This window comes from Somniosus microcephalus, chromosome 11 (assembly GCF_052327205.1).
Source record: "Somniosus microcephalus isolate GS21.2 chromosome 11, FLI_Smic_1.0, whole genome shotgun sequence".
Taxonomy (NCBI): Eukaryota; Metazoa; Chordata; class Chondrichthyes; order Squaliformes; family Somniosidae; genus Somniosus; species Somniosus microcephalus.
This window is the reverse complement of record NC_140997.1, coordinates 171676763-171820941: the sequence shown is the minus strand read 5'-3', so window position 1 is coordinate 171820941 and position 144179 is coordinate 171676763. Positions and strand designations below refer to the sequence as shown.

Here is a 144179-nt window from a genome sequence, read left to right as displayed (position 1 = left end):
TCGTCCAGTACTTCCCCGGAGCGGAGAAACTACGCCATGTTCTTCGCAGCCTTCAACATGTCATCAATGACGACGAACACCTCGCTAAGGCCATCCCCACGCCTCCACTACTCGCTTTCAAACAGCCGCCTAACCTCAAACAGACCATCGTTCGCAGCAAATTACCCAGCTTTCAGGAGAACAGCGACCACGACACCACACAACCCTGCCACAGCAACCTCTGCAAGACATGCCAGATCATCAACACAGATACCATCATCACACGTGAGGACACCACCCACCAGGTACATGGTACATACTCATGTGACTCGGCCAACGTTGTCTACCTCATACGTTGCAGGAAAGGATGCCCCGGAGCATGGTACATCGGCGAGACCATGCAGACACTGCGACAACGGATGAACGGACACCGCGCAACAATCACCAGGCAGGAGTGTTCCCTCCCAGTCGGGGAACACTTCAGCAGTCAAGGACATTCAGCCTCCGATCTTCGGGTAAGCATTCTCCAAGGCGGCCTTCGAGACACACGACAACGCAAAATCGTCGAGCAGAAACTGATAGCCAAGTTCCGCACCCATGAGGACGGCCTCAACAGAGATCTTGGGTTCATGTCACGCTACATGTAACCCCACCTGACGCAGGGTCATCCAGACTCGAGTCGACATTGGCTTGTTCTCTCTACACAGATGCGGCCGGACCTGCTGTGATTTCCAGCCAAAAAAAATGTTTTTTGTCTGTTTTTTTGTTTTTCATACAGACCCCAGCATCTGCAATATTTGACCCCTTGTGACCCCACCTCATTGTTCTTTGATGTAATGTTTCCCTGACTGACCTGTTTGGACACCATTCACACCTTTGACTGCTGTGATTATCTCTCTGCCGAGGTGTGATAAATGGCAGTTGGAAAGGTTACCTGTAAACATCTGACATGATTCTCTGACTATATAAGCTGTGTCTTTATGCATTTCTCCACTTCACCTGAAGAAGGAGCAGCGCTCCGAAAGCTTGTGATTTCAAATAAAGCTGTTGGACTATAACCTGGTGTTGTGTGACTTCTTACATTTGTCCACCCCAGTCCAACTCCGGCATCTCCACACCATGACAACTGTACAGGGCATTGGCGAGACCACACCTAGAGTACTGCATACAGTTTTGGTCTCCTTATTTAGGGAGCGATATACTTGCATTGGAGGCAGTTCAGAGAAAGTATACTGTATTCACTGCTCACGATGTGGTCTCCTCTACATTGGGGAGACCAAACACAGATTGGGCGACCGCTTTGCGGAACGCCTCCGTTCAGTCCGTAAGGGTGACCCTGAGCTTCCGGTCGCCTGTCACTTTAATTCACCACTTCACTCCCACTCTGATCTCTCTGTCCTCGGCCTATTACATTGTTCCAATGTAGCTCAACGTAAGAAACATAGAAACATAGAAGATAGGAGCAGGAGTAGGCCATTCGGCCCTTCGAGCCTGCTCCGCCATTCAATGAGATCATGGCTGATCATTCAAATTCAGTACCCTGTCCCTGCCTTCTCCCCATATCCCTTGATCGCTTTAGCCTTAAGAAATATATCCAACTCTTTCTTGAATATATTTAATGAACTGGCCTCCACCGCCCTTTGTGGCAGAGAATTCCACAGGTTCACCACTCTCTAGGTGAAGAAATTCCTCCTCCTTTCAGTCCTAAATGTCCTACCCCTTATCCTTAGACTATGACCCCTGGTTCTGGACTCCCCGGCCATCATAAACATCCTTCCTGCATCTAGTCTGTCCAGGCCTGACAGAATTTTATAGGTTTCGATGAGATCCCCTCTCAATCTTCTAAACTCCAGTGAGTATAAGCCCAATCGACACAATCTCTCCTCATACGTCATTCCTGCCATCCCAGGTATCAGCCTGGTGAATCTTCGCTCGAGGAACAGCACCTCATCTTTCGATTAGGCACTTTAAAGACTTCTGACCTCAACATTGAGTTCAACAATTTCAAACTATAACCCCTACCCCCATTTTTCATGCTGTATGATTTTGCCATTCCCATTTGCAACATTTTATCTTTCCTGCCTCTTACAAAAGCACAGTATATTCCTTCATCCCCTCCTGTCTCTGCACCTGCTTAATATCTGTTACATCTCCAGCTTTTTCCAGTTCTGATGAAGGGTCCCAGACCTGAAACGTTAACTCTGTTTCTCTCTCCACAAATGCTGCTTGGCCTGCTCAGTTTTTCCAGCATTTTCTGTTGTTATTTCAGAGAAAGTTCACTAGGTTGATTCCTAAGATGAAGGGTTGAGCCTATACCCATTGGAGTTTAGAAGAATGAGAGGTGATCTTATTGAAACATGTAAGATTCTGAGGGGGCTTGACGGAGTAGATGCTGAGAGGCTGTTTCCCCTTGTGGGGGAATCTAGAACTAGGGGGGCATAGTTTCAGAATAAGGGGTCACCCATTTAAGACGGAGAGGAGGAGGAATTTCTTCTGTCAGAGGGTTGTGAATCTTTTCAATTCTCTACCCCAGAGAGCTGTGGAGGCTGAATCAATTAATATATTCAAGGCTGAGATAAACAGATTTATGAACTACAGGGGAGTCAAGGTTTATGGGGAACAGGCAGAAAAGTGGAGTTGAGGCCAAGATCAGATCAGCCATGATCTTATTGAATGGCGGAGTGGGCTCGAGGGGCCGAATGGCCTACTTCTGCTCCGAATTCTTATGTTCTTAATAAGAACTGGGATCATGGGTGAGCAGGATTTGATGTAGGATATGATAGGGCAGCAAAGTTTCGGATGCGCTAAAGTTTATGGAGGGTGGAGGAGAGTGTAGAATTGTCAAATTTGGAAGTGACAAAGGCTTGGATGAGGGTTTCAGTGATAGATGGGCTGAAGTAGGGGTGAAAGCGGGTGATGTTACAAATGTGGAAGCAGGTGGCCTTTCTGGTGGAGAGGATATGGTGTCAGAATCTCAGCTCAAGGGAAACAGCACACCAAGGTTGTTGTCTGATTCATCCCAAGACAGTTGCAGGGGAGGATTTGGAGTTGGTGGCAAGGTTATGGAGTTTGTTTCAGGGGCTGAAGACAATGGCTTAGGTCTTCTCAATGTTTAGCTGGAGGAAATTGTGACTCATCCAAGAATGCATGGACCTCCTACAAGTCTGAAATGTATACCATCCAGGCCTGTTACAACTTTAAGTCCCCGTTCTGACCTAGTTTCCTTTTTAATAGTTATATTCATTAATGGTTGTTATCCAGCCCATCTTCCTCGTCCTCTGGTACTCCTGCAGTCCTTCCTTCACCCTTTTCTATAAGTAGCAGTAATAAGTTTCTCTGCTATTCCTTTATCCTCTATTATAAAACTGCCTTCATCATCCTTTAGTGGCCCCGTCCCTTCTTTAACTACCATGCTCGAGCAAAAACAGACACTAATTTCTTCCCGGGTTCTCCCGATCGACCGCCATAATTTCGCTGGAAACCCCAGACAGATACTGCTGTTTCTGCGAACCTTCTGCCAAGGGAAGAAATATACCATTTTTGTCTCAGCCACAGACATACTTGTCTAACCTCCTGATCAACGAGTCTCCCATTACTCACATCAGAATCTTCTTATGCTCATTGGCTCCCCAAGCAGTACAATATTCAGCAGAACTATGGTTCACATAGCCTCTATGCAGTCTCTACTAACTTGTTCCTTTCCTTCAAAAAAGGCCTTTTTGACTGATCCTCAATCAATTCCAGCCATTCCAGACTGGGGAAAGAGTAGTCTCCACCCCACGTGGCTCCCACTTTGATCACCTGCCTTCTGGCTACACCGACTGGCATTCCGTCTTCTACCCATCACCTTTTCCCGCCTCTTCCCTTTCTCACTTTCCTGTCTAGGAACAGCTATGCCTCATAAGTACAGGAGCAAGGATGTCTTGCTGCAGTTGTACAGGGCCTTGGTGAGACCACACCTTGAGTATTATGTGCAGTTTTGGTCGCCTTATCTGAGGAAGGATATTCTTGCCATGGAGAGTGTGCAGCGAAGATTCACCAGACTGATACCTGGGATGGCAGGAATGACATATGAAGAGAGATTGGGTCGATTAGGCTTATATTCGCTAGAGTTTAGAAGAATGAGGGGGGAATCTCATTGAAACTTATAAAATTCTAACAGGACTAGACAGACTAGATGCAGGAAGGATGTTCCCGATGGCGGGGGAGTCCAGCACCAGGGGTCACAGTCTAAGGATAAGGGGTAAGCCATTTAGGACAGAGATGAGGAGGAATTTCTCCACCCAGAGAGTGGTGAACCTGTGGAATTCTCTACCACAGAAGGCAGTTGAGGCCAATTCATTAAATATATTCAAGAAGGAGTTAGATATATTTCTTGAGGCTAAAGGGATCAAGGGATATGGGGAGAAAGCAAGGACAGGGTACTGAATTTGGATGATCAGCCATGATCTCATTAAAAGGCGGAACAGGCTCGAGGGGCCGAATGGCCTACTCCTGCTCCTATCTTCTATGTTTCTATAATGTCTGGTCTAGATATTTTCCCCTGGAACTGTGCATTCCAAAATGTACCTGGGTATTTTTCAAATTCAGTAATCTGATGCCTATGTAGCAACTCAATGACAATTAGCTATGTACATTCATCCTACACCCTGCTCAGGTATGGATGCATATTGCACTTCACAGTTTTTCAAATATCCATCAGTTTTACCTTGAAAAATGTTTCCTGCTATCTCGTATACCTGTCTTTTTACAGGAGCAGAAGGAGGAATCCTTTTTGGATAGTAGTGAAACAAGTAGGACTTTATGCATAAAATTGTAAATATTTTCCCCATTGCAATTTTTTTGGTGACTATTTAAAAAAAATTTTAACTATGCTAACAGATAATATTACCAACTTAGCAGTGGGAACTAGTAGCTATCCTTCACTATACAGAATGTTATAAGTATAATGGCCCAGAAATTCGGGTCTCCACGGGTGAGTACGCATGGGGTACTCACCCCTGGGCCCGATGGAAGTGCCGGTTTCCTGCATGCACTGCGCATGCGCGGGAAACCGGCACTTCCATTCCTCTGAACGAAGAGGTTCAGAGGTCGAACGCGTGCGCGGGGGAGGCTGCGCGTGCGCATCAAACTTAGGGTTTTTTTATTTTTTTTATTACAGGTTTTCACACGAGGGTAAGCCTGCAGGATTTAGAAATATAAAAAGCAGGCGTAAGGCCTGCTTTTTACAAGGTAAGTGGTGAATTAATTAAAATTAAAATATTTTTCCACAGGTTTATTATTTTTAAATACTTTAAAGCAAGGTAAGTTTATTTTTAGCCCTGTTAGAATATAAAATTACTTTTTTCAAAAATTTAAATTGTTTAAAATAGTTATTTAATGTAATTTATAGTTTATTTTAAAAATGTGATGTTTTTTAAAATTTATTTGAAGGTTTAGTGCTATTTTGGGGCCGTAGTATTTATAAGTCTTGACAGCACTTCCTGTCAGATTTATGAATGGGCATTTCCCTGCTCCGATTGGCTGCCCATGGCCCACGTGATCCCAGGGGACGCAACGAACTAACTGCGCCCCGGGATATGCAAGCACTGCGCGCCGGCAGCTGGACCAGGCCCCGGATCAGAATTCCACAGGGCCCTACAGCTCAACGGCCGGCGCGCAAGCTAAGTGCAGGTCGGAGGCTTGCACCTGCGGGAAGCCCCAGACCCGAATTTCTGGGCCAATATCTCACATTCTAAACCAAGTCATTCCTCAAAGACAAAAGAAAAAGGCAGCCGTGGAATCACCAAGTGCTCAACTGAGTAGCAAACAACATGAGAAGTTAAACCAAGGCCCCGTCTGCCCTCTCGGGTAGACATAAAAGATTCCATCGTACTAATCGAAGAGCAGCGAAGCTCTCCCCAGTGTTCTGGCCAATATTTATCCCTCAAACAACATCTCTAGAGCAGATTATCTGGTAATTTAGCTCATTGCTGTTTGTGGGACCTTGCTCTGTGCAAATTATCTGCCACGTTTCCCTACTTTAGAGTGACTCTACTTCAAAAGTACTTAATTAGCTTATATTGGCGAAAGACGCCATATAAATGCAAGTCTTTTCCTTTTATTTGTGCATTTAGATAACTCCTTTGAAGTGCACCTTTTAGGGGTTTTTTCAATCTGGCTGACATCAGATTCATTTGGGTCTTTCCTTCCTATTTGCAGTGCTGTTCAAAACTACTACTAAACCCAGTGAAATGTTTCTTCTTCCCATGCATCTGTAAAGAAGCCAGGTTTATTCTAACAATGTTTTCTAAACTTGCTCATTAGCCATGGAGGAGTGAAGGGGTGGATCATCTACATCTTTCCATGCTAGGACCATAAAAAGTTAACAGCATTGTTTTCGGACTCATTTTATGCAATCTATGCGGATGTAGAAAAGCTTTGTAAAATGTTTTAAGTTTCTTACAACTCTTGTACATACACTGAACAAATATCTGCCTTCTGTTTATTGATGCTCCAAGCAAAATATCTCTTAAATGTTGTTCGCTACTCAGTTGAGCTTTGGCTGCAAAACTGTTCCATCCAATGAAGTAATTTGTAAGTTTTTGAGACAAAGTTCAGCTGAACAATTTTTCAATGTACAAATATTTCTGGTTCTGATACTTCGCCAAGATCAGACTGTTCTTAGAATAATTTAAGCATCCTGATATCATTACCAAACTAAAAAAAACACTATTTTCTTTTTCTCTTTCCAAATTTTTACCTTTCAAAAATCAATGACACATGTATTGGCTCAGTGTGCCAACAGGCCTCCAGTGGAGACCTCACCCAAGTGAGAGCCGAAACAGTAAATGTTGGCAGGCTAATTTTGAGTGTAGGGTGTTGCCACGACTGACCCCAATCTTCTCAACTAATGTTGCGGAACAGGCTCGAAGGGCTAAATGGTCTACTCCTGTTCCTATGTTCAACACGTGCACTTTCCAAAACTGATCTAGGGCAATTGATTTTTCTTCTTCTCCCCAACCTGGAGACATGGAGGCGATATACACTGCTCCAACTGGCACTGCTCCAGCTATGATTAGGGAAATCAGCATAGGCCAGGAATACAACTTGCTTCATCAGGTTTAGTAGCACGCTGTACAGTGCATTCATCCACTGAACATTCGGCAGAGCTGTGTGAATTAAAATGAGAGAGAAACAATACTGCTAACATGAAATTACAAAGTCTAAATATACTGAACTGTGGAGATTGGCATTTTCTTCATCATTTTAAAATTTCCCATCCTTTTCTCTTCCCATCAATCACTCTTCTGTCGCCATACTACGGATCAGCTGACACCGAGTCCGACAGAATGATCAGGGTCATTGCAATGGAACATTCAACCATCATGAAGTAATCCAGCTCGTATTTGGGCGAGACTTGACAAAACTCAGCTATTGAGAAGGGTTGATATCAACAAGTCAGTCAAAACTGAGATTTAACCCCATGTCCCTTGGATAAGTGTTCAACATTCTACCATAAGAGCTAGTAGGCCTTAAACAAAGTAATCTCGGATGTAGAATGCGTTTAATGATGGACAGGAGGCTCGGACAATTAAGTGAACTCATTACAATGAACCCAATTTTCATTTTAGCCTGTCCATTTGACAAATCATATTTCACTGTACTCAAGCGGTCAGTTTTATAACTTTCTAGGAGAGTAGTTAAACATTCCTGTAATTATAGAAAACATATGAAAATCATTTCCAAGTCAATTAACTGCAGATCACCAAATACAACCTGCTTGAAAGCTGCAGAAAATAGATCTGACTTTAGATAGTTGAGGGTTCATTATAATAGAGAGGACTGTAATAAAATCTCCACTCTGGCATCTGTCAGCATTTATTGAGAATCACAACAGACAAAAGGCAGGAACTGGAAAGAAAACCGTGAACCTTTCAGCACCAGCCGTTCAAACAGTTGGCATGCTACTCAATGGTTACCAGAAAAGAAAGTTTGAAGAAAAGGAGAAATTATGAATAAAATAAAGCTTTGTGCTTCACCAAAGTTTGTGCTATGACTAAAAGCAGTTGTTTTTTTCCCCTTTCCTGTAAAGTATCGAGTCCAATGTGGTTTCAAATACATTGTATTTAATGGCACTTTGGAATATGTAGGCACTATGTTTTTCTTATTCCCAGAGTATAACAACCATTAAATATAATGCTCAATTATAACTCACATATTGAATATAAATAATTGTACATTTTTTCCACGTGCAGGGAATAAAGATGGTGCTAACTGCATATTGCTATGGCATGCAAAAGAAAACTTGCAAATGTATGCTCAAATATTAAAAAGGAATGCAATGGTCTATGCGTTGTTAGAGGGATACGAAATGTCAACTGTGTTGGCCAAAATTGAAAAGTATGAAATGTAAAGTTAGATCAATATCCTGCAGTTTTATTGAATTGCCTTTGGAGTTCAGGAGACATTTCGGAGAGTTTACCTTGTAAGTTTTGCCTACCATTATTTACTTTGCTCATGAGATTAATGTTGGGTAGCATCCATATTCCAAATTATACATGGGCTGAACTAAAAAACAGAAAATGGTGGAAATGCACAGGTCATCAGTATTGAGAGAAGGCAGGCTAACATTACTGGATCATTCATTTTTTTGCACCTTTTTAATGTTGACATTTTAATAATGTTGGTTAATTCAAAATGCTGATAAAACACAGCGAGTCTGCCAATCCCAAAATCTGCACCCCCCGCCACCTCCATGCTAGCAGTGTGTTCTTAGAGGGTCTATAACTGAAACATCAGCCCACCACCCATCCCATGTAACCAACTTTCCCAGCAATAAGGAGAATGGAGAAGTTACTAAAGTCAATGCAAACTTCAGGAATTGTATTTCATTTTTTCTACTGGGCACTCTGCAGCCCTCTGATCTGAGCTTTTACTAATATAGAAATGTCTCATCAGAAAATCCTGTTGGATTAGTAATTATACATTGAAAGAAAATATTAAGGAATTAAGAGTACTGAAGGTAAAATGCCGCCCAGAAGTATCTTGTGTGGAATTGAAAGAATAAAGGGAACTTTGTGCCTTATCTGCATGGACTTTTCACCTACTGACAACACTGATAAACCATTGACAGTGAACAATAGGACAGTCTACCAAAGTTGGACTAAATGCCCTGCTTGGCCTCTGGGGGCTATTCATGAGTTGACAGTTCTGTATAATTTAAAAATGCATCATCATGGGAGAGCTCCACTCCCCAGAACCCGCCAAAACCGAAAAAAGTAAAAGGGGAGCACTGGGTTACTGAAGGGGGCAGGAAGAGAAACAACGGTAGCAGTAAAAAGGAAAAAAAAGATTTGCCTTTATATAGCATCTTTCACGACCTTAGGACGTCCCAAAGTGCCTTACAGCCAACAGTTTTTTTGCATTGTAGTCACTCTTGTAATGTAGGAAATTACAATTTCTCCATGTAGTCCATGTAAGCAATACAGGAAGACATAATACAGGGGTCTTAAAAGTTACATTTGCAAGGATTACTTCAAAACTCAAAGATAAGGGATGCAAAGTAACTAAGCAGCTGGCTCTTGGTGTGAAAATATTTATGCTACTTTCATAAGTAAATGGCAATATTTTCAGGACAGAAATGGCTGGTATAGGAGAGACAAGCTACACCTAAACAAAGCAGGAACAATAAGACAGCTGTCAAGAATAATATAAACAAGATAGGTGGAAAGGGGGACAGAATGTGGGGAGGAAAATGATCCTGGAAGAGAGGGATCACAGAGTGGAATGAAATTAACCATTATTTATGGAGACTCAAATGTACAAGAACCAGATAGCCAAAGAAATAGACAATAAAATGTACACACATTAACACTAAAAGAATTATGAATAACATGCCAGAACTGAAGGCAAAGGTCAGTGATAAGAGGAATGAGAGGTTATAGTTATGAAGAAAAGCTTGAAACACTGGGTCTTTTTACACTGTAAGGTTTTGAAAGGTCTAATAGTGAAAGTAGGCAAATCAGTAACAAGGGGGGCACAATGATCGGATTATCTCCAGATGAACGAAGGCAGAGTTTAGAAGATTTCGTTTTCACATTAGAGTTTGGAATGTTTTTCCATAAGGTAGCTATTGAGGCACAGAATGGATCATCACTTAAAAGAAAATTGGATATGGATTTATAAACAAATATAAAATACAGGAAAAGGGCAGTGAAATTAAATTAGTAATAGATAGCTCCAATTGAAGAGCTAGTATTGGCACAGGCCTGATGGACTAATTGGCCTCTTTCTGTGTTATAATTTCTGTCATTACTTCCCTTTTTTCTTTGATGATGGTACTTTATCAAACTTCTTTGAAAGTCCATATACACAACATCAACCACTCCACCCTCATCAATCCTCCCCGTTACTTCATTAAAGACCTCAATCAGATTAGTCAAACACAATTTGCCTTTAACAAATCTGTGCTGGCGTTCATTTATAAACCCATATTTTTTTTAAAGTGCCAATTAATTTTGTCTCGGATAATTGTCTCTAAAAGTTTCCCACTTTCATTTTATTGTCTCAAAAAATTCTGCCACCATCATTTTATTTTCTTTATTTTAGTTTAAAAAATACCTATTACTTTATTAGATTCTTTTCAGGCAGGTGGCAAGGCAGATCCAAGGCCCTTTGCCACAATGCACTTGCGTCAACCTCCATGAGATGGAAGTGTGGCTTGGTAACATGCTCACTCTGACTTTCTCTCCCTTCTGTAGAACAGCACCTGGCCTTGACCTTGGCACTACCTCACAGTGACAAGACAGAGACTGGGAACTTGGCAGGGTCAAAACTCTCACTAGCTGTGGTACCACGTGCTGCACTCAATGTAAATATTTATTTCTTTGTGTTCTACATCTGCTATTTTTTTTAAACCAGGCTATTTTGTCAGAAGCATATCAGGCTAACTGGGTCTGATAATAGAACTCCATTGTGGCATGAAAATTGCAGGGCTTTCTGCTGTTTTTCAGTGTACCATGCTTCTACAGCCACACTGTTAAAATGAGATTTTCTTTTTTTTTTTAAATCAGTCCACTGTTAAATTGAGCAGAACATAGCCTGCTCAAGTTGCTCTTTCATGCTATTTCAATTGATGTTTGATTACTTCCACTTCAGGTGAACTACAACTGCATATGTGGTCATATTGGCATTATGAGCCAAACATTGAACATGCATTAACCACCAGAAAAACAATACTCTTCAATACAAGCGCGGATCTGTCAGTTGAATAGCTGGCAATGCCATGGGTCAATACGTTAAAGTTGTTTAATTTTTAAAACATCAAAACATCAATGAAATCTATTGAATGTTAGGCAACAATTGCACTCTTGTAAAACATACAAACAAATTTGGTTATCATCAGGATCATAGACAGGATAGCATTTTTAATGAACTCCGAGGGTATTTCACATTATTCAACTAAATCCTTTGGTTTCTTTACAGCTGTAAAACTGAAGTAAATTTGGGATTATAAGATGGAGATATTTTGTTGTGATCATATTTACAATTGTGCAAAGAGAATCTCAACAGATATATAACTCATCTAGCATAATCTCTCAAAGTATAATATAAATAGACACATTTATTGTATAATTTTCTGACAGAACATTTCTTTTGTACATCTCGAATATAAAATCATATTTTAAGCAAATATTAAGCTCTGAAATATATTAGAGGGTGTACTGTCTGTGTCTATTTGCAACAATACCATTTGACCAAAGGCGCTTAAGTACCTCAAAGAACCTACGTTTCAGAACAAAAACAATCTTTGTTTTTACCCCGCCCAGAAACATCGCAGAGCTGCTTACTACAAATCAAAATGGTAAATTGAGTCATTTAAAAAATCTAAATTAACTCATTATTGTAGTGTTAATATATTACATTTTGCCAATGCACACTACTGTCAAATAACTGACCATTCAGACTAATTAAAAGAAATGATTTGATTGATCTTAATACAGAATTATGAATAATGAATTATAATTAGGGACCCAGCAGAATTTTAAAATGTTATTTGGTGGAAACCAGTTTAAATATGGCACTTTTTCCTTATAAATAGAATTCATAACTTAATACTGTTTAAAGGACTGCATGAATTCCAAAAGAAAAGACACACACCTGCAAGAAGCATCTGAAAGATTTAATCATATGCATCAAGCAGCAATAATTTATATCACAAAACTCAGACCAAGGGCACATCATCAAACCGGAATCGAAAGCAGAATTATTTTTTTTTTTTTTTTTTTAAGAATTCCCAGTCTGGATCCAATTTTTTTTAATGCTGCAAATTTTATAGACAGCTGCATAAACATCATATTATCCATTAACTGCACTCATGGATATTCTAACTGAAATGTATGAAATGGAGAGGGGTTAAAAAAAGTGAGCTGAAATAACTAGGGAACAAGTCCCAATTTAGTATACATCATATGGCTTTTTGAGGTATATTTGAGTAAAATATGTAATCTTATGAAAGAAATAAGTTACACAAATTAACAGATAATACATAATATGAACACAACTTGAAGTCTAAACTCACAATTGGACACCTACTTTTCAAAGCATACAAAAATGTGGATAGATTCATTAACAAGAATCTTTTACTGTCACATAGGTATAGTTTGCTAAATAAACTTTGCCCAAGGCCCATTTGTGTACGTGCTACACTAAACGATTTGCACCTGAATTCTTCATTTGCGAAATGTTCGGTAGGCTTTTTCATGGCGTGCATCACAGTTGTTTAGTGCAGTGTAAAGACTGATATTTCTTCACAACCAAGTCCTCAATCACTCTCATTGATGCATTTCTATTAATCCCAACGACTGTTCAGAAATTAACCTAATTTTTCTGTACAAATGCTTTTGCCATGCTTTCTTATACCAAAATACTATCATCGCAAAATATCAGATCTCCAAAAAATTCCTTTCCGTAAAATCATAAAATATCAATTACACTGTACTTTCACCATGTAATGGGTCTATGGATGCGGCCCCCTAATTTCAGTTTATACCAAATAGGGAATGCAATGGGTTTTAGGCATAGGGTTGCCAACTCTGTTTGGAGACATTCCTGGAAGGTTGATCATGTGACATTCTGACCACGTGATGGCAGGGGGATGGAGAAACCGAGGGCGGGGGGGGGGGGAACCGAGGGCTGGCGGGGGGGGGGGGGAGGAGGGGAGAAAAACCGAGGGCGGGGGGGGGGGGGAGAAACCGAGGGCGGGGGGGGAGAAACCGAGGGCGGGGGGGAGAGGACGGAGAACGGAGGGCGGGGGGGGGAAAAGGAGAAACAGAAGACGGGGGAGGGGGGGGAAGGAGAGACCGAGGGCTGTTGGGGGGGGGGGGGGTGGAAGGAACTTTGATTCCACCAGTAACTAATAGTAATTCACTGAAATTGTGAAGAGATCTCTTGGTTTGGTTCAGGTCAGTCTGTGCCGCCTTGTTTCGACGTGCAAAGTCCAAGTACAGATCAGCTCTGACAGGTTCCCAGTTCAGAACTGTCACCTTCACACGGAACTCCAACCAAAGTCCAATGAGATAAGGAGAGATCTCAAGCCTGTTAAAAATGGCATCAACTGGGGAACCTGACCGGACCGGACCTTTCTGAACCATTCCCTGAACTCAGACTCAATAAAATTTTCATAGCATTCTCGCAGAGGAGGAGGCCATTCAGCCTCTGGTGCTGGTGCTCTCTCTGTAACCCATCACCCCCGCGCCTCCCCCCCCCCCCCGCCAACCAAAAGATCTTTTTATATTTTTCCTTTTGAAATGTATATCCCATTCCCTTTTAATGAAGTTTTTTAGTTTGTATCTCAATCGCCATGTGGTGAAGTATCCCATGGTCTAATAGCCCTCAGTTCAAGAACTTTCTGCCTCCCTTCCCCCTTGTTGCTTCCAGTGAGAATCCTCGTTTTCCATTCCCTAGTCCTCCATTTACACACCAATGGAAGTAGAGCATAAGAACATAAGAAATAGGAGCTGGAGTAGGCCATTTGGCCATTCGAGCCTGCTCTGCCATTCAACAAGATCATGGCTGATCTTCTATCTCAACTGAAACTTCCCGCACTATACCCATATTACTTAATTCCCTTCGTTCCCAAAAATGTATCAACCTCTGTCTTGAATATACTCGAGGACTAAGCAGCCACAGCTCTCAGGTAGAAAATTCCTGTAGTGTATGTACCTTTAAGAGAGAACTACTTTTACAGCTCCTGTATACTGTAGTACCAGCAGTGACCACACCTGTATATAAGCCTTGAGCATGCCTCTGTACTGTCAGTCTTTAGACTACCCTCCTCCAGTAAACACCTGTTGATTGTTAAGTTACAGCCTCCGTGTAGTTATTGCAAAACATCATACTTTAAGAATCACGGATTCAACAGTGGTGACGAGGTCGATTCGAATCTACCTGCAACTCTGCATTTCCCTTCAAGGATTCGCTCCGGGAGGGCGGTGGAAGAAAGTCGAGGCCAGAAGCACGGGCGTCGACCACGAGCAACTGCCCAGTCATCCGGCAGAGAGTGAACATCGCAGGGGAGGCTGTTGAGAGCCGGGCTTGGTTCCCCAGCCACGACGATCCAGCAACAGACTGGCAACAGGTACAGCGCAGACCCTTCCCGGACAGCGGCGGCTGGAGCCGACCGACGGCAGAGAAAAAGCTGAGCAGCGTTGACGGGGTAAGAGAGAGGGTGAAGCGCACAGGGCGCAGCCGGGGGTTGAAAACCGAGCGGCGTCGAGGAAAAACAAAAGAGAGAGGGTAAAGCAGCAGCCGGGTTCAGGACCGAGCAGCGGCAACGGGAAAGGCGCACAGGAGAACGCGTAGAGCACAGCCAGGGCTCAAGGGCTGAACAGCGTCCGTGGGAAGAAGAAGGGAGAGCGCGCGAGACGGCATTGAGCCGCGAAGAAGGGAGAGCGCGGGAGACGCCATTTTTAGAAGCCGCAGCGGAGAAGGGGGGCGAGCGCGGGAAGAAAGGAAAGCGCAGGAGATGCCATTTTGTGCCAGCGGAGAAGAAGGGAGAGCGTGGGAGACGCCATTTTAGACAGTTAAATCACACCCAGGGATGCCAAAGAGTGGCAGTATCACTGCGTTCGACAATGAAGTCGAAGATTGGGCGACATATGTGGAACGCATTGAGGTGTACTGCAGGGCGAATGAAGTGCCAGATGCTAGGAAAGCACTGGTTTTGTTAAATTCCATGGGTGCAAAAACTTATGGCTTACTGCGAAACCTAATAACCCCAGAGAAGCCCGTGGATAAGAATTTCGAAAGCATAGTCGAAATCCTACAGGACCACTTAAACCCCATACCACTGCTGATAGCAGAAAGATTTAAGTTCCACAAAAGGAACCAGCATAAAGACGAAAGTAATGCTGAGTACTTAACGGAACTGCGCAAGCTATCGAAACACTGCCAGTTTGGAGTGGGACTAGCAGATACGTTAAGGGACAAGTTTGTGTGTGGGCTTCAAAGTGAAGGAACCCAGAAACGGCTTCTATCAGAAAAGGATCTTACGCTGGACAAGGCTTTCAGCATGGCAGTATCACACGAAGCAGCCGCACGGGGCGCTGCAGAGATACAACGGAGACCGCAAGAATATGGCACCAATGAAATGTCATATGGAGCAGGGAAGTGTTATCGCTGCAGCAGAACAACACACGACCAGAAGGATTGTTGGTTCAAGGACCAAGTGTGCAGAGAGTGTGGAAAAGCAGGACACATAGCAAGAGTCTGCAGGTCAGGGAAGAAAACCAACAGCAAGAAATCTCCACAGGAGAAGTACAAAAAGGTACATAAGGTGATGGACAGTAGTTCAGACGAACAGAAAAATGATACAGACTCCGGAAGCAAGGAGCTAGGTTGTCTGAAACTACATAAGGTAACCAAAATGGAGGATCACCAGACTATCTGGGTCACACTCAAGATAGACGGAGTCCAAGTGAAAATGGAATTGGACACAGGATCAGCCCTAACAGTCATTAACCAAAGGGACTACAAGCGGCTATTTTCACATATACCCTTGAAAGCTACAGAGATTGTCTTGAAGACGTACACGGGGCAAAAAGTCTACCCCAAAGGAAAAATAAGGGTGAAAGTGATATACAAAGGCCAGGAAATACCTAAAATGGACCTATATGTATTGCCAGATGGAGGACCACCACTACTCGGACGTGAATGGATCTGGAAGATACAATTAGATTGGCATTCCATACAGGCACTGAAGGTTGAAGCCAAAAAGGATGACGACGTCACACCTGGACGACTGTCAAAAATGCTAACTGACGCAAAAGAAGTGTTCCAGGAGGGACTCGGAACACTAAAAGGCATAACAGCAATGATTAAAATAGAGGAAAATGCAAGCCCAAAGTTTTGTAAGGCCAGACCGGTGCCTTATGCGATCCAACCAGCCGTCGAAGCAGAGCTGTAAGGGTTGGAACGTTCAGGAGTACTGTCCAAAGTAGACTGGAGTGGGTGGGCTACACCCATCGTTCCTGTAATGAAGAGGTCGTTGAGTAATACGCCTGGGGAACCAAAGAAGGTCCGCATCTGTGGGGATTTTAAGGTGACAGTGAACCCAGTCCTTCACACGGTACAATATCCGCTTCCACGGATTGAGGATATTTTCGCCTCGCTATCTGGAGGGAAACGCTTCACCAAAATTGATCTGGCCCAGGCGTACTTGCAAATGGAGGTAGAAGAAGCCTCGAAACAATACCTCACGATCAACACTCATAAAAGGTCTCTACCAGTACAACCGGCTGGTGTTCGGGGTAGCATCGGCTCCGGCTATTTGGCAAAGAGCAATGGATCAAGTCCTGCAAGGGATTCCAGGGACCCAGTGTTATTTGGACGACAACCTGGTCACGGGCGAAAATGACAGTGATCACCTCGCCAACCTGGAGAAGGTGCTCACTAGATTAAAGGAATATGGGCTACGAGCTAATCGCCACAAGTGCGAGTTTTTCCAGAAGCAGATCTCGTATTGTGGCCATGTTATCGATGAAGAGGGGTTACATAAGTCCCCTGAAAAGATTGAGGCAGTAGTCAAGGCTCCAGCACCGGAAAATGTGTCACAACTGAGGTCGTTCCTCGGGCTGGTGAACTACTACCATAAGTTCTTACCAAATTTGTCTACAGTATTACACCCACTGAACACCCTACTGCAAACAGGGGTACCATGGAAGTGGAATGACGAATGTAAACGAGCTTTCCAGAAGTGCAAAGAATTGATCACATCAAAAGAGGTGTTGGCCCATTTCAACCCAGCACTACCAATTCGGTTGGCATGTGATGCATCACCCTATGGTATTGGAGCGGTGCTGTCGCACAAATTCCCAGGCGGGTTGGAGAGGCCAGTAGCCTTTGCGTCTCGGTCACTAACCTCAGCCGAGCGCAACTACGCCCAGATTGAGAGGGAGGCCCTCAGCCTAGTATGGGGAGTAAAAAAAATTCAACCACTATCTGCATGGGCAGAAGTTCACCTTGCTGACTGACCACCAACCACTTGTCTCCATCTTCAATCCAAAGAAGGGCGTTCCGGTGATGACTGAACAACGGTTACAAAGATGGTCCCTTTTTCTAGGGGCGAACCAATATGAAATAGAGTATAAGGACACGACCCAGCATGGAAACGCTGATGGGCTATCACGCCTGCCACTGCCTACTGTGGAGGAAGCACCAGCAGTGGACCCTATCGAGATATTTTATTCGTCAATAATTTAACGATTGCCAGTAACCAACGCGGATATAGAGAAGGAGACCCGCAATGATCCGACACTATCTCGAGTATATGATTTGACGGTGAGGGGATGGCCAACACATGGCGACTCACTGTTGCCAGCATTCTCATCCAGAAGAGAACAGCTGTCAGTATGCCAGGGGACAGTGATGTGTGGATCCCGAGTGGTAATTCCACCCAAGTTAAGGGAGAGAGTGCTCAATGAGCTTCACGAAGGTCATCTGGGAGGGGTGAAAATGAAAAGCCTTGCTGGGGCTTGTGTGTGGTGGCCGGGGATCGATCAACAAATTGAGGACCTAACCAAGAGCTGCTCAGGATGCCAGAAGGTCCAAAATACATCACATGCCCCTCTACACCCATGGGAGTGGCCCTCCTCTCCATGGCAACGGGTGCATATTGATTTTGCTGGTCCATTCATGGACTCAATGTTCTTAATAGCAGTGGATGCTCACTCGAAATGGCCTGAGGTGATAAAAATATCCTCAACCACTACAGAGAAAACGATTGCAGTCCTACGGACCATATTTACCAGGAACGGCTTGCCAGAGCAGATTTGCTCTGATAATGGACCACAGTTTGTGTCCGAAGAGTTTCGGAAATTTATGAGAAGGAATGGGGTAAGGCATTACACATCCGCCCCGTATCATCCAGCCACAAATGGATTGGCTGAGAGGTTCGTACAAACCTTTAAAAAGGCGATAAAGGCCATGTGCGATGATGAAATTCCACTACAGCATAAGATGGACAATTTCCTGTTAGCCTACAGAAATGCGACACATGCAGTTACCAACCAGACCCCGGCCATGATGTTCTTTAACCGAAGGTTGAGATCTCGTCTGGATTTGCTCAGACCAAATGTGCGAAGAAATGTTGAGGATAAACAATTCCAGCACATCAATGAGAAGCCGACAAGGAGCTTCAATGTAGGAGAACCAGTCTTGGCCCGTGACTACCGAACAGAAAAATGGCAACCCGGAACGATATGCACACGGCAGGGGCCATTAATGTACACAGTGGATGTTGGGGAGAACATTGTGAGATGCCACGTCGACCAGATCTTAGCGTCACAGGAACGAGTCAACCCCATGTCTCGCGTCCCTGGGGATGAACCCGACATACTGGTAGCATCTACCTCAGAAACAGTAGCAGTGGAAACTGATGAAATAACCGACGAAAAGGGGCCAGAATCGCCTCTGCACCAAGAACAAGAACCTCAGGAAAGGCGCTATCCAGAAAGGATCAGGAAGCCACCCCAAAGACTGAATCTATCAATGGACTATTTCAGTTTAATTGTTATTTGAACATTATGGGTACTGCTAATCTAAAAGGGGAGGAATTGTAGTGTATGTACCTTTAAGAGAGAACTACTTTTACAGCTCCTGTATACTGTAGTACCGGCAGTGACCACACCTGTATATAAGCCTTGAGCATGCCTCTGTACTGTCAGTCTTTAGACTACCCTCCTCCAGTAAACACCTGTTGATTGTTAAGTTACAGCCTCCGTGTAGTTATTGGAAAACATCATACTTTAAGAATCACGGATTCAACAATTCCAAAGATTTACAACCCATTGAGTAAAGAACTTTATCTGAGTCCTAAATGGCCTACCCCTTATTCTGTGACTGTGACCCAGTGTTCTAGATTCCCCAGGCAGGGAAAACATTTTCTCAGCATTAACCCCATCAAGCCCTTTAAGAATTTATTGGGCCGGATATTCCAGTCCCTACGGGTGAGTACTGTGTACTCACCCGTAGGGACATCGGAAATGCTGGTTTCAGGCATGCACTGCGCATGCGCTGGATACCGGCATTTCCGATCTGTCAAGAAAGCTCTGGACAGATTCTCTGGCTACGTTGGAGCAGGGCCTCTGCGGGTGGAGAGTTCTGTTTTTTGGAGACCCTCCTCCCGCAGAAAACATTTACAATTCTTGCGTCTGGTAAAAGCAGGCGCAAGGCCTGCTTTTACCAGGATAAGCGTTTTTAAAACAAATTTCCACTGACTTATCATTTTTAAATACTTTAAAGAAAGGTAAGTTTATTTTTAACCCCATTAAAAACTTTATTTTTTTCAAAAATTTTAATTTTTGTTTAAAATAGTTAATTTATGTAATTTATAGTCATTTTAAAAATGCGATTTAAAAAAAATTTATTTGAAGTTTTACTATGTTTTGGGGGTGATCTCCATTCATATATTTGACAGGTCTTCCTGTCAAATCTATGAATGGTGATTCCCTTCTCGGATTGGCTCCCCATGGTCCACGTGATCCCAGGGACGCTGCAAACCACCTGCGCCTCTGGGATACATGGGTCCTGCACACCGGCAGTTTGGAGAGGCCTAGCAGTGGAACTCTGTGCCTCCCGGGAGCCCTCTGGTCCAAGCGCAGATTTTTCCAAATCACAGCCCTCCGCCCGCGGGAGGCCTGCAAACGGAATTTCTGGGCCTATATGTTTCAATTAGATCACCTTTCATTCTTCTAAACTCTAAGGAATATAGGCCTAGTTTACTCATTCTCTCCTCATAGGGCAATCGCCTCATCCCAGGAACCAGTCAAGTGGACCTTCGCTACACTCCAAGGCAAGTATGTCTTTCCTTAGGTACGGAGACCAGAACTGTACACAGTACTCCAGGTGTGGCCTCACTAATGCCCTGTATAATTATAGTAAGACTTCTTTACTTTTATACTCTAATCCCTTTGTAACAATAATCTTTCACTATTTACCCACAGTATGGTCTCTGGGTTTCACTTACCCCTTTACTGGCTGCTCCTCTCTGTGCCGCACCCAGTCACCACCTTGCTGCAACGAGTTCAGTGAATCCCTGGACGAACATCCACGATTTCCAAGTCTCCTGATTGCAGACTCTCCAGCCCACTGCCTATATGTGGTCGGGGCTCCCTGCGACGGTGGTCAGGTGACATCACTGAGCCTGGGGCTTTAACAGCAACCGGTGACCTCAGAGCAGAAGGTGGGGGTGGACTGTTGCGGAAAATTTAAACAGCTGATCTCCCAGGCTCTTTGGAGCCACAGCTTGGGAGAGGCGCCCTCGATTCCGGAAAACTCCCCGTCATACCAGGAGGGTTGGGAGCCCTACTTAGGCAGTAGCACAAAAAGTTCTTAAGGAAAAGAAAGATTGAGCGGGGTGTAAAACAGGTTGCCAATTCACTACCGCCCATTTAGCACTACCGTCAAGACCAATTTCAACCCAAACTCGCATTATGACAAACGTAAAAAAATAAAATGCAGGAAGCATTGCCCACATCCACATTACCTCATCCCCAAATCTGCTGAAAACTTTCTCTACATTTTCATTACCTGCAGACTCAATGGCCTCCATGGTATAGGAGGCACATCTTCAGTAGGGTGGGACTTCGATCTGCTCTCCATATACCTTGTCCCCAACCTCGCCCACACTTCTTTCCCTGATATCATTTACATATGGAAGGCGGGGAGTCGCTCTGGTCTGGGGGCAGAGACTTGGCGCAGTAGGCCTCAGGGGGCCTGCCCCAGCAGGGGAAAGGGGTGGCCAGCAAGCTGCCTGTTGAGAAATGTTTCTTCTTTTGAGAAAATATTTTATTTCACCCATGGGGTCAATGCACAAGCTGTACGCAGAGTGCTTGTATTGGTCCCACTGCAAGCTTGGTCCCAAAGATCCCTCTATCAACCGCTGAATGCCAGGGCCCAACAGGCAGGCCCAGCATCCAACATTCAAAAGATTACAAATATTAGAAGCATGGCAAAGGCTGCACTTTTCTCATTTGCATGTCTTTATCAACAGGGCACTTTCACTTGCTGGGGCCAGACACTAGAAAGCAGCAGTGAAGTGGGGACACAATGAGCATGACACAAGTTGCTTTCTCTTTCCACCCATGCCAGATCTACTGAAAAATCAGGAGGAGGGAGCATGGTGGAAAGTCTAAGCCAACCTTTCCAAACTCATACACATCCAAAACCCCACTGTACATATACTCAGTCACCCTTATCTTGGCCCACACAAAATCCTGCCAAACTATCACCCTTGTCCTTGTTAAGCTCCATTGGCTGTCTGTCCCTCAATACATTGAATTAAAAATTCTCATCTACAAATCCTTCCATGACCTTGCCCCATCCACCAACAATTTCAGTCCTTCCTGGCCCCTTTTCTCCATCACTACCCGACTGTCTCAAAATCACTCTTTTCGATCATACTTTCAGTTATGTCTATTAACTTTTCTGTTCCGTAAAGCACTTTGGGACATTTACAATGCTAAAGACCCTGGCCCGAAATTTGCGGTAGTATTAACGGCGAAGCTGTCTGCGCTCACCATCATTAGTGTAAAACTGACAGCAACTTCTGGCGTCCGCTTCTGCGGTTAAACGTGGAAATCTGGAAGTTGCTGTCAGTTGCTCCTCCACAGGGTGCTGTTACAATCTTTGCTGATGGATTAAATTAGAAATCAGATTTGTCATGAACTTCAACTATTTACACACTATTCTCGCTGTAAAAAAAATTAAATCGTAAGCCTTCTTCAGTCAGGAGTAACTGAGTTTTTAATGGTGTACGAAGTCATAATTACTGCTGAACAACCTCTCTGGCCCTGAAAAACTAATTTTACAAGTCTGGAGTTTTATTCCCTCAGAACATTTAAAAATTGCAAATTTTTAGAAAAACTTTAAAAATGTGTGTTCTGATATTTACGTTCCTCCCTTAACCCCATGTGTATATCCCAATCCTTATTTCGCTTTCTATACAATGATTTAAATGTGATTTATATTCCCTGCATGTTACTTCCTACTTTGCAGCCTGAGAATTCTTCAATCTGATTGGTTGATCTGCCTGCGTGCCTGCGGCTGGGCGTGACCGGTTCCCTGCAGAAGGCACCAAATTCAAAGTGACATTGGAAAAGAAGTCGTCTGTGCTCTGGAGCCTGCTAAAACTTTGTGGGCAGCTTTTTTTCAGGTCAGCGGCGACTGCAATTATTTTGCTGCTGACCGCAAATTCCGGGCCACAATATAAAGGCAAGCTATTGTTGGAAATGCAGTTCAACATGTATAGGTTTTCATTAATTGTAAGGATGAATAGAATTCCAGCTTATACACAAAATATAAAACCAAAGCATTGGCTTAGTGCTTCTAATTATAAAGGGAATTGTTTCAGTTCAAAGTACAAAATGCAGAGTTTCATATAGTTCTTAGATCACTTTTAAAAATGGGAAACATTCTATATTTTAAAATTGGAGACCATTAAACGTTCAAAGCATTTATTTTGAAGGCGCAAATATCTGCAGCTTCTAGGTTTTCCTCCCATGTATCATATTCCATTTTTACAATCAGTTGATTTCAGTCATCAGCAAATTGATGGGAAGTTGACAGTGCTATTAAGCGGCACTTACTCACCATTAACCTACTCGCCAATGCTCAGTTTGGATTCCACCAAAATCACTTGGCTCCAAGCCTTGGTCCAAACATGGACGAAAGAGCTGAATTCCAGAGGTGAGGCGAGAGTGACTGTCCTGGACATCAAGGCAGCATTTGACCGAATGTGACATCAAGGAGTCCCAGTAAAATTGAAGTCAATGGGAATCAGGGGGAAAACTCTCCACTGGCTGGAGTCATACCTAGCACAAAGATGGTTGTGGTTGTTTGAGGCCAACCATCTCAGCCCCAGGACATTGCTGCAGGAGTTCCTCAGAGCAGTGTCCTAGGCCCAACCATCTTCAGCTGCTTCATCAATGATCTTCCCTCCATCATAAGGTCAACAGTGGTTTCACTGATGATTGCAGTGTTTAGTTCCATTTGCAACTCCTCAGATAATGAAGCAGTTCGTGCCTGCATGCAGCAAGACCTGGACAACATTCAGGCTTGGGTTGATAAGTGGCATTCATGCCACACAAGTGCCAGGCAATGACCATCTCCAACCACCTCCCCTTGTCATTCAATGGGATTACCATCGCCGAATCCCCGATCATCCTGGGAGTCACCATTGACCAGAAACTTAACTGGACCAGCCACATAAATACCGTGGCTACAAGAGTAGGTCAGAGGCTGGGTATTCTACGGTAAGTGACTCACCTCCTGACTCCCCAAAGTCTTTCCACCATTTACAAGGCACAAGTCAGGAGTGTAATGGAATACTCTCCACTTGCCTGGATGAGTGTGTGGTAAACCACTTTTACCGTTTACTATCGTTACACTATAGTTATCACTGTTAGATCGTTTCCCTATAGTTAGCACTGTTCACATTGTTGTATCACTGTACGAGGTCGCCTCTTGTCACGCTGCTATACCTGGGCTGACCACTGCTGACTCCGCCCATGGCTCCACCTACCTGCCCGGGTATAAAGGTGGTCGACTGGCTGGTATTCCTCCTTCTTGGATCCGATCACCCACGAGGGTGGGCTCTGTTATTTAGTAAATAAAAACCTATAGTTACTTTCTTAACTCGTCGCTTTTCATTGGACGAATTGATAGGTATATCAATGTGCAGCTCCAACACTCTAGAAGCTCAACACCATCCAGGATAAAGCAGCCCGCTTGATTGGCACCCCATCCACCACCTTAAACATTCACTCCCTCCACCACCGGCGTACCGTGGCTGCAGTGTTCATCATCTACAGGATGCACTGCAGCAACTCGCCAAGACTTCTTCGACCGCATCTCCCAAACCCGTAACCTCTACCACCTAGAAGGACAAGGACAGCAGGCGCATAGGAACACCACCTGCAAGTTTCCCTCCAAGTCACACACCATCCTAACTTAGAAATATAGCGGCGATCCTTCACTGTCGCTGGGCCAAAATCCTGGAACTCCTTCCCTAACAGCACCGAGAGTACCTTCACCACACGGACTGCAGCGATTCAAGGCGACAGCTCACCACCACCTTAAAGGGCAATTAGGGATGGGCAATAAATGCTGGCCTTGCTAGCAGCACTCTCATCCCATGAATGAATGAAAAAAATCTCATCTTGCCGTAGCTTTCATAATTTAAGTAATTTCTGAATGGTCAAATGCTTTCAACATCAAAGTGTTCTTCAGAGGCTGTAGTACAATTAAAAGGTCATTTGTTTCCATAATCACTTGAAATGAGAGAATGTTATAACCATGTGATAGATTACCAGTCATCTATTATATATATTGCATTCTATATCTTCTAGGACCATTGCGCAATTTTGGATTTCAATTATTGGTTTACTTATATCTTCAAACGCTATCAGGCTTCACAACTCAGATTCAAATAATACAACCTGATGCCCAAGTTCAAGTGCCATTATTGTCAATTATGCAACAGGGAGTTTCCCTGTTGCCTCTGTCCTTGCCAACCTCTATTGACACTTGCTCAACACATGAAATTCAAAATAAGAAGCATCATGACAAAAGTACTCCTCATACATTCATGCAACAGGTAGGGTCAGTGTCTAATAAAAATATAGAAGATGCAAATGCATAAAAGATGCAGTATTTATGAATATAATAATTTGTAAAGTGGAGACGCTCTCGTTACGTAGTTATGATTATCTTTAGTGTGTGGAATAAATTTCATGTTCTACACATCAATTCTCATTATAATGCACACTGCTTTAGGACATATTCAAACAAAAGGTTCAATTAATTTCTAAAACAAAAGCAAAATACTGCGGATGCTGGAAATCTGAAATACAAACAGAAAAGGCTGGAAATACTCAGGTCAGGCAGCATCTGTTGAGAGAGTGTTAATGTTTCAGGTCGATGACCTTTCATCAGAACTGGAAGTGGAAAGGCTTGGGGGCTGGGAAAAATCAAAGTGGAAGGCCGGTGATAGAGTGGGGTGCTGGAGCGATTAAATGATAAAAGCCATGATTTTGCAAGGCAAAATGGGATAGTGATGGTACAATAAACATAAGATGGGTCCAGAAGAGGTGTAAATGGTTGCAGCAGACTAATTACCAGCACCTGTCAGAGAAAGTTGTTGAACTCAATGTTGAGGCTGGAAGGCTGTAAAGTGCCTAATCAAATGCTGAGGTACTATTTCTCGAGCTTGCGTTGAACTTCAACTGAACACCAAGAGGCCAAGTAAAGAAAGGGAGTAGGATGGGAAAATAAAGTGGCAAGCGACCGGTAGGTCAGGGCCACGTTTGCAGACTGAATGTAGATGTTGAGCAAACCATGACCCAATCTGCGTTCGGTCTCCCAATGTAGGAGACCACATCGTGAGCAGCGAATACAGTACAATGGCCCAGAAATTCGGGTCTCCACAGGTGAGTACGCGCTGGGTACTCACCCGTAGGCCCAACGAAAGTGCCGGTTTCATGCATGCACTGCACATGTGCGGGAAACCAGAACTTCCATTCCCTTAAAGGAAGGGGTTCAAAGGTCAAACGCATACGCCAGAGGGGCAGCGCGTGCGCCTGGAACTTACGTTTTTTTTCCAGGTTTCTCCAGGAAAGTAAGTCTCCAGCAGTTACACTTTAAAAAAAGCAGGCGCAAGGCCTGCTCTTAACAAGGTAAGTGGTGAATTAATTAAAATTAAAACATTTTTTCCACAGGTTTATTATTTTTTAGCCCCATTAGAAAATGTAATTAATTTTTTCAAAAATTTAAATTAGTTTAATTGTTTTTATGTAATTTAGTTATTTTAAAAATGTGATTTAAAAAAAAAAATTGAAGTTTTAGTTATGTTTTGGGGCTTATAGTATTTAGTTTTGACAGCTCTTCCTGTCAATTTTATGAATGGACATTTCCCTGCTACCATTGGCTCTCCATGGCCCACGTGATCGCAGGTTACGCTTCGAACTAACTGTGCCGCTGCGATACGCAAGCACTGCGTGCCAGCAGTTGGGAGGCGGCCCAGGATCGGAATCCCACGTGGGCCCACAGCACAACGGCCGGCGCGCTAGGTAAGTGCAGGTCAGAGGCTTGCACCCGCGGGAAGCCTCCGACCCGAATTTCTGGGCCATTAAGTTGGAAGAAATGCAAGTAAATCACTTTCACCTGGAAGGACTGCTTGGGGCTCTGAACAGTGGGAAGGGGGCAGGGGTAGCAGTTTCCATCTGTTGTGCTTGCACGGGAAGGTGCTGTGGTAAGGGGAGCAGGTGATGGAAGAGTGTAATTTAATTAACATACAAAAGGCAGTTGAGTCCAATTCATTAAATATATTCAAGAAGGAGTTAGATATATTTCTTAAGGCTAAAGGGATCAAGGGATATGGGGAGAAAGCAGGGACAGGGTACTGAATTTGGATGATCAGCCATGATCTCATTAAATGGCGGAACAGGCTCGAGGGGCCGAATGGCCTACTCCTGCTCCTATCTTCTATGTTTCTATGTATAAATTTAAGACACTGAAATAGAACCAGTTTTACTGTCAGGAAAGGTTACAGTAGTGCATTAAATGCAAATCGTTCATGAAATCTTTCAGCCCAGCTTTCAGGAATAATATTGTGCACCATCTTGGTGACAATTTCCACCAGCTCGCAACTTCTCAAATTGCCTACTTTATACATTCATAGTAGATTGCATATCCTGCCAAAATCTGGGTTGCAGCTCATGAAACAACATAATTGTGCGGCTTCACAAGATCCAGCTGCCCATGTTGCTTGCACAAGCAGAAAGTCTATCGACCTAATACAGTTTATTAATCTTTGTAGAACACGATTATAAAGTCAACTATTTCAGTGGGACGGAGATGGGAGGGAGGGTTGCAAAACTATGTGCAGTGTGATCTTTGCCAACCTGCATTTTATGCCTAAAGTACAAAAAAGTCTCTCTAGCACTTGACAGGCTAAATGATCAGTGCCCAGTTTATTCCCAAATGTGCATGCTGGCAGGCACAGCAACACTTCTTTAAAAGTGACACAAGTAAAGCATATGCCTCTGTGCTACAAGCCAAGCATACTTAGCAATAAAAATCTACGTTTAAACACATCATCTGGCAGGCTATGTACTGAGCAGCTGGGTTTTGACAAGCTTCAATACCCTGCAGCGTAATCTGTTCACTGAACACAAAAGTCGAGCCACAAGGAAAAATCTGTCTTTTCTGTTCAAATATATCAATTTCAGACGCTGAATATGGGTCTGTTTATCCTTCTCTCAGACTTAAATTGTCCAATTTTTTACTCTTTTAGAAAGGTAAAGAACTTCTACTTTCTATGTTTGGTTTCTGGAGTTCTATAAAGTCAATGCAAAAATCTGAAACTTATGGAGTGAATACAATTTCAGCTTTCTAACAATGGGTTTCCTCCTTACTTTTGAATTAACTGTTAAACAAAATGTATTAACATGTAGCCTATCGGTGCTCATAGTCACAGTTTCTTAGGTTTAGCACATACGACAAACCACAGTAATCTGGAAAACATCCACATAAACACTTCAAGCTTAATCCAACTCACATTTTACTGATACTGTGTTACATGAAAGACTATATTTAATCCTCTACGAAATCCCTACAAGCTTTAAAAGGGATATGCGACATTCTTTGAGTGTTCTTAAGTTAATCGAACTGTGAAAGCCATAAACCTTTTCACTAGTTTGTTTTAGTTTATATGAACTGGGCAAACTTACCCTCATGTATATGTAAAGAGCAATAAAAATCCAGCATGCTTCAGATTTAAAACTTACACATGAATTCAAAATGCTTACTAGATACTGGAAAACTGAATAAAGTTACGGGTGCATTTTTTTTCCAGTAAAATACTAAATGGGAATTCTTAAGCGACGAACGGCAATAAAATGTGGACTGATGCCTAGATCGATTGACTATGCAACAGTCACTGCACTTGAAAAAAATAATTCACAGTTCGATTATCTTAAGAACGCACAAAGAATGTCATATCCCTTTATGCTTTTAGTCACTGACGTGAAAGGTGTAATATAAATGCAACTATTAGAACACCATTATAAGGACCATTGATCTTGGGTACTCACACTTGGAAGTAAATGACTGAATTCCCAAGTATGTAACTAATAGTAAAAAATATTAGGTGCTTAAATATGCCACTGCAGGTTACAGAAAAAACTTGATAATTTCATCGCTGGAACATGAGTTCTAATTTTCCTCTCAGAAGTTATGTCCAAAAGAGTTTTATTTTCTATAAAATTCTGATCATCAATGGAAATATGATAGTCTTTCTTTAGGATGTGCAAAATTAATAGCTTAGCCAATTGAGAACAGCATTGGATTAGGAACAGAACAGGAGTCGGCCATTTAGCCCCTCGAGCCTGTTCCACCATTCAATGAGATCATGGCTGATCTGTGACCTAACTCCATATACCCGCCTTTGCCCCATAGCCCTTAATACCTTTGGTTAACAAAAGTCTATCAATCTCAGATTTAAAATTAACAATTGACCTAGCATCAATTGCCATCTGCGGAAGAGTGTTCCAAACTTCTACCACCTTTTGCGTGGAGAAGAGTTTCCTAACTTCATTTTTGAAAGGTCTGGCTCTAATTGTTAGACTATGCCCCCTAGTCCTAAACTCCCCAACAAGCGGAAATAGTTTCTCTCTACCCTAATCCGTTCCCCTGAATATCTTGAAAACTTACATCAAATTACCCCTTAACCTTCTAAATTCCAGGGAATACAACCCGAGTTTATGTTATCTCTTCTTGAAATGTCCCACAAAGTTTAAGACTCATCACGGAGCTATTTTACAGAATACTAGAGAAGCAACAGTGCAGAAACATATTTGTAACTCGTTAGTTTGTCCTGTAAGATGATGTGCAATACCATAAACACAAATAGATTTAGAACATGTAATGTGATGCCTCGAGAAACATTATATTAACCACAAGAACTGTCAATTTATCACACCTCTTAGACAAAACGAGAGTAATTTTCCTTGTGTGGTGGTGATCACAACGCTTCACTCAATTTCTTCAGATGTGGCATTCTTGTTTGACAGAGGGTCAGGTATGCAAGAAACTTTCCAGTTACAGCAAGTTCAACTTACGTTGCATTTCCAAAAGAATATAGCAAGCAGTTAAATAAATTGTCTTAAGTAGACACAGAAGATGATTGGATTTTAATTATAATCTGGAGCAAGTGGTAAGAAAATGGGCAACTGCGCTGATGTGTATGTGAAATGGTACTGCGGCCACTCTATAGACATTTTGGTGCCACCATACTACAATGGATTTTCTGACAGCCTACACAATTGGAAATCAGCATACCCGATACAATGGTTCACAAGAAATGAAAGAGCACCAACAACTAAGGTGACTATTTCAGTGCTACTGGTTGGGTTTAATTATATTGCAATGTCTTATCTTAATATAGATTGGGCTGTTTAAAAAAAGAAACTACGATTAAATAAGTTTTAACTATTTTATTTGTGAAAAACTACAAGCAGAATTCATAAATAGACATTTCTATTTGAAGCAGTTAAGAAGTAAATAATAAAGTGGCTTCTAATAACATATTCGTGCACATGCCAGTAACAGGAATATATTAACATCTTTTATTTGCTAGACAAAAAGCAGTGTAGATTATAAAGTCCCCAAAACATTTAAGACCTGGAAATAATTATACCAGTTCACAAAACCACCATGAACACACCAGCATGAAGATTAAAGAAAACAAATCTAGCATGCGGTCAGCCCTATTGAATTTACAGAGCAAAAAACTTCCAAAGCATTATACAGGACATCTTTCTGGGCAAATGAAAATATACCTTGTATAATACAATAAACAAAATTCACAAGATTATGTTATGCCACTTTAAACAAGCATTCTATATGGGTCTCCAATGAACAAAGCTAAAGAAATAACAATGTAACCATCTTTACACAGTAAATAAAGGTTACAAGTCATACACAAGAACAGAACTGCTTGCGCATTAAAAAACTGTTCAGCTCGTTGTCATTCTCTAAATGTTGGCTCTTGAATCATTTCAAGTTACTAACAAGCATTTTTAATAATTCCAGCAAACATTACATTTTTTCAATAATTTAAGTTACAATAGTTTATAAAAGTAGACTGAAATATTTTTGGTAAGGCAGATGAAGTGCCACTCTTTCCAATACGAGTTTCCAGAAATAGTTAGAAATGTTTTATACAAGTTGCATTAACTTTGAAAGTGGTTCATTATGTTTAAATACTTTACCAATTTCAACTTGCAGAATTACTGTTGCTTTAAAGACTGTTAAAAAAGTCTGTGCACCAATTCAGTCTACAGAATATAACATTAAAATAGTGACTTGTTTCCAAGTCATCAACATGCCTATTTGGCTGTGTAGTTTCAGTTAAGGAGGCACTGCAGAAAAGCTGTCAGGTCCTAAGTAAAAAAAAAACTAGGCTAAGCAGCACATAGGAAGCTGGCTATTACCCTAAAGAACAGCACCTAATCAAATGAAAACAGTTCTCAATAGACTACGGGTCCATTACATTACGTGAAAATTGCATTCAGTTTATGCCAATCCCAGCATCAGTGTGGTATTTATTAATCTTTATGTTCCACTCTGATCTGTCAAATTATCTGTACAGCTAGTGTTCATATGCCTATGTGAAGGCCATCACATTTTAAATAAAATTCATCCTTACTTAAGTACAAGTTTACCACCTTCTTCGATCAAAATATTAAGTGAAGCATGTTAAGCATTCTAAACTGAGTTCGAATAAACTTTATTTCAAGCAATTTAACACTGCACAGAGACGTATTAAATTCCAGAGATACAATTTACAAGAAAGAAAAATATCAGAAGTTTGCAAAATCTAAGTGCATCATTCTATACAAAGATAAATTACAGTATGGACTTATACAAGTTTTAATACAAGGGAATAATTGACTCATTATTACATGGGGCTTGCATTTTGTAATACACATACTCCTTCCGCCCGCCCCCCCCCCCCCCCCACACTTAGGAGTTAATATATTAAAATATACAATGGGAACCTCTTCCGGTTAGTGACAAAGTCAGACCAAAATTTAAGAATATTTGATGATTAAATTTAATTTTAACATCAACACAGAAATTTAAAATTCAATACATTTAATGTACTTTGTATCATTTACTGAAGTTATTCCAAGTTCAAAAAGCAAATGCCACCATAGTATTAAAGTGGTTTATATTTGTTAATTGAAATTTAGAATAATTACCTTTCATGAAACTCAATTGGTAGTGCCAACTTATTTGCCCCATGGACTTTAATATTGATGTGGAAGCAATATTCCATAATACTTAGTAGGTAACCTCTTCGATTTTATGTATTGATGACAAGTGATTGCCAGGTATAAGGCCTCTGCAGAAGCATTCTCAACTTATTTCTCAACTAACCCGGTCACACACCTTGTGCTATCATACAAGACAAATAGTTTATTTTATAACCAGGTGGTGTTGTTTGTCCTCAGCGAGCGTCACAGAATAGCATATCTCCAAGAAGGGAACACTACTTCCATTACTAAAGCTGGCAGCTTGATAACAGAGAAGCATGTGCCTTTTACAGCTGGGGCAGGGAAGAGAGCAGAGAAGAAAAAAGGTTTTTCAAACACAAATATGGTAAAAGATTTTTTTTAAACTGACTTGAAAAGTGAAGCACCGTCAAAGACAGGTATAAAAAGTGACAAAGGGGGAGTATACAAAAAAGAACCAACATGAAGACTGTAAATAGCAGTCTGCCGAGTTATTTTCCATCTAAACTTTCCACTATTTAGTGACCATCTATACCCAACATGGCCATGAACCGTCTAGATTCAAGAGGAATACTAAGCTACAATTTTGCTTACGTACATGGTTAGAGATTTCCTGTTATTTACATCTGTAACAAAAGCACATTATTTCTATTTATGGACTGGTAAGAGATTCAGCATAACTTTCTGAATAATTAAAGTTCCTGAATCAAGCTCCTACTTTTTCTCCCACTACTGTTTCAGATTTAGTACGGATTTGGCTTTAACTGTACAGATGTAGGAAGAGCAGTTAGGTAAAATACAAACATTGCTGGCAAGTGCAAATCTGAAGGTGGATACTAAACGTGCCAAATTTTAAAGTTGCAATGACCAATCACATGTTTTTCTTGTAGAGGTATTAACTAAAGCAGTTTATTTGAAGGTGAAAATACAATTTTCAAAATGATCCCTTCTCTAGAAACTAAATGCATTTTTCAGCAATAATCATTGCTGCTTCTACACATATATGCACTGGTGATACCTACTTCCTTGGCAAAAATCAACCACCAATAACAAAAAGCAGCATGTACATGAGCGGAGGTGTTCATTTGATTGCCACTGAGTCTGGACTGTTAAATATTTTTCTTTCCCACAGGTAAGCTGCTTTAGTTTGTACGTCAATATGAAACAAGTTAAATCATGCTGCCAGTTATGAGGCACTGCTTCTTTAGATTAGCTGGGCGGCTGGGAACTACAGTATTAAGAGTAATTACATTTACAGCACACAATGACGCAGCTTTCAGGTAAGTGTAAGAAGGAACCCACATCTATTGCTTAATAGACACTGAACTAATCCAGCTATTGTTCAGTTGCCTCAAGTGTATGTCTCCTCAGCCTTTTCTGCTTCTGAAGAGTTAACGGTCCTGAGGACAAGACAGCTTTCATCGCAATAGTTTGCAGAACTTGATCATCTCTGCTGGAATGCACTGTCCTAATCTTATCTGTTGAATGCTGCATTTACTTCACAGTGTATTAAGCACCAGTGTTTCTAGGTGTTGGTTTTGAACAACCTTTTATTCTGTTTAAACCAGTTAAAGACATTTAACATCTCTAAAAATCGCTAATAATCAGCATAGTTGCTGGCAACAAAACGTACAAAAAAGATATGTTGAAAAGGGTGGAATTTGCAAATGTAATAAATAAAAGTCAAATGTAACAAAATACATAATGTACATGGAAATTGTGCACAGCAGATTTATAAAAAAGTAGATTCAGGAGCACATCCATTATAAATGATTGTTAGGAAAATATAAAACCAAGGGAATACATAAAAAATGTCAAAAGTATTCATTCATACTTTTCACATTGCATGTGCAGGTCTGAAGCCTGGCAAAGCTCAGAATGATTCATCATGTACTGCTGACATTTCACCTTTTGGCGTAGAGGAACGCGATGAACCCTTGTCTGTGCTCTCTGATCCAGAGCTACTTTGGTTCTGTTGCTCAGAGCCAGCGCTGGATGTGACCGTTGATGATGATGTGGAAGAGGATCGTATTTTTTCTTTAAAGTCTGTTATGATTACTGTGACATTACCCACCGTCACTGCAAGCTGCTGTGCAGTACTTCGGTCTACATTTTTCAGCTTGGGCCTACAACAAAAACAAGTAAATATAACACAAGGATCATTTCAAAATCAATTTAGTTGCATCAATAATCTGACAAAAAGCAATTTCTTACATAGTAACATTAAACATTGTGAAACCTATGACTCGAGATGCTGACAATTCCATCTCAAAGGTTGTAAAAGGCATTTAACATACTACACATGAAATGTTACAATTCCATTCAATGTCAGCCTATTTTCACTAAATCACTATTTTTGTGCAAAATCTGCAAGAAATTAACACTAAGCATTTCAGAATAGACTGCAATGAAACCCCATTGCAGTAAACTCCCCATTACACAACCCTCAAGTTGCAAAACACTGTTCTTGGATGAAACTTCATGATGAAAATTCACAACAGGGTGAATTCCTCATAAAATCCCGAGAAACTGATTAAGTAGTGCAGCTTTGATACTAAAGTTTTAATTTTATTTGTATGAATGCACAAAAGTTAACATTCCAGCTAGAATGAAGATATTGATAGTATCTGAAAGGTACAGATAAGAATGAACTTGATTTATATAGTGCCTTTCATGTCCCAAAGTGCTCCAAAGAATTACTTTTAAGTGTAATTACTCTGTGTATGCAAATGTGAAAATCAACTTATGCACAGCTTGGTCCCACAAACAGCACTGAGATAATGACCAGTTAATCTATTTTTGGCGATGTTGCTTGAGGTATGAATGTTGGGCACAAAACTGGGAAACTTTTCTTCAAAAAGAAGTGCCATGCGATATTTTACTTTCACCTGAAAAGGCAGAAAGAACAAAAGCAAAATACAGCAGATGCTTAAAATCTGAAATAAAAGCAAAAAATGCTGGAAACACAGGTCAGGCAGCATCTGTGGAGAAAGTGTTAAGTTCTAATGAATGGTCTGGTGAAAAGTTATAACTAACAGTTTTTAATCAAGTGCAGAGCCAGGGAAAAAGGGAAAGGTCTGTGATGGGGTGGAGGGCAGAGGGGATTAAATGACAAAAGTGATTATGGTGCAAGGCAAAAGGGAGTGAAGAAGCAAAAGCTGGGTCCAGAGAAGGTGTAAATGGTTACAGCAGAACCATTACTAACAACTTTCATTTATATAGTGTCTTTAATGTAGTAAAACGTCCCACAGGAGTTATCAAACAAAATTTGACACCAAGCCACATTAGGACATATTAAGACAGATGAGGTCAAATGTTATAATGAGCATCTTCAAGAGAGAGGAAGGGGTAAAGAGGTTTACGGAGGGAATTCCAGATCTTAGGGCCTAGGCAGCTAATGGTGGAGCAATTAAAATAGGGGATGCGCAAGAGACCAGAATTGGAGGAGCGCAGAGATCTTGGAGGGTTGTAGGGCTGGATGAGGTTACAGAAATAGGGAGGGGCAAGGCCATGGAGGGATTTGAAAACAAGGATAAGAATTTTAAAATTGAGGCATTGCCAATGTAGGCCAGGAGAGCGTTGGATAGTTAAGTCAAGAGGTAACAAAGGCATGGATGAGGGTTTCAGTAGCAGTTGAGCTGAGGTAGTGGTGGAATGCTAGAGGTGGAAGTAGGCGGTCTTGGTGATGGAGCGGATGTATAGTCGGAAGCTCACTCGGGGTCAAATACAACACCAAGGTTGCGAACGGTCTGGTTCAGCCTCAGACAGTTGCCAGGGAGAAGGATGGAGTAAGTGGCTATGGAATGCAGTCTGTGACAGGGACTGAAAACAATGGCTTCGGTCTTCCCAATATTCAGTTGGAGGAACTATCTGCGCATCTAGTACTGGATGTCAGACAAGCAGTGTGACAAATTAGAGACAGTGGAGGGGTCGAGAGAGGTGGTGGTGAGGTAGAGCTGGGTGTTGTCAGCGTACATGTGGTACTTGATGTTTTGTTTTCGGATGATGTTGCCGAGGGGCAGTATGTAGATGAGAAATGGGGGGGGGGGGGGGGGGGGAGGAGAAAAAAGAGAGACAAGAATAGATCCTTGGGGGACTTCACAGATAACGATGCAGGAGCTAGAAGTGAGGCCATTGCAGATGATTCTCTGGCTATGACTGGATAGGTAAGAATGGAACCAGGCGAGTGCAGTCCCACTCAGCTGGATGACATTGGAGTGGGGTTGGAGAGGATGGCGAGGTCAGCCATGTCAAAGGTTGTAGGCAAGTCAAGAAGGACGAGGAGGGATAGGTTACCTTTGTCAGTCACATAGGATGTCATTTGAGACTTTGATAAGGGCCATTTCAGTACTGTGGCAGGGGCAGAAACCTGATTGGAAGGATCGAACATGGAAAGATGGACATGGATTTGGGAGGTGACAGCACATTGAGAGATTGTGGAGAGGAAAGGGAGGATGAAGATGGGGCAGTAGCTTGCAAGGACAGAGGGGTCAAGGGTGTGTTTTTTTGAGGGGTGATTAGCAGATTTGATGGAGGGGGGGGACAGTATCCAAGGAGTAGGCGGACAGACCAGGGTCTGATTTGGTGATAAGAGCCACACCGCAACCGCAGCAATTTGGGCGAGGCAAGTGGTGGAAGGTATAGCCAGGCAGGGAGGCTTCATTTTGGGGGGGGGGGGGGGGGAAGGTGTCATCCCCCTCAGTCAGGTTTCCATCAAGGCCATGATGTCAATGCAATCATCCACAATAAGCTCATAGATGGCAAGGATCTTGTTCACATGTGAGCGGACATTCTGGAGGGAGATGCGGAGAGGGGTAGTGATAGCTGATCCACTGGTAGAGTCCACAGGTTCAGCACTGGGAGGAGTGAGTGGGCCGGGAAGAAAGTAGGAAAAGTTATTTCCCAGCAGGCGTGCTAGGTGGGAAGGTCAGCGAGAGTGTAAGATGGGGCTCTTGGGGTTGCTGCTTGAAAGGAGATAGCGACAAGTGTCTCGATGGGCCTTTGTGGATGCCAAGAGAGGCATAGAAGGAAGCTATAGTCTTAAGAGAGTGTCAAGCCTGGGATGGCAGCAGGAAAGTAGGAAGGTCGAGGAGTGCTAAAGGGTTAGGGTAGGGATTTAGGAGGGAAGAATACCCGAGTGTGTAGAAAAAGAGAAAATCTGCTAATAGATTTTTCTCACCATGAAAACATAAGGTTTTGAAATGAATGAATCATCTGAATACCCTTGGAGATATTGCCACTAATTTAGCTTTTTTTTTTATAAAAAGAGGTAAATAGTTTGTGAATTCAGGGAACATAGAAAAAAAAACTTGCATTTATAGGGACAGTGATATCTCCTGGAAGAATTTCGATCGCCTAGATGGGTCGGAGAGGAATTTCCCAGATTTTTTTCTCCCAAATTGGCCATTGGGTCTTTATCTGGTTTTTCGCCTCTCCCGGGAGATCACATGGGTTCGGGTGGATGCAGAGTGATAGAAGATTTGAGGTTAGGATCAGATCAGCCATGATCTTATTGAATGGTGGAGCAGGCTCGAGGGGCCGATTGGCCTACTCCTGCTCCTATTTCTTATGTTCTTATGTTCTTATATAGCACCTTTCACATCCACAGGATATTCCAAACTTCTTCACAGCCAAAATACTGCTTTTTGAAGTGTAGTTAATTTACAAAGATCTCAAACAGCAAATGAAAGATTACCAGTTGATCTATTTTGGTGGTGAAAGTTAAATGTTGATCAGAACAAAGAACACTCTGCTTTTCTCCCCCAAAAGAGTGGCATGGGATCTTTTACATCCACCTGAATGGACAGACAGGACCTGTTTAACATCTCTTCCAGAGAAGGAATCGCCAGCGTAGAACCCCCCTCAGTAATACAAGATGACGTGTTGGACCAGGCTGTAAACCAACAATCTTCTGACTTAGAGGAGGGAGTACTAGCACTGAGCCAAGCTAACACATCATATACAGCCCAATGCATACAATGATCAGCTTCCACCCTATTATGACAGCTCAAATACAAAACATACAACTGCCTAGCCTAGGTGGGTGGGGAAGTCTTGTGGCAAAAATACACAAATAATTGAAAGTCGTGGCATAACACCTTGGAGAATTACTTATAAAGTAGATGCAGAAATATATCACAGGATTCCTTATTCTGATCAGAGAAAGTTCCTAGTATATATTTATACCTCGCTGCACAAAAAAGAAAATAACTTTCCAAAATGCATAAACATTTGAAACTAAATGTTTGTCCGCGCATTCCTTGCTTTTATTGAGTCAAGTTTTTTTGTCAAGTTGTAAAATCTCTAGCAAGTATTGTCCCCTTAAGTCAGTCATTTTAGGTATGCTTCAAAATTCCATCTTTTTGACGACACTGGATTCCAATAAGGCCAGATGGTAATTATGCAAAACAAAATCAGATGGAGAAGCACAGGGCAATAGTGTTCCAATAAGTCATGTCAAAGGAATGATGATGGAAGCATTTGGGGTGACTGAAGGAATCGAAGGGGCTGAGTGGAGGCTGGGTGCTGATGATCAGGTCACCTGCAGTGGCTCACACGATCGATTGAGACCAGGTCAATTGAGACCAGCTAGAGTGCAGAGTCGGTCGCTTTCCCATCACCATTGAGTGTGCAGGATTGCTTAGGGTTGAGGTTAACAAAATGAACAAAGTAAAACAGAGTTTTGTCACTGCCTAGAGTGAAAATTTCCACGCAAAAAGCTTTGTGGTAAAAAAAAGTCAATGGTGAATTTCCTGCCATACCATTGGAATCAAAGATGGAAACCACCGTCACATATTGATAGTACTCAAGAGGACAGACTGACCTCTGAAATTTGATGCACTGTTGCACATCAACTAACAATGGTAACTGTAGCACAAAATACAAAATCTAAATGGCAAATCTCAATTAGAATATTTAAAAATTAAGCTGGGGGTGGGGATGGAGAAAGAGGTAAACAGAAGATTGGAAAACAATATTTTTAAAAAAATGCCCACCAACAGCATTTTTGAGTAAGGATATCATTTAAAACTCCTCTAACACATTCCCAGTGAGATGGAAACTTTTGACCAAAATGAGTCCCTCATAACCATCCACAGCTAAAAGAACAGCCTTGCCCTGCCGGTCACAATTATTTAAAAAATGATATTCACATTTCAAAATTCTCCTACCACTTAGTTTTTTTTTGTGGAAAAGGGTCTTTCTTATTCACAGCCTTCACATACCCAAACCACCAACTGGGATTTGAATTACATTGCTCAGGTAAAGTCACCCCAGGTTTTCTTCCTTTCTCCCTCCACTTCAGCCCTTCAACTAATAGCAAAACAACTTGCATCATTTACCCAGTGCATTTTAATTTAGAACAAATTACACAAATGGTCAGCACAAATCAGAGTGTGACTTTATACGCAAGATACATTCAGCATGGCATTGCCCAAGGATTGAACAGAAATCCTTGCTCCTGTAATTACTTTCTGAAATTGACACGAGCTTTCTTCAGTTGTCCTCATCTTCAGATAGCAGAAAAATAAAACTGAACATACTACAAGTCATGTTTATTAAAAAGGCTGCAGAGCAACGTAAAGTCAACAGTAGATTTCACTTAATCATGTAATATTTATCTTACACCTCTTTAGATGTATAAAATTAAGACAACATTTTGCTAACTATCCTAAACCTGGACCAACTTTTAATATAAAACTTCTACACGGAATTCATTTATCCACTACATGAAGTTTGCCTACCCACCCAGTCTCTATGTACGATCTCCATACAGACTGCAGTTTAGTGGTACAGGAAGTGCCTGAAATATACATTCTATCCCCTTTGAAGTTTAATCAGGAACAATGGATATCAAATATGTATAGGAAGCTTTCGTTTAAACGGAGGTTAAATCTCCGGAATGCTCTATCCACCGGCAAAATTCAGGAGTCGGTTCAGATAACTTTTTTTTAACTTTTCGTTGCTTTTTTTCCTCCATTCCTGGCTCTGCAAGCGTCTAGCTGAAGCTGTTGCTTAGCTACAGAGACGCTTGCAAGCTGCGCTGACTGTTTTGAAGCTGTTGCTAAGCAACAGGGTTTGTTGCTAGATATGGAGCTCAGAAGCTCCGTATGTTTTAACATTAGCGCTGGTTTCTCCGGCAGTGTTGATCGACCGGCACCAGCTCGGTCCAGTCAGTGCCGGATACCAGAAAGTTTCCTGTATTTTGCACCATTGCACAAGGTTTTAAACACCCATTAGGATTTAAAACACAGGATGGTTGCTAGCCTGTACCAGTACCTTCCGGTGGTCCTGCAGATTTGAACTGAATAGCATTGTTCTATTCACAGTTAAACCATTCGATCGCTCATCATCGATTGAACAATTATTTAATTTTCTTGGAATAAATCAGGCAGGTAAACAAGTTTATAATTATTAGCATACTTAATAACACTTTCATCATAGCAAGTTTGGCTCTAGGAAAGAATTCCCTGGCATAATAAAATGTGCAATCCCTGATCTGAATTATTTTAGAAAGTGAATGGTGCAAATACTGTGAAGTGAAATAATACACCATGGACAAAAACTTCATTTTCTTTAGTCAAGATATAATTTTGGATTTCCTAGATTGTAGTAAATTACAGGGAAACAACCAACCAAAAGAACAGCAGTTAATTACTTCAGAAAAAGGTTATAATTAGATCCACATCTGAGAATAAGCATCGCCAAAGTTTATAATTAGGTCCAGGTCTCGAGAATAAGCATTGCCAAATTGAGTTAAATCTGTTGACAGCAATTCTGCCTAATAAAAATCTCAAACTATCTCAATGTTTGCCATTATAAATTGTAAAAATAGCCAAAAACATTTTCTGTAAAATTAATTTTAAGCATCAACACCATAATGAAGGTAACCCCCAATAGACACAGCAATAGTTTAATACAAGTAAATATTAATTTTAAGAATTGCTACTTTACATCACATTTATCAACTCAGTTTTCAAACAGCACCTACCCCCAAATCAAATGACTTACTGCACTTCCTGTAAGACAATGCCCTGGAATATCTCATGGGGAAAGGGTATCGGCAAACCTTGCAGAATGAATTTTTGAAGTGGAGCAGAAGCAGGATTTATTTTGCTGGTATTTCCAATTTGAACGGAACTGTAATTGGTTGGGTTTATTGGCAATGCCGATTCCAGCCTACATTTTACCCAGAAAGTAAGCTGCAACAGGAAATTAAATTAAACATTTATACGTTTTCTGGGCCTTGCTACTAAACACCAGGGAGAAAGAAAAAATATACATACACATCAGGGTACAGCAAAGTCAATGTGGCAGCTCATCAAAAAAGGAATGGAAGCTGCCAACATCTTTCTACATACTGTACATCAAGAAAGAGAAATTACAGCTATTTTAAGAACCCATAAAAAATTACATGCAACTGTTCATAATTCAGCAAATTTACAGAAATGAAATATTTGGAAAAATATAATTTTAATGTAAATCAGCTGTTTTTTTTTTTCATTTTCTTCTCCCATAACCCTTTTACTTCTTTATATTCATTCCTGGGATTTGGGCGTCGCTGGCAAGGTCAGCATTTCTTGCCCATCCCTAATTGCCCACAAGGTGGTGGTGATTCACGTTCTTGAACCGCTGCAGTCCGTGTGGTGAAGGTACTCCCACAGTGGTGTTAGGGAGGGAATTCCAGAATTTTGACCCAGCGACGATGAAGGAATGGTGACATATTTCCAAGTCAGAATGGTGCGTAAATTGGAGGGGAATTTGCAAGTGGTTTCCACGCGCCTGCTGCCCTTGTCCTTCTAGCTGGTAGAGGTTGCGGGTTTGGGAGGTGCTGCTGAAGAAGCGTTGGTACATTGCAGCCACGGTGCGCTGGTGGCGGAGGGAGTGAATGTTTAAGGTGGTGGATGGGGTGCCAATGAAGCAGGCTGCTTTGTCTTGGATAGTGTCGAGCTTCTTGTGTTGTTGGAGCTGCACTCATCCAGGCAAGGGGAAGAGTATCCCATCATACTTCTTACTTGTGCCTTGTAGATGGTGGAAAGACTTTGGGGAGTCAGGAGGTGAGACACTCGCCACAGAATACTGCAGGGAAGGACTTACTCTGGGGTAGTTCCATAGGCACTAGCAACCCTCCAATGCATTTCCCAAACCACCATTCTTCATCTGATCCTGGATACCAAGTGCCAGTGGTGTCATCTATTTTGAGAAGAACCCAGTCACCGGTGTTCTCACCTATCCACACTTCCGGGAGTCAGCGAGGGTAATTTTAACTAGGAGCGATGGTGTAAAATGGTCAATATAGAATTGGTTGCCCATTTTTCCTTTCCATTTCCAAGTGTGTGGTACATAATGCTCAGCTAATTCGATATTGCCTGTTGCACACCATCTACCAAAGTTAAAATTACCCCCAAAGACAGATCAGGAACACCAGCTGATTTGCCCTCTTTGCAGACAATGGACGGAAGCCAATGCAGAACAGGGGTCAAACCTAGGAGTTCCCTAGTCTGTATGGCTTGGCGACATAACACCCAGTGAATGCACCCACCTATTCACTGCACAAAACTGCCTGTATTTCAACACCATTAGCAACCTCATTCAGGAAAACCACAGGTGTACGTCGCTGGCCGTGATACAATCCCAGACTTTAAACACTATGTTCACCTTTGTTGCTTTATTCTTGTTCCTCGTCAAACTCTGAATGGTCAAGACTTCCCACCCAACAAACAATGCTGGCAGGCAGGAAAAAGTGTTTTCCCCCCAAAGTACATCCCCATGTCTATATAAAACAAGTTTTGAAAATTATTTACTTTAATAAGTCACCAGGCTCCGTCAAAACATGCTACAAGCTGGGGTTGCTGTATACTTTGCTGGTAGCGTGCTTTTCTGGGTTCTGGCAGCTTTGCACTAGCTCCCAGACTAGTCCAAAATTACGACCCCTATTCGAATGAATAGAGCCGCCCTAGGGCACTCGTGCCTTCTTCCCGACAGCGACATCAGTGGAGTGTCCCTGGAGGGAAGACGACCCAAAATGGCAAAAAAAAGCCATGAAGATATTTGTTACTTTCTTCAATATAGACACTGGGGCAATATTTGGGGAAAAAAAAAACTTTTTCTTCCCCATAACTTTCCTTCTCTTATGTCAGAAAGGATGGATGCTCTGTAATATTAGCATTACACAATTAGCCGAAGAGAGCAGGATTGGTTCTGTGGGTTTTTTCCCCCCATTAACAAAGTACTCAAAAGAAATTCTATTCATCGGCAATTTCATTAAATAACATTTTGTGTTCCATCCTTTTCAAATTCATTGTGCAAACCTAAAGCCACACTAAGTATGCAGTTATATTACATTATTTAATATTGGCTTACAACTTAAGAGCAAAAAAAAAATTAGTTAACGCTGCAACTACATTTTTGCAGGTAATTAGAACAAGTTACCTTGAAGTGTGTAAGCTGTCAGTTTTTGTTGCAGCTTTCCCAGACTGTATACTGTTGATTTCACTCGGAGGTCCCTTTTCAAGTTCCATCTTCGGCCTGAAAATAAAGCCACACTACTGTCTTCGTTGAATTCCACCATATATAGTAAACCTATACTATTCTACCACAGAAATGTTATTGTTGTCAGATTAATAAAAATCTAGAAACATTTTGACTTACTAAACAGGAATAGCAAATCTGTCCAAAATTTGATTTTAGTTACATAATTGAAGCATTAAACAGTAAAAATATATACCCTGCAGGGTAATAAGTTAAATCAGTTAGTACTATTAGCACTCTTAAAATAAATTCATATCAAAAATTCTTTAAGGTTTGGTTTTCTTCAGCCCTTTATTTATATGCAAAGTTGCTTCCAAAAGCAATTCCAATGTGCGAGTGCTTTGTTGAATTTGCCCTGTTTATAGGGAGGTAAAATCATCCATACCAAAATTGTCCAAGACGCGTGAATGCTCAGTTACTAGAAAGTTAATCATTCTGGCCACAGATGTTCTCGGGGAGGGCGCCTACAACATAGATATCACATAATTGGCCATCTGAAGGCATACTGTAAGCTCAGCCTGCCACTGGTTAGAATAAAATGAAAGACCGAACACAAGTGCCACCAGTTGCAGCTGTGAGGTGGATGCAAAGAAACTGCAAAGGGACATAGATTGGTTATGATTGGACAGGAAGGAGGCAGATGGATATAATGTGGGGAAGTGTGAAAACATCCACTTTGGTAGAAAGAATGGAAAAGCATAATATTTTTTTTTTTTTTTAATAAAAAAGGTGAGAAACTAGTAAATGTTGGTATGGAGAGATTTGGGGGTCCTCACACACATCACAGGAAGTTAACATGCAACAAGCAGTTAGGAAGACAAATGGAATGTTGGCCTTTATTGCAACAGGGTTGGAATACAAGTGTAAGGAAGTCTTGCTGCAATTATATAGGGCTTTGGTGAGACCACGCCTGGTGTACCATGCAGTTTTGGTCTCTACCTAAGGAAGGACATACTTGCCTTAGAGGGGGTGCAACAAAGGTTAATTAGATTAATTCCTGGGATGAGAGGGCTGTCCTATGAGAAGAGATCAAGTAGAATGGGCCTATACTCTCAAATTTAGAAGGCTGAGAGGTGATCTTATTGAAACATAAAATGCTGAGAGGCTGTTTCCCCAGTTGGAGAGGCTAGAATGAGGTGTCATAGTCTCAGGGTAAGGTGTCGGGCATTTATGACTAAGATGAGGAGAAATCCTCTTCACTTACGGTGCGAGAACCTTTGGAATTCTCTACCCCAGAGGGCTTTGATGCTCAGTCGATGAGTATATTCAAGAGTGAGATCGATAGATTTTTGGGCACTAAGGGAATCAAGGGATATGGAGCAATGTTCCCTCTTACTTTTTGGGGGTGCACGGCCCTTTAAGGTGCTGCACGGCCTAGTCACAGTTTTGCACATGCGCAAAACTTTACATTGAAAAAGCCGGTCTTGGGCTGCTCAGGATCGGCAGAGGTGCACAGCCGCACACCTTATAGGGAACATAGGTATGAGGATAGGGTGGGAAAGTGGAGCTGATGTAGAAGTTCAGTCAGGATCTTACTGAATGGCATAGTAGGCTCGAGGGGCCGTATGGTCTACTCCTACTCCTATTTATGTTATGTATTTAAGCAAGTTCCAGTGGTTCTGGAGAAAGTTGCACCACCTCGTTTATTATACAATGCCCTTAAATTAGCACTATAAGTATAGGGGGCATATTTAAAATGTACTGATAGCATAACCTATTGAGTTTGTTGAGGTTATTTAAAAAAATCTCCAAATCTAAATTGTGAATAAAAAGTTCAGTTCACCTACTACTAAATTACAAGGAAGCAAGGCGCAGTTCAATGCTGAAAAATTTCAGAACCTACACAAGAAACCGTTTCAAAAATTCTACTCACTTTATCTTTTTGTTGCTGCTCTTTTTGTTTGCAGTCAAGCTTACTTCTTTTTCTTTGTCAGGCTTATCTTTTTCAACTTTTTCCTTCTTCTCCTTTTTTGGAGGTGGAGGTGTTGCATACTGCTGTGCTACTTGTTGTGCAACCAGCTGTGAGTTTATTCTTGGTTTTCTGCAATGAAAGAAGTGATGCATTGCCTTTACTGTGGTATGCACACGCCTACAAACATAAGTACACATATACATAATGCAAGAGTGTAAAACAGTAAGTAATTAAACCATGGTTAAAGACATTATTTTGTGAATCAGAGCACATACATCTAAAAACCCAAATACAGTTTCTTCTCTTAATTTTCAGATTACCATCCAGTCACCCGTCAGCAAAAGTATGCTGCAACAAAAAAAACTTTATTGCCCTAGAGATGTTCTGTGAGTCTATGTTAACATTTACCTTTACTGCGCTACAAAAACATTCAGTAGAAATGTTATTTGTGAAATAATGCTCCATATCTATACTACTACAGTATTGATGCAGTTTTATCCATAGGAAAAAAAACAAGGTGCTTCAGAGTTGTAAGGAAAAACAGATGCTGAGCCAAAGAAAGATTAGGAGCAGTGACCAATAGCTTGGTCAGTGAGATAGGTTTTAAGGGTGGTCTTCAAGGATGAGAGTGGTGGAAGTATCTATGGAGGAAATTCCAGAGTGTGGGGCTTAGATGTCTTACAACACTGCTGCCCATAAAATGCCGAGGAGGAGAGGTGAGAGGAAGGAGATTGAGGCTGGAGAATATCAAAAGGCGAGAATTTTAAATTTGAGGTGTTGGGCAACTGGGAAGTCATTGCTGTCAGGAATTCCTGGCCAAAAGGACGGGATATCAGCAGAAGAGATTTAGATGGACTAAGTTTACAGAAGGTGGTGGATGGAAGGCTTTGGAGTAATCGAGTCTGGAGGTGATAAAATTAATTCTTTGTAAGGAAGTCAAGCTTCACAAGTTAAGATTTGCCTTCATTCAGTGAAGCAATCTCAACAAATTTGTATTCTTATGCAATATTTTGATCAAGTGATCTTAATCATCACTTGCATACAAGGCCTCCTTCTGAACCAGACCCTGAAGGAAAGATAGCTGAGATTTCAAATTATGTGAACACAGCACAAAGAGTCAAATTTAACAGCATTGTCGCTGGGATTTTAGTAAAGCCGTCTGGGGTGGACATGTGAAATTTTCATAGAGTCCATTTACACGTGGAACACCCAACAACACTATTATAGACTGGCAAGCACATTGCGAGTTATACAACACTATAGAAAATTACAGTTGCTTACTTGTTTGGCACTGGTGGCAATAATGGAGGGTACACAGGAAGTGCATTCAATTGTTACGGGCAAAACAAAGTAGTCTGGAGTGCTGGAATTTGGTCACCACAAACTCATGGGTTCAAACCATTTGTTTACTCAAAACTAATTTCAATTCTCAGTCAAATAAACACCTTCCTTTCAAAGATCCTTTTCATTAATAAGGACAACAGTATTCACTAATCAGATATTTTGCTAAAGGCTGGTTATAAACTAAAATGGCTGCAACACAAACCCTTTGTGAACAAGGTGAAAGCCTACAATCAAGCAATGTTTGAAGACAGGATCGCCGTAATGCCACATCTCAATTATAGCTGTGACACCACTAGTAAATCTCTTCCATTAATATCCTAAGCCTTTAATATGCACCCTTCCTGGGTACTTGAGTGTTTCAAATATCAAAGTAGGAGCCTGCTTGGTCAAGCTGGCCTTTCAAAAGTCATGCCTTCAATTGGTAACCGAGTCCAGGTAGTCCTCCATATAATTGTACAGATCCTGTCTGAACCAATACACTGGCCTAAAAGTTCCAAAGACAGCAGCGACAGCCAAAATGAGTGGTAGTTATAATTAGTGGTTTTAATGGTGGGGGAAGACAGATAGCCAGAAAATCAGTGAACATCAATGGTCATTGGTGGGGGTTAATGCACTAGCCTAACTCAACAGGATCAGTCCTTGGTTGTGATTACACAAATTTTAGTGCCTTTAATACAGAAGCCCTGAAAGAATCTGATCACTCATGCTTACCAAGTGAACCATTTAACACTTCATAATCATTTTATGACCATTAGGGTTTAATGTTTTCCAGAATAAGGTTTTTCCCTTGGATTTGAAAACTGAAGTTGTATTTGCACCTTTATAAAATTTAAAGCAAAGATTGTTTTACATAATCTCAAAATTAAAATCAAGTAATGGTCGGGTTCCTAGTTACCATTTAACAAGACTAAGTCCAAACTCTATCTAGCACTCAAAATTTCTTACCCACGCTTACATTTTAGGGGTGTTTTTGCACAGGCCCCCCAACCCCTATGAACTAGAATGTGCCGTTACCTGCCTAATATTTAGATAAGCGTAGCAAGATCCACATGTCGTGTTCCCCAGGTGCCGGTATTAGGACCACTGCTCTTTTTGATCTATATTAATGACCTGGATTTAGGTAAACAGGGCATAATTTCAAAGTTTGCAGATGACAAAACTCAGAAATGTAGTAAACAATGATACTAACAGACTTCAGGAGGACAGACAGGTGAAATGGGCAGATAAAATTTAATGCAGAGAAGTGTGAAGTGATGCATTTTGGTAGGAAGAATGAGGAGACACATTATAAACTAAATGGTACAATTTTAAAGGGGCTGTAGAAACAGACACCTGGGGGTGTATGTACACAAATCTCTGAAGGTGGCAGGACAAGTTGAGATGGTTGTTAAAGAAGCATAAGGGATCTTTGGCTTTGCAAGGAAGTTATGCTACACCTTTATAAAACACTGATTAGGCCGCAGCTGGAGCAGTGTGTTCAATTCTGGGCACCACACTTTAGGATGTCACGGCCTTAGCGAGGGTGCAGGAGATGTACTAGAATGGTACCAAGCATGAGGGACTTCCAGTTATATGGAAAGACTGAAGAAGCTGGGGTTGTTCACCTTAGAACAGAGAAGGTTAAGTTGAGATCTGATTGAGGTGTTCAAAATAATGAAGTATTTTGATAGAGTAAATGAGAAACTGTTTCCAATGGCAGAAAGATCAGTAACCAGAGGAGACGGATTTAAGGTGATTGGCAAAAGAACCAGAGGTGACGCGAGGAAACTTTTTTTTTTAATTATATAAACACAGCGAGTTGTTGTGATCTGGAATGCACTACCTGACAGGGTGATGGAAGCAAATTCAATAGTAACATTCAAAAGAGAATTGGATAAATACTTGAAGGGAGACATTTACAGGGCTATGGGCAAAGATCAGGGGAGTGGGACTAATTGGAGAGCTCTACCAAAGAGCCAGCACAGGCACAATGGCCTCCTTCTGCACTGTATCCATTCTACAATTCTATAAAGAGGACTTTTAATACCAGTACTCTGGCTGATGTATTACATGCTGCTGCAATATAAGCCTACAACCTGTAGGTCCTGGCTACAAGACGGTCCATCAAAAGGACTATAAGGAATCATGGTCCTGCGATAGCAAAATACTGCGGATGTTGGAAATCCGAAATAACAGAAAATGCTGGAAAAACTCAGGTCAGGCAACATCCGTGGACAGAAATTTGAGTTGACATTTCGGGTCGAACCCTTCTTCAAAACTGGAAAGAAAGTCCAGTTTTGAAGAAGGGTTCGACCCGAAACGTCAACTCAAATTTCTGTCCACGGATGTTGCCTGACCTGCTGAGTTTTTCCAGCATTTTCTGTTGTTATCATGGTCCTGCCCCTGACTCATGTCTTGAAAATCATTACAGCTGGCAAATGCAATCCCTTGAAAAAGATCCTCAGGATGCCAATCACAGAACATTTTGAATTGAATACAATGGCTCGATCTATTAATCTGTTCCAAACATTTTTTATTCAATTTGTGACTGCAGAAATTAACCCCTTGTCAAATCAACTATCTAAAACACTGCTTCAGGCAGAGTAGAGGCAAGATTCTGCACTCGTACATTAGCATATTAACTACCTTCTGTCCCACAGCAACAAGATACATATTAATGCCTTCTGTAGACCCTACCATAATGTACATTTTTTTGCAGATTGATGATTCAACCCTCAGCATTTACAGTTAACCGAGTGTAATGTGACCAGCAAGAAATCAATAAATCATCCATCATGCAAAGAGTGCTTCATTTTGTCACACCTTTCTCAGTTTTCCCTTCTTTCTAAAGACTTTGAACCTCAAGCTTGGCATCATGTAACTATTACTATTGCATTCCATGAACAAAATATGCCGTTACTTATCCAACATCTAATCTTCCCTTCAACACTTCTGCATTTTGGTTCTACACCCAAATTTTTCAATTAAAAAATACTTAAAGTATGTTACAGATCAGCAAACTGGTGCACATTATCCAGGTTCACACCTGAAGAATAACCATTTAAGATAATACGGCACTGCATTTCAGCATTATTCCGACTGCAGCAATAGAGGCAGGAAAAAGATACGTTAGCAATTTTAGAATTATAAGCAGATCAATAGGTTCAACCGAAAAGAAACTGCTCCCTTGAACGCAGTACACAAGCTCGAGTTTTTACAACAAGTTACAGTACTACTTTAAACCCATTACCTAGTACAGTATTTGAATTATATTGATTGGCAGCTTTCAAAAGCATCTGACTCGCAGCTTTAATGTCATTACTGATGTCCTCTTAATAAAATAATCTGTAAAGCACAGAAAAAAATTAGCTCCGTCATTCACTCACTCCCCTTAATCTAATTATGTAGTATGTTCTGCATCCCTGCAGCTGTGCTAGACATCAACAGGACATGGAGAGCAAAAGAAAGTGACGCGAAGATTAAACACCTCCTGATGTGGGTTGAGAAAGGCATTCATGTTACCAAATCAAAGGTGCACTGGACCAAGCACTGACGTGTGCCAAGCCTGCATAATCACTGTTCACTTTCTTTACAACTCTGGTTAGTTCTGTTCCACTTGATACAGGATACAAACGCTTATAAATGACTTACTGTAATACTACAGGCTCCAACAAAGGACATGCAAGGAGCGTTACCTTAATATTGAATGCAAACCAAAAAAGGCAAGTTAAAAAAAATCATTGGTTCCACTCAACAAATTTGGTCACCTACGCCATCTCTAAATTGAGTAATGGGTTTATAAAGTCTCCAATAAAATTTGTTAAACGGTGGTTTACTGCTCAAGGCTCTTCTAAAAAGGGTTCCATTAGCAAGTTATGTTTAAATATTACACAAGCGGTGGAAAATTTCTGCTAGATTAAATCACTAGGAACAAAAGGCAAAACTTAAGTACCAAACTTTTGAAATTGTACAAGAAATTAAAATATATACCAAGTTTTTAGAAGCTAGAAATTCTTGTCCAAAGATATTCAGTGTCATGAACAGCTTCTCGTGTGTGATTATTATGTTTTTTGTAATTGAATCTTTGCTGCTCCCCGCCATGCATGAAAATTTTTACCAACTTTAGAATATATACCTAGTAATGGAATGATCAGAAAGAATGTAATACTGTAAATAGTTTAGAGTACTACAAGAGTCAGCTCAAGCATGCAACAAGACTTGCCTATGGCCAAGGGTTCCATACAAATAGCAGTTGTATCCGTCTCCACTCGTGCTTTTTCTATCCAGGTACAGTGCCAGACACCGAAAATTTATCAGGCCATCTTTTAGAATTGGATTCTGAATTCCAGTCTCAGTATTATTAAATTGCTTATCTCAGACATCCATTGGAACAAGCACACCATTATGGGTCAAGCTCTTGCCCAACAGTAGTTCTCATCACTCCATGGCCTCACTCCTCCCCAGCTCTATAACCTCCTCCAGCCCTACAATGCTCAGAACTCTGCTTTCCTCCAACTCTGGCCTCTTGTGCATCTCCCATTTCCTTCGTCCCACCATTCACGGCCGTGTTTTCAGCGGTCTAGGTCCAAAACTCGAACTCCCTCCCTACTTCTTCCTCATTTAAAATCTTTAAACACTCCTTAAAACCTAGTTTTTTGACCAAGCTTTTGGTTGCTGGTCCCAATATTTCCTTCTTTGGCTCGGTGTTTGTCCGATTACACTGTGAAGTGCCTTGGGAAGTTTTGCTATGTATGTATTTGTTGTATTTCACGACTAGCAGTTTCCATAAGCAGAGACCCTTATAATCCAAAACCTGCGCCTTTATGCTGTGCAATGGTTAGAGAGTCCAAGTTTAATAATGCAAGAAAGACTTCATATAACGCCTTTCACGACCACCGGATGTCTCAAAGCGCTTTACAGCCAATGAAGTACTTTTGGAGTGTAGTCATTGTTGTACCGTGGGAAACACGGCAGCCAATTTGCACACAGCAAGCTCCCACAAACAGCAATGTGATAATGACCAGATAATCTGTTTTTTTTGTTGTGTTGATTGAGGGATAAATATTGGCCAGGACACCAGGGATAACTCCCCTGGCTCTTCTTCGAAATAGTGCCAAGGGATCTTTTACGTCCACCAACGCCAAATTGCAGTATATTGCTTATTGAAAAATGTGGGTTGCCCACATTCTACCATCTTTCTAAAGGCATAAAATAAAGTCAGATCAACGCATTCAGGCTCAAAACTCCCAAGTTTATTTACATATGTAAAGATTTAAAGTCAACAGCAAGGTAATGAACTACCACAATCTTTAAAGTTAACTGGATCTAGTTCATATGGGGTTAATGCACCATTAAAAAAAAAAAAATGCATTTCAGTCTCTTCTCAGCAAACTCCTCTTCTATGATCAAATCATTGTAATTGCTGTCCATTGAGAAGACAATGTAAAGCTTTAAAAAAACTCACTGAATTGGACAAGGTAGGAACTGTGGCTTTCCAGCTGTGAAATAGCCGGTTTGATACTGGACAGCAATTGTAATGAATCAGCATATGAGGCACTCCTTGCCTTGCAAAGATTAGCTTAAGATCTAAAGCTAGTAGGGTTTATAGTCCAACTAGAACATCTATAGCAACTATTAGTGTGCCAAGGAAGCACTGAATTTCATCATGAGCGAGTCAACTTTTAAAGAAAATCATACAAGGACTAAGGGGTGGTGTGTGTGGTCAGCTTCACCTCTGACTCAGAGTGGTTCGAATCGCTCCCACTCCCTTGGTTCTAGGCCTGGACTTATTTGGGGGTTGTAATGAAATTGCAGCAAATAACTGAATTTGATACAAGAACTTTGGTTTTTATTTGAGACAAGAAAATATACACAGCACAATAATCTTATCACTCTAAAAGGGGGAACACTTCGGAATATACGAGGGAGAATGACAACAGACAAAATACCTTACCCCTCCCAATCCCACTATACTAACTAGGTTGAATTCCAGAGGACCAGGGAAATGCTCACCAAACATAGGAATAGTTTGTAGAGTGGAAAAACTTGCAGATCTTCGGTTTCTTCCGCGTTGGTTTCTTGTTGGTCGTGGTGGCCCAGTATTAGCTAGTTGTTGGTAATATTGTTAGTTGTTTGTTTCGTGGGGCCCTTAGTTGCCGCAATTCCTTTCCGTTCTCCTGCTGTTGTCCTTCCGTCGATTGATTGTCCCGAGGCTGATGTCTTTCGAATGAGCTGTGCCTGTGCTGACTTCAATTCACTGACTGCTGTTTCAATTCTCTGACTGAACTGTACTGATCGAACTGGTCGAACCCATCGAACTGATTTCTTGTGGAGACAGGTCTTTAGTTTATACTAAACGAAGCCTGCTAATCTTGTTAGATTTTGGGCAGGCTCGTTAACTTTAATAGTTTTTAAATTCTTAGAGTTTCGGGGCTGGTCCCATCTATTTTTAATTGGCCTTTAACTGTTTTCGGGATTGCTTTGAAATCAGTTTTAAGTGTGCAAAGTGGTTTTGGAAATCTGAGTGGTTTAAACTGTTGCTTGATTGCCTTCTCCTGTTGGGGCCAGGGTCTCTTTTGTTGGTTAGTGGCATGTCTTGTATTATTCATTTTCTTGATGGCCCTGTAGGTTTCGGCGGGAACTGTCCTTCCGTGGGCCTACTGTCTTTATGTAGAATGACTGGGACAGTCCAGAACATTCTCGGACAATCTGGCCTTTTCCAATACTCAAACTGTCTGTCCCACAGTGTCCAACCCATTCCCTTTGTTGCAGCTTTTCCACAGGCCTGAACATGCCTGTTAAAATAGCAGGAATCCTGGGGTAGATTTTTAAGCCCCTTTTGGCCCAATGTTTCCTTCAAACAGTCCAAAATCTCTTTTCTTGGTTTGGGGGAAATCTGTAGAATTTTGCGAGCCTTACACATGTAACTGGATATATCCAACATGCCCTACTGAGAGAGAGAACCAACGTAAATACTGAAGAGATTGCAAATCAAATTGAATTGAATAATCTGAAGTGATCTCCGTATTAGTAATGGGGAATGGTTGAAAAACAAGTTGCATCTTACTTCACAGGCTCTGTTACAAGGAAATGTTTCCAAAAAATGGCACAATTTCATCTTCTGGTTTTCTTTTCCTTTAAAAGTGGTTTGCCAGGAGAAGCCCTGCATCATTCGGATTCTGGAATCGCTCACATTATTCCAATCTCAGCCAAAGTACTATAAATTCTTAAGATTTAAAAAAAATCATGTTTTTTTGGCAGCCCAAGAGTTACTATTCATATCTTATTCTTAGGCAGTCCCTTGGAACGGAGGATGATTTGCTTCCACACTAAAAATGAGTTCTCAGGTGACTGATGAGTCCAATGCAGGACCTACAGTCTGTCACAGGTGGGGCAAATGGTGGTTGAAGGGGCGGGTGGGTGGGGTGCTTGGGTTGATGTGCACTCCTTCCGCTGTTTGCGCTTGGCTTCCGGCGAAGAGACTCGAAGTGTTCGGCACCTTCCCGGATGCTTCTCCTCCACTTTGTGCAGTCTTGGGCCAGGGATTCCCAGGTGCCTGTGGGGATGTTGCACTTTTTCAAGGAGGCTTTGAGGGTGTCCTTGAAGCGTTTCCTCTGCCCACTTGGGGCTCTCCTGCTGCGTCGGAGCTCAGAGTAGAGCACTTGTTTTGGGAGTCTCGTATCAGGCATGCGGACAATGTGGCCCGTCCATCGGAGCAGAGTTACTATTCATATATGTACATTTTAAATCACATCAGAACTGTTTTGTGAAGGTAATTAGCATTTTATAACTTGACAAAATGAAGCCTCAAATACAGTCGTCTGTAGTAATTCACTTACTGAATATGTTTGTGTTTTACTCAATTCATACAGCATCTCGCCAAAATCCGATTTAAATTTAAAATTTAAAACAATTGATTAACATTTCAGTTTTGTGCTCTCAATTTGTTCAACATGTTTGCTCAAACAATAAATGCTGAAAGACTTGCATTTATACAGAGGGAAAAAGCAGTGAGTAGCATAGCCAGGAGCAAAAATGTGAAAGTGTGGATTATTTTTAATCAATTGCCATCACATCAACTGCTGTCGAGAGTCAGGTCTCTATTTAGTGCTGCCTGAGAACTACACAAGCATTTTATTACAAAAAACAGGTTAGCCTTGGCTCAGTGGCAATTCACTTTACCTGTGAGTCAGAGGTTGTGGATTCAAGTGCCACCCAAAAGCACATAATCCAGGTTGACACTCAATTATTGTACTGAGGGAATGCTGTACTGTTGGAGGTGCCGTCCTTCAAATGAGATGTTAATCTGAGGTCTCCACAGCCATCCCAAAAATGCGCAACATGAATTTCATTGAAGTGTAATCACTGCTGTTAATTAAATCTGTCATGTGGGATGTAAGAGTCCATGGTACAATTTAAAAATCAGGGGAATTCTCCTGGCGCCCTGAACAATATTTATCCCTCAACCAACATCACTTAAAAACCTCTCATTAATCTCAAACTGTTTGTGGGACCTTGCTGTGCACAAACAGGCTGCCGCAGTTCCCTCCATTACAACAATGAGTATGCTGCAGAAGTACCTCATTAGCTTTGAGATGACCGGGAACCATGAAAAACACTATATAAATGGAAGTTCGTTCTTTCTACAGAGGATTACATGTCACTATTTGTAAAATTTTTAATATTAAAGTAATTTGCAATCAAATGACTGCAACTACACTGACATTTACAGTTTTGTCCATGTAGTGAACATTATGCAAGAAGTGAGCACAAAACATACATCCATGAACAGGTACATCAGGCAGATAAAATTCAAGTACGAAACACAACTGTTGGATTTTTTGTGCTTTCAATGGCAGAATACAATCTCATACTAGAATAGCTTCCATCCAAATCTACGCATCAGAACGCACTCAGGATTCAAAATTTTAAAAAAATACAAGTTTGAGAGACAAGATCAGGCAAGAGAGCAGGCGAGATGAGGAAGAGGGCAAGAGGGGGAGAATCGTCCCATTTTGATCAGGGGATCTTTGGCTTGCCTCTTCAGGCCACTTTGTTTCTTCATTCACTTAAATTTTTCTAATTTTGTTAAATTGCTCCTAATATTTAAAAATACTTTCCCCCACCCCCAATTGCACGTTTCCAAAAGTGGGCTTTGAATTTTTGCTTTAAGTCCATCAACTGATATTAATGCTTGGAATTCCCTCTGTCAGCAGAACCCAGAAGTTAAACCCAAAAATAATTTAATAGACGTAAATCAGCATAAACAATCGGAGCCCAAGGAAAGCACCAAACTCATACCATGTATTTTTAAGTATGAATATTGAAGTTGCAACTCATTTAACTATCACATTAGGCAAACGAACCTGCAACCAGCGTAGCTTTTCAATTTTTAATGTAACTTGGACTGATGCCATAACAATGCATTCACCGAGACAGAAAATTCATTGCAGGTCTCAGAATAAATGCTCAAAAAATTGCAATTTGTAATTTCAAGAGTGACTCAATGAGTAATTGCAGGAAACTCGCGTAGACGGCTCGAAACAGGCAGGGTTACTGTGGGCAGATTTTTTTTTTTTTTTTTTTTAATATGGAGAGAGGATGGGAAATGTTGGTATTCAGAGGGACCTGGGTGTCCTTGTACATGAATCACAGAAAGTTAACATGCAGGTACAGCAAGCAATTAGGAAAGCAAATGTTCTCCAATCTCTTTGTAATAAAGACCAAGAGTAAAGAAGTCTTACTACAATTATATCGGGCCTTGGCGAGACCACACCAAGGATGTACTTGCCTTAGAGGGAGTGCAACAAAGGTTCACAGGACAATCCCCTCATCTCAGGAATCAGTCCAATGAGGAGAGATTGAGTAGACTATGCCTATATTCCCTAGAGTTTAGAAGAACGAGAGGTGATCGCATTGAAACATAAAACTCTTAAGGGGCTTGACGGGGTAAATGCTGGGAGAATGTTTCCCTGGCTGAGGAGTTTAAAAGTAGAGGTCACAGATGCAGAATAAGATGGAGAAATTTCTTCATTGAGGGTCGAGAATCTTTGGAATTCTCTACTCCAGAGGGCTGTGGATGCTCAGAGTATATTCAAGACAGGGATCAATAGATCTTTGAATATCAAGGGATATGGGGATCGGGCAGGAAGGTGGAGTTGAGGAAGATCAGCCATGATCTTACGGAATGGTGGAGCAGACTCGAAAGGCCGAATGGCCTACTCCTGCTCCGATTTCTTATGTTATGCTGTTAAAGCAAGCCGACTAAAAATGGACTCCTCTTAATTTAAGAGCACACTATACAGTTTTCCATGACCTAGACCCAGTGCCCACAAGGACACAGGTTTGTCGATAATCATCTCTATAAAGATATATTCCTCCTTTGAAAAGTCTGAGGGGCCTCAAAGAGGTCCTACTACCTGCAGCTGAATCTCCCAACATCTTTTTGGAAAGACATTTTGGAACTGAAGGTATGGCAAAAGAGAATATGGCAGGGCTGGAAGGCATTTATTTTAATGCAAGGAGTCTTGCAAATAAGGTGGATGAACTGAAGTTGTTGTTGAACACATGGGAGTACGATATTTGTGCTATCACGGAGACATGGTTGAGGGAGGGTCAGGACTGGCAGCTCAATATTCCGGGGTATAGAATCTTCAGGCGAGACAGAGGGGGGTGTAAAAGGGGAGGGGGTGTTGCAATATTAATTAAGGAGTCAATTACTGCTGTAAGGAGGGATGATATATTAGCGGGTTCCTCTAATGAGGCCATATGGGTAGAACTTAAAAACAAAAAGGGGGCAAGCACTTTGCTGGGAGTGTACTATAGGCCCCCAAACAGTCAGGGGGAGATAGAGGAACAGATATGTAGGCAAATCTCCGAGAAGTGCGAAAATAATAGGGTAATAATAGTGGGGGATTTCAACTTCCCCAATATAAATTGGGACAGTCAGAGTGTGAAAGGCTTAGAGGGTGCAGAATTCTTAAAGTGCATCCAGGAGAGCTTTTTGAGCCAACATGTAGAAAGTCCTACAAGAGAGGGGGCGGTACTGGACCTAATTCTGGGGAATGTAGCCGGGCAAGTGGTGGAAGTGTCAGTAGGAGAGCATTTTGGCGACAGTGACCATAATTCGGTGAGATTTAAGGTGGTCATGGAAAAAGACAAAGACGGCCTGGAAATAAGGGTTCTAAATTGGGGGAAGGCCGATTTTAATATGATAAGGCAGGATCTGGCCAAAGTGGACTGGGAGCAGCTGCTTATAGGAAAATCCACATCAAAACAGTGGGAGACTTTCAGAAGGGAAATAGAGAGAGTACAACGCCAACATGTTCCTGTAAAGGTCAAGGGTGGGACCAACAAGCAAAGGGAACCTTGGATGACAAGGGATATACAAAAATGCATTAGAAATAAGAGGGGGGCTTTTGGCAGTTACAAAAGACTAAAGACAGAAGAAGCCCTAGAGGAGTATAAAACGTGCAGGGGCATACTTAAAAAAGAAATTAGGAGGGCGAGGAGGGGCCATGAAATAACACTGGCGAGCAAAATAAAGGAAAATCCTAAGATGTTTTATAAGTATATTAAGGGCAAGAGGATAACCAGGGAAAGGGTAGGGCCCATTAGGGACCAAAGTGGCAATCTGTGTGTAGAGCCAGAGGATGTAGGCGGGGTTTTAAATGAATTTTTTGCATCTGTGTTCACTATGGAGAAAGATGATGCAGACATAGAAATCGGGCAAGGGGACTGTGACATACTTGAACATATTAGCATCGAGAGGGAGGAGGTGCTAGCGGTTTTAGCGGGCCAAAAAGTGGATAAATCCCCAGGCCCGGACGAGATGTATCCCAGGCTGCTGTGGGAGGCAAGGGAGGAGATTGCAGGGGCTCTGACACTAATTTTCAGAACCTCTCTGGCCACAGGGGATGTACCAGAGGACTGGAGAACAGCTAACGTAGTACCATTATTCAAGAAGGGTAGCAGGGATAAACCAGGGAATTACAGGCCAGTGAGTCTAACATCTGTGGTGGGGAAATTATTGGAAAAAATTCTGAGGGACAAAATTAATCTCCACTTGGAGAGGCAAGGATTAATCGGGGATAGTCAGCATGGCTTTGTCAAGGGTAAATCATGTCTAACAAATCTGATCGAATTTTTCGAGGGGGTGACTAGTGGGGTGGATGAGGGAAATGCTGTGGATGTGGTGTACATGGACTTCAGTAAAGCTTTTGACAAAGTCCCGCATAGGAGACTGGTCAAGAAGGTAAGAGCCCATGGGATCCAGGGTGCCTTGGCGCGTTGGATCCTAAACTGGCTGAGTGGCAGGAGGCAGAGGGTGATGGTCGAAGGTTGCTTTTGTGACTGGAAGCCTGTGTCCAGTGGGGTACCTCAGGGATCGGTGCTGGGTCCCTTATTGTTTGTGATCTACATAAATGATTTGGATGAAAATGTAAAAGGTATGATCAGTAAGTTCGCAGATGACACGAAAATTGGTGGGGTGGTAAATTGCGAGGAGGAAAGCCTCCGGCTACAGGACGATATAAACGGGTTGGTCAGATGGGCGGAAAAGTGGCAAATGGAATTTAACCCTGAAAAGTGCGAGGTGATGCATTTTGGACGGACAAATAAGGCAAGGGAATACACAATGAGTGGTAGGACCCTAGGAAGTACAGAGGGTCAGAGGGACCTTGGTGTACATGTACATAGATCCCTGAAGGCAGCGGAGCAGGTAGATAAGGTGGTTAAAAAGGCATATGGGATACTTGCCTTCATTAGCCGAGGCATAGAATATAAGAGCAGGGAGGTTATGATGGAGCTGTACAAAACGCTGGTGAGGCCACAGCTGGAGTACTGTGTGCAGTTCTGGTCGCCTCACTATAGGAAGGATGCGATTGCTTTGGAGAGGGTGCAGAGAAGATTCACCAGGATGTTACCTGGGATGGAGCGCCTCAGCTATGAAGAGAGGCTGGACAGGCTGGAGTTGTTTTCCTTGGAGCAGAGAAGGCTGAGGGGGGACCTGATTGAGGTGTACAAAATAATGAGGGGCATAGATAGGGTAGATAAAGAGGAACTTTTCCCCTTAGTGGGGGGGTCAATAACAAGGGGGCATAGATTCAGGGTAAGGGGCAGGAGATTTAGAGGGGATTTGAGGAGGAACTTTTTCACCCAGAGGGTGGTTGGAATGTGGAACTCAATGCCTGAAAGGGTGGTGGAGGCAGGAACCCTCAACATTCAAGAAGCATTTGGATGAGCACTTGAAATGCCATTGCATACAAGGCTATGGACCAAATGCTGGAAAATGGGATTAGACTGGACAGGGATGGATGGGCGGCGCAGACACGATGGGCCGAAGGGCCTCTTTCTGTGCTGTAAAACTCTATGACTCTATATCTTTAGGTGTGTTCTAGGGGAAATATCTTCAAGCAATAACTTGTTACATTAATCATCTGAGACACTGACGTCTGCTGACGCAGAGTCTTGTATTAACTCTGGGAATAAATCGAGCGCACAGCAAATTTCAATCAGTACCAAACTAGGTACTTCCAGTTAAGAGGCCAATGAGTCTACTGAAACAATTTGCTGGTTTAGTCATTTTCTTTGCTTCAAGTCAGATAGCACTCGCTAGGATGACAGGGGGTGCTAAAAATGGAGCAATTTTGAGATTACAGATTCAGCAGGCTGTATAAATTACTAATGCCTCTGAACAAGTCTTCTGAACCAGCACGTTTTCGTTGGTGATGTCAATTTCCTTTGTAATCTGGAACTGTGAGCTATGTTTCTTAAAAAGAACCAGAATATGCAACTTGACTGTATAACAGATCAAGAGAAGCCACAACGGGACATTCTGCTGGGGGTTAGCTTCATCTCCAAAAATTGCATAATGCTGCTGAATAATACACATATTGTGGATGTTACTCACTTAAGTATCCATAAGATTCAATGCAGAGTTTAAAACCAGATCTCGACACTGCACAGACAAATACAATTAAAAGCAGGCAAAACCTAAAACAATCACTGCCCATCACAATGAGGCCCACCTTCACTGGACATCTGCATGTGCACTTGCAGCTGAAAGTGAATGGGAAGTAGAGCTAGGAGAATACCCTGGAGTATTTTCAGCGCCACAACTTTTGGGATATTAAACCCAATTACAGAACACCTACTGCCACACCAGCTGAAATGATCCAATCAACACGAAATAGGAATCAAAACTGGAATCTTCTCAAATGTAGCCAGAGAGATGAGGGAAGAGCATTTGCAGCTACAATTCTAAACATTTGTGCAGGCCCTTGATAGTTTCAAACTTGTCTATGGTCTGCAACATTGTTTTTTATGATTTCTCACTAAAAAAAATTCCTTAAACTTGGTTTTGACTCAGCAGCATAAAATTTGATGTTGTAGTGCTTCTTCTGATAGTTAGATCTCGATATTCCATACTCTCCATTGTTCACAGCAGCAATTACTAAGTTCAAACATTTGTGTGTAATAGAGCTCTTTAAACATAAATATGGTGAGACACATCTAACTTGTAACTTTCGTCGCCCCTTACATCTGAGAAGCATCTTGGGACTTGTTTTGTCAACTGGTACATAAATGCAGCTATTTTTGTTTGGTTACTCCAAAATTATGGAAGCTCATGTCGCATGCAATTCGAGAAACCAATTTTACTAATGCCAGTGTTTTGGATAGCAGCTGAAATTTTTTGAAAAGAAGTTAAAATTGTCAGTCATGATTTAAATAATGTAATTTACAGATTTGTTTTATTCATTCCATGTAATGAAACATCTAATTGCACCAAAGAACACTGTTCTTTTGCAACCACCAACAGTCTAGGATACATGAGCAGTTTTCACAACCCAGTCAATTACACAATATAATTTTTAGTTGGAATGCAGATCTCAACAATGGTAAATACATTAAAGGATTTATGTGACCTGACTGCATCGGGAGCCGATTGAAAACATCTTTAGTACTTAATATTTCAAGAAAATTTTACAGAAAAATGAATCTATGCAATGAACAAATCAATATGGATCCAGAACTTGCGGTCAGTGCCAAAGTGACGGCGCTCACTGCTGACCTCAAAGAAAGCTGCTCAAAAAGATCTAGCAATCTCTGGCATGAATTTCAGCTCTCCCAACCTGGGTTTGAATCTGGTGCCAAAATCAAGCAAATCTCCAGTGTCCAGCAATAATGATGTCATCAATCAGGCTGAGCAACCAATCACATTGAAGAATTCTCAGACAGCAAACCAGGAAGTAAAATGCAGAGATTCCAATTTACCATTTTATAAATTTTACAGACAGCGAAATAAAGATTGGGACATACACATAGGACAAAGGTAGAAGCTGAAATAGTCAACAAACTTTAAAAAAAATTTGAACATGTAATTCTTAAATCATATTTATGGAAACATTTGACATTCTACATTGTTTTTCAGGGCCAGAATGGTTGTTCTGCAGTCAATACGCCGTTAAAAACCCAGTTATACCTCACAAGGCTTAACTTTTTCGGTGGGTTTTACCAGAGATATTCCAGCGTAATTGGGGAAGTTTACGTCCTTCAGTACGATTTGAACTGATTGGGGAGTTCCACAGCGCAACCTGTGGCAGAGCAGGGAATGACTGACCGCAACTTCTGAATTTCTGCGCTTACCTACACATGCGCGAAATCCTGAAATTGCTCTCAGTTTCAGAGAGGTAATGGTGGCGAACGTTGACAGTTTTGCCGTCATTACCACCACAAACTACAGGCCAATATCGATCAGAACAATTTAATGATTTAGAAGGGAATCTTATTTAACTGAAAAGATATTGCTGTTTTAATTCTAAGCATATACAAGGTCAGTCTAATTCAAATCTCAGTTACAGTTAAAGATCTAAATCCAAATACTAACTCCAATAACTTGACAAAAGAATCAATACCCCTCAATTATGTCCTGATCAAAAAGAATGGTGGGATGCCAGATAGCAACATAGGGCCTGCCTACTTCATTCTATGTCGTCTACAAGATAAACAGAGCTGTAGAAGATAATGCACTACAATGTTGTACAAGCACTAAATCTGGAAATATTCACCAAACTATCTTTCCCCAGAGGGCATTTGAATGTTAACATCTGTTTTTGGTTTCAGAGGTACTGCAAAATCTTCATTACATCAAGAGAGAGTCTGGCATTCCTGATCAAGATAAATCAATTTATTATTGGAAAAATTAGAAACATTTGAACTATGATTAACATTAATATTTAATGGCCAAGTTTAATTAGTTGATGCTCTGTACCCCACATCGGTTTTGCCATAAAAACAGAAAATGTTGGAAATACGCAGGTCAGGCAGCATCTGTGGAGAGAGAAACCGAGATAACGTTTCAGGTCAATGACCTTTTGTCAGAATTGGAAGAAATTAGAGATGTAACAGGTTTTTTTAAGCAAGCAGAGGGGCAGGGAAATGGGGGAGGGGAGGACAAAATGGATGATGGTGCAAGGCAAAAGGAGATGGTAATGGGACAAGTAAAGAAACAAAAAAGGTGGGTCTAGGAGGTGTAAATGGGAATAGCAAAATCATCAGCAACAGCTGCTGCCCGAAAAAATGGGGGCCGAGGTTATGATCTGAAATTGTTGAACTGAATGTCAAGTCCGGAAGGCTGTAAAGTACCTAACAGAAAGAGTTGCTGTTCCTTGCGCTTACATTGAGCTTCATGTTCTGTTTTTATTTCAGATTTTCAGCATCTGCAACATTTTGCTTTGGTTTATCTGTTAGTTTGCCCGCTCCCAAATATGAACACACCCACTTTCTGCAAGGGGTCCGATTTATATACACACTGAAATTGATGTGACTGGTATTTGAAAATTTATTTGCAATGGAACTTAAAACTAACATAATAGTCCCAAATTCAAAGACTACAAAATCTCAACACCAAGTCCAATTCAAGTAAGACAAAGCAATATAAAGATTTACAATAATTAAGTTCCCAAATATCAATGCAAAGAATCTAGTGGGATTAGAAGACATTCCACCTCTGGGACCTGGCCCAACAAATGGGATGAATTTTGCCCCTCTGTTGGTTATAAAGGTTTATGTAAAACCAAATCGGACAGGCTCATGCCACTTGTACTGAGCGTAGGACCATTACCCAAAATAATGATTTAGCACTAACCACAAAACAATTTGAGAAGCCATAAAGGAAATGCTAAATATATACTAGTGCACAAGAACATGCGCTTTGGAAGTGAGTCAATGGGGAATGAAAGTGTACAAAACAAGCACTTTCCATTACAAATGTTCCCTTATGTAGTCTTATTAATAGCTTTTTTTTTAAATTGAAGGTGCAAGTCCCACCAATTAAGTGACATCAGTGATTATTTCAGGGGCTTTCCCGCAACACAACAAAATTGTATGGTCTACCCAGTTCAACAACTGATAATTGTTAGCACTAAAATTATATTAACAGCTTCCCCAAAATATAGCACCAGATTAAATGTTGACATTCACAGACACACTCCTAACAAATAAGCAAAATAAAAATGAAGCAAGAAACAATTGTGGTAAAGTGCTCATTTTATACCCTTCTACTTCCCTTTAAAGACACATTTGTAAGGCGTTCTAGAATCAACTATTCAATGTATTCGACCTCGGTTTCACCTATCTGAATGCTTAAATGCCAATATTGCAAGCTAAAACTGGGAAGATGTTGCAAACATCCTTCAACTTGAAAGGCACTGAAATAAACCAAAACATTCCACATGAATGCTGCATGTAAAGGCTTTATTTTCTGAGGCTTCACAAGGTTGGCACTTAAGTTCTCTTCCCATGTGAGGCACAGAAGAGTTAGCAATTTGTAATCAAGGATATTTTTGCTGGAAAAATGGAACACTTACCACCTTTCAACAGTTGGTTTCAAACCTGTCTGCTTGGGGGAACCCCATCAAATATTGATACAATCCAATGAACCCCTGTATAAACGTCCAAAAGACCCAATCAACTCAAGGCAACATCTCAAACCTTTTTTCTCCATCGCTACCACTCTTATCTTGAATATCAAATACAAAGAGCTCATGGATTTCTTAGTCAGCTGCATCTACTCAGCTTTCCTCCTTTTCTGATTGAAATACATTAATCCCTGCTGGGAACATGCACTTGAGCATTTGGTGACAACAGCATCAATCTTGATAGTATGGTCTTGAAACTGAAGAGCACACATTCACTATCCACATTCAGAATGACCACTTGGCACCAGACTGCCAAGTTGGTTATGGAGGTGCACCCCAGCACCAGTCATCATTTTGTGGAAAGGAACAAAATCCTTGGCAGAAAAATTAAGCAACGCATTTATCTATCTATAATACATAGAAATTACAACACAGAAACATGCCACTACAAAAGCAAAATACTGCAGATGTTGGAAATCTGAAATAAAAACAGAAAATGCTGGAAATACTCAGGTCAAGCAGCATCTGTGGAGAAACAGAGTTAACAGAAACAGGCTATTTTGCCCAATTGGTCAAAGTCGGCATTTATCTTCCACATGAACAAATCATTTTAATCATATTTACTTGCCCTGGTCTCATATCATTTTATCACTTTTCCTTCATCCATCATAATCTAATCTTGAATATTGACATTAGTTTCTGCCTTAATCGCTAACCATGGAAGTGAATTCTACAACCTCCCAAATCTCAGTGTAGAGTTTCTCTTACTCTTGGTTCTAAATCTCTATGGCCTCTCGTTCTAGACCACTCAACTGCTGAAAACAGTACATTTCTATCTACCCTGTCCCATTCCTTTCAGAATTTTCAACACTTCTATTATATTGCCCCATATTCTGCATTGTTCTAATGAAAAAGCCCAAATTTAAGTCGTTTTGTGTTTCCTCATATCAGGCAACATCCTGGAAGAACCTTTGTGTACCTTCTCTAAAGCTTCAATATGCTTCCTATAGCGCCCAATGCTGCACACAGTTTGAGGTTCTCGCTTAAAAAAAAAAAAAATCTGAATGGGGTTTTCATTTTGATTCCATTAACATGGCTTTTCACTATCCATTTCATCACCTCTCCCCCAAAAGTGCTTTCAACAGTATAGTTTTAGTGCTTGCAATTCTGAAGCATTCTCCCAGTCTCAGGTGCAATATCACTGGGCAAGTATCAGCCTGGTTTGTCTTCCAGAGGGGGGGGGAAGAAAAATCAACAGCCCAATCATCCTGGATGTTCTGTCCCACTGGAATTGCCTCCCCCCCCACACAACTCCAAAAAAAGCAACACTGACTAGCACTCTTAATACTGCTACCAACTTTTTTGGCTAGGCCCCACCAAAAATATGAAAGTCATGCTCCAGTGACAGATTTATAAATTCCACTAATGAGACTATAGAAAAAGAGAAAAGGTAAGGAAAAGGAAAACACAAAGAAGAAAAAAGTGAAATAAATGACCCAGATAATCTGGATAAATATTGCAAAGGATAGTGGGATAACTCCCTTGCTCCTTTTCTAAGTGCCATGGGATTATTTTACATCCACCCAAGAGGGCAGACGAGGCCTCGGTTTAACATCTCATCTGAAGGACGGCACCAGGCAGTGGATGAACATTTTAAAGCAGATGTTTAGATCGCCAATGCACATTGGGTTCTCATCTGCCAGTTATACCCAAGATCATGATTCAGATCATTGCCAGTCTTGTTTAGGGAGTTAAACTAGTCCAAGTGCCTGGAGGTTGCCTGGCTTAATATCCAGGAAAAGATGATGGCTACCATTCGCTTAAGTCCAGTTCCCAAAGAGGTGGCGCTCCCAATTAAAAAGAGTGCCAATGGGAATCATGCCAATGCAAATAGAGATGGGGAGCAGGAGTCTCAATCCAACTTGGAGATACTTTTGGTGTCATGGTTTGGAAGGTCTCCCAGTATTCCTTTGAAGTACATTTATGCTTTGTTCTGAGTATTCTCAAGAAAGTGCAACTCGAGGATGTCGACCAACACCAGGACTGCTCCTACAGAATTGCCATGAAGGTGCCAGGATCCCTAAGCAGAAGCAAGTCCAGCGTTACTAGACAGAATACCTCTTCGGATGGATTGGTAGCAATCTGCTCTCAATCTACACTGAATTTAGTGCCAGGATTTTCAGTGCTGAGTGGTGCCAACGAACTCTTGGCACAGAGGGACAGAAAAGAACTTTCCAAGTAGGAGACCACGTGCAACATTAACTCTCTGTTCTGATCAGGTTCCAATGTATATTCAGCCGTGTCCAACTTGGTGTGGCCTCATGTCTTAGGCTTATGATATTTATCAATTTGTTCTGAATAATGTGAAACACTTATTTTGTTCCTTACAGTGCTTCTGTAAACGAGGCAAATTCAGCAAGTTACAGTATCTGATGTTTGTGACAAGCAGTTTCTACAACAACTGAACACCAGCAATCATGAATGGACGACTGCCTTTTACACAGTATTTAAAGTCTTTGGCATATGCTTTGGCAAACATGCTGACCCAATTATGGATGTGCTTGCATTGTTTCTGATGTAGGTGATGTATTGCATGAATTAGTATTGCCTAGCGAGAAAATACTCTGTACTGAATGCAATTTCAATTTTACTTTAGCCCCTTTTCAAGAGTTCATTTTGCCAGTTTTATTCGTTTTCAAAAGGCTGGAAATTACAGTTTAACACACGTAAATAACATTCTTCTGGTCACTATTTCAGTGGAGACCTTAACCAATTTATTTTAAAAGGACGTGTCTGTTCACAACACCAAAGTTCTGATTGGTCCTCTTGGAGGACAAGACACACCCAGCAGCTTATCTGGCATGTGTAATTAGATCCTCTCTGCCTACGGAGTCAGTTACTTTGCAAAGTGTAATTCGAGTCATTCTGACTGCCTACTCCAGACAGAACAGAGTTCACTTGTAACAGACAGGGCTCACCCTTGTAAGTCAAGACCTTCTCCCAAACCCCAAACAAGTTCCTGCCCCCACCGCCCAAGTTCCTGACATTCTCCCCATACCCAAGTTCCTACCACCTGGGTTCCAGACCTTCTCTCTGCCCCCCCCCTTGAATTCCTGACCTTCCCCCCCACTCAACAATCAATCAGTGACCCCCCCCCCCCCGCATAATGGGTAAGAGGTTTATTGGGCATGTAGTGAATAATGACAGCTTTCCGAGAAATCAACCAGGTTTTTTTTTGGGGGGGGGGGGGGGGGGAGGGGGGGGGAAAGCACGTGGTGTGGGCGTAAAGAGCTGGAAGGGCGTGATCCGTCTTAGCTGGATCACGTTGTTGCTCTCTTCTTCCCACCCCACCCTTTAGACCTGGATCACGTTCTTCCCCCATCCCCACTGTGCCCTCCGTGCTCTTCACCCCCCCCCGTCCCTCCGTGCTCTTTACCCCCCCCAATCCCTCCGTGCTCTTTACCCCCACCCCCCATGCTCTTTTACCTTTCCCCCCCCAGACGGGTATTAATTGGAGACTCGTGTTCATATGTGGGAGCAGGCTCGGGAATTTAAAAAGCTTATCTTGGGGGGTGCACAGTATGAAACGTGTATCTCTAAATTAAGGCTTATAAGTGACTGAATACTAGGCTCTAGTATTCTACCTTCACCACCTGGCTATCCGACTTTTACACCTTCCTTAGAAGAACAGACAAAAAACTGAGGCAGGATGATTTTTTTTAGCTCAGGTAAACTAACACAATGGCACAGGTCCTAAAGCTTTTTTTTTTAAAAGCAGGATTGGACCACACGCAACACTATCCATCTGCAAAGACTTGACAACATTAAGTGTGCTCAATAAACCTATCAAGTTAGATTATACTCCTATATGGTGTGGAGAATGCACAACACAAAATGAAGAGTTACATGTCCCTCTGCTACATACAAGCTACAGAAACAAACTCCAGGTGTTCTGCTTCCAGATTCCAAACAGAACAGCATGTCTTCAGAAGACTAACATCTGCAGAATTAACATGTTTAAACTAGCATTTCATTTGATGCTCCAAATGTTTAATAGAGGATACCAAAATACTCCAGAAACAAAATATTGCACAATTAGGGGCAGTGATATTTGATAAATACAAATTTAAGTTGAAGGTTAAGATGTTTCTTTAAAGTGCTTCAAATTAATCACAATTAAAAAATGTCCATGAGCTTAAAGGGTGTAGTTATACTCGCACTTTTACATCAGGGCAGCACTACTTCAGGTGTGCCTCTCTACATGAAAGCGGCAGTATACAGGAAACTTGCGATTTACCAGCACCTAAATAACCGGAAATCTCGGTTAACCGGCAAAATTCAGGAGTAGGTTCAGTTAAGTTTTACTTCATATTACTTGCCTTCCTCGATCTGTTGCTGTGCAATTGGGTGTGGCTGCAGCTGTTGCTAAGCTACAGAGACGCTTGGAACTTGCGGCCATTGTTCTGCACCTGTTGCTAAGCAACAGGGTTTGTTGCTTTATACGGAGCGCTCAGCTGTCCATATCTTTTACTATAGCTCTCGGTTATTCAGAATTTTTGATAAACCGGCACCACGTCGGTCCAGTCGGTGCCGGATAAAAAAAAGTTTCCTGTAATTGGGGAGTCAGCTTCCCAAGGGCATCATGCAGGAGCAGCACGTGGTACTCTGACACACTTCAAGACTGACCTCAACACCTTGAAAGGCAGATATTCCTGCCCTCCAACAGTAAAAATTCATTGTCCAGGAAGCAGACTTTGCCCATGTATCCAATCACACATACAGGCTTCCTTAGAAACTGCCCTTAATGCAACCAGTATCAATGCACATAAGCAGGACAGTCAGACTATTTTATCTGGAAGAATTTCGATCGCCTAGATGGGTCGGAGAGGAATTTCCCAGATTTTTTCTCCCAAATTGGCCATTGGGTCTTTATCTGGTTTTTCGCCTCTCCCGGGAGATCATATGGGTTCGGGTGGATGCAGAGTGATAGAAGATTTGAGGTTAGGATCAGATCAGCCATGATCTTATTGAATGGTGGAGCAGGCTCGAGGGGCCGATTGGCCTACTCCTGCTCCTATTTCTTATGTTCTTATCTGTTTCAAAACTGCACTCAAGAAGTGGTTCATTACATTTCATTCTTAAAGTAGCTATCTAAAACTGGACATTACTGGAAAAAAAAAGGAATTTCCCTGGACAGAGTGCTAACCAAAAGCAAAAACTATACTCCAAAGTTAGTGAAAATGTCAAATCAGTTGTAAACCCTATTTATAGATTCATTCTTGCTTGAAAATAGCACCTATAGAGTACCTTTACAATGGTCTTTAAAAACTTTTATATCTCACTGAGTAGTCAAGATCACCAGTCGGACTAGCTGTAACACAGTTAGTTCTGTACTTACTGCTCCAGCAACTAGTTGATCTTCACCAGCAGCATGCAGTACAACTGAAGACAAATCTTTCCCACATAAAACCCATTTGTCTGGCAGCCACATAATCAGAGAAGCATATAAACTGCAAAGAATTTCTGTATCTATTGTTACACAATTGATCAATTCAGAGATGCAAAGAAAATCAAGAACATGATAGTGACATTTTTCTTCATCAGGAAACTTGCGGAACAAGTGCGTGTATAAGAGATCCATTGGGTATTCTTGTGTTACTGAGCATCTATCCACATATTACGAACTGATAAATGTCAATGCTTCTTGGCCTCTAGACTGAATACTATTCATGCATTTGTTTCTATCTTGGGAGTTTGCCAAGGTAACAACTTCAGCTCCAGAGAACTGGCCTGAACATTTATGAATGTCTACTGCAAAACCCACGGCAATTCTTTGAATTTATGAAAAAAGCACAACCAATAATGACTGTATTGGTAAGAAGTGGAGTCACAAAATACCTTTGATGGATTCCCAATTGAATCATCAAATCAGTTTTCTTTGCTTGAATACTTTTTTGAAACAGTGTTAAGATATTTACAGTCACACACTCAAGTGGTTCTAAATATATTATCCACAATTTTTCCCCCAATGACGTTGTCAACTTAATTAATAACCATTGTAAAATACAAGATTTATACCTTGTGACTGATAACATAGCAACAATCAACCTGAATCACAGGACCCCACATTACTGTGGTTGAAATTTAAATATCTAAGCGTCAATGTATTTCCATCAAGCTAAAGAATCAGGCTACTTGACTGTCAAAGTTGTCAGAAATACAACTGTACTTTAAAATATTACATATTATGCTATGTAGATAAAAACTAAATGGGCAATCAATGCAGTAGAATCCATTTGTGATTCTGCAGTAAGAGTAGTCAAATTGTGATTTCCAAAACCAAAATCAAACTGTCATTGCTTTTCCTACCAAATGTACCAATCAGTACAGGTTCAGAACTACCCCTTTTGTTCAGTCACCAGAAAAAAAAATTAATACCCCCTTGCATGTCTAGAAACAACTGGTCAACAAATAATTTGATGCTATTACTTAGCTTCTGTTCTCTTGCAATTCTTGCTTATCTGCTGCACAGCTGGTCTACCAGCTGATGTGGCGGTTCATAACTTCAGCACATGCCCAGATCCAGCTTAGACACAAAATGGATATTTTAGAAGTACACACAAGTTGTGTGTCTTGGTTCAAGTTGTCATGCTCCTCCCACTCCATCCCCAACTAGAAATAAATGTTATCAGTACGCACTCACTTCCAGAAATCTAGCCAGCAGCTCCTCAGATGCACACCAGTACCTTTGCGGTTATCTAAAAGACGAGTCAAAAATGTTCTACAGTCTTCAAAATAACCCATCTCGGGTCTACTGGAGTTGCCCCACATACCTGCCCAAAGTGGCACATCAGCTGTGTAGTGTAGATGATCTTGCCAACCGATCGCCTGATTCAAGCCACTTCAAACTGGGACCTGTCCACATTGATCGCCAAATGGATTCCAGAGTAATAAAGCTTTCCAAAGACTGTTCTGTCTAAATTATCACTTTTTTTTTTAAAGCAGTGGTGAGACAGTAAAGTACAGCTGACAGATTCTTTGCTTCAGTCTGTTGATCACCAAAAACATTGCTGGTGCTTGTGGAACTACCTCAGTAGGAGTCTCAGTCATTCAGGATAGACGAAGAGAATATTGGCTGAAATATCAGCACCATATGTTTCTTCAAGAATTTCGTTTTAAAAGACCTTGAAGTCACAGTGTTAAATTGAGGATGCGGACGTAATGATCCATAAGCCTGAAACAAACTAATTTCTGAAATTTTGAACAAAGTTCTATTGTTACAAATACACAAGACTAAAGCTTCCATCTATTTAAATGTCTCGGCATTAAGCCTAAAAACAAAAACCTACAAATGTTACTGATATCTTTTCTAATCCATAATTACTTGCACAAAAACAGGAAAATTTGTAAATACTACTGATCCATTTTAATCTGGCAAAAGCAAAACCCAAGCTCAGTACAGCCAGATTTCCAGCAATGGTCACTGCGTCAATGCTGAATGTGAGTATCCTAAAGTCAACCGTTTGTGACCTGTGCTTTATGTCAAAGACCTTTCCTGCAAGAAAGCTCTTCCACCCTTCAAACCAGATTGTAAGTTCAAACACACACTATTTGGCAATTTACCATTACTCGGGGGTCGAAGAGAAATTAGCGTTATTGTGATTAGCTCAATGAATTGACATGAGCCTTCTCACGTTCTCATCTTTGGATAGTGAAAGAACAAACACCGTCAGACCATGGGAGTTAAGCCAAAAACTACAATTCAAGTTTACAATACCCAGTTTACTTTCTCCCTGCCCCCAACATATCTCTGCTCTGATTGCCTCTCCTTTGTCAGGTGGTCAGTCTGACATCAAGTCTCAGATGAGTCACAACTTCCTCCAGCTCATCAGGAGGAACAAAGCTACCGTCAACAGCCCCCACCAGAAACTCCAGTCCCTTTTCCTGGCCACTCACTCGGGTTGAACCAGACCATTTTTAATCTCTGTACCGACTTTGACTCTGAGCTGCACTTCAAATTCTACATCTTGTCCATCACCAAAATGGCTTACTTCCATCTCTGCAAAATCCCTTGCCTCCACCCGCTAGCTCAGCTTTTCAGCCACTGAGCCCCTTTCACATGTCTGTGTCGACTTCAAACACTTTCCTCACTAATGTCCCATTTTTCACTTTCCATAAACCCCAACTGGTCCAAACTTGACCGTCCCTTCCCCGGTCCAACACATTAAATTCTAAATCCTTGTCCTCACAAATAAAGGGGGGGGGGAAAATACTCGATGGACTAGCCTCAGGATCTCTGCAATCTCCTCCACTCATGCATTTCCTCTCACTTGCTACACTCTACTGATTTTGATCTATTGCATATTACCTTTTTCTTTTACCCCTTCAATGACAGAGCTTTCAGTTGCTTTGAAAGACTTGCATTTATGTAGCGCCTTTCACGACCACCAGACGTCCCAAAGCACTTCACAGCCAATGAAGTACTTGAAGTGTAGTCACGGTTGTAATGTAGGAAATGGTCCTGCTCTTCGGAACTCTCTCTCCAAAACCCTTCACCTCTCCAACTTTAAAAACTGTCAACCTCGTAATTGCTGTCCTGTCACTTTTTTAAAAAATTCATTTATGGGATCAGGGCATCATTGGCAATGCCAGCATTTATTGCCCATCCCTAGTTGCCCTCGAGAAGGTGGGGGTGAGCTGCCTTCTTGAACCGCTGCAGTCCGTGTGGTGAAGATACTCCCACAGTGCTGTTAGGTAGGGAGTTCCAAGATTTTGACCCAGCGACGATGAAGGATCGGTGATATACTTCCAAGTCAGGACGGTGTGTGACTTGGGAGGGGAACTTGGAGGTGGTGGTGCTCCCATGCACCTGCTGCCCTTGTCCTTCTAGGTGGAAAAGGTCGCAGGTTTGGGAGGTGCTGCAGTGCATCTTGTAGATGGTACACATTGCAGACATGGTACGCCGGTGGTGGAGGGAGTGCCAATCAAGCGGGCTGCTTTGTCCTGGATGGTGTCAAGCTTCTTGTGTTGTTGGAGCTGCACTCATCCAGGCAAGTGGAGAGTATTCCATCACACTCCTTACTTGTGCCTTGTAGATGGTGGAAAGGCTTTGGGGAGTCAGGAGGTGAGACACTCGCCATGGAATACCTAGCCTCTGACCTGCTCTTGTTGCCACAGTATTGATGTGGCTGGTCCAGTTAAGTTTCTGGTTGATGGTGACCCCCAGGATGTTATAGTGGGGGGATTCGGTGATAGCAATGCCATTGAATGTCATGGGGAGGTGGTTAGACTCTCGCTTGTTGGAGATAGTCATTCCCTGGCGCTTGTGTGGCACGAATGTTACCTGCCACTTATCAGCCCAAGCCTGAACGTCGTCCAGGTCTTGTAGCATGCGGGCACGGACTGCTTCATTATCTGTGGAGTTGCGAATGGCGCTGAACACTGCAGTCATCAGCTAACATTCCCATTTCTGACCTTATGTTGGAGGGAAGGTCATTGATGAAGCAGCTGAAGATGGTTGGGCCTGGGACACTGCCCTGAGGAACTCCTGCAGCGATGTCCTGGGACTGTGATGATTGACCTTCAACCACCACAACCATCTTCATTTGTGCTAGGTATGACACCAGCCAGTGGAGAGTTCCCACCCCCGATTCCCACTGACTTCAGTTTTACTAGGACTCCTTGATGCCAGACTCGGTCAAATGCTGCCTTGATGTCAAGGGCAGTCACTTACCTCACACCTCTGCAATTCAGCTCCTTTGCCCACGTTTGGACCAAGGCTGTAATGAGGTCAGGAGCCGAGTGGTCTTGGCGGAACCCAAACTGGGCATCCGTGAGCAGGTTATTGGTGAGTAAGTGCCGCTTGATAGCACTGTCGATGACACCTTCCATCACTTTGCTGATGATTGAGAGTAGACTGATGGGGGGGGGGGGGGGGTAATTGGCTGGGTTGGATTTGTCCTGCTTTTTGTGGACAGGACATACCTGGGTAGTTTTCACCATTGTTGGATAGATGCCAGTGTTGTAGCTGTACTGAAACAGCTTGGCTAGAGGCGCGGCTAGTTCTGGAGCACAAGTCTTCAGCACAATAGCCGGGATGTTGTCGGGTCCCATAGCCTTTGCTGTATCCAGTGCGCTCAGCCGTTTCTTGAGATCACGTGGAGTGAATTGAATTGACTGAAGAATGTCTTCTGAGATGGTGGGGACCTCAGGAGGAGGCAGATATGGATCATCCACTTGGCACTTCTGGCTGAAGTTGGTTGCAAATGCCCTCTTTTGCACTCACGTGCTGGGCTCCACCATCGAGGATGGGGATATTCTTAGAGCCTCCTCCACCAGTTAGTTGTTTAATGGTCCACCACCATACACGACTGGATGTGGCAAGACTTCAGAGCTTTGATCTGATCCGTTGATTGTGGGATCGCCTAGCCCTGTCTATAGCATGCTGCTTCTGCTTTTTAGCATGCACGTAGTCCTGTTTTGCAGATTCCCCAAGTTGGCACCTCATTTTTAGGTATGCATGGTGCTGCTCCTGGCATGCTCTTCTCCACTCGTTGAACCAGGGTTGGTCCCCTGGCTTGGTGGTAATGGTAGAGTGAGGGATATGCCGGGTCATGAGGTTACAGATTGTGGTGGAATACAATTCTGCTGCTGCTGATGGCCCACAGCGCCGCATGGATGCCCAGTTTTGAGCTGCTAGATCTGTTCTGAATCTATCCCATTTAGCACGGTGATAGTGCCACACAACACGATGGAGGGTGTTCAGTGTGAAGACAGGGCTTCGTCTCCACAATGACTGTGCGGTGGTCACTGCTGCCAATGCTGTCATGAACAGATGCATCTGCAACAGGTAGATTGGCGAGAATGAGGTCCAGTAGGTTTTTCCCCTTGTGTTGGTTCACTCACCACCTGCTGCAGAGCCAGACTGGCAGCCATGTCCTTCAGGACTCGGCCAGCAGTGGAGCTACCGAGCCACTCTTGGTGATGGACATTGAAGTCCCCCATGGGACAGTTCCCATGGATTGGAGGGTAGCTAATATAACCCCACTATTTAAAAAAAGGTGGTAGAGAGAAAACGGGAAATTACAGACCGGTAAGTCTGACATCGGTAGTGGGGAAAATGCTAGAGTCCGTTATAAAAGATGTAATAGCAGAGCACTTGGAAAACAGTGACAGGATCGGACAAAGTCAACATGGATTTACAAAAGGTAAACCGTGCTTGACTAATCTACTGGAATTTTTTGAGGATGTAACTGGTAGAATAGATAAGGGAGAACCAGTGGATGTGGTGTATTTGGACTTTCAGAAGGCTTTCTATAAGGTCCCGCATAAGAGACTAGCATGTAAAGTTAAAGCACATGGGATTGGGGGTAAGGTACTGACTTGGATAGAGAACTGGTTGGCAGAAAGGAAGCAAAGAGTTGGAATAAACGGGTCTTTTTCTGAGTGGCAGGCAGTGACTCGTGGGGTACCGCAGGGATCGGTGCTAGGACCCCAACTATTCACAATATATATTAATGATCTAGACGAGGGAACTAGATGTAATATCTCCAAGTTTGCAGACGACACAAAGCTGGGTGGGCGTGTGTGCTGGGAGGAGGATGCCGAGAAACTCCAGTATGATTTGCACAGGTTGGGTGATTATACTGCATCTGCCCAATGTGGATAAATGCGAGGTTATCCACTTTGGTGGCAAAAACAGGAAGGCAGATTATCTGAACGGCAATAGACTGGGAGAAGGGGAAGTGCAACGAGACCTGGGTGTCCTTGTGCACCAGGCGGTTAAGGCGGCAAATGGTATGCTGGCCTTCGTAGCGAGGGTTTGAGTACAGGAGCAAGGATGTCTTGCTGCAGTTGTGCAGGGCCTTGGTGAGACCACACCTTCAGTATTATGTGCAGTTTTCGTCACCTTATCTGAGGAAGGATGTTCTTGCCATGGAGGGAGTACAGCGAAGATTCACGACACTGATACCTGGGATGGCAGGAATGATATATGAGGAGAGATTGGATCAATTAGGCTTATATTTGCTGGAGTTTAGAAGAATGAGGGGGGAATCTCATTGAAACTTATAAAATTCTAACAGGACTAGACAGACTAGATGCAGGAAGAATGTTCCCATTGGTGGAGAGTCCAGAACCAGGGGTCACAGTCTAAAGATAAGGGGTAAGCCATTTAGGACACAGATGATGAGGAATTTCTTCACCCAAAGAGTGGTGAACCTGTGGAATTCTCTACCACAGAAGGCAGTTGAGGCCAATTCATTAAATATATTCAAGAAGGAGATAGATATATTTCTTGAGGCTAAAGGGATCAAGGGATACGGGGAGAAAGCAGGGGCAGGGTACTGAATTTGGATGATCAGCCATGATCTCATTAAATGGCGGAGCAGGCTCGAGGGGCCGAATGGCCTACTCCTGCTCCTATCTGCTATGTTTCTATCCAGGAGTACATTCTGTGCCCTTGCTACTCTCTCTGCTTCTTCCAAGTGGTGTTCAACATGGAGGAGTACTGATTCATCAGTTGAGGGAGGGCGGTAGGTGGTAATCAGCAAGAGGTTTCCTTGCCCATGCTTGATCTGAAGCCATGAGACTTCATGGGATCCGGAGTCAATGTTTTCCTTATCCCTATTTGTGAAGTGCCATGGTACATTTCATACTTTAAAGGTGCTATGTAAGTACAAGTTATCATTCTGTACAGAACAACCAGTTAGACTACCCCTTGTACAAAAAAGACAACACTTCTGTAACTCTATTAGAAGCAATAAGTCTAGGTGAGAAACTGTAACCTACCTTAGACATGAGATTTTGTCAACTGGCCTCAATAGGATCAGAAGAACTGGAAGGAAGCCCTTGCATTTATACTCCGAAGATACAAATACAATTGTCACTCAACTGCAGGTTTCAAAGACACACCGCAGATTTCCCAGAATCCATCTATCAAACAAGGTGACAAGCTGCCAGATTCAACAAACTGATAGTTATCGCAATGTTCTTGCGCAGAGATCAACGCTAATGGTTCCATAAGTAAAAAGCATCAACATTGGCCAAATAGTCTCACTGCAATCTATAGCTAAGTAATCGGTGAAACATATTTTCTCCACAATGCAATTTTTAACCACAAAGAATATGGATTCCACTCCAAACCAGAAACAGCTTGTAGCAAAACAAATAAGTGACCTGCAACATGTAGTAAAGCAATAAAAATAGAGGCTTTGATTTGAAGTGTGTCGGTCACAGACACTACTCCAAATCTAACCAGACACTTTCTATTCAAGGATCTGACTTTTAAAGGAAGCACTCATAACATGTGTTATATCTGACCATTGCTATTCTTACCACCCCACCACCCATTCTGGCAAGTATAAAATTTTAAATATTTTTCTCATTCATTGTATGCAACTTTATATATTACCATTTCAACTTTTCCTTTATTTGAGATGGGGAAAAATAGTGACAAAAATCTACGGTAGACCTACAATGGACTAAAACAACAGAACCAGGCTGGTGATAAACACAAGACTTTGCCATCATGCTTCTCTACAACTCCTGGAGATGTCTGCCTGCTGTCAGTCTTCAACTCAGGTCTTCCTGAGCTACAGTAGTAGGCTTGTGTAGGCAAATTGGATTTGTTATTTTAGCTGAAACTCCCCCAGTCACTGCTACCCAGAGGTGCAAATATGATATTCCCAAGACAATACAATAGGAAACTACACGTGAACCCTTGGATTTCATCCAAAGAGCAGGACCAAAGCAACCGAAAGCTCTGCCATTAATGGGGCAAACGAAAAAGGCAATGCAGAGAGAATCAAAATCAGAGGAATGTAGTATTGAGGAGGAGATTGCAGAGATATTTAGGCAATTCCAGGAGGGTTTTTTTTCCCCCTTTTGTGTGGACAAGGATTTGTAATTTAATGCATTTGGACTGGGGTGGTGGTTTGTGAAGGAGGAGGAGGGCACTGTTGTAGCTATACGGAAACTGCTTAGCTAAGGACATGACTAGTTCTAGAGCACAGGTCTTCAAGCACTACAGCCAGGATATTGTAGAGGCCCGAAGCAATGGCGTGTCCAGTGCACTTAGCCGTTTCTTGATGTCACATACTATTATATTTTCCTATACTGATGTAAATACTATTTTCCTACTTTAGAAAGCATGACATACAAATCATCCTGCTCAATAATCTCTACAATATTATAAACAGTTCTAATAACCAATTTTTCAAACTATTTTGTTGGTGTTGGAGATATAAATATACATTGCAGGAGCTAAAAGGAGCTTGGAAAAGACTGCAAATCCTAAAATAGGCATGGCCCTCAATATTTGAAAAAAATACACCAAGAAATTCAGGCCATTGTGGCAAATTGATCATCCTGTGCTCCACTATACATCAGACTCATTGGCCCGGATTTTACGGTCAGCAGCAAAGGAACGGCGCTTGCCGCTGACAACAAAAAGCTGCCCCCTCTATTCTGACATCACTTTGAATTTGGCACCATCTATTGGGGATCTATGGCATCCAGCAACAAGGCAGGCAAGCGGGCAAGCTGATCAGCCAATCAGATTGAAGAATTCTCAGACAGCAAAGCAGGAAGTAAAATGCAGGGAATATAATTCACATTTAAATTATTCTATAGAAAGTTAAATAAAGATTAGGACATACACATGGGATTAAGGGAGAAAAATATAAAACATTAAAAAAAAAATTATTTTTAAAAATCTCACAATTTTTAAAATGTTGAGGGAATGACACTCCACACTTAAAATTAGTTTTTCAAGGCCAGAGAGGTAGATCTGCAGTAATTATGATTTAGCACGCCATTAAAAACTTAAGTTACTTATGACTGAACAAGGCTCAACATTTTCATTGGTTTTTACAGTGACAATACTGTGTAAATAGTTACAGTTCACGTCAAATCACAGACTACAACAGCGCACCCTGAAGAGGAGCAGGGTATCACTGACAGCAACTTCCGGATTTCTGTGTTTAACTGCACATGTGCAGACGCCAGAAATTGGCGTCGGTTTCACACAGTAACGATGGCAAGCGCTGACAGTTTCAGCATCGTTAAAACTGCAAATTCTGGGCCACTGATCTGCATTCTTCTTTCTTTGAGTAGTCAACTTTCCTTGAGCAGTCAAGGCAGTACTGAAACCAGAGCCCAGATGCAAGTCAGATAAGAACCAAGGAGCTAGTTCTGCATTTGGAGGTTAAAATCTTTTGTATAAAAAAGAACTCCAGACCTACTGCAGGTAACCTTGCATTATTCAACCTTCTTGTGAACACAGAATCTGTCAATTGCAGGCCAAGATGTCTGTGAAGGAACAAGAAATGTGTGAAAATGCAGCTGTTGGATAAGCGAGGGTTACAATGAAGTGATTTGGCTGTTAAGTGCAACATATGTATCTATGCAGAGAATTTTATTCCATGTTTATACTGCAAAATAAGCAGTTCTAAGTGTTTCAGCTCCCTCTACATTGCAGTGCAAATTTCAGAGCACCAGCAACACAAACAACTATACCTCCTTAGCAAGAAAAAAGCTGCAATTGGATTTTTAGTTTTTAAGAGCATGCACCTTCCCAGATAGTTGGGATGGTCCACAAAGACCATTGATCAGTCAAAACAAATTCTGAAAACTTGTAGCAGGGTAACCAGTTTATACTCTAAACCTTTGAAGATTTCAGTTACAAAAGACACATCCTGGGTCTTGATCCTTAACCATAAAATGTACAATTGCAGCTTGAAAATGCAAAAGAATTCTGGAGTTCTTTTACACGTACTTGACAACGTGTATTCTTGCATGTGTTCTTCACCAGTACAACAGCTTGTGCTAGAAAATAACTTGAGAACACACCATGATACTCTGCATGACTCGATTTCACAGATCACAGAAACCAATACATAATCAATTTAACAATATGGCTTATTTAAAAAAGGAGAAAGTTTCTCTACTTCCTCTCCCTCCCAACAGAATCCAAACTCTACAACGCTAAGGTATACGTGAAACGTTCAAATCTTCATCCGTACTGAAATAGACAACCCTTAGGGCAACTCGGCTCGGATTCGCACAACCGATAGTTAACCAGCGACACCTCATTAGGGATTACAGAGGAGCAAAAAAATGGAGAAGTGTGACGGTGGGAGGTTTTCTCTTCATACTGAAAAATACAATTGCTCGCATCTAATTACCTGTTATGTAATATAAACACACATTAGCTGTGGGATAGGATTTATATCCCACTCATGGTGTTGACAGAGATTCACTCAGATTTAGATCATATTCCACGGCACCACAATTTTTCTGACAATTAAATGAAACCGGACAAATCCATCACCCACAGCAATTTTATTTCCTATGACAGGCACACTGGAACTTTACAGTAACTTCTGTAATAAACCACAGTTGAGACTTGTATTATGGATGTTGTAGAAACATCAGAACATACATATTCTGTAAATTTAATTTCACAACGAACAAAAACAGGAAACTTATCCTGGAGAGTTTTTAAAAATTATTTCTTTGGTTTAAGTAGATAATAAAGGACACACACAGCTCAGGAACTTTGCAATATTTCTGAAGTGAACATGAGTACTGTACATATAGATAGGCAGGTTAACTACTTAATTATATTTCTCCAAAAACAAAATTCATCCCTGAATCAATGTTTATGGTGTTACAGCAAGACAAAACACACAATAAAAGGCACTTTGAGAATTTTAAAAATGGCAAAAAATAAAGGAAAACAAGTAGAAAAAAATCTTTAAACCGCTCAAGATGCAATGCCCTGAAGACAAAGCCCTCCATATCTAAAGTTATTTGGGCCCTACATTATTGGGATTCATTCTTTGTTCTAGGATATGTAGTATGTTGGCCATTTTATGACTGTCCCTAAACCATATATATTGTGGATTTGGAGAATATGTAGGCAGATATATCAAATGAGTACAAAACACAATCATAATCAGTGGTAAAAGGCCTGTTTTTTGCTGAGATTAAGTGTATTTTCTGGTATACTGCATTGCTGTTAATAAATCCCAAACAAAGCCTGAGAGCACAGGCCGAATAAGGTCGATTGGTTACGTTTTATACCAACTATGGCTAAATTTACAAAGCTGAAAACCAGAAAAATATACCAACAAACCACAAATTTAAATATAGAATACCAGTGTGTTCTATGATATTCTGGCTAAAACAAATATAAAGCTACTGTGCAAGATATTTACAAATCTAGCCCAAATATTTTCAATGATTCACCAGAAATCTGGATTTTACTTCGCTCCCCCTCGTTTACCAGCAGCAGCTCGGTTTCATAAAGCTTAGCGATTCTTTCACTCTTGAAAACCATCAGGCTTGTTTGCTGCACCCAAGGCCAGTAGTGCGTATGTGATGGTAGCAGTACTTCTTGTCTGATCCTTTCGCTGTCTCCAAACAAGTTTATTTACAGTGTGCACAGCTAGCTCCCTACTGGATGTTGTGGCACATTTAGGCTAAAATTAATAGCGATAATCATTCAAAATATATTGGCTAGCTAGAAGAGGAAGACTGTCAAGATGTATTTCAGCTGATTACACTCGAGATTGTTCTTCATCTCTTGTATTGGGTCGATGCCAAACAAAGCATTCAAAGAGCTAAACGTCAACCACAGAAGACCAGAGTGAATGTTCACTCCTCCTCTACACCAAGTCATGCCCCCCACCAAAAAAAATTGACCAAAAGCCCAAAAATAGGAACAGTGTGGTGTATGTAACCTGTTCCACCTTAAGAGAACTTAAGCCTGTTCCACCTTAAGAGATGTACTACTTTCTCTGGCTGCTGTATACGTAATACCGGTGGTGACCACCGGTATATAAGTACTGTGTAGTGATATTGTATTTAGTATAGTCCTGACCGCCAACTAGTAAAGACCTGTTGAAACTTTATTCTTGTAGTCTGTGTCAGTAATTAATCTTAATACAACTGGAACACGCAGACTTAACAGTGGCGACGAGTCCGATTCTTACCCTGCGGCAGTTTATATCCACGCCCGGCTTCGTCCACAGAACAGGCGTCGAAGAGAGGCATCCACCCTCATCACCCTGCTGGAAGACACGTCGCGCGGCAGGCATCGAGAACCCGGAGTGCAGAAGACATCCTGAACTCGAAGCCTCCATCAGCGGCAGTCAGCTATCTTCTTTCTACCTCGGTGGTGGGTAAGCCGGTCAGCGACGCGAGCAGAAAGTCGGCCGCGTTGGCTGTACAGACGGGGGGAGGAAGACGGAGGAATAAGGGCGATGAGATCGATCGCGACTGGAGATAAGGGCCGGGCCGCAAGGCGCAGCGCGGGGACATCGATCGCGGCTGGTGATAAGGGCCGGGCCGCTTTCGGGCCAAAAAGGCGCAGCATCTGGGGCGACTGAAGGCGCGAGAGCCGCGGTGAAGGCGAACGCAGCCGGTGCTAATAACCAGGCTGCGAGGCGCGACATCGGGGAAGCGCGAATGCCCGAGGGAGCCGCGGTGAAGCGGAGACAGCGTCGGGGGAGTTACTAACCGCTGGGAAAGGGGAGCAGCAGCGGCACGCCAAACGCCATTGCAGCCAGCGGGTGAAGACTGCCAAGCGTGGGAAAACCGCCATTTTGTAGGCGGAGGACGAAGACAAGAGCGGGAAGCCGCCATCTTGGGATAAAATAAATTGCAACGATGCCTAAACATGGGAACATTGATACCTTTGATGGCGACATCGAAGATTGGGCCATGTATGTAGAACGCATACAAAATTATTGTAAAGCAAATAAAATCCCAGATGCAGAGAAAGCACTAACGTTATTGAACTTAATGGGTGCGAAGACATACGGGCAATTGAAACACCTTTTATCACCAGATGAACCGGCGGATAAGACGTTCGAGGAGATTGTTACTGTCCTGAAAAATCATCTAAACCCCACGCCGCTGATGCTAGCGGAACGATTAAAATTTTACAGCAGAAGGCAGCTGAAGGATGAAAGCAATGCTGAATATTTAATGGAATTGCGTAAGCTAGCAAAGTTCTGTCAGTTTGGAACGAGACTAACAGACGCGCTAAGAGATAAATTTGTGTGTGGATTATTAAAAGAAGATACACAAAAGCGACTGCTCGAGGAGAATGAGCTGACGCTTGAGAAAGCAGTCACTATGGCAGCAGCACACGAAGCCGCAGCGAGAGGCAGGCAGTAATGCAGCTATGGTCACCGGAACACAGTACAAATAAATTGGGTTTGAGTACTGTAAAATGTTATCATTGTGGAAAGACAACACACGATCAGAACCAGTGTTGGTTTAAAAACCAAGAATGCAGAACGTGTGGCAGGCTTGGCCACATAGCTAAAGTATGCCGGTCAGGAAAGAAGACCAGCAACAAAAAGTCACCGCAAGGAAAATACATAAAGGTGCACAAGGTGACAAAGACCAGTTCGAACGAACAGAAGTCAGATTCAGACGCTAGCAGTAATGAACTGGGTAGCTTAAGAGTACACAACGTTGGTAAGGATGCAGATCTCCAGACAATTTGGGTCACTCTTCAGATAGCAGGAGTCCAAGTAAAGATGGAATTGGACACTGGATCGGCATTGACGGTCATGAATAAGAAAGATTACAAAAGGTTATTCCAACATATTCCCCTACGGGATACGGAGATTATATTGAAAACATACACGGGGCAAAGAGTGTACCCCATCGGAAAGATAGAGGTAAAAGTGGTCCACAAAGGCGAAGAAAGCCAAGTAATGGACTTATATGTGCTACCTGAAGGAGGTCCACCACTACTGGGACGGGAGTGGATTAGGAAAATGAATATGGACTGGCACTCCTTAAAAGCACTAACGGTAGATTCCGGGGAAACAGATGTCAAACCTAAACGATTGTCCAAAATATTGGATGATGCTAAAGAGGTGTTCCAGCAAGGACTGGGAACACAGAGGAATTACAGCAAACATCAAGATTGATGAACATGCACACCCAAAATTTTTCAAAGCCAGACCGGTACCCTATGCAATACGACCTACTGTAGAAGCAGAACTGGAAGCGCTAGAACATTCAGGTGTACTGTCTAAGGTAGATTGGAGTGAGTGGGCTACGCCCATTGTTCCCGTTATGAAACGTCCTTCGAGCAAGCCAGGAGAACCAGGGAAGGTTCGCATCTGTGGAGATTTCAAGATCACCGTTAATCCGGTGCTTCACACGGTGCAGTATCCGCTTCCGCGGATTGAGGATATTTTTGCTTCGTTGTCTGGCGGGAAACACTTCACCAAGATAGACCTGGCGCAGGCGTACTTGCAGATGGAGGTTGAAGAAGAGTCACGCTAGTACCTCACGATCAACACGCATAGAGGTTTGTACCGGTATAATAGGCTGGTTTTTGGAGTGGCATCGGCTCCGGCAATTTGGCAGAGGGCCATGGAGCAGGTATTACAGGGAATTCCAGGCACACAATGTTACCTGGACGATATTCTGATTACAGGTGATGGTGATGAAGAACACCTCGCAAACTTGGAACTGGTGCTCAACAGACTGAAAGAGTATGGACTTCGAGTTAATCAGCAGAAATGTGAGTTCTTTCAGAAGCGGATCTCGTACTGTGGTCATGTCATTGACCGGGAGGGGCTTCATAAGTCTCCTGACAAGATAGAGGCAGTTGTAAAGGCTCCCGCTCCGGATAATGTCTCTCAGTTGAGGTCGTTTCTGGGATTGATTAACTATTACCATAAGTTTCTACCGAATCTATCCACGGTACTGCACCCGCTGAACGCTCTTTTACAGAAGGGGGTACCATGGGAATGGAGCGAAAACTGTAAGAAGGCATTTCGCAAAAGCAAAGAATTGATCACCTCAGAGGAAGTGTTGGCTCACTTCAACCCGACACTGCCTATTCGGTTGGCTTGTGATGCTTCTCCATATGGTATTGGGGCAGTACTCTCACACAAGTTGCCAAATGGCACGGAAAAGCCAGTCGCGTTTGCATCCAGATCATTGACCTCCGCTGAGCGCAACTATGCGCAGATCGATAGGGAGGCTCTCAGCCTTGTATGGGGAGTGAAGAAGTTTAATCATTACCTGCAGGGCCAAAAATTCACACTTCTGACAGACCATCAGCCGTTGGTATCCATTTTTAACCCTAAGAAGGGTGTTTCGGTGATGACAGCACAGCGACTCGAGATGGTCCCTTTTCCTAGGGGCACATCAATATCAAATAGAATTCAAAGGTACAAAGCAGCATGGCAATGCTGATGGGCTGTCGCGCCTGCCACTACCTGAAGCAGAAGAGACGACGAAAGTTGACCCTGTTGAGTTATTTCATTCGACCATCGAGTGTTTACCAGTCGCCAATGCAAGTATTGAAAGAGAAACCAGGAACGACCCGACACTGTCCAGAGTTTACGAGGTGACAGCGAAGGGATGGCCAACACATGGTGATCCGCTGTTACCGGCATTCTCGGCAAGGCGAGACCAGCTGTCCGTCTGCCATGGTACTTTGATGTACGGGACAAGAGTGATTATTCCTCCCAAGTTACGGGAAAGAGTTCTAAAGGAACTGCATGAAGGTCATCTGGGGGGAGTTAAGATGAAAAGTCTTGCTAGGGCTTATGTATGGTGGCCAGGCATTGACCAACAGATAGAGGAATTGACAAAAAGCTGCGCTGGGTGCCAAAAAGTGCAAAATGCACCTCCGATCGCACCACTACACCCATGGGAATGGCCTTCAGCCCCATGGCAACGCATACATATTGACTTTGCTGGTCCATTCATGGACTCCATGTTCCTAATTGCGGTGGACGCACATTCCAAATGGCCAGAAGTGATCAAGATGAATACCACTACTTCAGAAAAGACAATTGCGGTGTTAAGAACAATATTCGCAAGGAACGGATTGCCAGAACAGATATGTTCGGACAACGGACCACAGTTCGTGTCGGAAGAATTCCAAAAATTCTTAAAGAAGAATGGGGTGAAACATTATACCTCTGCCCCATATCATCCGGCGACAAACGGGTTGGCCGAGAGATTTGTCCAAACATTCAAAAAGGCAATAAAGGCCATGAACGATTCCGTTACAACACAAGGTGGACAATTTCCTAATGGCATATCGAAACGCCGCTCATGCAGTGACTAACTAAAGTCCTGCCATGATGTTTTATAACAGGAGGTTGCGGTCCAGGTTGGACTTGTTAAAACCAAATGTGCGGAGGGAAGTGGAAAACAAACAAACAGTTCCGGCATATTAATAACAAGTCCACTCGAAGTTTCGACGTAGGACAACCAGTGTTGGCAAGGGGCTTTGGAAACGAAAAAATGGCAGTCCGGAACAATTCGGGCCAGACAAGGACCTCTGATGTACACAGTAGATATTGGTAACAATGTGATAAGGCGTCATGCGGATCAACTGGTAGAATCAAGAGCAAGGGTCGAACCCATGGTTGCGACAGAGACAACTGTGGAAGACGTTAATGAACCTGAAGCATCTACCTCGGCAGGGACTGTACCTGATGATGACGTCCAATACATAGGAAACCAACAAGAAGAGTCACCTCAGCAACAAGAATCAGAGACCACTGAAAGGCGTTATCCAAACCGAATCAGAAGGCCTCCTGAGAGACTGAACCTTTGAACTGTTTATACCTGAAGTTATATATGTATATATGTTATGATGTTATGTTAAATGGGGATATGACTGTTAAGCTAAAAAGGGAGGATTGTGGTGTATGTAACCTGTTCCACCTTAAGAGAACTTAAGCCTGTTCCACCTTAAGAGATGTACTACTTTCTCTGGCTGCTGTATACGTAATACCGGTGGTGACCACCGGTATATAAGTACTGTGTAGTGATATTGTATTTAGTATAGTCCTGACCTCCAACTAGTAAAGACCTGTTGAACTTTATTCTTGTAGTCTGTGTCAGTAATTAATCTTAATACAACTGGAACACACAGACTTAACACATAGAAACAGGAAAAGGCCATTTAGCTCCTCGAGCCTGTTCCACCATTCAATTAGATCATGGTTGATCGGTGACTCAACTCCATATACCCGCCTTTGGCCTATATCCTTTAATAAGTTTAGTTAACAGAAATCTATCAAACTCATTTAAAATTAACAATTGACCCAGCATCAATTGCCGTTTGCAGAAGAGAGTTCCAAACCTCTACCACCCTTTGCGTGTTTCCTAACTTCACTCCTGAAAGGCCTAGCTCTAATTTTTAGGCTATGTCCGCAGATTCCCCAACCAGCAGAAATAGTTTCTCTCTATCTACCCTATCAGTTCCCCTTAATATCTTGAAAACTTCGATCATATCACTTCTTAATCTCTAAAATTCCAGGAAATACAGCCCTAGTTTGTGTAATCTCTCAATTTAACCCTTGGAGTCCAGGTATCATCCTAGTAAATCTACACTGCACACCCTCCAAGGCCAATATATCCTTCCTACGGTGTGGCGCCCAGAACTGAACACAGTACTCCAGGTGTGGTCTAACTAGGGCTTTGTATAGTTGTAGCACAACTTAATTCCTTGTATTCTAGGCCTCCAGATATAAAGGCCAGTATTCCATTAGCCTTTGAGTATTTTTTGTACCTGTCCATGACATGTACACAAAATACAATGTACAAGTCTTAATGAACCAAATTTATTTTGGGGAACACGTGTATGATAATATACAGGTAGACTACCTTTTATCCGAACTTCCGAAAACCGAAACCCTCTAAAAACTGAAGGTTTTTTCGTTCAGCGTAAGTCGTGCGCACGACATGACCAGAGTGGTGCACGACTCCCGCCGACGACCCCCCGCAGACCCCGACAAATTTCCCAGTCTTATAAAATACCTTCCGAAATCCGAAATTTTCCGAAAACCGAAACACGGCTGGTCCCGAGGTTTTCGGATAAAGGATAGTCTACCTGTATTGTAGAATTAAAATTGTGTCATTGGGTACTAGCAGAGATCATAAAAAAAAAACAAATATTACCCCTGGTCGTTCTTCGATGAATCTTCCAATGTTTGTTTCTCACGCTACTTTTAGAAAACAGAAGATCAGCCTCTAGTAATGCACAAGATAATTATATTTACATTCCTTAGTCAGAATTTTTTTTTTGCAGAATAAATAAAGGCTGCTCCCGAGGGACTAAAAGCAAGTAATGCAAGGTCATTCCATAAGATAACCAATGGAATTGTAGGTACTGGCAAACTACAAAAGGTGTACAACTATAGCAATCAAAGGAAAAAAGAAACTGGTATAGAAATATTTGCTAACATTATTTGGACGAATATTCAAGAATCTGTAGTTTTGGCAAAACATTAGGCAAATTTACCAGTTGCTAGGTGCAATCCTCCAATCATCCAACACAGATTTCTTTAGATGGTGAATGTAGAACAGTTAATATTTAATTTATTCCAGTGCCGTAATCACAACACGGATGTACATCTACTTTTCCTTCACCCACCAGATTAAAACAGAAATACAAGACAAAAAATCGAAGCTGTATTCGTAGATGTACTTTCATAATTTTACAAAAATGTGTAAGTGTTTTTTTTTTGCAATGGCTTTGTAGGATTCAAAACTAAGACAATTAAATGCACAAAGGAACAGGAGTAGGCCATTCAGCCCCTCAAGCCTGTTCTGTCATTCAATTAGATGATGGCTGATCTATATCTTAGTCAATTTACCCACCTTGGTTGCATATAGGGTTGCAAAATTCCAGGAATTTTTAAAAGAGGAAACTTTCTATGGGAATTTACAGTAGCTTTGGGAATTTGAGGTTTTTTTTTTGCACACTGATGGTTTTTGTCTCTGACCCTTATATTATCTTTGTCATCAAAATAGACATACTGTTCCATACAAATAAAAACAGGCTTTCAAAACTTTATTTAGGTTATAATTTTGAACTTTTGAACCCCCACAAAAAAAGACCCATCTAAAATAAAAGCGTCAGCTTATTTAGCCTGTAATTTATCCTTATTTTGTCCCTTTTGAGTCTTCTACTCGAGTGTTCAGAGTCTTCTACTCATCATTGCTCTGCTCCTCCTGATTCTCTGACTCTGGCTCCGACGTGTCCATTTCCTCCTCTGTGTCACTGTCTAGCTGTGTGGTGGACACTTCTGTATCTGGCTCAATAAGTTGTAGATTCGCCCGGATAGCCACCAGTTTCTCCACTCTCTTGTTAGTCAGCCTGTTGCGCACCTTTGCATGCGTATTCCCAAAAAGTGACCAGTTTCGTTCAGAGGCCGCTGATGAAGGTGGGATTTGGAGTATCACTGATGCAATGGGCGACAGGGCCTCAGATGCACAAAGTCCCTTCCACCAGGTATGTGCACTGATATGCTTGCATGATTCCCATATCCCGTGCCCATTCCAAAGACCTTGCTTGGTAGAGAACTTTGCCAGACTTACCAGAACTTTGCCCACGTCCAGATTGAGGTGGTGTAAGAGGGTAGAAATCACAGTAAGTGCTGCTGATCTGTTCTCCAGAAAGTATTGGTCTCCCAACATGCTTTGGGTCCAGCATGTATGCTGCAGCATGAATCGGCTTGACACAAAATTCTTGATGCGTCTGTAGGAATTGAACAATTGCCTTCTCCTCTGCTTTGAGCAGCAGGGATGTGGGTAGGGCAATGCTGATTTGTTCTTTTAAATCAGTAAAAAGCCTGAGAACATCTGACAAGACAGCGTCATCTCCTTCAATCTGAGCAATTGCAGATGCTACTGGCGAGAGTAGTTTAAGGCTGCTAACCACTCTCTCCCAAAACACATCATCCAGCAGTATTTTCTTGATGGTGGTTTCCATAGCCCCAGACTGGGATATTGCCATTTCTTGTAGCAACTCCTTACCCTCCAGAAGGCTGTTGTACATTATGACACCACCACCCCATCTAGTGTTGCTGGGCAGCTTCAGTGTGGTGTTCTTGTTCTTTGTTGTTTGCTTGGAGTTGTAGGTTGCTGCAACTACCTGTTTTCCCCCGACATACTTAACAACTTGCTTGGCTCTCTTGTACAGTGTTTCCATGGTTCTTAAATCCATGATGTCCTTGAGGAGCAGGTTGAGCCCATGAGCTGCGCACCCAATAGACGTAATATGAAGGTAGGCCTCCCCTACTTGAGCCCAAGCAGCCTTGTCAGTAGCTACTGCAAAGACCTTTTGTGAGCCAAGATCATTGATGACCGCTTTCAGCTCATCAGCAATGTATGTGCCTGTGTGTCTGTTGTCCTTCATGTCTGTGCTCTTGAACACTGGGAGAGGAGTGGAGACGATGTAGTTTATGATGCCCTCCCCTCGTACATTTGACCACCCATCTGAGATAACTGCAACTCAGTCTGCCATCGCTATTGTTTCTTTGAGCTTTCCTTGGACTCGGTTATACTCAGCCTCCAGCAAATAAGTAGACAAAGCATGTCTGGTGGGAGGACAGTATGCAGGGCGAATAACATTGAAAAATCTCTTCCAGTACACATGGGCTGTGAGCATGAGGGGTGAGCCTGTCACATATACAGCTCGAGCAAGGCACTCATCTGCATTCTTCTGGCTATGGTTATCCATTGCATCAAAGAACCTCCCAAGTGGGCCAGGAGTTGCTAATAAGGAGCCTGAGGCTGAATGTGAACCATCTTCTTGAATGGAAGCAGAGGAATGCTGGGCTGACTGCTGTGAGTTTTGAGTGAAGTTGTTGCATTTGGATAAATGCTGCTGCATCTTTGTCGCATTCTTTACATATGGCTTGGTACAGTGTTTGCACATGTACACAGTCTTTCCATCTTTAATGCCTGAGGTAAAATGCTTTCACACAGATGGTAAATGTGGCATTGTTCTATGCAGAGAAATAAAGGGCATTCGTCTCTGTCGAACTGCGGTCGATCAGCACGATTGCAACAGGGTGAGTAAATTTTTCCTGATGCTCCATGTGATGGAAGCATGACCTGTGCACGCACAACGCTACATCACCAATAGAGGTAGCTAATCGCTCATCCAACCAATCAGGACACATTTGTTCAGTCACACACAAAACTTGTAATTATTAAAACAAGCCAAGATGATAAACATATATTGATTAAGAAATTCCTTAAAATTACTAACAGAGATGAAATCTTAATTATTAAGAGGACCTGTGAAAAAAAAAATGAAATACAAAAAAAAATTATGCTAGCATGTGTTTTTTTGGGCAAAATTCCCAAGCTAAACTTTCCGTGGAAAATTTCCAGAAACTTTCCACCCCTCTGCAACCCGAGTTGCATCTCCCTTAATACCTTTACCTAACAAAATCTATCAATCTCCATTTTTAAATTTACCAAGCCTCAACAGCTTTTTGGGAGTTTTCCAGATTTCCACTACTCTTTGCGTAACATGCTTCCTGGCATCACCCCGAATGGCTTCGCTCTAACTTTAATGTTACATCCCTTTGTTCTGGACTCTCCCACCACAGTCAATAGTCTCTCGCTCACTCTATCCGATCAAATCTTTTCATCATATTGAACACCTCAATTAGATCACCTCTTAATCGTCTACACTCAAGGGGATACAAGCCGAGTCTATGCAACCTGTCCTCATAATTTAACCCTGGTAACATTTTGGTAAATCTGCACTGCACCAAGGCCGATATATCCTGCCTGTGGCTCGGTGTCAAATTTTGTTTGAAAATGCTCCCATAAAGTTTCTTGGGACGTTTCACTATACCTTAAAAGGAGCTATATAAATGCAAGTTATTGTTGTTCCCAGAACTGAATGCGGTACTCCAGATGTGGTCTAACCAGAGCTTTATGCAACGGTAGCATAAGTTCCATCCCTTTGTATTCTAGCCCCCTTAGTGTGTCTCCAGCACCTCAATTATCTCCCCCCTTCCCACACCGCCCTCCATAGTCAGTTAGACACCACTTGTTAAGTGATTCAAGTGGTGTGCCAGCAACACCACTGACACACACTTTGGGGTTAGGTTTGTGACCTTGAGTGAGCACTGGAATTCTACCACCCCCATCCCACAGTTTAGGAATGCCCAAACTTGAATGAGGCAGAAGGCATTCTAACCAGATGTCACAGAAACGTCAAGATATTTAATAAGCTACATTACAGCAAACCCCATTGCAAGTACTTCACCCAAGAGAAGCATGCACATAACCTAGAATATGGGGCAACTCAATGGCAAGATTCTGCACATCAAGTGCAACCAACAGTAACAAACGTTTTACCCTATCGGTCAACATCTTGGCCTCCATCTCTTTGGATCTCAAATGAACTACCACATCTACTCCAAAAGCAAAATACAGGAAACTTTGGTTTATCCGGAGGTTAACTGTCCGGAATGCTCGATCCACTGGCAAAATTCAGGAGTTGGTTCAGTAAGCTTTTTTTCTTTTCGTTGCTTTTTTTTCCCCCCACCAGTCAGGCTCTGCAAGGTCTAGCTAAAGCTGTTGCTTAGCTACAGAGACGCTTGCAAGCTACGGCCGACTGTTTAGAACAGGGTTTGTTGCTAGATACGGAGCTCAAAAGCTCCGTATGTTTTAACATTAGCGCTGGTTTGTCCAGCAGTTTTGATGGGACTGTACTGTGGATGCTGGAAATCAGAAATAAAAACAGAAAATGCTGGAAATACTCAGGTCAGACAGCATCTGGAGGGGGAGATCAGGATGACCCTTTGTCAGAACTGGAAAAAGTTGGAGATGTAACAGATTTTTAAGCCAGTGTAGGGAGGGGGGAGGGGAGGAAAGAACAAAATGGAAGGTCTGTGCTAGGATGGAAGGTAGGAGAGATTGAGACCAAAGGGTTCCCCTTGTCCTCACCTTTCAACCCCACCAGCCTCCGTTTTCAATAGATCATCCTCCACTATTTCCACCACCTCCAGCGTGATCCCACCACCAAACACATCTTCCCCTCACCTCCCCTTTCAGCATTCCGAAGGGACCACTCCCTCCACGGCACCCTGGTCCACTCCTCCATCACCCGTGCCCCTTCCCGTGCAAGCACAGGAGATGCAACACCTGCCATTTTACCTCCTCCCTTCCCACTGTCCAGGGCTCCAACTCCTTCCAGGTGTAACAGCAATTTACATGTACTCGTTGCAATTTATTATACTGTATTCGCTGCTCACGATGCGGTCTCCTCTACATTGGATAGACCAAATGCAGATTAGGTGACCACTTTGCAGAACAACTCCGTTCAGCCCGTAAGGGTGACCCTGGGCTTCTGGTCGCCTGTCACTTCAATTCTCCGCTCCACTCCCTCACTGACCTCTCCGTCCTCGGCCTCTTACACTGTTCCAACGAAGCTCAACGTAAGCTCGAGGAACAGCACCTCATCTTTCGATTAGGCACTTCACAGCCTTCGGGACTCGATATCAAGTTCAACAATTTCAGACCATTACCTCTGTCCCTATCATTTTTTTCTCACTCACATGACAGCAGTTGATCATTCTGCCATTGCCATTTACACTTCATCTAGTCATCTTTTGTTTAACTTGTCCCATTACTATCTCCTTTTGCCTTGCACTATCATCCCTTTTGTCTCAATCTCTCCTGCCTTCCATCGTGTCAGACCTTCCATTTTGTTCTTTCCTCCCCTCCCCCACTCTTGCTTAAAAATCTGTTACATCTCCAACTTTTTCCAGTTCTGACTAAGCTCATCGACCCGAAATGTTAACTGTTGCTCTCTACAGATGCTGCCTGATCTGTTGAGTATTTCCAGCATTATGTTTTTATACATCTACTCCTTTGGTAATGCTTTCAAGAAACCCTGTATGACAACAATGCCAAAATTTATATTAAACACATTGACAGGTGCTCACTGTTATCCAAGGAAAACCGGATCAAAAGTAGTTCTGACGAAGGTTCACAGACCTGAAACGTTAACTCTTTCTCTCTCCACAGATGCTGCCTGTCCTGCTGAGTGTTTCCAGCATTTGTTATTCCAAAAGTAGGCTATTTGGCTTGTTGTGTCTGCTCTATCTTTGTTAACTATCGCAGCTGTATCTTTTAAATTCTAAAATACTCAGACACTAAGGGAATGCACAAAAGTAAACCAAATGATATAAAATGTGTTAGAGCATAGGCTTTGGAAGTATCACACTGATCAGCAACGTTACTGTTTAAAAGCCTGGAGGTCTAAGTGAAGACATGGATCTTAGTTTTACAATAAATGCCAATTGTAACCCTTTAAAAGAATGGGCCGTCATAAAAAGACCTAGGCAACAATCTTAAAACCAACTTGAATAGTTTTGTATACCATAGATATAGTTTCATATACCACAGGCACAAACAAACAGTACTGGAAAAGAGAGAACAAATACCAGAAGTGATCACAGGGCAGTATTAGCATGAATATTACAAGAGTGAATGTCAGCAGCTTAGAAGTATTTGAAACTCTACTCACAAAGCCTCACCATCCTGAAGATGTAATGTGAAGTTATTAGGCTGGAGTTATTCCATTTTTACCACCAGTGGCATGGCAGTCAGCTAGGATGCTCTATGTGGTGGTTAGTTCATAGCTGAAAAAAACTTTGATAATTGTAATGCAATTACTGCACTTGTGTCTGTGCAATCAGATGGAAATAGCATGAAAAATTAACTCATCAAAATTTTTTAAAACGTATGGTGATCAAAAGATTGTTACGTACGTATGGGGGCTCTAGCATATACCATTTGCACTAAACTATTACCCATCTTAAATGGGATGATACATAAAATGTTACTGATTTAGCATGTACAAGAGATACTTGCCAATGTATAAGCTATTTTGGAAAACATTACAACCACAATTCGTATTTACATAGCACCTATAACATAGTAAAACATCCCAAAGTGCTTCACAGGAGTGATTATCAAACAAACATTACTGAAGTGAAGGAGCCTTTTGTCCCTTCATATTGTAACGTGTTGTAATAATCTTTAAACATTGCAGCTCACGAGAGAAGGGAAACGGATAGTATTTTTCAGGTCTATTTACATTAATGTTTGCAGTTTGGTGATTTGATCTAGAACATGAGTCTTTTATTACGATTTTTGGTGCCTGCATCACCAAACTCTAGCTGCCAATGTGTCCAAATATTTGATGAAAAAAAGATCTTGTACAACACTCCATTTGGCACTAGTCTTAAAAAAATTAAAAAAAAATCACACTTGAATATAGAGTGTAATTGGGCATGTCTGAATAATAAAAGTTCAGCGCGGACTGCATCTAATGTCCAACAGAGCACAGAATACAATGAACACTTAGTTACATGCATCTAACATCTAATCTACAATGCATCTACTGCAGGAAATATAGCAAGTCAAAAAAAAGTACACCCTGCTGCCAAAGAGTTGGAAAATGTGTCTGGGACACCATTGTCACTTTGCCAACTCATGTTTCCTGCAATTAATAGAATACATCTGGCACTGCTGAGCAGCATTTCTCAGATTTGAAAAAAAAAACTAGGCTAGCCTCAGCCACCACTACAAGATACTCTCAAAATCTGTAGCTGCCCACAATACCATTGTACGACAAGAGTCCCCCTCCAAAAAAACACCCAATCAATTTATCATTGGCCAATTTTCCAACATAACCAAAGGTTGACCATGCTGTGCAATTCACTTTTTTTATATTTTGAAATGAATTCCACAGCACTGGAGCAAACAAATTAGTTATTTTGAAGTCCTAACTTATGACTGCTTATCTGGCCACTGAATCTGGTACTTGGAGGCCAGTCAATAAGAAACCACACAGGTTCAAGCCACCTGTAGTCAAAAGAGTGCTGACCTCTCCAGCATTTATATTTGCAGCTACGGGCACTGCGGTCTCAAGGGATTAAAAGATGTTTATTACCATTTACTGTAGAACACTGCCATAAGCAGCAGTGCACCCCAAATAAAAAGGGAAACAACTGACTTGAGTGCAGTGCTCTTAGTAAAATTGAAAAGTACACAGCATACAATATAGTCACTGGATCCCTGTATACAATATATATAATAAATCTGGACAACAATTTTAATCATAAAAGGCAAACTATTGCCCGAAGTCAGTAGTTAGCCATTTATTAATTGTGATTAAGATGTAAATTAATTTAATGGCTGCAAGATGAGCAATCTAGTGGCTACCATTGAAATCGCATCACATTACAGTGGTCACTGCAGTTTATTCCTTTTACAAAGGCATACTTTAATCAGATCTTTAAAATGACTTGGCAGCACAAGGAAATATAAAACTGTCTTTGTATATATTGAACATTCAAAGCAAATTGGAAGAATTTACATGTGAATTGAACCTCCATGCTTCTCCCAGCATAGAAAGCTTCCCAATTTATACGAGAATTTTTTTTGCCCACCCCGAACACAAATGAGAAAAAAAATGGCTGCCACTTATAGAACCTGTTCTGTCCTCCCACAATGACTTCCATGGGAACTAGCTGAAAAACAAGGATAAGCTGCATGCCACTAACCAAACACAATTGAGATGTGCACATGGGAGTTCATGCAGAAATTGAGCACGAGGATGTCGTTTACAAAAAGGGGGGAAAATGACTACATGTAGACAATCAAGGTTATTCACAGAAAAGCAAGGCAAACTGCATAAAACAAAAACTTATTTGGTTCAATACTAAAGCAAAAGAATGAAATCTTGCATACATGTGTATCCCGATGAAAAGACTCAAATTGGAGGATTTAATGCAGAACTGGATAACAACTCTGGAAACAAAAGCTAAGTGTCTTGCTATATAAATATGTTATAACGCTATCCATGGTCATTTACCGAACCGGTAAGAGATTCATTAATCAATACAACACTGATTTGGCCAAAATACCAGGACGGTGACCAACCAATTGCAACCCATGAATACAGTTCTAAACAAACCCTTGAAGATGCTTTGCAAAGCAAGCATGACAACTAACTTTACAAAGGCAATCAATGTGCCACTAATGGGTCATCTGTAAAAACCTGGATTGCTTCAAACATTGTAGTGCATACTGATAGCAGATCAGACTGGAAGCTGGTATTAAAATGCTACAACAGGGATTGAAGGAAAGATTGCCCATAAAGAGGATGGCCAGTCTGACATTTCAGGATTAATTTTCAAATGGAAGACAGGGGATGTTAATGGGGCAATAAGTTCTATACCAAATCAATTAAGGTAAAACAAAAAATGCAGGAAACATTCAGGTAAGGCAGCATCTATAGAGAGAAACAGTTGACGCTTCAGGACGATGGCGAGGTTGTAGATGGGGCAGGAGTCACTAAGAACAGAAGAGTCGAGGGCGGCTTTTTTATTTGGGGGGTCGAGGTGATGTCTATTTTGAAAGGGAGAAGGAAAGTGTGCGATACGAGGGAGCCATTTACCATCTCCGTACAGGAACCACAAAGGAAAGTTGGGTCATAGTTTGCTGGGAATGGGGTCAAGGGAGCAGGTGGTCTCAGACGAGAAGAACTTGGGAGAGGGATTAATGGTGGGGAGATATATGCAAATAAGGAGAGACAGGAGTTCAGAGCTGGAATGGGCACTGGACTGGGAGACCATTGGCTTCATTGGCAAGGGGAAGCAGTGAAGGTAGCTGAACCTATCTTGGTGGCAAAGAAATCCATTAATTCCTCACACTTGTTAAAGTTGCCAGAGAAAAAGGTCAGGGGAGAGGGATTTAAATGAGGCAAATGATAGTGGAGGAAAAAACAGCCCGTCCTCCAGGATGATCAAGGAGAGTGAGGCCTCGTAGAGCTTGATGTGAGCAAACAGGATCTGGGGATAGATGGCTAGGTCATGGGGTGCATGCACTCCTATAAAATTCAACATTTTACATTAAAAGATGCTTTGTAGTCTATTTTACACACATTTATATTTCACATTACTAGATTTTAATCTTTAAAGAAAAAAAATCAAGTGACATTTTGATGAGACTAGAGAATCACTTCCCTAAAAGATACCTTATTACACTCCCACATCCATCACCCCAGCCAACAGAGGCACTATATCTAAACTCAGTTCAGACATTCTATACCCCATCCACCTTTTCAGAGGGATACTATTCAAAGTGCCTTAGCGTTCACAGCCTTTTTAAAAAAAAAAAATTCCCCACCTCATTTTCACCATTTCCTTTAATTCAGCCCTCCAGATTTGATTTTTGCTGAGCCTGTTTTCCTAACTCACATCTCAATTTTAGCCCATCCACTCACACCACAGCCCACCCAACTCAATGTTGCCACTTTCTTCAGTTCAACCTGCTCACTGGCATCCAGCCCCAGCCCCCCACATGAATGTTTCTGTTCACTGTGCTGATTTTGCTGGTCTTCTCTTTCATTTCAGCCACCATCACCTTCTAAATTGTCTTCAAATCAAATCAAATCAACTTTTATTGTCATTGTTAGTGCACAAGTGCAGTACAACGAAATGTAGGCTTGCGGCTCCCGAGAGTGTACAATTTGGATTAGGACACTTAAACATTTCAACATACATTTGTACATATATATTAGCATAAATATGACCATAATAAAGTGCATCGGCAGATGTGCAGGCTTTAGTGTTTATTTGTGGAGTTCAGTAGGATGACAGCCCTGGGAAAGAAGCTGTTCCTAAATCTGGTCGTACGGGTGCGAATGCATCTGTAGCGTCTTCCAGATGGTAGGAGGGCGAACAGACTGTGGCTGGGGTGGGTAGGGTCTTTGATGATGGTCCGTGCCCTCCGTAGGCAGCGTTTCTGATATATATGCTCTATGGTCGGTAGGCGGGTGCCGGTAATGCGTTGGGCAGTTTTGACTACCCGCTGCAGGGCTTTCCGGTCATGGGAGCTACAGCTGCCGTACCATACCGTGATACAGTTTGTCAGGATACTCTCTATAGTGCAGCAGTAGAAGTTAGAGAGGATCAGGGGTGACAGATTACATCCCTTCAGCCTCCTCAAGAAATATAGGCGCTGCTGGGCCTTCTTCACCAGAGAGGTGGTGTTGAGGGACCAGGAGAGGTCTTCCGTGATGTGGACTCCGAGGAACTTAAAGCTGGCCACCCTTTCCACCTCCGCCCCATTGATGTGGATGGGGGTGTGACTTCCGCCTTTGGACTTCCTGACGTCCACGATTATTTCCTTTGTTTTCTTGGTGTTAAGGGCCAGGTTGTTGTCGGCGCACCACTTCACGAGATGCTGGACCTCCTCCCTGTAGGCTGACTCATCGTTGTTGGTGATCTGGCCTACTACCGTGGTGTCATCTGCAAACTTGATGATGGTGTTGGAACCATTAACAGCCACAGTGTCGTGGGTGAAGAGGGAGTAGAGGAGGGGGCTCAGCACACATCCTTGTGGGGCCCCCGTATTCAGGGTCAGGGGGGTGGGGGGGGTAGGGAGGTGTGGTTACCTAATTTGACAGACTGGGGTCTGTTTGTTAGGAAGTCCAGGGTCCAGTTGCAGAGGGAAGTGTTCAGGCCAAGAGTTTGGAGTTTGGTGGCCAGCTTGTTGGGGACGATAGTGTTGAATGCTGAGCTGTAGTCTATAAACAACATTCTGATGTAGGTCTCCTTACCATCTAGGTGATTCAGTGCCGAGTGTAGAGCAGTTGTGATTGCATCCTCCGTTGATCTGTTTGCCCATGGCCACCAGCCCCTGCCCAGAAGCTTCAATTTTACCCCGTGTGGTCGTCTAATTAGCCCAGTGCCTGCCCCAGCATCACTACCGTGGTCCCAATTTTAATTTTATTTACTGCTTTCCCACCCAGCTGGTACTTGAAATCGAAGTTCTCAAAAGTATATTTGTGGGGGTGGATTTAGAAATTTTTCATGATTTCTGATGGTGCAAAATGTATTTCTGGGGGGTTCGTTTGGGGTGGGGGGGGGGGGGGGGGGAGGGGAGAAGAGAAGAGCTGATTGCACTCCCCCTCCCACCAGAAGGAAATTTTGATTTGATATTTTTGGCACATTTCCAATCTTCTAACATGTATCGCAGGTATTCAAATCCTGGTTCACCCATCCCCTTTTCTTCCTGCAGAATAGATCTCTGGTCACCTGATGAAAAGGGCAAGTAAAACTCCCATAAACAAAAATTGAGATGAATCTGTTACTGTTTTTGGTGGCGTTGACAGGAGGAATGTTGAGCAGGGCTGTAAATGAAGGAGCTGCTAACTCCAGATACAAAGGAGGGAGGCTTGATTTGGTTCGGGGCAAATTACTAACTTTGATATCAGCTGACTTGCCTTCATTTCTCATCTCGCTAGCTTTTGCCTAAGAAATCTCAGTAGGGAAGACACTTATTCTTGAGGGTCACATTTCATGTAATAGACTACAAATTAAATGTATGTCGATACATAGTTACTGATTATTTTTAAAAATCTAAATGTAAATATTGGATTTTATGCAATAAAGGCAGTAAGCTCTTTGCCTTTTTTTAATTCATTGATGGGATGTGGGCGTCGCTGGCTAGGCCTGCATTTAGTGCCCATCCCTAATTGCCCTCAAGAAGATGGTGGTGAGCCGCCTTCTTGAACTGCTGCAGTCCATATGGTGTAGGTACACCCACAATGCTGTTAGGAAGGGAGATCCAGGATTTTGGCCCAGCGACAGTGAAGGAACGGCGATACAGGTCCAAGTCAGGATGGTGTGCGGCTTGGAGGGGAGCTTGTAGGTGGTGATGTTCCCATGCGTCTGCTGCCCTTGTCCTTCTAAGTGATAGAGGTCGCGGGTTTGGAAGGTGCTGTTGAAGGAGCTTTGGCGAGTTGCTGCAGTGCATCTTGTAGATGGTACACACTGCAGCCACAGTGCGCCGGTGGTGGAGGGAGTGAATGTTGAAGGTGGTGGATGGAGTGCCAATCAAGCGGGCTGCTTTATCCTGAATGCTGTCGAGCTTCTTGAGTGTTGTTGGAGCTGCACTCATCCAGGCAAGTGGAGAGTATTCCATCACACTCCTGACTTGTGCCTTGCAGATGGTGGAAAGGCTTTGGGGAGTCAGGTGGTGAGACACTTGCCGCAGAATTCCCAGCCTCTGGCCTGCTTTTGTAGCCACAGTATTTATATGGCTGGTCCAGTTCAGTTTCTGATCAATGGTAACCGCCAGGATGTTGATAGTGGGGGATTCAGCGATGGTAATGCCATTGAATGTCAAGGGGAGATGGTCATTGCCTGGCACTTGTGTGGTGCGAATGTTACTTGCCACTTGTCAGCCCAAGTCTGAATGTTGTCCAGGTCTTGCTGCATATGGACACGGACTGCGTCAGTATCCGACGAGTCTCGAATGGTGCTGAACAATGTGCAATCATCAGCGAACATCCCCACTTCTGACCTTATGATGGAGGGAAGGTCACTGATGAAACAGCTGAAGATGGTTGGGCCTAACTCCTGCAGTGATGTCATGTGATTGAGATGAATGACCGCCAACAACCACAGCCAACTTCCTTTGTGCTAGGTATGATTCCAACCAATGGAGAGTTTTCCCCTCGATTCCCATTGACTTCAGTTTTGCTAGGGCTCCTTGATGCCACACTCAATCAAATGCTGCCTTGATGTCAAGGGCAGTCACTTACCTCACCTCTGCAATTCAGCTCTTTTGTCCATGTTTGGACCAAGGCTGTAATGAGGTCAGGAGCCGAGTGGCCCTGGCGGAACCCAAACTGGGCGTCAGTTAGCAGGTTATTGGTGAGTAAGTGCCTCTTGATAGCACTGTCGACGACACCTTCCATCACTTTGCTGATGATTGAGAGTAGACTGATGGGACGGTAATTGGCCGGGTCGGATTTGTCCTGCTTTTTGTAGGTAGGACATACTTGGGCAATTTTCCACATTGCCGGGTAGATGCCAGTGTTGTAGCTGTACCATGTACCATGTTTAAACTAATATATTTTACGATTCTTCTTCGTAGGGATAACCTTTGATTGTAACATTATCTGGCAGATAGAAGTGTTGAAATGGAAGAGGTGCAGTGTTTCCAGCAGGTTTATACAGTGCATGCTCCCCAAGATGTCTCAGTTTTACTGAAAATGTCCTTTTCTGCAGATGCGCAACAGTGATGTATTGTGGGACATTTAAAATTTACAAGAACAAATGAGCAAGCATTTGAGGCAGGGTGCAAGTGGCAAGGCATCAGATAACCGAAGAAACAAAAACCTAAGAGAAACAAAAATACTTCACTTGCTGCAGAGCCTTCAGGGGATAATTAATGTTATTCCTCTTGATTATACGCGACCATTCCAACTTCCACATGGTCTATGGCTCAGAAAAGAAACTGGATTGCTTTACAAATACTTGAAACCAAAATGTTTTTTTTAAATTTACATGATATATTGTTTAGAGGATAGAAAATTAGCAGTACTTTGTTTGCGAAGCATCATCAACACCAATCAAGCAAAAAGGAATTTGGTATTAAAATGGTCAGCGTAACAGGAACGTAGTTAGACTGTTGATTATGGACCTTCCTAGTCTCTTAGGCAGTCCCTCGGAACCAAGGATGACTTGCTTCCACATTAAAAATGAGTTCGCAGGCGACTGATTAGTCCAATGCGGGACCTAGTCTCTGTCACAGGTGGGGCAGACGGTGGGTGGGGTGCTTGGGTTGACGTGTGCTTCTTACGCTGGCTCCCAGCGAAGAGACTCGAGGTGTTCGGCGTCTTCCCGGATGATTCTCCTCCACTTTGTACGGTGTTGGGCCAGGGATTCCCAGGTGTCGGTGGGGACGTTGCACTTTTTCAAGGAGGCTTTGAGGGTGTCCTTGAAGCATTTCCTCTGCCCACCTGGGGCTCTCTTGCCGCGCCGGAGCTCCGAGTAGAGCACTTGTTTTGGGAGTCTCGTATCAGGCATGCGGACAATGTGACCCGCCCATCGGAGCTGATCGAGCGTGGTTAAAGCTTCGATGCTGGGGATGTAGGCCTGAGCGAGAACACTGACGTTGGTGCGCCTATCCTGCCAATGGATTTGCAGGATCTTGCAGAGACCGCATTGATGGTACCTCTCCAGTGCTTTGAGGTGCCTGCTGTAAATGGTCCACGTCGGAGGCATACAGCAGGGCGGGTATCACTGCTGCTCTGTAGACCATGAGCTTAGTGCCGGGTTTGAGGTCCTGGTCTGCAAACACTCTTCCTCAGGCGACTGAAGGCTGCACTGGCACACTGAAGGCGGTGTTGGACTTCATCATCGACGTCTACCCTTGTTGACAGTCGGTTCCAGAGATATGGAAAGTGGTCCACGTTGTCAAAGGCCTTGTCGTGCATTTTGATAATCGGGGGGCAGTACTGTGTGGCGGGGGCAGGTTGGTAGAGGACCTTTGTCTTAGATGTTTAGTATAAGGCCTATGCTCTCGTACGCTTCGGTGAAGGCGTCGACGATGGTTTGGAGTTCGACCTCCGAGTGAGCACAGACGCAAGTGTCGTCTGCATACTGTAATTCGACGACAGAATGGGACGACCTTGGATCTGGACTGGAGGCGACGGAGATTGAACAGTTTCCTGTTTGTTCTGTAAATTAGCTCCACTCCGGTGGGGAGCCTACTGAGGGCGAGATGGAGCATTGCAGCAAGGAAGATCGAAAAGAGCATTGGTGCGATGACACAGCCTTGCTTGACCCCGGTTCATACGTGAATTGGGTCTGTGGTGGAACCGTTGCTCAGGATCACGGCTTGCATGTCGCCGTGAAGCAGGCGGAGGATAGCGACAAACTTTTGAGGGCAGCCGAATGAGGAGGACACTCCATAATCCCTCACAGTTGACAGTGTCGAAGGCCTTTGTGAGATCAAAGAAGGGCATGTACAGCGGTTGGTGCTGTTCCCTGCTTTTCTCTTGTAATTGACGTGCGGTGAAGATCATGTCCATTATGCCCCTTAGTGGGCGGAATCCACATTGCGACTCTGGGAGGAGCTCTTCGGCCACTGGGAGAAGGCGATTGAGGAGGATTCTTGCGATGACTTTCCCTGTGGCAGACAGCAGGGTAACTCCTCTGTAATTGCCACAATCGGACTTGTCACCTTTCTTGAAGATGGTCACAATTACGGCGTCTGAGATCCCCTGGCATGCTCGCCTCCTTCCAGAACTCATTTCTATGGATCTTCACATTGTGATTCACTAAGGTAGTCTGCAATATGAGTGAATAAAAGCACTACCCATCTAGGGATCTCAATAGGATTAATTAGCATCTTGTTGTGCGAGCCCCTTGGGTCAGAGCGATCATAATATGATCGAATTCTTCATTAAGATGGAGAGTGAAGTAGTTGACTCAGAGACTTGGGTCCTGAATTTAAATAAAGGAAACTACGATGGTATGAGGCACGAGTTGGGTAGGATTGATTGGGGAATGTTACTCAAAGGGTTGATGGTGGATAGGCAATGGCAAACATTCAAAGATTGCATGGATGAACTACAGAATTTGTTAATTCCTGTTTGGCATAAAAATAAAACTAAAAAGGTGACTCAACCGTGGTTAAGGGAAATTAGGGATAGCATAAGATCCAAGGAGAGGACATATAAATTGGCCAGAAAAAGCAGTAAACCTGAGGATTGGGAGTTTAGGATTCTGCAAAGGAGGACTGTGGTGATTATTCTTTATGTTTAGTAAGAAGTATTGTGATTGGTTGTTTGTTTCCTGCCTTGGGATATACGCTGTAATCTCATTGGTAGTTGAGGTCATGTGATTTGTGGTGGCCATCTTAAATTCAGTTCTTTCCAGCCTTTAGTTGGGACTGGGTGTTGAAGATGTGCTACCGGATTTTTAAGTTAATAAAGCCTAGATCAGAAAGGCAAATCTATTCTTTATTTCAATTTATTAACTTTTATGTCAGAATGGAGCGATATCTTCAACCAGAACAATTCAATGCTGATCCTAATTCTGCAGGAGTGGATGATAAATGGAAACATTGGTATTTGTACATTTAAAAACTTTTTGGGCGTGTTGGATCAAGAGTCTCTAAATAAGCTGAATATGCTGATCAACTACATTGCTCCAGATGTGTATAAGTATATTTTGGACTGTAAAACTTACGAAGTGGCTATTTCTACATTGGAAAAGATTTTTGTTAAACCAAAGAATGAGGTATTTGCACGTCACCTTCTATCTGCCCGTAGGCAGCAGGTGGGAGAATCTTTGGATACTTATTTACAAGCACTTCGGTGCCTTAGTGTTAACTGTAATTATAAGGCCGTGACGGCTGAAGAATATAAGGAAGAATCGGTACAGGATGCTTTTATTAATGGATTACTGTCTAGATCAATTCGTCAGCGGTTGTTAGAAAATAAGACTTTGGATCTTAAGAGTGCTTTTGAGCAAGCTTCTACATTGGATGTGGCTCAGAGAAGTTCGGATTCTTATGCTCTTTTTAATCGGCCTATGACTGTGGTTTTGGCAGTTCCGGATGAAAAGGAATTATGTGGACTTAATAGGAGTGGTTTACTAGATTCTGAAACAGTTTCTACTTCAGCAGCTGTTGCCTCTAGGATTCAGAAGTGTTATTTTTGTGGGAACATCCGACACCCTCGTCTGAAGTGTCCTGCTCGGGAGGCTGTGTGTAGTAAATGCGGCAAGAGAGGTCATTACGCACGTGTGTGTAAATCATCAGGTTTAATTACCTCCTCTGTGACTATTCAGCCTTTAGATAGGGCGTTTATTGCATCAATTTCTGCTGCATTTGCTCATGGCCTAAACAAAGCTATAGTTACGGCCCAAGTTAATGGGTTGGAAGTGAAGGCCCTTATAGATACGGGCAGTACCGAGAGTTTTATAAATCTTCAGTTTGCAAAGGAGAAGCATTTGAAAATTTCACCTGTTTCCTATCAGGTGTGTATGGCTCAGACGATTCTCACTTCACAAGTAGCTGGTTGTTGCCTTGTGAAATTGATTCTTCTAGGTATTACGTATACTGATATATGCCTATCTGTTTTGCCTAATCTCTGTGCGGATATTTTGATTGGTCATGATGTGCTTCAGTTAACGAGAGTCTCAGTCTTGCATTTGGAGGGACTAAGCCACCTTTATCTATTTGTGGATTAACCTCTTTATCCATTTCTCCATTATCACTTTTTTCCAATTTGATGCCGGATTGTAAGCCAATTGCTACCAAGTCAAGAAGGTATAGCAGTCAGGATAGAGAATTTATTAATTCTGAAGTTCAACGTCTCTTATTGGAAGGAATCATTGAACCTAGTTGTTCGCCTTGGCAGGCACAGGTAGTTGTCACGACTAACGAGAGACATAAGAAACGAATGGTGATAGACTATTCCCAAACTATTAATAGGTATACTCAATTAGATGCGTACCCTTTGCCTAAGATTGATGAGCTTATCAATAAAGTATTTCAGTATAAGGCTTTTAGCACTATTGACCTAAAGAGTGCTTATCATCAGATTCCTATTGTTAAGAAGGATCAACCATATACGGCCTTTGAGGCTGGTGGAAAGCTGTATCAGTTTTGCCGAATACCATTTGGTGTTACTAATGGTGTTGCTTGTTTTCAACGGGCAATGGATGCTTTTATAAGTGATAACTCTCTCTCTGACACCTTTTCATATTTAGATGACATCACGGTGTGTGGCAAATCAAGGGTGGAGCATGATTCTAATTTAGAAAGATTCCTTCAAGCTGCGGAAAAAGTTGATTTAACTTTCAATAAAGAGAAGTGTACCTTTTCGACCACTGAGGTAAATCTACTGGGGTACATTATCTCGGGAAACAAGATCAAACCAGACCCAGAACGTCTGCGACCATTGATTGATTTACCTTGTCCTACTAATTCTAAGGCTTTGCAACGAGTTGTTGGACTGTTTTCTTACTATTCTAATTGGATTGCAAATTTTTCACAGAAGATCCGGCCTCTTATTCGGGTTACGGCATATCCTTTATCATGGGAGGCCAGGACGTGTTTTGATAATTTTAAAAAGGATATCCTTGGAGCAGTTGTGCATTCTATTGATGAGCAGGTTCCTTTTGTGATTGAGACGGACGCTTCTGATTTTGCAATTGGGGCTACTCTGAACCAAAATGGAAGACCTGTGGCCTTTTTCTCACGTACCTTGAACAATAGTGAAAAAAGGCATTCTTCAATAGAGAAAGAGGCGTATGCAATAGTAGAAGCACTGCGTAAATGGAGACATTATTTGTCGGGGCGACATTTTACGTTGGTAACTGATCAAAAGTCTGTGTCCTTTATGTTTGATGTCAAACATTTTGGAAAGATTAAGAATGATACAATAATGAGGTGGAGGATTGAGTTGGCATGTTACCATTTTGATATAGTTTATCGTCCGGGGAAGGATAATGTTGCTGCTGATGCGCTGTCGAGGGCTTATTGTTCTGTGATTCACGGAGATACGCTTATTAATCTTCACAATGCCTTATGCCATCCTGGGGTTACGAGGATGATACACTTCGTGCGCAGTAAGAATTTGCCCTTTTCAGTTGAAGACGTCAAGTGGATGACTTCATCATGTTCTATCTGTGCTCGGTGTAAACCGAATTTCTTTAAGCCTCAACGAGCTCATCTTATAAAGGCTACTTCTCCTTTTGAACGTTTGAGCGTCAATTTCAAGGGGCCTCTTCCTTCAACTACTCAAAACCGATATATATTTACTGTTGTGGATGAGTTTTCAAGGTTCCCTTTTGCTTTTCCTTGCGCAGATGTATCAGCTGCTACAGTTATCAAATGTCTGACTCAACTTTTTGTCATCTTTGGGATGCCTGCGTATATCCATTCGGATCAGGGAAGTTCTTTTATGTCTTCCCAGTTGAAGGAATACCTTCAGAGTCGGGGAATTTCTACTAGCAGAACTACCCCGTATAATCCCCAGGGTAATGGACAGTGCGAACGATACAATGGGGTGATCTGGAAGGCAGTTATGTTGGCTTTGACATCCCGGAACCTTAAGAATACACAGTGGGAAATGGTACTGCCTGATGCCCTGCATTCCATTAGATCATTGCTTTCAACGGCTACTAATGTGACCCCCCCATGAAAGGCTCTTCAGCTATCCGCGGAGATCTACTACAGGATATTCGGTACCTTCATGGCTTACTATGCAGGGACCTGTGCTGCTTCGACGCCATGTTAGATTGTCAAAATATGATCCTTTAGTGGAGGAGGTGGAGCTGTTGGAGGCAAATTCCAAATATGCTCATATTCGATTCCAAGATGGGAAAGAAAGTACCGTTTCAATTAAAGACTTGGCTCCTTATGGTGGCCAGCCCTCTTCTGAGGATATTAATAGTCATGATTCAGATAATGTGGATGCTGTTACAGATACTACGAATATTTCCAATCCGACTGCAGATAATTTGCTTCTATTAGTCAGCCTTTGATGGATGTTCATGACCGTCCCAGTTTACCTCCTGATGGGATTTCTAATCCGGAAACCGTTGAAAATCGGGATAGGGATAGCCTTCCTGCAGAAGATACTTCTGTGTCTCCTGGTGTGGGAGGGCAAGGAATTTCACCAAAGTTAAGAAGGTCGACACGAACAAGATATCCGGTCGACCGATTGAAAATGGACTTTTAAATTGATAGTAATGTTTTAAAATTGTTGAAATATTATATTATATTGTTTTAGTTGAGAGATACTTAATACTTATGTGCAATGTTACTATTTGTTGTTGCTCACTTAGTATTGTGCCATGTTGAATAGTTTTATTTTGTCTGTGCATAGTTTTAGTTGTAAATAATTAATTATAAATTGTAAAGGTTATTTAGGTTGGACTTTATATTAAAAAAGGGGGGGTGAATGTGGTGATTATTCTTTATGTTTAGTAAGAAGTATTGTGATTGGTTGTTTGTTTCCTGCCTTGGGATATATGCTGTAATCTCATTGGTAGTTGATGTCATGTGATTTGTGGTGGCCATCTTAAATTCAGTTCTTTCCAGCCTTTAGTTAGGACTGGGTGTTGAAGATGTGCTACCGGATTTTTAAGTTAATAAAGCCTAGATCAGAAAGGCAAATCTATTCTTTATTTCAAGGACAAAGGGATTAATTAAGAGGGGGAAAATAGAATATGAGTGTAAGCTTCCAGAGAACGTAAAAGCTTTTATAGATATGTGAAGAGAAAAAGATTGGCGAAGTCAAGCGTAGGTCCCTTGCAGTCAGAATCAGGGGAATTTATAATGGGGAACAAAGAAATGGCAGACCAATTAAATACATACTTTGGTTCTGTCTTCACAAAGGAGGACACAAATAACCTCCCAGAGATGTCGGGGAACATAGGGTCTGATGAAAGGGCGGAACTGAAAGAAATCAGTATTTGTAGGGAAATGGTGTTAGGGAAATTGACTGGATTGAAGGCCGATAAATCCCCAGGGCCTGATAATCTACATCCTAGGGTACTTAAGGAAGTGGCCCTAGAAATAGTACAGGAAACTTTCTGGTATCCGGCACTAACGGGACCAAGCTGGTGCCGTTAGATCACAACTGCCATATAAACCAGCGGCAATGTTAAAACAGAGCTTTTCAGCTCCGTGTGAATCAACAAACCCTGTTGCTTAGCAACAGCTTCAAAACAGTCGGCTGCAGCTGCAAGCGTCTCTAGCTGAAGCTGTTGCTTAGCTACAGACCTTGCAGAGCCTGACTGGGGGGAAAAAAAGCAAGAAATAAAAAAACTTATAGAAAGCGGCTCCTGAATTTTGCCGGTAGATAGAGCTTTCCGGACTTTTAGCCTCTGGTTAAACGAAAGTTTCCTGTAGATGCATTGCTGGTCATCTTCCAAAATGCTATAGACTCTGGAACAGTACCCATGGATTGGAGGGTAGCTAATGTTACCCCACTATTCAAAAAAGGTGGTAGAGAGAAAACGGGGAATTACAGACCGGTAAGCCTGACATCGGTAGTGGGGAAAATGCTAGAGTCTATTATAAAAGATGTAATAGCAAAGCACTTGGAAAACAGTGACAGGATCGGACAAAGTCAACATGGATTTACAAAAAGGTATATCGTGCTTGACTAATCTACTGGAATTTTTTGAGGATGTAACTGGTAGAATAGATAAGGGAGAACCAGTGGATGTGGTGTATTTGGACTTTCGGAAGGCTTTCGATAAGGTCCCGCATAAGAGATTAGCGTGTAAAGTTAAGGCACATGGGATTGGGGGCAAGGTACTGACTTGGATAGAGAACTGGTTGGCAGACAGGAAACAAAGAGTTGGAATAAACGGCTCATTTTCCGAGTGGCAGGCAGTGACTAGTGGGGTACCGCAGGGATCGGTCCTAGGACCCCAGCTATTCACAAATATATATATATATATATATATATATATATATATATATATATATAAATAAATAAAAAGGATCTAGACGAAGGAGCTAGATCCAATATCTCCAAGTTTGCAGACGACACAAAGCTGGGTGGGCGTGTGCGCTGTGAGGAGGATGCCGAGAAACTCCAGTATGATTTGGACAGGTTGGGTGATTGGGCAGAAGCAGTATAATGTGGATAAATGTGAGGTTATCCACTTTGGTGTCAAAAACAGGAAGGCAGATTATTATCTGAATGGCAATAGATTGGGAGAAGGGGAAGTGCAACGACACCTGGGTGCAGGTGCAGCAGGCGGTTAAGGCGGCAAATGGTATGTTGGCCTTCTTAGCGAGAGGGTTTGAGTACAGGAACAAGGATGTCTTGCTGCAGTTGTACAGGGCCTTGTTGAGACCACAGCTTGAGTATTGTGTGCAGTTTTGGTTGCCTTATCTGAGGAAGGATGTTCTTGCCATGGAGGGAGTGCAGCAGAGATTCACCAGACTGATACCTGGGATGGCAGGAATGACGTACGAGGAGAGATTGGGTCGATTGGGCTTGTACTCGCTGGAGTTTAGAAGAATGAGAGGGGATCTCATTGAAACTTATAAAATTCTAACAGGACTAGATGCAGGAAGGATGTTCCCGATGGCCATGGAGTCCAGAACCAGGGGTCACAGTCTAAGGATAAGGGGTAAGCCATTTAGGACAGAGATGAGGAGGAATTACTTCACCCAAAGAGTAGTGAACCTGTGGAATTCTCTATCACAGAAGGCAGTGGAGGCCAATTCATTAAATATATTCAAGAAGGAGTTAGATATATTTCTTAAGGCTAAAGGGATCAAGGGATATGGGGAGAAGGCAGGGACAGGGTACTGAATTTGGATGATCAGCCATGATCTCATTAAATGGTGGAGCAGGCTCGAGGGGCCGAATGGCCAACTCCTCCTATCTTCTATGTTTCGATAACAGTTGAGCAACACATAATTGGTACGGAGGTTGCATCCAGTCCAGACTAATGGAACAAAAGGATTCCTCTGACTTTAATCTTCCATGCATTTTAAAAGAATCTAAAGAGATAGAAACAGCACTCCATTGCTCCTTAAGGTCACGAGTTGTGCTGGAGTATATTTCCACGAACCATCCAATACCTCATCCAAGCAAGGGAAGGGTTAATAGTGACAACAGGAAGTAGTACAGAATATTTGCTGCACTTCTAACATAAAAGGAACACTTTCCGATATAATGGAAGTTCAGTGTGTGTATAATGCTTTCATGTGAAATTAACTAACAAGTTTTGCTGTCGCAGATCGATGAAGCCTTGACGTGACTAAAAGTTTGATGCCAGAGATATAAAAAATTGCAGACAGTTCCATGCTGTGTATGCCATGTAGATAAATCCTGGTACTGTATATGACTGCATCAATCACATTAGTCTGGAATAGATTGGAAACCAGGAATAAAGAGTAAAAGGACACTGCTACTCTATTCCTCCATGAATGTAAACCTTAGACTGCTCGAGTGCAACATTTCTTTTAAAAAAGGTAACCCTTTTGAACTTAAAGGGAAAAGAAAAGGCTGAAGGGCGGGAGAAATTGCTATTGTTCATCAACTGCAGCAGAAGTACGCCAATATGAACCACCCACCAAAGAAGTCCTGTGTCTAGTTTTGGCAACAGGAAGGGGTTGATACTCTTATCAGCTCCAATCTCAAGTGAAGCCACTGTGTGGTCAGTCAGCACAAGTCTTGTTTTATAGTGCCTATATATCAACCAGTCCTACTGTTGTCAAGCTCCTGCAGACAGCACAAGAAAACTTCACCAGAAATTACTTTGAGCTTCTTCCTAATCCAGGCCAATACTATAAATAATTGAGTAGCCACAGGTAAGAAGTACACATTAAAACCACAAAATTAGGAGGTAGAGGACCCCAGAGTCAAATAATTTCAAATTTGATATTTAAATGATCCACATCTTGATTTAAACCATATTCACTTGGTTTACAATATTTGAAAATACGGGCACATGAAGTATACTGAAACAAAAACCAAGCAGATAATCCCATGGCACAACTTGCATAGATAACAGCAGCTAACAAGATAGGAATAATAGACTAACTATTGTAACATAACAGAAATTCACTGGAAAAAAAGTAGGATGACTGTATTGAGGGAAGTGCCAAGCAGAAATGAAGCATCTTACTATATGGAGAAGGAAAAAAAACTGTCGTCGTATACCTCCTCACTACCAGGAAAATAGCAGTATCTGCAGTCTCCTGGAAGCAGGCCATTTACAGATCCCTTCAGCAACAGAGAAACCACAATCCAGAGTTTTCTACGGAAGGGCAGAAAAGGGGGTCCCAAATTTACGAGTCCTTAAAGATAAACAACGTCAAGGAAAAAAGTTGAAGGGAAGGAAAGCGTGGCAGACGACAAGCACCAAACAAGATGAGACAATGGAAAATTAGTTTTGCCAATCCGATCCAAAACCACAAGGAGCTCAATTAGAAGGAGTCAGTTATTTAACAAAGACAGACAGTCTAGAGAAATTGAAGGACCAGTGAAGCTCAGAGTAAAAAAGTGATTCAATTGCTGAATGAGCACTAAAGAAGCCACTGTAACCAGCACTTCAGGAATGGAGAAGATATTTTTCCAAAAATCAAAAGAATAATTTTCTTCCTGTATGGAACATATATCAGAGCCATTGGATAGTAACAGCCTGTGGCATCTTAGCAACCCTGTGCCAGGGGACCAGGATACAGCTATCTGAATACAGAAATTCTGCTGGAACAGTTAATAGCAAAGAAGCTCATTGTTCTGGCGTGGCAGTGAAGGGAGCCATGCATGTAGTCCCACCGGATGAATCCAGTTATTGAGACTATGAATCTTGAGAGACTGGCATTTTCTAAGTACAGGGAGGTAGGACGATGAACTTTGAGGCACTGGGTTCCACATTTAAGGAAAACCCTGAGCGTGCATCAGGGGATTCATGAACCACCCAAATAACATTAACACTGTCTGTTCAGCTTATACCAATTCAGAACAAAGAATGACTTGCATTTTTCTAGTGCTTTGCCACATCAAACGTCCCAAAGCACTTCACATATAATAAGTATGTTTAAATTTAGTCATTGTTAACACAGCAGCCATTTGAGCACAGCAATGTTCCACAAACAGCAATGAGGTGAATGACAAATTCATCTACTTTTAGTGACATTAGCTGAAGCAGCAACATTGGCCAAGACATTAGACAAACTCACCATTTTTTCCAAATAGTACCACAAGACCATTAAAGTTCACCTGAACCACTGGTGCTTTGGACAAAGCAGTGCTCCCTCAGTAATGCATTGGAGTGTCAACCTAAATTTGTGTTCTCAAGTCCTAGTGTGGTGTTTAAACCTTAAACTTCTGACTCAAGACAAGAATGCTGCCAAGTGAAATAAACATACAATAATAGCAGAGTCCCACTGGAGGAAAAATTCTGTAATCACATAAAAGTTGAGATTGGTATCAAGGGATATGATGATAGGGCCGGTGAATGGAGGCGAGGCAGAAGATCAGCCATGATCTCATTGGATGGCGGAGCAGGCTCGAAGGGCCTACTCCTACTCCTATTTCTTATGTTCTTATGGCAGGACACAGAAGAGGCACGGTGGCATCGTGACAAGAGTGTGAAGTTCTCCCTGTAGCAGTTATGCACTTATCACATCTATAATCTGAAACTGTCTCTGCCAAAGGCTGTGGATGCTGGAACAATTGGAGCTTTCCTGACTGAGATCGATAGAGTAAGCGTATTAAGGAACGTGCAGCCAAGGTGGGTAAATGGAGCATCAGCCATGATCTAATTGAATGTGGGGCAGGCTCGAGGGGCTGCATGCCCAACCCCTATGTTCCTAAAAAGGAAGCCAATGCAGGCGACAGCTGCACTGGTGAATTTCACAAGCAGCTACGAAAAAAACTGACTTCACTCGACAAATTAACCACATCCAGTTAGATGGCAGCACCAGCACCAAGTAATCGCATTCATCCAGGTACAGAAGCAATTAAATAGTTAAATATGCACTAACCAGGCAAAATAAACACAAATGTAACGATCCCCTTTACTCGTGACCAACCAAATTATCAGTCGAGAATCATACCCGAGAAACAAGGGAGCAGTCCTGTCCACCCACAATCGGAGCACATGCACTGCAGAGCAATGGCCATACAATATCGCCTAGCAATCCATAAACAGATGCTCAGGATTCAATTTCTGGGAGCTGTCCAACCAAGTATGGTAAGAAAACATAATTGTTCTCCAACAAGGGAACATTAAAATTTCACTACCTATATCGGAGGCAACCAATGGTAGAAAGAAGGTAACTACAGCAGGATCTGTTAATCTTCAACCTTTCATCTGAACATGATTGCACCGTGCTGAATGTTACAAGCCAGTGGGGTCTCTACGCAGTTTTTCTACGTTATCTACAAATATAATTTGCCAACGCTAACCTTCTCCCCAAATGAGCCCCCAGTTCTATAGCCTTCCTGGCAGAATACACAAATTAGTCTTCTTCCAAGGTGAGTAGCCAACGCAAGTAGTTGCTACTGCAATCATCCCCACATCTAAATGCTTCTGACTGCAAAAAAGTGGATCAAAGCACCATCACTGCTGCCAACAAGTTCCATGATAAAAAGGTGAAAATCATAGGTCTGTTGTCATTTTGACCCACAGTCAACATTCATGCTCATTGAGGGGTTGGGGAGGGAGGGGAAAGGAGAACATCCCAAAAGTACTAGTTTAATTGTTATCAGATGATTTGTTTGAAACATAGAAGATAGGAGCAGGAGAAGGCCATTCGGCCCTTTGAGCCTGCTCTGCCATTCAATGAGATCATGGCTGATCATCCAAATTCAGTACCCTGTCCCTGCCTTCTCCCCATATCCCTTGATCCCTTTAGCCTTAAGAAATATATCCAACTCCTTTTTGAATATATTTAATGAACTGGCCTCCACCACCCTCTGTGGTAGAGAATTCCATAGGCTCACCACTCTCTGGGTGAAGAAATTCCTCCTCATTTCAGTCCTAAATGGCTTACCCTTATCCTTAGACTATGACCCCTGGTTCTGGACTCCCCGGCCATCATAAACATCCTTCCTGCATCTAGTCTGTCCAGGCCTGACAGAATTTTATAGGTTTCGATGAGATCCCCTCTCAATCTTCTAAACTCCAGTGAGTATAAGCCCAATCGACACAATCTCTCCTCATACGTCATTCCTGCCATCCCAGGTATCAGCCTGGTGAATCTTCGCTGTACTCCTTCCATGGCAAGAACGTCCTTCCTCAGGTAAGGCGACCAAAACTGCACACAATACTCAAGGTGCAGTCTCACCAAGGCCCTGTACAGCTGTAGCAAGACATCCTTGTTCCTGTACTCGAACCCTCTTGCTACGAAGGTCAACATACCATTTGCCTTCTTAACTGCCTGCTGCACCTGCATGCTTACCTTCAGCAACTGGTGCACAAGAACACCCAGGTCTCTTTGCACTTCCCCTTCTCCCAATCTATTGCCATTCAAATAATAATCTGCCTTCCTGTTTTTGCCACCAAAGTGGATAACCTCACATTTATCCACATTATAGTGCATTTGCCATGTTTCTGCCCAATCACCCAATCTGTCCAAATCGTATTGGAGTTTCTCGACATCCTCCTCACAGCTTACCCTCCCGCCCAGCTTTGTGTCGTCTGCAAATTTGGAGATATTACATCCAATTCCCTCGTCCAGATCATTAATATATATTGTGAACAGCTGGGGTCCTAGGACCGATCCTTGCGGTACCCCACTAGTCACTGCCTGCCACTTGGAAAACGACCCGTTTATTCCAACTCTCTGCCTTCTGTCCGCCAACCAGTTCTCTATCCAAGTCAATACCTTGCCCCCAATCCCATGTGCCTTAATTTTGCACGCTAATCTCTTGTGTGGGACCTTATCGAAAGCCTTCTGAAAGTCCAAATACACCACATCCACTGGTTCTCCCTTATCTATTTTACCAGTTACATCCTCAAAAAATTCCAGTGGATTAGTCAAGCATGATTTACCTTTTGTAAATCCATGTTGACTTTGTCCGATCCTGTCACTGCTTACCAAGTGCTCTGCTATTACATCTTTTATAATAGATTCTAGCATTTTCCCCACTACCGATGTCAGGCTTACCGATCTATAATTCCCTGCTTTTTCTCTACCACCTTTTTTGAATAGTGGGGTAACATTACCCTCCAATCCATGGGTACTGTTCCAGAGTCTATCGAGTTCTGGAAGATGACCAGCAATGCATCTACTATTTCTAGGGCCACTTCCTTAAGTACCCTGGGATGTAGATTATCAGGCCCTGGGGATTTATCGGCCTTCAGTCCCATCAATTTTCCTAACACCATTTCCCTACAAATACTGATTTCTCTCAGTTCCACCCTTTCATCAGGCCCCATGTTCCCTGGCATCTCTGGGAGGTTATTTGTGTCCTCCTTTGTGAAGACAGAACCAAAGTATGAATTTAGTTGGTCTGCCATTGCTTTGTTTCCCATTATAAATTCCCCGATTCTGACTGCAAGGGACCTACGCTTGACTTCGCCAATCTTTTTCTCTTCACATCTATAAAAGCTTTTACAGTCAGTTTTTATGTTCCCTGCAAGCTTACTCTCATATTCTATTTTCCCTTTCTTAATTAATCCCTTTGTCCTCCTTTGTTGAATCCTAAACTGCTCCCAATCCTCAGGATTATTGCTTTTTCTGGCCAATTTATATGTCGTCTCCTTGGATCTTATGCTATCCCTAATTTCCCTTGTCAGCCACAGTTGAGTCACTTTTTTTGTTTTATTTTTATGCCAAACTGGGATGAACAAATTCTGTAGCTCATCCATTCGGTCTTTGAATGTTTGCCATTGCCTATCCACCGTCAACCCTTTAAGTGCCATTCCCCAATCAATCCTACCCAACTCGCTCCTCAGACCATCATAGTTTCCTTTATTTAAATTGAGGACCCTAGTCTCTGAGTCAACTACTTCATTCTCCATCTTAATGAAGAATTCGATCATATGATCGCTCCGACCCAAGGGGCCTCGTACAACAAGATTGCTAATTAATCCTTTCTCGTTACATAATACCCAGTCTAAGATGGCCTGATCTCTGGTTGGTTCCTCAACATATTGGTCCAGGAAACCATCCCGTAAACACTCCAGGAATTCCTCCTCCACAGTATTGTTACTAATTTGGTTGGCCCAATCTATATGTAGATTAAAGTCACCCATGATAACTGCTGTGCCCTTATTGCACGCTTCTTTAATTTCCCTTTTCATGCCATCCCCAACCTCCGCCTTACTGTTGGGAGGTCTATATACCACTCCCACTAATGTTTTTCTCCCCCTTAGTATTTCTCAATTCTACCCATACAGATTCCACATCATCAGAACTAATATCCTTCATTACAATTGTATTAATCCCTTCTTTAACCAGTAATGCTACCCCATTTCCCTTTCCTTTTTGCCTATCTTTCCTGAATATCGAATACCCCTGGATGTTGAGTTCCCAGTCTTGGCCATTCTTGAGCCACGTTTCCGTAATCCCAACCAAATCATATTCGTTTACCTCTACTTGCGCAGCCAATTCGTCCACCTTATTACAAATGCTCCTTGCATTAAGACACAAAGCCTTCAGGCTTGTTTTTTTAATGCTCTTAGACCTATTAGAATTATTTACTGTGGCCATGTTTTGATTAAACTGTTGATTTCTCTGACTGCCACTTTTGTTTTTCTCCTTCCTATCTTTTGCTTTTATCCCTGTTTCCCTTTCCTCTGTCTCCCTGCTCAGGTTCCCAACCCCCTGCCATTTTAGTTTAAACCCCCCCGAACAGTGCTAGCAAACCTCCCCGCAAGGATATTTGTCCCGCTCTGGTTCAGGTGCAACCCGTCCGACTTGTACAAGTCCCACCTTCCCCAGAAGCAGGCCCAGTGATCCAGGAAACTAAAGCCCTCCCTCCTGCACCAACTCTTCAGCCACACATTCATCTGCTCTATCCTCTTATTCCTATATACTCACGAGCACGTGGCACCGGGAGTAATCCAGAGATTACAACCTTTGAGGTCCTGCTCTTTAATCTGCTACCTAGCTCCCTAAATTCTTGCTGCAGGACCTCATCCCTCTTTCTACCCATGTCATTGGTCCCAATGTGAACCACGACCTCTGACTGTTCACCCTCCCCCTTCAGAATGCCCTGCAGCCGTTTAGTGACATCCTTGACCCTGGCACCAGGGAAGCAACAAACCATCCTGGAGTCACGTCTACGGCCACAGAAACGCCTATCTGTTCCCCTTACGATAGAATCCCCTACCACTATTGCTCTCCCACTCTTTTTCCTCCCTTCCTGAGCAGCAGAAGCACCCCTGGTGCCGGGAAGTTGGCTGCTGCTGCCTTCCTCTGGTAAGTCATCCCCCTCAACAGTATCCAAATCGAACATCCCAAAAGTACTAGTTTAATTGTTATCAGATGATTTGTTTGTCCTATGTATGCCTTATTTGCCTTGTTGCAATCTACAGCAAATATGTGCACTGTAGGCAGGGATTCACTGAAAGTAGTATTCTGTGCTGTAGAACGTGACTTGTTACACTGAACACGCAGCAACAGTCCTAGTGTGCTAACCTCATGTCACAAATGTTCAATTTTTAAACAATGTTTTTATTTATAGTCCAAATTCTTGCAAAGTTGTTTCCCCAGCACATAGTGTTTGCAAATACAAAGGGCTACAACATCCTAGCAAGTGCTGTACAATGAGCCAATAGAAACACAGAAAAAAAAATGCTAGTCTCCCAGAGTGCCATAGGGGTCTTCCGACCAGCTAGTCGCAAATCTACTTCGTTAAACTAAAAGAGAGAATGCTGGATATACACAGCATCCGTAGAGAAGAGACAGTTACAATGTTTCAGGTGTGTACCCTTCATGAGTTGTGACCTGCTGTGTTTATTTTAGATTTCCAACATTTGCAGTTTTACCTTTTTATTTTGGCACTACCATTGGTTGTGCAATACCTGTGTTGGGATAGCGTAAGTGCAGTACTAAGCTAGGGTGACCATATTTTCTAAACGAATCCAGGGACCACACAGAGTGGGAGTACAGCAAAGTAGCCAGGACGCGTTTCAAGAAAACCGGCATGACGACTTTGTTGCTTCTGCTCGTGGAACATGCGTATAGACAACACTATTTTCACTTTATACCGAATCTCGCATGTGTTCTGGCAATAGTGCTTTACCATCCATACTCATCCCCAATTACCCCATCTTTTAATTTCTCAATTTTAAATCTGTTCCAAACAGATTGAGACTTTCAATATAAGGTGTGAAACACCCCGTCTCAGGTTTCAGAAACCTCTTCCCAGTGGGAGAATTTAGAGCTCACTTTATTCAGTAAAAAAACACACGATGCACCACACTAATCTGAGGTAAAGTAAATCCACTCACCCAACAGCTCTCACCAAGCCTGCTACTTCTCCCATGCATTTTAAAGGTTCCGCCCTCCAGCCAAGTCACTATTAGTTGAAACATGGGGTCAGGTGACTCAATCCCCCAGAATGCAGTGTGGTCCAAGCTATCGATGGGGCCTTTCCTCCGCCGTGCCACAGTGTGGGAAGACAGGGCCTCCATCGTCACCTCCGTCCAACCGGCTGCTGAACTCAAACCGGGCGGGAACAGGCAGAGTATCTCTCTCCAGGAGTTCTACACATTCGCGTTTTAAAAAACAAAGACTATGTAAGGGAATGAGTTTTCTGAACTGCTGGCTCTCCCAGGGACATTGTTTACCTGGGAACACAATACCTAATCCAGGGACGGTCCCTGGAAAACAGGGACTTACGGTCAGCCTATAGCAAGCACAATGTTAAAGCAGCTTAGTCTTTCAGCATTTCCAGTTAGTTATACTGCATGACAACCACAGCACTTCAAGGAAATCATTGTGAAATGCACCTGGAGATGTTCAGACATGAACGGTGTCATCTTTTAGCTGTATTTCTTCTACTCCACTTCCCCAAACCATGCATTTAGGAATCCATTTGACATTTACTTAATTCAGATCGGAGGACAGCAGTATCCCTGTGCCAACTCCACACATTCTTATTGCTAAATTCAGCTCCCTTATCTCAGCTTCAAAACTGTACATACACGAAAATGTAAAAGTGCCTTCAATTAAGTGACAAAAATCAAGTCCAATCCGTTGTGTTTTATTTCACAAGTGGCAAAACACATATTAAAGCAGCTGAAGGTCTTCAGCGCAATTCATAAACTGGTCACAGCGTATGTAGGAAACCTTGAAAATAGTTAAGAGTGCCACAATGTGTTCACCCATTACAGGCACACCCAGTTTGCTCAGACAGATAAGTCCTGGTTTAAGGTTAAATGAAAGTCAGACCCCAGCTTACCACAGTAAATCTGTCAATTTATCTTTGAAAAATAATTAAGGGTTTAAAACCACAAGGATAAGGTTATATCATACAAAGTGAATCTCGTTAGTACACATCCCTGCTACTTTAAAAGAACAATCGAACACTGCACGGAGACCAGATCAGGCTCCGATATGAAAACCCTATGCACCAGTAGTCCCTGTCTAAACTCATACAAATGGGCCCTCGTGTATAGAGAGAGCAAGGTGGCTCTATGGGGGTCACTCAGCATCATGAGAGAAAGGCAGAAGAGGAGGATACCATTGGAGGGGAATCCCATTTGGGTGCTGGCTATTTTCATCATCTCTCCAATTCTGTACCACTAGCTTTCCAAGAAATAGTGCCTCCAAATTCTAAAACTCAATTTCTAACTGTTGGTCTGCAGTACCAACGAGTGAAAATAAAGCAATTCTGTTGTCCCTCATCTTCTGAATCTCAAAATGAAAATGGCTCGAGAAGGAAGTGGCGTTAACTCATTGAAGAACACAAAATACTGCACAAATTGAAACAAGAGCATCTTATATGGAATTGATCAATCTCCCAGTCAAAGAAAGACCTGTAATAGACTAGAATTAAAACACTTGTATTTTCAGAAGACATCATGGAGGTAATGATACTCAAACAGAAGCCTGCAATCTATGTAACTCCGTGCTCTGCAGTGTTTCCTTCAGCTGCTCCTGCAGCTCAGAATTGAGGATCTTTAAAAACCAGAAATCTGCAGTTCCCATATCAGAGGGGGGGGAATCTGGCTGCACTGGTTTAATTTTAAGTGAAAGCCACACAACAGCTAACAAAACTCATGAAAAGTGGGTCTCTCTTGCCATTATTCTCAAACGCCATCATTTATATTAGAATACCTTTAATGTACCTTAAAACTGTCAACACTTCGCTTGCAATACAACCTGTTCAACTCAGTTAAACATTTTTTTTTAATAAAAGGAGCAACCAAAAGCTGAAGAAACAATTAGAATCATATAATAACATAGCCTAACAAACCTAAATAAACTCAACATTTTGGCAGCGGCAAGAAATAACAGCCTCTAGTTTCCTACCAAGAAATACGACAGCAATTTGTAAGAACCAAAAAAAAGCACATCTCAAGCTCTTCCACTCCTACCTATACTGGTATTGAAATGTTCTTTTTTAAAGCACTTGAATTAAAAAAATAAAAATAAACTGCATATCCAATCATGTCCAACAACACTGCATCAGCTTCCCTCTGGTTGAGGAACAGTGGCACCATTTAAAGCGCCAAAGGCACTTTCATTGCGATGCAGATCAAAAAGCCAGGGCAGGAGGGGGGACAGGAGGCAAACTGAGAACTGCCATATTTGGTCACTATCCTTCCTGCTAGCTAAACAGTCCAACCCTATTGCCAGCAGGAGAGCAAAGCTACAATTTACAAAGCCACTTTAAAAAGCAGTTCTGCATTATAAATGTCACAAAGCACAGCAGGACTCTTCCCAATACTTTATTTATCCCACTTCTTCCTTGCCAAATTTAAACACAAATCTGTGTTCCAGATTCTAAGCTATGATGTTACATCATACTGCACAAAACTCCAATGTTTTTGCCATTCAAAATACAGGACACCAACAAATTAAAAAAAATTGATCTAATGGGCTTTTATCAACAGTTCTGTATATGTACCCTTGCAAATCAAATCAAATTTTATTGTCATTGTTAGTGCACAAGTGCAGTACAACGAAATGTAGGCTTGCAGCTCCCGAGAGTGTACATTTAGATTAAATATTCACATAATATATTCACAAATATTCACATAATCCCAAAGATCTGCATTCAAACTTAAGACGACAGTCTGAGCTACCCAAATGAACACAGGTATGTCATTACAGTGTTACTAGTAGTATACAGCAACAAAATGTGCTGGTAACTCAAATACAGCAAAATATAGAAATCTAATGGCCTTATGAACCCTCGAGTCCAGGACCCGGTTTTGAAATATGAACTGAGCCCATGTTCTACAAGCCCTTTCTACTTAAAATCTACAAGTGTTCTCCATGAGCATAAAGAAAGCAATGTAGTAACTTTGAAAATGTGCTTATTTTAACGAGATTGCCACACTGCTTGCAATTGTTGCGACCATAATATGCAGTTTGCAAGGGGTGGGAGGAGAGGAGAAAGAGAAGATGAAGGAAAGAAACGGAATAAGGAATATTCTCCAAAATTTAAATTGGGATACTGGCACATGAAATTAGGTTCCTTTATCATTGTTATTTAAAAGGAAATCAAATATAACTGCTCTTGACAGGTTGCAATTGGGGAAGATCTGGGCTACAGCTCTTACTAGCATTAGATTTTCACCTAGCCCTCTTCAGGAAAAGATTGTACAAGGGGAGTATGTGCCCATTCAGTAAGAATCAAAAAGCAGGTGGTCTGTCATTATGAAACACCATCTCATGCCGCCCACCTCAAAGAAACACAGCCTTCATTTTTTTTGGGGGGGGGGGTGGTTAAGAAACCTCTGCTGACCCCTACTGAACAAAATTACTTCTTCATTTGTTCAGGAGTTTCTAAGAAAAGCTTAACAAAAATATCCCAATTATTCAAGTGTACATTTTTTGATATACAGAATTCTGTCAATCCAACATCTCAGTCCTCTTTAACAACTTGCTGAAAAAGGTTAGTTTTGTAGAATGAAGCATTCTAATTTAGGCTTATACAGGTTGAGCGATCAGCAAAAGTTAAAGATCAGAATGTTGCTTTTTTAAGAGACCAAGAGCCAAGAATAAACTAGGCCTATATTTATTAGAATTCAACTGCACTTCATCTTATACAATAGAATGTGTAAAACTTTGGGAAACCAGTACATTAATTTTCCTTATACTCACTCAAGCAAGAAATTAATTCATGTTAGTATAGAGATTGGGCTACAGCAATCGTGTGGGAACAATGCTAAATTCTTGGATGCAGTTACTGATTCATTCAAACCCCAAAGGCAATTTCACTGAAAGAACAAAAAGTTCAAGAGTAACAAAGAACAGGTGTAGAAAAATGCCCATCACTGCTACTGCTATTCCTCTCCGTTGTACTTGCATTCTTCAACCACATTAAATTCAATGCATCACATGCACTAGCCCCAAGGTAATGGGACTGCATTTCATTCACATACTATAACCTCATTCAATAGAATACCATCCCCCATAAATTTTAAAGCAACTGCCAGGTAACGCCAATTGTAAGTAATAATTCTGTATGCAGTTACATAGTAGAGCTTCAATGTATTACTCCACATGTAAAAAGACACCAGTTGCAAACTGCGGCCAATACTACAAGTTTCCAAACTCAACCCTGCCATCACAGAAAAGTGTCAAGCTGAGGGCAGTCATTCCTTACAGGGAGCGAGGGTAGAAAATGAGTCAGTCAACTTCAGTGACTCAATGGGTAAATACACCACTCAATGGGATACTAAGCCATAGAAACCAGGAATAACCACGGCTCAAATCCCAGTGTGTTTGGGGTGAGCTATCTAAACTGCAATAGCAGAAGGGGTGCTACAACTGAAATCAGTACCCCAGTGTGTTTTTTTTTTTTAGAAGGAAGGAGAAATGCAAAGAGCAAAAGCAGAAATGTGAAAAAAGCCAGGATTCCCACATCACTATCCAGCAGCCTTGCTGGGAAGTATGCGAGAGGACAGGTAGATTCAGTTGTGATGTGCACCACATTTAATTACACTAACATTTCCAAGACTTACACATGAAGGGCTAATTGAGTAAAGTACCACAAAGGCCTGACAACAGGTCTGTAGAACTATACACCACTGCAGGAATCACCTACTGAGATAGAGAGAGGGTCGGGGAGTCACTCCGCGGAGTAACTCATGCATGTTCTTGTATCCAGTTATTGAACAGCACCAATGAAGATCTGGGAGCAGATCTCCAGCTGAAGCTGTACGGATAAACTAAATGAAACACAATAATAATCAGATCACAAAACAAACTAATCCCGCCCAATGTGAATTGTAATTTAATGGTGGTGAACCTTTGGAATTCTCTACCCGAGGGCTGTGGAGGCTCAGTTGTCGAGTATATTCAAGGCAGAGATCGATAGATTTTTGGATATTAAGGGAATCAAGGGATATGGGGATAGGGCAGGAAGGTGGAGTTGAAGTAGATGATCAGCCATGATCTTATTGAATGGCTGAGCAGACGCGAAGGGCCGAGTGCCCTCCTCCTGCTCCTATTTCTTATGTTCTTATAACCAAAGTGTTTAAGTCAATTTGTGAACTTGTTTAACACGTGGGGAGTCAAGACCAAGGGATAATTGATCCAGGACACTCGCATGTAATTCAGTCCCATTTTGAAGTCATACATTCAGTCCTTATTTTCATAATAAATTCCAATGTCCACATTTATAATGGAAACGGCCTATACGACTTGTCATGTTGTAATACACTTTCCCATCATTGGCAGGAGGGTGTAATTACAGCGTGACAAGTTACATAGGTAACTTCCATTGTAAATGTCGAAATAGGAATTTAGAATACGGAATAACTTTACAGACATGGAACCGTCCAGCAGCAAACCCTATGTTTAGATGGCAGAATGTCAAGCAAAGCTTTTGCCAAACAGAATTTTACCTAGAATACAAGCTGAAGAGTGACAATACCAAGAAATACTGAACGAAAAATTAACTCAAGAACTTTGCCAATCCATGCCATCAGACCAAAGAATACAGGCTAAAACTATTAGCTTTATTTACAGGCTAAATACAAAGAAAAATAGCAAGACACCAAATCAGCATAAACTCTTTCAATCAACTGAAATTTGTATTGCCTAGATACAACACCATGGCTGAAAGTTTTACCAAGAGCCATACTCAAGAAGCAGACTCCAAAATTGGGTTTTAACCCCTCCTGGATTGATCCAAATTGTGGTGCTGACCAGCAGTGTATTTCAGGCATGTTGTGTTTTTATTTCAGATTTCCAGCATCCGCAGTTTTCCTATAATCTGTGTGTGAATTACTTTATATGCTCAGTTTACCAGCAGAGGCATCATAGTGGAAGAGTCAGCTCCTTCTTCTGTATCACATGAAATACTGGAATTTTATTATCTGAGACAGGGAAACATTACAGCTTATATACACACACAAATAAAACTAATTAGATAAGCAGTTCATTATTTTCAAGAGTGAACAATTGAAAATGTAGTACAATTGCCTCTTAGCTTCTTCAAAATTATCCCTTGTAAGTAAGAGGACCAGCCACAATAATGTTCTTGCTATATACATATACATAGCAAGAACTCAAGCTGGGGAGGGGTGGTAGACCAAAGAACAAACCTGTAGATATCATCTTTTCACAACTTTGTAGTTCTGCCAAAACTGGAACTTGAAATTTATACAGTCCTCTTTTTATTCACTGCCTATTCCTGAAAACTCACTATTTTAATACTACTGCTAACCTCATTTTATTTGCTAGAAAGCACTCATCCCTGCAATCAATAACTTATAAGTTTGTCATTAGGCACCTTAATGCATTAGTAACAATATAGTAAATTGGCAGAATTATATCTAAGTCGATTCCCTTCAATGTTGTGATACACTTTCATGCAAGTATTATATGAATATCACTAGAATTACATTTAGAATTAACTTGCTGAAATCCAGGAAATCTCACTCTGCTTGGCTCCACTGTCAGGCTGCATTTACACTAGAACTGTGGCATCAGTGCAAAGTCATTTTACTTTGCACCAAAACTACAGGTGTAGTGTAAATACACTCCAAGTCTGCACAGCTAATACAATTAGCCTTTTATGTGCAGAGGTCAAAATTACATATGCCAACCTACAAAATAACAAAAGCAGACAGTCCCAGAAAAGCTGCCTGAAGTTACTGAAGGAGAATGAGTGCTGAGAGTCAGATTTATTTTCTATAGATCATCTGTGAACATGTCTTCTTCCTAAGGTTGAGTTTTGACACCCAACGTTGCGCCTATTCCAGCCTACTATAATTCTGCCTTGGAGGCCACAACTTGGTTCTCACCTGGAAGGGTTAGAGATAATTTAAGTATGAAAAATACAAAGTTATATGGCTTGCAATACAACTTGTTAAAATAAAATGTAAAATCTTCCCACTAAAATAATGCAGAGAAATATCAAGCAAACACTAAGGGCAGGATTTTCATTGGGCCGTGGAGGCGGGATTGGAGGCTTGTGGGGGGGGTTAAAATCGTGAAATCGGGGGGCACGAACCCATCCCACCCCCAACCCGCCTCCATGCCAGTTTCAAAGGAGGCGGATACCCGACCTGTGCTGGGATCCGCCTCCCCGAGGCGGGAAGGGGATTAGTGCCAATTAACTGCCTGTTAACAGGCAGTTTTTGGCCTAATCCCCATTTTTATTCCTGAAGTGTGGGATTCCCGACGGCTCCAAACCACGCCAAGTTAGCGAGGTGGACCGTTGGGCTGAAGGGTTCGAGATGTCCGGTGTTCGGGTAAGTGATGGGTGCATGAGTGCAGAGGTGTGTTTGGTGTGTGTAGTGTTTAAAGAAGTTACCTTTACTGCCTTCCTTCAGGTCTCGGGAATCCCTCATCTCACCGACACAGAGAGCAGAATGGCCGCGAGCTGTCAAAAGTTGCAGCATTCAGCTTTCTGTTACGGGGAGATCTCTAAATCAGCCCGAGAGGAAGGAATTAACCTGGAGTACAGATTGTCAGTGCTTGACAGCTTCAAACAGCTGTGAAACGGTGATATTTCATCTGTCAAGAGCTCTTGACAGATGATGTGTCAATCTGTGATGTCCCCTGTTGCCGGGTGGCCCTTAATTGGCCTGCTGAGCCCGCCCAGCAAGCTCAACAAGGCCAATCAAGTGAAAATCTCGTGGGTTGGCCAAAACTCGATGGAGGCGGGACTACAACCCCAAAAGTTGTAGTCCCGCCCCCTACACGCCTCCAGTATCAAAATCCAGCCCTAAGTGTCAGCCTGCTATCATCGCCAACAGAAATTTCTAGCCGATTATGCTTTTTGAAGTGGTCAGAAAGATTTATTTTCTTCTGCTGGAAAGAAGAATAAATACACAGTGCAGTCATTAAAAGAGTCAGAAGTACACAAAAATGTGGTTTCCAAGAACAGGCATGGGAGGTTGAACCTTGTGCTATCATTTGCACCATCCAGAGGGTGGCAATTATATTCGTATTGATTATTAATGTCCCTCATTAGTACACTAAAATAGATAATGCAAGGTCCCTTCCCAGTTACACCACTGGAACAAAGGAACTTCAACCATGCAAGCACAAGTAAAAGTGAAAAGCTAAGTTACATCAGATTTCTTGATATACACAAACTCTTCAGAGACAAGCAGTAAATAAACCCACCTATAACTGCAACTCTCCGAAACCATCAGCTCGTCTCAAACTTTTCTGCTTCAATTTTCTCCAGTGGGAAAAAAAATTGAATTCAAACAGCCGCCTGTTGCGCCCGCTAACTGATTACATTTGTTCATTTCAACTGATAACCCCATAAATAAAGCTGATTTTTCTTATGAAATGCTGGCAGTTGGCATGCATGGAGAGAGTAAGTTACAGGATTGGTAACTACAGCAATATTGCAGTATCATAGTAATTTTAGCATCATGGTACAAAAAATACATCCCGCTGCAGAGAGCATATGAAACTTAAGTGTAGCGAGTAGGAAATACACTCAGATAGTAAGCTATCCTTGCTCCCACAATATAAAAATGCAAATAGAACAGTAAAATATATGCTCAAATGGCAACGCTCAAGCACAACATTTAGACAATTAATGGAAGTTATAAATTAGGAGTGCAAGTACTAATGATCACAGGATTCAATGACCATGTTAATTGGCCAAGCTTCACTCTTGTGGTTTTTACATGATCAGAACTGTATCATAGCTAATATTCTTATAAAATGAAGAAAATACACGTGAAAAAATATCACCCCATCCTCTTTCCAGATGCTGACAAACCTGTTCATTTCTAAATTTCCATTTTTTTCCTCAATGTTCTCTTGAATAGTAAAGTTAACTGAAAACTTGCCATAACTTCAAATAATCCAAATGGTCCCGTTATTTGATGTACAACCAGATGCATATTTAAACGCCAAAACCGATTTTAATCATCAACTGAAGGACAGTATATGTACAGAGAGGAAGAAACACAATGCAGCATAAAAAAAAATAATTTGAGAAAAAGTTTTAGAATAGGAATGAAAATGCAGATTAAGATGCAAGAATATCCCAGAAAGGCAGAGAGCTTTGGGTAGAAGCAATGTAGCATTTGAAACATACAAGAGAAAGTGAGCACACTTGGCTCTACAGGGAACTATTCTCCTTGAATGGTATGCAATGATTTTCCCTTTCAAAATGTGAACTGAATTTTCTTCAGGCAAGAAATTGCTATTCCACATTCAGTAGGACACCCAATGCCTATCGTTGAGAATTAATCAATTTTTACAGCAGGTATCAAAAGTTTTTCCTAATCATCTGTTTTTGTTTTATTTAAATGCACATTTTGAAGCTACAAACTAATGTGATAACATGCTAGCCAAGATGCAAGTCTTAAGTGTAGAAAGCTGTTTTGATAAGAGTTAAACCGAAGTAATAACATTTGCAATCACAGTAAAAAAAACTTGTCAAAAGATAAAACTTCTGTGCCGTAAATTTCAATGATTCCATGGAGAATGAATGTATGCGTGCGCGCAACACAGATATCTGAAATCTCACTTTGACACATCAACCACACGATTCTAGTTTTGCAGTAAAGTTGGTAGCGTCAACTTTCTCTGTTATCCGATCACATTTTCAACAATGACAGCGAAAAACAATTTCAGTGACTCACTCAAACATTTTCAGAAAAGCAGAACACAAGCTCTTAACACTAAGTAGAATTTTCCAGGCCAGAAAAAGGATGGAGAGCAAAAGAAAATAGAAGAAAACAGGGAAAGGGGCAACACTACATTGCTTTATTCTCCATAACTGCCAAAGTATTTCATTATAAAACTTAATTTTACTGTAAATTGTTATGTCTGGAACCATTCTAAGTTAAGATAAACCAGCATGTGCACTAAATTCAAGGATATGGACAACATGGAAACAAATTGAGCACACATCTCACAGCATGCAAGTATATCTAGCAGCTTATTAAGCCATTGTTCCAGCAACTCCAAGACATTTTGGGCAATTGCATTGATCTAGTCAGTTTTTAGATCCAAAAGTATGAATAAAAGGGGAACGAAACACCCCTCGGAGCCATTCTCCAATTCCCAGTCTTTACCCAAAATAATAAAGCTCTACAACTAAGTTTTACAAAAAGACCAAACGCATTAAAATGCTATCCTGAACTATTAGCATTCAAGGAGTCATGTCTCTTTGTGCTTCTCATTGTTAATTTTGAACATATGGATATTAAACTAGAGGCAGTAAAAACCACTGACATTTAGCCACACTGTCCCTCAACCTTTTCCATTAAAACTGCAAAACTTTGCACAAAGTACTTGTTATAGTCATTACTCTACAAAAACAGCAAGTCAAATGTCTCCATTCCTCCTGAAAGCACCAATTCACATTGGGGTACAAATGTATAAGGGCCACATCCTTCTGAGAAGTCACCAAGTGGTGTGCGTATCCATGTGGGCCTAGTGAATGTTGACAGGATATTCAACCCAGAGGACAGGAGGGAATCGCAGCAAAACCCAATCTCGACCTTATTCAATGCTCTTAGGCTTTTTAACAGGGAGCAAGAACAGAAATTTGACTGATTTCCCCCTCTAACTCAAGTCCAAGGCCAATTGCAGTAGCTTCAGTTGAGATCAGCTAACTCAGCAGAGACTGGAGATTGAACTTACATTTATATAGCACACTTAACGTAAAAACATCCCAAGGCACTTAAAGTTAATGTCAGGCAACAGATGGAAGGTCAGTAAGACAGACTTCAGAGAAAAAGAGTCCTAGGGACTAAAACATTGATGAGGGTTTTAACAGCAGTGGGGCTCAGGTGGTCTTGGGGGATAGGCTCTTGGCTTTGAAGCTCACCCGTGGATCGAGCAGGACAGCAAAGTTTTGCATGGTCTCGTTAAGCCTGGGTGAGTGGCCAAGGGGGGGGGTGGGGGGGAAGTCTATGGGGGAGGGGGTGGAGTCACTGGTAAGGGAGCAGAGTTTATGGCAGGGGCTGAAAAGAATGGCTTCAATCTTCCTGATATTCATTATGGAGATTGAATATTGCTGACTCTCTGATCAGCTCCTACTTGTTCAAGTGCCCAATCACTATCTCCAAAATTAGATTCCAGTAACTGTCCCACAACCGATGTATCCCTCCTTCCTAAATAATGGAAGTGACATTTGCAATTTTCCAATTCAAAAGGCACAATTTCTGAATCTAGAAAGTTTTGGAAAATTATAACACATCTGCAATTTCCTCATCTATTTCTTTTAATACTCTGGGGTGGAAACCATCAGGTTCTGGAGATTTGTCTATCGCGAGTCCCATTATTTTTTCCGAAAACATTAAATTCACTCGGCTGTTTAAGTTCCCTTGTGTTGCTGGCATTTTGTCCTCTTCCTCCACTGAAAACTACTGTCCATTATAGTCTTGCCTGCAATCAAAATTCCAAAACTGCAAAATAGAGAGCAGCAAATCTACAATGCATGCCCCAACTACATAGCAGTAATTTTGGTATTGTTAGTCATTTTGAAAACACATTTAACATTTGGATTTTCCATTCAACTAGCAATCACATGCGAAAAGTTTGAAGTGGACCACAAATACCTATCTAACTGATCCAATAATAGAACTCCAAAATGAAAATGCAGCTTGTTCATTCCCATCATACACAAGGTATGGTTCAAGTAAAACATGATTTCTATTCATATTCTATTTGCATAAATATAAAAAAGCAAATTAACGGCAATGCTCTTTCCCAATAAAAAAATGTATGGGCGTGTTTCAAAACTGCATTTTCTCAAATGTTGCTTTGGTCTCAGTGATTGGGAATACAACTGTTACAACGGTTTATAATGCAGGACTTAACCCCACAAATCGATAATGCTGTGGACATAACAGCAGTAACTATGCCATATCGCTGACATTACGCATGTTCGTTTAATTCCGGGAGCTAGAGAGTTAATTTTTTGTTACCAGTGTAGTATCGCTGCACTGAATGAACACGCTGAAAGATGTATTCCACCGTGACGCCTCTACACATCTTAGCCCCATGGGATAGAAGCTACGCCAGTTCATTGACTGAATCTGGAAGCATTGCCCTCCATCAGAAAGCCTTTTGCCTCGATATTCATAACTTAGAAAACTGTAGCAATAAATTCCAGCAAACAAAAATGTCTTAAAAATGTAAGTAGGTTGGCCAAATTGTCCGACGTTGTAAAAGCAAGTCATCCAACACGTCAGAACCATTTAAAGAGACAGGAAACGTATTTGCTTGCGACTGGGATTAGATGCTTACGATCTTACGGCTCTCACAACATTGTGGCTATTTTTTTCATGCATCAGTTGTTTCCGCAGAAAACAGACATAACTTTCTGAAAGTGTTTCCCCACAACGAGTTTCAATCACTGCGTCAGATAAATAGTCAGAACTCGGCCACATCACAATAAACAACCCACACAGGGATTTCTGCAGAAAGTCAATTATTACTCACAGCTGGAAGCAAGTACTGACATACCGTCATTTAAAAAAATATTTTCATAAATGACGACAATCATCGAAGTTTATAAAAGCAGTTCCTGAAACCCTTCCATGCACTCATCGCTGTGCAAACGTGCAGTGTCAACCACTAAAGAAAGTGGATTTACCCAAACCACTGGTGAATGATTTACTTTCAGCTAAGTCACGTACGATAAAATTGGAAAGATACACAAAGAAAAATAAATCCTCACACTACTTCACCATGCACTGTGTGTCGCTATCTAAAAAAAAATACATTAACGAACGCACCAACCTCTGCACACCGTCTGCAATGGCATATTCAATTTTAAACCTGCTCAAGGACAAACGCGTACTCACCTCGACGTGAAATTTCTCAGAAACCAAGTAGGTGATAACAGCTATCTGTGTGCCGCTTAAGAGTTAAACACATTCCCCAGGAGCGCGCCCCCCCCTCCTCTCTCTCCATTCTCGTTACCTCCCCCATGATCATGCCCATCTCCAGTCGCCTGCCATTTACAACAGAATGTCATGGCAGCTCCAATCCTAGCCTTTATTTTAAAAGACAAAAATACTGATCGACCAACAAATATATACACACAAGCAGGGGGCATTATATAACCATTCTATTACAAAACAACAAAAATGCAATCGAATCCATCCAGCCAAGGTATCAAAAATCAACAAGTCTGGATTCAACCAATATTTAATTATTTCCAGGCACACATCTCCACCCCCCAGTCACACAAATCATAAAAAGGCAACAGACACACAAAAAATCGAAAGAATTCGTCGCTCACCGAGTGGACGTCCCTTTCCGTACATCGCAAATGCTGCATTTGAAAGCTTCCGCACTGTTCCTGAAGGTGCAGACACTACAGTCCCAGAAACCGTCCTCCGAGCCAGGTTTGGCTTGCCTCTTTGGCCTTGAAAAACTGTAATAAAAATATAAAAAGGAAGAACATTATATTTTTATACATATATACACACACACACAGGCTCCGACATTACCGGCCCCCGGACACTCGAGCGCCGATCGGCTCCCATCGCCGCTGCAACAACAACAACAAAAAAATCGCCTGTTTTTCCCGTCCTTTCTTTCACCCACCGCCGCCGTTTTCTCCTCTCCTCCCTCCCTGTGGCTGAGAGTGTGTGTACACAGCGCCGGCCGCCATAGCTGCACGGTGAGCCCTGGCACCAGGCGAGCTACACACGGCCACTTGGGTAAAACCAGGCGAACACACACACGTTAAAAAAAAAACCCACAGGCACCAACACCACCATTTAAAGGTCTTCTCTCCTCAGCCCCAGCGTCGCACGGCCAGGCAGGGTGTGTTACCTGTTAGGGCTCTTCTTGTCCCCCATGCCGCAAAGGAGTCGGTTGAGAATGAGGGGAGATGGAAATTGAGCCCGAAGCGGCGAGGCGAGGCTCGGGACGGAGCGTTGCCGAGTGAAGTGAAGTGAAGTGCAGCCGGGTCCGTCTGTGGCACGAGCGCCAGCCTCCGCACGGAGAGCGAGAGCGCGCCACGTGACCCGCCAACCGCCAATCAGCGGAGCAGGAATTTTAAATTACCCGGCCAGACAGGGAGAGCCACAGGCAGACAGCCTTAGAAAGACAGAAACACGAACCTAGCGAGAGAACGCCAGAGACAGACGGCTTTGAGAGAGAGAGAGAGACACACACACACACAGGCTGGCTGGCTTACTTACTTAGAGAGAGAGAGAGAGAGAGAGAGATAGACACACACACAGTCAGGCTTAGAGAGAGAGAGAGAGACAGGCTTAGAGAGAGAGAGAGAGAGACACACACACACACACAGTCAGGCTCAGAGAGAGAGAGAGAGAGAAAGAGACAGACAGGCTTAGAGAGAGAGACACACAGAGTCAGGCTTAGAGAGAGAGAGAGAGAGAAAGAGAGAGAGACAGGCTTAGAGAGAGACAGGCTTAGAGAGAGAGAGAAAGAGAGAGAGAAATACAGGCTTAGAGAGAGAGAGAGAGACAGATACAGGCTTAGAGAGAGAGACAGGCTTAGAGAGAGAGAGACAGGCTTAGAGAGAGAGAGAGACAGGCTTAGAGAGAGAGAGAGAGAGACAGGCTTAGAGAGAGAGAGAGACAGATGCAGGCTTAGAGAGAGAGACAGGCTTAGAGAGAGAGAGACAGGCTTAGAGAGAGAGAGAGACAGGCTTAGAGAGAGAGAGAGAGAGAGAGAGAGACAGGCTTAGAGAGAGAGAGAGAGAGACAGGCTTAGAGAGAGAGAGAGAGAGACAGGCTTAGAGAGAGAGAGAGAGAGACAGGCTTAGAGAGAGAGAGAGACAGGCTTAGAGAGAGAGAGACAGGCTTAGAGAGAGAGAGAGAGAGACAGGCTTAGAGAGAGAGAGAGAGAGAGAGACAGGCTTAGAGAGAGAGAGAGAGAGAGAGACAGGCTTAGAGAGAGAGAGAGAGAGAGAGACAGGCTTAGAGAGAGAGAGAGAGAGAGAGACAGGCTTAGAGAGAGAGAGAGAGAGACAGGCTTAGAGAGAGAGAGAGAGAGACAGGCTTAGAGAGAGAGAGAGGCTTAGAGAGAGAGAGAGGCTTAGAGAGAGAGAGAGAGACAGGCTTAGAGAGAGAGACAGGCTTAGAGAGAGAGAGACTGGCTTAGAGAGAGAGAGAGAAAAAGAGAGAGACAGGCTTAGAGAGAGAGAGAAAGAGAGAGACAGGCTGAGAGAGAGAGAGAGACAGGCTTAGAGAGAGAGAAAGAGAGAGACAGGCTTGAGAGAGAGAGAGAGAGAAAGAGAGAGACAGGCTTAGAGAGAGAGAGAGAGACAGGCTTAGAGAGAGAAAGAGATAGACAGGCTTAGAGAGAGAGAAAAAGAGAGAGACAGGCTTAGAGAGAGAGAGAGAGACAGGCTTAGAGAGAGAGAAAGAGAGAGACAGGCTTAGAGAGAGAGAAAGAGAGAGACAGGCTTAGAGAGAGAGAAAGAAAGAGAGAGACAGGCTTAGAGAGAGAGAAAGAAAGAGAGAGAGACAGGCTTAGAGAGAGAGAGACAGGCTTAGAGAGAGAGAGACAGGCTTAGAGAGAGAGAGACAGGCTTAGAGAGAGAGAGACAGGCTTAGAGAGAGAGAGAAAGAGAGAGACAGGCTTAGAGAGAGAGAGAGAGAGACAGGCTTAGAGAGAGAGAGAAAGAGAGAGACAGGCTTGAGAGAGAGAGAGAGAAAGAGAGAGACAGGCTTAGAGAGAGAGAAAGAGAGAGACAGGCTTAGAGAGAAAGAGAGAGACAGGCTTAGAGAGAGAGAAAGAGAGAGACAGGCTTAGAGAGAGAGAAAGAGAGAGACAGGCTTAGAGAGAGAGAAAGAGAGAGACAGGCTTAGAGAGTGAGAAAGAGAGAGACAGGCTTAGAGAGAGAGAAAGAAAGAGAGACAGGCTTAGAGAGAGAGAAAGAAAGAGAGACAGGCTTAGAGAGAGAGAGAGAGAGAGAGACAGGCTTAGAGAGAGAGAGAGAGAGAGACAGGCTTAGAGAGAGAGAGAGAAAGAAAGAGAGAGACAGGCTTAGAGAGAGCGAGAAAGAAAGAGAGAGACAGGCTTAGAGGGAGAGCGAGACAGGCTGAGACAGGCTTAGAGAGAGAGAGACAGGCTTAGAGAGAGAGAGAGACAGGCTTAGAGAGAGAGAGAGAGAGACAGGCTTAGAGAGAGAGAGAGAGAGACAGGCTTAGAGAGAGAGAGAGGGAGAGAGAGAGACAGGCTTAGAGAGAGAGAGAGAGGCTTGACCACGAATGCAAAAATGCCAGAAAAGACCTGAGAAAAATATCAAACCAAAAGCATCACCAACCAAACAATCTGGACCTACGTACTAGATACAATGAAACCCTCAAAAGATATAAACACACCATTAGGAACAAAACACAAAACTATACCCACAAAATACTCGAAGAAATTGAAAACTCCACCAATCCAAAACAATTCTGGGAAATGTGGAATAACCTGAGTACAACACAATTGCAAGCATTACCAATCCAAGATGGCGACATCTGGAGAACACATTTTGAAAACCTCTACAAAGACATCCCAATAAACGAAACAAACCCAAGTCAACATCAGGTCACAGAAAAACTCCACACATTAGAAGCAACAATTAAAGACAACCAAAACCCTCTAGACTCCCCAATCACATGGAAAGAACTGGCCACAAAAACAAAATCTCTCCACCTAAAGAAAGCCTGTGGCCCAGACAACATCAAAAATGAAATGCTCAAGTTCAGCAATATGGAGATACAGGGTGCGGTACTCAAATTATTCAACATCATATTACGTTCAGGCTGTTTTCCCGATATCTGGTGCCAAGGACTAATCTCCCCCATATATAAAAGTGGAAACAAATCAGACCCAAATAACTACCGCGGCATCTGTGTCAACAGTTGTCTAGGGAAGTTATTCTGCAGTATTCTAAATAGTAGATTACTTGATTTTCTTAACAAACATAATATCCTCAGAAAAAACCAAATAGGCTTTCTTCCAAAACACCGCACCGCCGACCATATCTATACCCTTCACACCCTCATTGAAAAACATATACACCAAACAAAAAATGGGAAAATATTCGCATATTTCATCGACTTCAAGAAAGCCTTTGACTCTATATGGCACGAAGGGCTCTATTATAAACTTCTTCAGTGTGGAATAGGGGGCAAAGTCTATGACCTTATTAAATCAATGTATCTGAAAAACAAATGCGGGGTCAAAATTGGAGACAAACGCACCGATTTCTTCACCCAGAGAAGAGGCGTCCGGCAGGGCTGCAATTTGAGCCCGACCCTGTTCAACATATACATAAATGAATTAGCAGACATGCTGGAGCAAAGCGAGTCACCAGGTCTCCGTCTCCTGGATGGAGAAGTGAAATCCCTGTTCTATGCGGACGACCTGGTTCTGCTGTCTCCCACAGAACAGGGATTACAGCAACAACTAGACCTACTCGACAAATACTGCCAAAATTGGGCCCTAACAGTAAATCTAAAGAAAACCAACATCATGATTTTTCAAAAAAGGCCCAGATGTCAGGAAAACAAATACCAGTTTACCCTCAGTGATACCACTATAGGACACACTATGAGCTACACCTACCTTGGTCTAACTATTACAGCATCAGGGAGCTTCAGCATAGCAGTGAATGCACTAAAAGAAAAAGCCCGAAGAGCCCTATATGCAATAAAAAGAAAATTCTACAACATCCAAATCCCAATCAAAATCTGGCTCAAAATATTTGACAGCATAATCCTGCCCATTGCACTGTGCGGTAGTGAAGTATGGGGCCCGCTAAATCACCAAAGCTACACTAAATGGGAAAAACACACAATAGCAGCCCTACATGCAGAATTCTGCCGAAGCATCCTTCGCACCCAAAGAAAAACGCCAACAAATGCATGCAGAGCCGAACTAGGCAGATACCCACTGATAATAAACATCCAAAAACGAGCACTAAACTTCCTAAATCACCTCAAATCTAGCTCCCCAGACACCCTTCATTTCAAAGCCTTTCAGACCCAAGAGCTAAACCCAGAAAAGAGTCCCCTGAGTCAGCTGATACTGAAACTAAGTACTCAGCCGGACCCTGACCAGCCCCAGACCAACACAGCCGTCCAAACACCAATCCGAGTGAACCAAATCATTAAAAAATGCAAAGAAACCTACCTGGAACATTGGAACAAAATAACCGAAAGCCAAAGCAGATTAGAATGTTACCGGGCCCTAAAAAGAGAATATAAACTGGCAGACTACCTCACGACCATCAGAGACACAAAACAGAGACAGACCCTCACCAGGTACAGACTAAGCGACCACCAACTGGAAATTGAAAAAGGCAGATACAAGAAATCCTGGCAGCCTAGAGAGAATAGAATATGCGATCAATGTCTGGCCGGCGAGGTTGAAACAGAAATGCATTTCCTCCTAAATTGCGAAAAATTCAACACATCAAGAAACATATTATTCAACAAGCTAAGCCAAACAATCCCAGATTTCAAGGAATTGGATGACCTGTCAAAATTAAGATTAGTCCTAGGAGAAGGAGACAGACCATACCTTGGGGCCAAATATGTAACAACATGTCACAACCTGAGGACTGTTTAAAATTAAGACTGTTTAAAATTAATATTGAACGTAGCAAATGAAGTACAAAGACTGTTTAAAATTAATATTGTTTAAAAGTAATATTGTATGTACCCAACAAATGTCAAATCGATTGACACCTACAGAATGTTGGAAAACTGTACCTTTTTGCTATGTAAGCTTTGGCAATATGGTTCTCTGTAAACTTTCATGCCAATAAAGCATTTGAATTGAATTGAATTGAATTGAATTGAGACAGGCTTAGAGAGAGAGAGAGAGAGACAGGCTTAGAGAGAGAGAGACAGGCTTAGAGAGAGAGAGAGAGAGAGAGAGACAGGCTTAGAGAGAGAGAGAGAGAGACAGGCTTAGAGAGAGAGAGTGACAGGCTGAGAGAGAGAGAGAGACAGGCTGAGAGAGAGAGAGGGAGAGGCTTAGAGAGAGAGAGAGAGAGAGAGAGGCTTAGAGAGAGAGAGAGAGAGACAGGCTTAGAGAGAGAGAGAGAGACAGGCAGAGAGAGAGAGGCAGGCTTAGAGAGAGAAAGAGAGAGAGAGAGACAGGCTGAGAGAGAGAGGCAGGCTTGGAGAGAGAGCAAGAGAGAGACAGGCTTGGAGAGAGACAGGCGAGAGGCAGACAGGCTTAGTGAGAGAGAGTGAGAGAGAGAGGCAGACAGGCTTAGAGAGAGCGAGAGAGAGAGGCAGACAGGCTTAGAGAGAGAGAGCGAGAGAGAGAGGCAGACAGGCTTAGAGAGAGAGAGCGAGAGAGAGAGGCAGACAGGCTTAGAGAGATAGCGAGAGGCAGACAGGCTTAGAGAGCGAGAGCGAGAGGCAGACAGGCTTAGAGAGAGCGAGCGAGAGGCAGACAGGCTTGAGAGAGAGAGCGAGAGCGAGACGCAGACAGGCTTAGAGAGAGAGAGAGAGAGAGGCAGACAGGCTTGGAGAGAGAGAGAGAGCGAGAGAGAGAGGCAGACAGGCTTGGAGAGAGAGAGCGAGAGCGCGAGAGAGAGAGGCAGACAGGCTTGGAGAGAGAGAGCGCGAGAGAGAGAGAGAGAGAGAGAGGCAGACAGGCTTGGAGAGAGAGCGAGAGAGAGAGACAGGCTTGGAAAGAGAGCGAGAGAGAGAGACAGGCTTGGAAAGAGAGAGACAGGCTTGGAGAGCGAGAGAGCGAGAGAGAGAGACAGGCTTGGAGAGAGAGAGCGAGAGAGAGAGACAGGCTTAGAGAGAGAGAGACTGTGATATCCAAGTGGTAAGGTCAGAAACTGAGAAAAGCGAGATATTAGGAACAAACCCAACTGTTTATTACACGGTGTAGCAGAGAGACATAGGTCTTACCAGCTGGAAGCCAGGCACATTTCTTACTGCACCAGCCAAGATGGAGGATTCACCTCTGAGTCATACCCATAATGCAATGCCACATTACTGTATAAACTGGTGTACCAGGACATTGAATACATGACCCATTACCTTAAAAACTGGTGAATGTGAACCCTTAATATTTGGCTCCATCTGGTGGATAACTTAAACATTACATCCCAGATTACTATAGAGACAAAATAAACAGTTACAAAACCAGGTTGCTAAACTGAAAAACGATCAAGTAAGCAGCATTTCAGCACTAAAGCAAGAACTAAAGCAAGAGAGGGAGAGCTACAGGAGAGAGCTGGCTTTACTTGGGGAGCAGGTGAGAAAGTTGCAGAGGGACAGGGAGAGCTACAGGGGAGAGATAGATACATTGGCTCAGCAGCTAGAGGCCAGAGACAGGACAGTGCAGAGCCTTACTGAGCAGCTGCACTCTTTCACTGAGCAACAGTAGCAGACCCACACTACAGGGAGTGCCACACAGACCAACCAGCATACTGAAGCCCAGTCTGCCCCCCCCCCACTTTGGAATCACAGCCGAGCCCCTCAGCCTCCATCTCACAAGAGGAGCGCCCACACCGGACACGACCCCCCCAGTCCAATACACAACCTGTGAGTCCAGGCGAGAGTCACCAGCCAGCAAACACCAACAAGGCTGACATTGTAATACTAATAGACTCAAATGGGAAATTCCGCCAGGAGAAAAAGCTCTTCCCTAAACATAAAGTAGCCAAGCTCTGGTGCCCAACATCAGACAAAGCCCTGGAAATGTTGTCCACAAGCCACTTAGGCTCCCCCCAACACATCATAATACACACCGGCACTAATGACCTAAGGGCCCAGCAGGAGAGGCTGGCAACGTCTCTCCGAACAGTGATTGAGAAGGCAAGCACCACCTTCCCAAACACGAAGATCACGGTTTCCACACTGTTGCCGAGAAAAGACTTTCACCACAAAACAATCCACAAGGTAAATGCCAGCATATCACGAGACTGTGCATTAAAACAAAACGTGTACCTGGCCCAACATCCCACCCTCGATGTGGAATGCCTTTACGACCACGTCCATCTTTACAAGGAGCTAGTGCCTGTCTTTGCTAAGGCCCTGAAGGACGTCACTCTTAACCGTGACCACACCCAGACTCCAAGAGGAAAAGGACACCCCCCCGGCCATCAGAGACCAGCGAGGTACAGCCCAGGACCACTACAGAGACCACCACCACCCAGGACCCCGCCATCAAGACCCAGACATCCCCATCCCCATCACCCAGCCCAACCAGGACCAGAGAGGATCCCCACGTACACGCCATCAGAGCACAGCACCACTGTCTGACTTGCACCACTCCTGCCCCCCAGGAGAGCAAGACCACCCCAGCAGCAGGAACTCCAGCCCGGCAGATTGAGGTATGCTCAGGCTGTAAGCAATACTACAGGCAGAGACAATCCATTGAGAGACATACAGCAGATGCTCAGCATCATCTGCTCCCGCCTTATGGAACAGGAGAAGTATAATGACTAGCCCATTTCACACCTGACAAAAAAAAAGGTATGATTGTTAGAAAGAGTTGCCGTTATATATTCTCAGTATTTGTAGACACTTGAAATGTTCTTTTTTCCTCATTTAACATGACAAACACATACATTCACTCACACACACACCTATTACAGTAAAAGACCAATCTTAACATGAAATCCTTGTGCATCTCAACCTGGAATATCCAAGGCCTACGCTCTTCTGTGTTTGGTTTGAAGAGCAGGACCTCAGAGTTCTTAGATGAAATCAAAGATCTAGACATTATCATTTTGCAAGAAGCCTGGTGTAGAGGAGAAGGGTCCACTGGTTGTCCCCCTGGGTACACAGAGCTGGTGGTTCCTGTTGTGTCGGTACCTTTCTACCTAGACACAATTTAGGACTCAGAACTCAGAGATCCAAACATGAAGTGCTTTATTGGAAGGAAAGGAAGTTCTGGGAAGTTCCGAACAAAGAGAGCTAAACTTAACCGCGAGAATACCCAACCATTTATCTCCTGTGACAGCGCCACCACAGGTGGGAGGAGAACACACAATAGAACACACAATGCATAACATTTCCTCCCCTCTTAAATGGAAGGTCCACATTATTCCTCAATAGGTAAGTTACTTTCAATACACTCAACTAACCTAGGGTAGAGGTAGACTGCCTCAAACCCTGACTTTACCCTGGGGTTTATTCTGCCCCAGTCTTGTGGGTAAGTCACTAAGCCTACAGATCCAAGCGTCTTGGAGGCCGCCGCTCTCTGACAGGATACCGGCGGTCATCGCTGGCTTCCACAGCAGTAGGCATTGACACAGGCCTGGATGGAGAAGGTGCCTGTGTCAGTTGAAAGTCAGGAGTTTGCACAGGTGGAACAGTCTCTTTGACTTCCTGTGTTGGAGAAGAGCACTGTGGCAAAGGATGCTGGTTTGCGGTATCATTCGGAAACAGTTCAGGCCAACCAGCCATTGGAGCCTCTGTGGCTGTCTCTGCTCCTAGCAACAGTTGATCTGTGTGTCTTCTCCAGACGACGTCCTCAGCAGTCTCAACCATGTAAGACACAGGGCCCGTCTGCGCGATCACCATAGCAGGAACCCATTTCGGTCCAGTGTTGTAGTTTCGAGCTAGGACGTGCTCTCCCGGATGAAACCGTCTCTCCTTGGCTCTTTTCTCTCTCTTTTCAACTTGAGCTTGTTGTTGACGATGGACAACCTGCTCTGCCCTTGGAGGTTTGAGTAAGTCAAAACTTGTCCGCAACTGCCTCTTCATCATGAGCGAAGCGGGGGAAGTTTTGGTTGTGACATGCAGCTCGTTCCTGTAGGACAACAGGAAGCTGTTCAGACGTTGGTGGATTGAGCCCTGACCTTGCGATGCCTTCAAGGCGTGCTTCAAAGTTTGCACGAACCTTTCTGCCTGGCCGTTAGTAGAGGGATGATAGGGCGCAGACCTGATGTGTTGGACACCATTCACATGCAGGAAGGTTGCAAACTCCTGTGATACAAATTGTGGACCATTGTCACTTATGAGTTGTTCCGGTGAGCCATAACGGCTGAACATCTCACCAAGTTTCTCAATTGTTTTCTCTGCCATGGTAGACCTCATCACAGCGACCTCCGGCCACTTGCTATGAGCGTCCACAACCACCATAAACACCTTCCCTTCGAAAGGACCGGCGAAGTCCACATGTACTCGCTGCCACACTTCTGCAGGCCAATCCCAGGGGTGTAGGGTTGCCAGCTGTGGAACATTCCGGACCCTTTGACATGGGGAACATGTTTTGGCTTTCTCCTCAATATTCCCATCGAGACCTGGCCACCAGAAGTAGCTTCTTGCCATTTCCCTCATCCGAACCATCCCACTGTGACCTGTATGAAGTTGTTGCAGTATAGGTTCCCTCAGAGGTGGCGGAATGATGACACGGCGCCCCCAAAGAAGACAGCCTGCCTGGACGGAGAGCTCATTTCTTTTTGAAACGTAAGGTTTCAAACTAGGAGAATCTCCTATCGCTCTCTCTCGAATGACATCATCCATTAGCTCAGGCAGGACTGGATCGTTGCGGGTGTACCTTCGCACCTGAACTGCAGTGACAGGTGCTCCCTCCACTTGTCTAAAGTAGAAGATGTCTATCTGACGAGGCTCTGGGGGAGTAACAGGCAAGGGTAGCCTCGAGAGACCGTCTGCGTTGCCATGCAAGTCTGATTTGCGATATTTGATGTCGTATGTGTGTCCTGACAACAGTAAAGCCCACCTTTGCATCCTGCTTGCAGCAAGAGACGGAATTCCGGTGTGGGGCCCGAAGATTGAAGTCAATGGACGGTGGTCCGTCAGGAGTGTGAACCTTCTCCCAAACAGGTACTGATGACATTTTTGAATTCCAAAAACGATTCCCAAGGCCTCGCGCTCGATCTGCGCATAGTTACTCTCGGCCTTGTTCAAGGTGCGTGATGCGAAGGCGATAGGTTTCTCTTCACCCGAAGGCATGATGTGGGATATGACTGCTCCCACACCATATGGTGATGCATCACATGCTAGCTGCATGGGT

General features: G+C 42.5%; 1 protein-coding gene across 1 annotated transcript; it reads right to left on the bottom strand.

The window, feature by feature from the left end:
* Window positions 1–29996: 29996 nt before the first annotated feature.
* On the bottom strand, window positions 29997–134184 carry rybpb (RING1 and YY1 binding protein b). Its single transcript, XM_086001429.1, has 5 exons — window positions 134028–134184; window positions 133489–133623; window positions 45217–45384; window positions 43245–43340; window positions 29997–33940 (listed from the first exon to the last, which is right to left on the bottom strand). The coding sequence occupies exons 1-5, from the start codon at window positions 134051–134053 to the stop codon at window positions 33688–33690; spliced, it is 678 nt and encodes a 225-aa protein (XP_085857555.1). The 5' UTR covers window positions 134054–134184; the 3' UTR covers window positions 29997–33687.
* Between the last annotated feature and the right edge of the window lie 9995 nt (window positions 134185–144179).

What these genes read in the sequence shown, in the direction of transcription:
- rybpb (XM_086001429.1), bottom strand. Translation starts at nt 134,053, where the DNA reads ATGGGGGACAAGAAGAGCCCTAACAG. An exon ending in AGCAGCAACAAAAAGATAAA is followed by an intron (nt 43,341 to 45,216) that starts GTGAGTAGAATT and finishes CTTTATTTTCAG; the next exon opens with GCCGAAGATGGAACTTGAAA. An exon ending in GACAGCTTACACACTTCAAG is followed by an intron (nt 33,941 to 43,244) that starts GTAACTTGTTCT and finishes TTTTTGTTGTAG; the next exon opens with GCCCAAGCTGAAAAATGTAG.